This window comes from Citrus sinensis, chromosome 6 (assembly GCF_022201045.2).
Source record: "Citrus sinensis cultivar Valencia sweet orange chromosome 6, DVS_A1.0, whole genome shotgun sequence".
In the NCBI taxonomy this organism is placed as follows: domain Eukaryota; kingdom Viridiplantae; phylum Streptophyta; class Magnoliopsida; order Sapindales; family Rutaceae; genus Citrus; species Citrus sinensis.
In genome coordinates, this window is record NC_068561.1 from 15,124,563 (window position 1) to 15,245,634 (window position 121,072).

The window sequence follows — 121,072 nt, forward strand, 5'->3', positions numbered from 1 at the left end:
CATTTTGCTTCTTTGTTTTCCAAGATATAGGGCTGTCACCAAGGAAAGTACAATAACCAGTAACAGACCGACGTGTAGTAGGACAACTACCCCAATCCGCATCACAGTAACCCCGGATATGTAAGTCACTTGTTGAAGATAATAAGATGCCCTTGCCTGGTGAGCCTTTTAAATACCGAAGCACTCGAATGGCAGCATCCATATGAGTAGTTCGTGGTTCATGCATAAATCGACTTAAAACATGTACTGCAAAGACAATATCAGGCCTGGTAACTGTGAGATAGATCAACCGACCTACAAGACGTCGATAACTTGAGGGATTTGATAAAAGGTCGCCATCCGTAGATGAAAGCCGAAGTTGTTGCTCCATTGGAAAATGAGAAACTCGTCCAGCAAGTAAACCAGCATCCTTTAAAATATCCAGGGCATATTTTCGCTGACTCAAGAAGATCCCACGTGATGACCGTGCCACTTCTATCCCCAAAAAATACTTCAACTTCCCTAATGCCTTGATGTATAATTTCTGTGCAAGAAAATCTTTAATTCTGCTAACCTCAGCTGCATCATTCCCTGCTACGATAATATCATCAACGTAAACTAACACAAAGGTTGAAAATTTGGCATTAGTTTTTACAAATAATGAATAGTCAGCTTTAGATTGGCGAAAATCAGCTTGTTGAATGGTAGCAGAAAACTTGGAAAACCAATTTCTGGATGCTTGTTTTAATCCGTAGATAGATTTGTTGAGTTTGCAGACTAGATGCTCCCCCTGCTTAGAAAAACCTTGTGGTACTTGCATATAAACTTCTTCCTCTAAATCTCCTTGTAAAAAAGCATTGCTTACATCTAATTGTTCTAAAATCCAACCCTTAACAGCCGCAAGAGAAAGTAAAGCTCTCACAGTGACAAGCTTAGCAACCGGTGAAAAAGTAGCATGATAATCAATGCCTTCTGTTTGAGTATATCCCTTAGCAACTAAACGAGCTTTGTAACGCTCAATGGTGCCATCGGATTGATATTTAATTTTGTAAACCCATCTGCTGCCAATAGCCTTTTTACCATCCGGCAAATGAGTCAGAGTCCACGTATTATTTTTCTCAAGAGCTGTTATCTCATCCTCCATGGCTTTGCGCCACTCAGGTAACTTGACTGCCTCATGAAAAATACTTGGTTCGGTTGTAGAGGTAATGGCAGACAAAAAGGACTTATGTGCTGGAGAAAAACGATGGTAAGAAATAAAATTGTGAAGAGGATATTTCTTACCTGGAGACAAAGAAGCAAGATCAGCATGGGTAGAATTGTGAGAAGCCAAGGTACAATAATCTTGAAGGTAAGTTGGTGGGCGTCTATCACGTTGGGGTCGTGTGGGAGTTTGGATATTTTGGTTGCCTAAAGAAGGTGATGAATCTAAGGTTGCATCTGCTGGTGAACCAGGCTGTTGGGTAGAGGATGTTTCAGTTATGATGTGTTCATGAGTGGTGTTAGGAGAAGAAGAATTGGTCACGGATGGATCTGTTTCTTGCAAAGGTGGGTCACATTCATGAAGAGCATGTGATGAACTTATGCTTTCATTAAGAGAAGGTGATAAAAGAGTATTGGACTCAAAAAAAATTTCATCAAATAAAAACTCACTAGTGACATGTGTAGAAAAAACCGGTGATTTAACATCCTTAAAAGGAAAAATATGTTCATAAAAGAGAACATCTCGTGACACATATTATCTTAGATTCAATATCATAAATCCGATATCCTTTTTGACTAAAAGGATAACCAATAAAAATTCCTATTTTTGCCCGCTGATCAAATTTATTTTTAACTTGTAAATTTTTGGCAAAACACAAGCAACCAAAAACTTTTAGGCGTGATAAATCTGGTGCTATACCAAAAAGTATTTCATGTGGGGTTTTTCCATTAAGAACATCACTAGGCAATTTATTGATCAAATATGCTGCAGTAAGAACACACTCCCCCAGAATTTAATTGGCAAATTGGCTTGAAAACGTAGACCTCGCGCAACTTCGAGAAGATGGCGATGTTTACGCTCAACCACACCATTCTATTGCGGTGTTCGAACACAACTTCTTTGATGAATAATCCCTTGGTCTAAAAAAAATTTTTGTAATTCTTTAACAAGAAATTCAGTCCCATTGTCAGAACGCACAATTTTAATGTTAGCATTAAATTGAGTTTTTATCAATGCATGAAAAGAACATAAATGCAATTGGGTTTCAGATTTGGTTTTCATTAAATATAACCAAGTGCATCGAGTATAATCATCAACAATGGTTAAAAAATAATGAGCCCCTGAAAAACTTGAAGTTGAAAAAGGACCCCAAACATCACAATGGATTAATTCAAAAGGTATTTTACTTTTGATGCTACTAATGGAAAATGGCTTTCTAGTTTGTTTTGCTTTAGGACAAATATCACAAACATATTCTTTATTAAAACTAACCATAGGACAAGTTTTTGAAAAATGCTCTAAACGTGCAAGAGAAGGGTGGCCAAGTCTCCAATGCCAAAGATCAATCTCATGTGTAGAGGTGATTTGGGAGGTGAAAGAAAATGCAGCTGGAAGTTGGATGTAAAAAAGACCTTCACGAAGTCTACCCTTGCCAATCTGCTTCTTCGTGTATAGGTCCTGAAACTCACAAAAATTGGAAGAAAAAATTACCTTATATCTATTTGATTTGGTTAACTGACTAACAGATAGTAAATTAAACTTAAAACTCGGAATGTAAAATACTTTGTCTAATAAAAAATCTGGTGAAAAGGAGACTTTCCCTATGTGAGTAACTTGTGCTATTGTACCATTTGGTAATTGAACGTGAAGAGGAACATGACATGGTTCATAGGAGTGAAAAAAATCTAGCGAACTACACATATGATTAGTAGCGCCTGTATCTATGATCCAAGTATGTGATAAAGAGGAATTAAGTGCTATACCTGCAAGATTCGCAGTATGTAGACTACCTGAAGAGGACAACATAGCTAGGAGTTTTTGATATTGCTCTTGAGTAAATATTGGTGCTTGGACGTCTTGATTGCTATTTGTTGCCGTGGCAGCTTTAATCTCATTTTTATTACCTTGTCCACGTCTTCTCCAATTTGGTGGATATCCATTTAACTCAAAACATTTTTGTTTTGTGTGGCCTAATTTTCCACAGTGTTCACACGATGGTCTGCCACCATTTGCATTCAAGTTTCCTCCTTTGTTATCTACTGCATAATTATTATTCCAATTCCTATTTCCAAATGAATTTCGGCTTTGTGTTGTCAATGCTGCAGCTTCTGGAGATCCCCCTATAGCGTGAAGATCTTGTTGTTTTTCTTCTTGCCTCACAAGAGAATAAATTTTATTTGCATTAGGAAAAGGATCCATCAACAAAATCTGACTCCTTGTTGCTGCATATCTATCATGTAAGCCTTGAAGAAACTCCATAGCTCGATCTAGTTGCTGCAATTGACTGACAGTTTTTGCATTCGCACAAGTACATGGTCCTATTTGTTGTAGAGAATTCAACTCATCCCAAAGCGCCTTCATGCGAGTATAATAAAGTGAAACAGATGCATCTCCTTGTCGTAAATTAGAGATGGCCTGTTTGAGTTCATAGATTTTTGGCGCATTGGTCTGCTGAAAACGTTCTTGCAAATCCTGCCATACTTCTCTAGCAGACTGTGCATACAACACACTTCCCGCAAGTTCACTTGATATGGAGTTTAACACCCAAGATCCAACAAGATCATTACAACGTTGCCATCTACCACCATCATCTTCATCTTCATCTGGTTTTGATATAGTTCCATCAACAAAACCGAGCTTATTTTTCGCTCGTAAAGCCATAGTCATTGCCCTTACCCATGTACCATAGTTATCACCAGTGAGTAAAGGAGAAACCAATACAGCAGTTGGACTATCTGATGGGTGGACAAGGAAGACATCATCCTCTTGTTTATTAAGGATGGCAGCCTGTTTTGATGATTGATCAGCTGCCATGAGTATTTAAACAAAAGCAAAAGAACGAAGATAATAATTTGATAAGTGAGTAAAGCTCTGATACCATGTAAAATAAAGAACGGAGTTTATGAATAAAACTCTCTTCCTCTTGCATTAACATTGCTACATATATATATAGATGTACAGCCCTAAAGAATAGAATCCTAAGTAGAAAAGCATTACAGATTCATAATATATATACAAATCTAATTGCCTTAAATATGAAACCGAATTCTATACGACTTCTATATACAAAACCGAATGCTATACGAATTCTATACTTTAATAAGAGGAAGGACATATTAGCACAGATTGTACCAAAAAGAAAGTTAGAATTTTACAAGAAGATTTTAAAATAATACAAGATGATCTAGAAGAAATAACTAATTTATCTGACTACGAGGGAACGAAAGTCTATATGATAGAAAGTTCTAAAGATGAATCAAGATAAAAAAGAATTAGTAGAAAAAGACGATATAGAAGAAATTGATGAAATAGAAAAAGAAGAAAACAAAAGTGGATATAGTCTTGTTGCTACTTTTAACAAAGAAAAATACAATAAATTATTAAAACTAAGCGTAGAAAAACCAGAGCATGGAGTATTACAAAAACTAAGAGATTTATTTAAAAGAAAAAGAATAGTATTACATGAATACTATGAACAAGAAAAAGCTGTAACAGTTACACAAGCTGAAGGAAACATCAGATTCAGTCTAATAAACAAAAGAACTATAGATCTAGCTTTAAGAAAAATAAAAAATGAATCAATAAAAGAAAAAATACAATATGTATATTTAGCAGAAATACAAATCTTAATAAAATCTCTTTTTAAAAAAGGGATAGACAGCCCTATAGTTTTGTCAATACATGATCAACGGTTCTGTGATCCTAGTATAGGACATTTAGGAACAATAGAAGGAAATTTGTGTTATACTAAATTACTATTTACATGTCACCCCAGATATTGTGTACACATAAAGGATAAAAATATAGATGAGACATTAAGCTTACACTTTAAATTGTTAAAAAAGAATCTAATGAAAGAAGGAAATAGACTTATGACCATACATTATTCTGCATTATACAGTTTTTGTAATTCAAACTACGGAGAAATCTATGGAAATAAACCTTACATAGAAATAAATAAAGAATGTGAAGATATAACAACCTTTATAGAACCTGTAATTCAGGATTATAAAATCCCTATAACTTATGAGCTAAACATAGATGATAAAAAAACAATTTTTAAATGAAAATAATGAAAACTCTATAATCCCTATAAGTTTTGCAGGAAGAACTTTAATAAGGGGAAGTTCTTCTAGAAGGTTAAGTGCTAATAAACAATTAGCCAACATAGACAGCAACCAACTAGACCTATAATAACTAGTAATGTAGTAAAAATATTTGGGCAATATTTTAATGGAATATAGTATACAACTAAAATACCTATTTTAGTAGACACTGGAACAAGCCATAATTATATGAATCATACTAAAAATAAAGGACTTTTAATAAAAGAAAAAGAAATCCCATATGAATATACTGATTTCAATGGAAATAAACATATCTGTAAACAAGAAGTAAAAGTTCCTCTAATCATAGAAGGAATTAGAATAATTGTGTCTTGTTTTATAGACTCTTTTATGACTACAGATCCAGAAAAACATATAGTATTAGGAAATAGTTTCCTAAATAGATTAGAATATTATAAAATTGAAAAACATCAAATCACTCTACAAATAGAAGGCCAAAAAATAGTATGTGAGACATGTTAAAACAAGCCTATATAAAATACCCTATGTCAGTTTATATACAAATAAATATAACCGAAAAGGACATAGACACTTGTGCCTTGATAGATACAGGAAATGAAATTACCATTATGAAATCCCTTTTCTCAAACCAATGGAACACAAATGGTAAGTTAAAAATTGTAGGGATTACAGGTGACAAACAACAAGTTAATCAATCCCTAATAAATTTTGAAATCCTTTTAGGAAGCAAAATAGTCCGTATTAATCAAGTATTCCAATATGATCACATGGACTGTGATATACTTCTAGGAAATGATTTTATCCAACAATTTCAATATTACCAATAAACTCCCTTTATGATCACTTTGAAAACCTCATGTAATCATATCCTTTGTATCCCCAGAGAATTTAAGCTTTATAGAGTTCAGCCAGCCCAGCGTGGTGATAAGGTTATTTATGAAAACATTATTTAATACAGAAAGGACAAATTTATAATATACAATTAGAAACAATAAAATCTTAACTTGACAAGTTTACAAAGAAAACCCATTAGAATTATGGAAACCAGATCACCCTAGAGCAAAAATAGAATTAATTGAAAATAGAATAATAAGACTCAGACCTATGATGTATACAGAAGAGGACAGAGAAGAATTTAAAATCCAAATAAAAGAGTTATTAAATCTAAAACTAATTAGAACAAGTAATAGTCCACATAATAGCCCAGCCTTTATGGTTAGAAAAAGGGCAGAACATGTAAGAGGAAAAGCAAGAATGGTAATAAATTATAAGGAGCTAAACAAATATACAAAATTTAATGGATATTTTCTACCCAATAAAGAGGTACTAATAAATCTTGTAAAAAATAAATCATATTATTCAAAATTTGATTGTAAATCAGGATTTTGGCAGATAAAAATGGAAGACCACAGTATTCCTTATACAGCCTTTAGTACTCCACAAGGACATTATGAATGGTTAGTAATGCCTTTTGGATTAAAAAATACCCCCCAAATATTCCAAAGCCGTATGGATAAAATATTTAGAGATTATAAATATATCATAGTTTATGTTGATGATATATTAATAGCTTCAGACACATTAGAAGATCATAGAATCCATTTAAAAGAATTTGTTAATATATGTATTAAGGAGGGGATAGTGTTATCTGAAAGAAAGGCAGTCATAGAACATAAGAAGATAGAATTTTTAGGAATGATTCTTGATAAAAAAGGAATAAGACTCCAAAGTCATATAGGCAGAAAAATCATAGAGTTCCCAGACAAATTAGAAAATAAACAACACATACAAAAATTTTTAGGATGTTTAAATTATGCAGAAGGATTTATTAAAGACTTAGCCAAAAAGAGAAATATACTCCAAAAATTATTTAGAAAAAATAATACAACATGATGGAGTAAAGAACATACAGAAACAGTAAAAAATTTAAAAGAAGAATGTAAAAACCTTCCATCATTAAGATTACCAGAAGAAAATGATAAATTAATCATACAGACTGATGCATCTGATTTATATTGGGGAGCAATAATTAAAACAGACCTAAATGAAATTTGTCGATATACTAGTGGAACATTTAACCAAGCACAGGTTAACTATCCAGTTCATGAAAAAGAACTTCTTGCAATATACAAAGGAATAAAAAAGTTCTCATTATTTTTATTACAAAAACATTTCATTGTAGAAACAAATAATTCTCAAGTAGGGTCTTTAATAAGCAAAATTTTACCAAATGAACCCCAATACAGGAGATTACATAGATGGCAAGCATATTTATCATATTACAATTTTAAAATTGTACATATAAAAGGAACTAACAATTGTCTCGCAGATTTCTTGAGCAGGAACATAGAATTTGGAGATGAATCCATAAGTAAATAAAATCTTCAGCAAAATAGAAGCCGAAATAGAGAGGCTCAAAACAGAGGCATCTGATATAATTGATGCGATAAATTATATAAAAGAGGCTTCTGAGTCTCATGAAAAAAGAGTACATTTGTTAGAATTATACATAAGGGATATAACAAAAGCAGTCTCTATAAACACGGGCCCAATAAACACCGAAGAAGGAAGCAGTAATGGACCCTTCAGAGAGCATAAACCAATCTCTGATCCAATTGCAAATAAAACCATCTCCATAGAGGTCGAATCACCAAAATCAAGCCCTTCAAAAAAGTTTATCCAAATAAACAATCCTTGTACAAAAGAAGAGGAGAAACCTCTAAACCCAAAAGAAAAAGAGTATAAGCAATTCTCCATATGGGTATATTCCACTTGTTCCCATAACAATACAATCTTCAAAGCACCAGGAAAAAATATGTACCCTAGAATGATAGCCACAAAAGGAGCAGATCCACTCCCTATTGGAAAATAGCAAAATATGGGTATTTAGATTTAGTATATCCAGATATAACTCTTCAGGAAATAGCCAGTCTGGATGAAATGTTAGTTAAAGAAATTTCAAGATTTGCCCAAAAAAGGCCCATATACCTAAAGTTCTACACCATAAGCCCAGAATATTATCAAAATGTAGAATACCAAGCCTTTTATATGATTTCTGTAGGCTTTCTCACAAAAAATTTCAAAATAAAAGTAGGAACAGAATACACAAATGTTCCCCACATAAATGAAACTTGGATCAGGACCCGCAGAGCCAAAGGGATAAAAGCCATATGGAGCATAGCCAAGGATCTATACAAAAGAAATTTCAGAACAATAATCAAGTTCTAGAATTACATCCTTATAACTGCTGAAGACAGTCACACGCCTTCAAATATACTACTAGAATTCATCAATGAAATAAGCACTATGCGTTTCCCCAGCAGCAGTAAAACTATGGAGCAGGCTTACCAACTCATGGAAATAAAACAACTCCAATAGAACGTGGCAGACAGAAATTCCCGATAAATATAAAAAGATACAGGACGTGGCAGACAAAATAAAGAAGATGCCCAACAAAAGCAAAATAATAATGTAGTTACGAAAGCAGTGATGTAAGAGCCCAATAATATAAGGGCAAGAGCATGATAAAATGATGATATAGTGACGAAAGCAATGATGTAAGAGCCCAATAATGTAAGGGCAAAAATGTAAACATTTTTGAATAAATAAGAAAAAAGAGGAAAAAGCTCGGCAGAGCTCATTGTCACCAAAACTCATCTATCTTTTCCGAATTCAATGAACAACTAAACAACTCCCTAGCTCTAAATCCAAAATCAAGACATCACAGATCAAAAACAAAATAAAACCAGAGAAAGGGAAAGGAAACCTAAACTTATTCGACATTTCTAAGCACAACGATCAAGATCCACACAGTAAAGCCGCTCGAGTCCGCTGATCCCGTTGAGGCAAAAAGACCGTTTAGGGTATAAGGACCACCAGGCTGCAGGTCACTGGAGAAAGGTCGAAAGACAAGGAAATAAGGAAAGCTTAGGTAATAATTCTCAACCCTTATCTGTTGGTGGAAGTTTGTTGATGATTTGATGATGAGGAGATTTGTGGAGGAAGAGCATATTTTTCAAATTGATCTTTAATAATATGAATCATAAGTTCTATTTAAGAGAATCTAAAGAATATATAATAAATCCAACTACTAAAATAACATATAACGAACATATGATGATAATAGATTTTGATCTAGGATCATTTAAACAAAGTTCGTATATTTTCAGTAAGCAAGAACTTGTTAGAATGAAAGACTTATTAGCAGTAGACAGTCTTAAATTACCCCAAGAAATAAAAAGAAAAATTATAAATAACATTGAAATAGATAACCTGAAACATAATATAATTATGTTAACTATAGAAGAAGGAATAGATGTAATAAAAGCCTATTTAGAACAAATAGATTATGAAGTCGGACCTTCATATATCTATAATTAAGATAACGAAGAATTTGAAATATAAATTGTTGCTAGAAAACATAAAAAGTTTTAAAGAAAACCCTTTCATTTGAGTATATCGACGGGAAACCGATGATGTAAATTCCAGAGGTGATCCTGAACAGGCACTAGTCTGGTCTGTACTGTCAGATAACAAGTCACGTACTTCCAGTGAATAATTGAATATTATAAGCTTTATCATTTTTGCAGTCTTATATTTTGCATAAGTAATATAACATCAATATCCTATATCTTTTTAGTCTTAAGATTTGTTTTGTTTTTGTTTTGTTGTATTTGTTTTTGTTTTTTTTGTTTTGTTATATTTGTTTTTGTTTTTTGTTTTTGTTGAGGGAAAAAAATTGGTATCAGAGCCATACACCCTATGGACCCTATACGAGCAATAGTTGACAGTTTATATACTTTAAAAGTGTATGACAAAGAGGAAATAAAAAATTTAATAAAAACATTAAAAACTGATAAAAATAATATCATGAATATAGAACTTGAATTAACTGAGGAACTTAGAGAAAGATTAATAGACACAACAGGTGGTGAAATTTTGATAGAAAAGAAAATGAAATTCATAGATAAACTTATAGCGTTTTTGATATATTGGTACAAAACAGAAGCATTACCATGAACCAACATGCATTTAATGTAATACATGAATTAGCAGATAGTATAGATCACATGATCTTAGGATGGGAAAATGTGATAGGTACATATATAAATCTGCTAACCCAAAAGATAGATTTATTAGAACAAGAGAGAATAGGAATAGTAAATTTAGGACCAGAAATTTACACTGAAATCACAGACTTATATGAATTTGAAAATCACTTATTATTATTTAAAGAAATATTAAAAACATTAGAAAAAATAAAGAATAGATGCAGAAGGGATGGGAGAAGACAAATGCACCCACAACCATAAAAATTGAAAATATAAAAAACCAAAAAGACTCAAATGATATTCTGCAACAAGAAAAAGACAAAAGCCGTAAGTTACGATAAACGTAACTTAGTGGCTCCCATTATTTATTATTGTAAGGGACCCACTGCATTAATTTGTTGACTTTTAAAATTAAAAAAAGGCATGTTATATTTAATCTCAACCCTTAATTATTTTTAATTTAATGGTCATAAAATTGTGTCTAAACTTGTGTTCAAAATTGTGTCTCTTGAACCCACTCCATATGTGTGTGTGTACATATATATAAATAGTTTAGACGAAATTGAAAATCTTTACTTTTGATTTGATAATTAAACAGTTTGATAATCAATTCAAAGAAGTCTTAGCAGAGACTCCTATTTAACTATCATTTTGTGCATGTTACTTTTATAAGTCAGAATTTATAAGGTTCCTGAACTAAGTCAACCAGTGCAACGAAGTTGGAAAAGTAATCATATAAGCAAGTATGAAGGCACCTTTCTCCTTCTGAGAAGTTGACTCTTGAATCTGCATTTTTTTTTCCCTCATGAAAGGGTTAAGTTGCGGCAGAAGAGGAAAGACTTAAGATTGGTGAAAACGTTTGCCGCTTTTTTTTTTTTGTGGGAGCACTACTATTTCATTAGCAGCAAGACAACATGAAGAAAGATAAATAGATGTTTTCATGCTGTAGTAATAGTAATACTGTAGCATATAAAACGATAATATTGTTCATATTGTCTTGTTGCTATTCAAATAGTTTTTTTTTTAACCAATGATATCCAATGTGCTTTACATTCTAATCAGTGAGAATGACTGACACATTTAATTATCAATTTATTGGATGAGTGATAGATAGTCATTATCTGCACATGTAGTAAAAGAAATTTTTATTGTAGAGATTTACATGATGAATGAAAGCTCTACTCCTTGTGATGATAAATTTTAAAATATATCTGAGTTACTATCTCAGTCATATAACAAACAAATAATGTCATGACATGTGTGTTGGAGAATTATAAGAATATAGAGGCAAAGAACAAAGAAAAGTTCTTAGGATTTGAGACGTGTATGCACACTTTCCTTTAAGGTTTTATTTGCCCTCACCAATCTTGGTTTGCTATAGAGTTTTAATGGCAAATTACCCCTAAGATATATCAAATCCTGAATACAATCTCTAGCAAATAAGATTGTATTTCCAGAACATATATGAAACCTGTAAAATCTTATGATTGATCTAATTGTGTGTCTTTCTTTAATGAAGAAGATGTTTATTTGAAAGAATACAACCATTAGAAATGGTACTTCTTCGAAGACACTCTTTTGGTTTGAAATTGCATCGATTAACAATTGAAATTTTCAATCTTGCTAACTGTTTTTCCAAATTTACGTCTTTCTGGAAATAAACGGTTAGCCGTTTTCTCAATAAACGGTGAGCCGTTTTCTCAATAAACGGTGAGCCATTTTCTTCTAGAACATAAAACATGCTCTCTGGAGTTAAACGGTTAGCCGTTTTCTCAATAACGGTGAGCCGTTTTTATTCCAGAACAGAAAACATGCTCTCTGGAGTTAAACGGTTAGCCGTGTTCTCAATAACAGTCAGCTGTTTTATCCATAACAGCAAACATGCTCTCTGGACTTAAACGGTTAGCCGTTTTCTCCATAAACGGCAAACCGTTTTCGTCCAGAATATCAAACCAAAATACTTGAAAAATGTTACAATCTCTCTTACAATCCCCCACTAGATTGTAATATTTTTTCAGATTTATTAATGATAAACTTATACATACAAAAATGTATCTTTCGATTTTAACCTTTAATTAGTGAGTGTATTTCAAAGCATTTACAAGACAATAGTGTGCTAAGCATTAAACTTTGTCTATCTTGGATTCATGAACATTTACAAGATTAAACCATGACCTTGTTAGAAACGGCACCATTTCTTATGTTCACTTAGGTGAAGTTTCAAATCATGTCTTTAGCTACTATAAGACTTGAACTTCATTAAAAGTAAATACTCAACCTCAATCTCGTAGCTATTTGCACCGAAACTTTCGAATGAGATTATTTAATACTCGGTGCCAAACCAGTCACATAACAATAACTTGTTATTACCCATTTAACTATGGAGTAGCGGTACAACTACTACATAATTGGGTTACCGTCGTTGGTGACTTTATTATGCAAAGGTTTCAATCCCATTCCAAAAGATGTATCCTTAACTAAGTCTCTTAAAAGACCTTTTGTTAAAGGATCTGCTAGGTTTTTATTAGTCATAACATAAACAATATTAATAACACCATCTGCTATTAATTGTTTCACATATTCATGTCTCAAGCTAATATGTCTAGACTTTCCATTATACACTTTATTATAAGCTCTAGACAATGTAGCTTTACTGTCGCAGTACAAAGAAATAGATGGCATCGGTTGTGGCCATAACGTTATATCAAACAACAAATTTTTGAGCTATTCTGCTTCTTTGCTTGTAGCTGCAAGTGCTATAAACTCATTTTCCATTGTTGAATGAGTTATGCACGTTTGTTTCTTTGAAGCCCAAGAAACCGCTCATCCAGCAATTGTAAAAATCCAACCAGAAGTAGATTTATTAGTTCTTGTATTGGTTACCCAACTAGCATCTGAATATCCTTCCAGTACTTCAGGATAATCATTATAAAACAAACCTAAATTAATGGTCCTTTTAAGATAACCAAGTATCCTACCAATTACTTTCTAGTGTTCAACACTAGGGTTACTCGTGAATCTTGACATTTTGCAAACTGCAAATGCTATATCAGGCCTCGTACAATGCATAGCATACATCAAGCTACCAATAGCACTAGCATATTCTAGTTGTGCTACTACTTGGCCTAAATTCTCTAGTAATTTAATACTAGAATCATATGGGGTATTAGCTTCTTTAAATTTCAAATAATTGAATTTAAGAAGCACTTTCTCTATAGAGTGAGATTGACACAATGAGTAACCCCCACTATGTTTATTCACTTTGACACCTAAGATAGTATCTACTTCACCAAGATCTTTCATCTTAAATTGTGAAGTTAAATACTTCTTTGTATCATCTACTCCTTGCATATTTATTCCAAAGATAAGCAAGTCATCAACATACAAGCATATAATCACACCAAAATCATTTGTAAATTTAAAATATATACATTTGTCAGCATTATTATGCTTAAAACCATGAGATAAAATTACCGAATCAAACTTCTCATGCCATTGTTTTGGTGCTTGCTTTAAACCATAAAGAGATTTGACTAACTTGCATATCTTTTTCTCATTTCCTGGCAAAACAAATCCCTCAGGTTGTTCCATATAGATTTCTTTATCAAGATCACCATTAAGAAAAGCTGTTTTAATATCCATTTGATGCACATACAAATTGTTCAATGAAGCAATTGCAAATAGCACTCTTATAGAAGTTAACCTAGCTATCGGAGCATATGTATCGAAATAATCAATACCATTTCTTTGCTTAAACCCTTTGGCTACTAATCTAGCCTTAAAAGTTTGCAAAGAACCATCACTATTGTACTTTCTTCTAAATACCCATTTGCTGCTAATTGGTTTAGATCCTAGAGGAAGATCAACCAAGACCCACGTTTGATTCGACATAATCGAATCCATTTCATCATTTACCGCCTCTCTCCAAAAGAAGCATCTCTTGAAGACATAGCCTCGCTAAATGTCTTTGGATCTTTTTCAATATTTAACAACAATGGTACTTTGTTAAGTACATTTTTTCTATCCCCTTCAACCAAGAAGAGTAGTGTTTGTGATGAAATAAAATTCAGAGCTAAACTTTTTTCTTTCTTTTTACGTTGACTCCTTCTTGGTTCGAAATATGTCAAAGACTCTTTCCTTTTATTATTGTTAGTGGAGGTACCAGGAGTATTAACACATGGTTGATCAATACTTGATTCTAATTCAATATTATAATCATGTTGAAATTTATTCTCAATAAATTCAACATCTCTAGATTCCACAATCACATTAGAATCTAAGTCTAACAACCTATAACCCTTGGAATTTTCAGCATATCCTAAAAAAACACTTTTTATACCTCTAGCACTCAACTTTGATGACTTAGGGTCATGTATTTTATAAAAAGGTAAACAACCCCAGACCCTTAAATACATCAAGTTTGGTTTTCTTCCTTTCCAAATTTCATAAGGAGATATATGTGTTTTCAAAGATATAATTCTGTTATGAATATGACATGCAGTGAGTAATGCTTTCCCCCACAAATTATTTGGTAGTTTTGCATTAAGAATCATAGAATTTATCATATCCGTGAAGATCCTATTCTTCCTTTCAGCCAAACCATTTTGTTGAGGAGTAAATGGAGCTGATCTTTGGTGAATAATTCCAACTTCTTCACAATAATTATTAAATTCAATTGAAAAATATTCACCACCTCTATCACTACAAACCATTTTGATTTTCTTATCTTTTTGGTTCTCAACTTCAGCTTTGAAAATTTTAAATTTATTAAAAGCTTCAGTTTTTGTTCTAAGTAAATACACATAAGTGTATCTAAAACAATCATCAATAAAAGTGATAAAGTACCTCTTACCTCCTCTTGTTAAAATGCTATTATACTCACAAATATCTGTATGTATTAAATCCAATATTTGGGTATTTCGTTCGGCTTTAGGAAAAGGTTTCTTAGTTAATTTAGCTTGGATGCAGATTTCACACTTATGACCTTTAACATTATTGCAATTAATCAAATCATGCTTAGACATGTATTTCAAAGATCTAAAGTTCAAATGTGTTAATCTTGCATGCCAAACATCACAAGACTCAACAATATAAGCTAAGTTGATATTATTATTATTAATGCTGAGTTTGTACATTCCATCACAAGAATACCCTTTCCCAACAAATAATCCATTCTTTGAGATAATACAAATATTACCCTGAAGCACAATCTTAAGCCCATGCTTACACATACAACTAGCAGAAATAAGATTCTTCCTAACGGAAGGTACATGAAAGACATTATACAATGTGACTTTCTTTTCAGAAGTGAAGTTGATCTCAACTACTCCTTTCCTTGCTACTATGGCTGCATTATTGTTCCCCATGAGAACCATTTGTCCTTTTGTTTCTTCTTTGTAAGATAAGAAAAATTTCTTATCATTACAAACATGAATTGTTGCACCCGAATCGAGCCACCAATCATAGGACTTAGTTTCAGCCATATTGGTTTCGGTAATCATGCCAATTTGCAATTCAGAAACCATAGCACAAATCTCTTCAGATTTGTTTTCAATAACATTAGCTTTATGGGAATTCACTTCTTCTTTTTTCTTCTTGAATCTGCAATCACTTTGGCAATGGCCTTTCTTACCACAAAAGAAACAATTTCCAGAAAACTTTTGTGTGCTGGACTTTTTGAATTTTTTATCATTCTTGACTTTAAAATTCTTTGAGAATTTACTAGCTTCAACAACATTAACTTTAGTAGAATCATACTTATCCTTCGATTCGCGAGACCTAGTCTCTTCTTCAATTACCAAGTGTTTTTGCAATTCTTCTAAAGTTATGTTCTCTTTACTATGAAGGAGTTTCTTTCTATAATCATTCCAACTTTGAGGCAATTTAGCAATAATAGCCCCAACTTGAAATGATTCAGAAATTTCAACTTTTAACTCTCGAAGCTTAGCAACAATAATTTGTAACTCGTGTATTTGATCAAGAATGGATTTTGTGTCTACCATAATAAATTCAAAATATTTAGATATAAGGAATTTGTCAGTACCTTCTTTCTCCATTTTGTATTTGTACTCAAGAGCATTCCAAATTTCCACCGGAGAAGTCATAGAATTGTAGAGATCATATAATCTGTCAGAAAGCGTATTAAGTATGTGACCCCGGCACATCAATTCATCATCTTCACGACGTTTCCTTGCAGCCTTGACAACTTCGGTATCATCTTCTCTTGGTTCTGGAAATGGCTCCAATTTTGGATCAAGAACATATGCCACTTTAAGAACAGTAAGGAGAAAGAATAATTTTCCCTTCCAACGAGTGAAATTAGTTCCATCGAAACGATCGAGATGGACATTAGGATTCAGAAATGATGTCAAACTCTTCTCAGCCTCCATTTGCATAAAATAAAACCTTAAAGATTGTTGGAGAATTATAAGAATATGGAGGCAAAGAACAAAGAAAAGTTCTTAGGATTTGAGACGTGTATGCACACTTTCCTTTAAGGTTTTATTTGCCCTCACCAATCTTGGTTTGCTATAGAGTTTTAATGGTAAATTACCCCCAAGATATATCAAATCCTGAATACAATCTCTAACAAATAAGATTGTATTTCCAGAACATATATGAAACCTGTAAAATTTGATGATTGATCTAATTGTGTGTCTTTCTTTAATGAAGAAGATGTTTATTTGAAAGAATACAACCATTAGAAATGGTACTTCTTTGAAGACACTCTTTTGGTTTGAAATTGCATCGATTAACAATTGAAATTTTCAATCTTGCTAACTGTTTTTCCAAATTTATGCCTTTCTGGAAATAAACGGTTAGCCGTTTTCTCAATAAACGGTGAGCCGTTTTCTTCTAGAACATAAAACATGCTCTCTGGAGTTAAACGGTTAGCCGTTTTCTCAATAACGGTGAGCCGTTTTTATTCCAGAACAGAAAACATGCTCTCTGGAGTTAAACGGTTAGCCGTTTTCTCAATAACAGTGAGCCGTTTTATCCAGAACAGCAAACATGCTCTCTGGACTTAAACAGTTAGCCGTTTTCTCCATAAACGGCAAACCTTTTTTGTCCAGAATATCAAACCAAAATATTTAAAAAATGTTACAATCTCTCTTACAATGTGTGTATTTAAGTTGAAAAATAACCATGTAAGTGGTAATTGTATTAAATTTAACTATACATATCATTCATGCATCAATTGGTTGTAATACATATAAGGTATTTTATAATTTTTCCCCTGTGATATTTGTATTTTACATAGCTCTGACGACGAAAATTCTAATAATATAAAATTTTAAGGTTAAACAATACCGAAATAAAGCGGTCAAAGGTGGCCATAGTAGTCAGTGATGCTCGATGGTGGCCACAAGTGAATAATTTGTAATTTTTGTCAAATGAATTTAATATAAATGCTAATATAATATTACTAACTATTATATAAGATACTACAATATTTGTTTAAGTCTATATTACACCAAATATGATATTGTGATATAAGTTGATGCCAACTCAATGCAATGCAGTTGATCTGGTCCTTGCATCGAATGAATTATTGAGGCTACATGTTGACTTGAAACTGATCTGTCACCATTGAAATTGATCTGGTCCTCCGGAAAACAGAAGACACGTACTGGAATTGCGTTGAATCTTACACAACGAGTAATGATTTGTCTCTTGACCCTGACATTAAAAATCATGTGGCGGATATATTTCATTTTTATCATTATCTAATATTAATGATTCATTTGCTGATTTTTTTCCTGATCTTTACAGTGACTATGAGAGAAGTAAAAGAAAAAGAAAATCATTTAATCAAGAAAGGTGACGGAGTGTACTCCATTGGACGTCAATAAGAGAGATAAATGATAATATTAGTGTATAAACAAAATTAACGAACGGAATTATTGGAATCCGAAGGCTATGAATTTCAATTAAAGAAATAATTTTTCATTTTTTATTATTTGCTTATATAAAATTCGTAATCCTGCTTTGCCCACACATGATATACATATCTTCTTCTAGATAAAATCTTTAAAAAAACAATATTTGATCTGCATGCATGTCCGAAAATTACAAATGTTAAATTGATGAAAAAAAATTTTAAAAAAATTATTATTCTTTCACTATGATAAGTATTGCGAAATAACAAATCACTACATGAATTTTAGATTCGATCTATTGCTTCTTAATAATTTGCTAATATGCATGCATTTATAACAATAATGAACGGCTATATATATATATATATATATATATATATATAATAACTATCAATTTCAACTTTTCAATAATTGAGCACAAAAATCAAATCAACACTTAAAAATTATGACAATAAAGTCAAAAATTATTCTTTAGTGGTTTGTGGATATTTTTTATTTTGAATTATCTTTTTTAATGATAAAGGAATGGGTAAATTTTAAATTAATTTTTTAATCTCTTACACTCTCAATATTCAATCTTAAGTGACCAATTAAATAAAATTATCTGAAAACCACTCAATCAAACTCTTAGGGAAACATTTCGTAGAAATTAATTTTGCAAGAATGATATATGTATAAGAATTGGGAAAAAAGAAAAAATTAAAGAGCAAAGATCACAAAATGAATTAAAAAGAAATTATGTGGCTTTTATTTAGAAGTTATTGTCTTTAGTGATTTTTTTCCCCATTTTGCACATGTTGTGGGTGCCGATTTCCTAACAATAATTACATCGTGCAACGTGTACATTGTTTGTGAAAACGATATGCACCACCAATGGACCCACCTCAACTCTAACTTTTTGGAGCAAATTTGTCATTATTTTAGAATTTAAGGAAATTTTGTCATTAGTCTAACCTTTATTAACTCCTGCTAGGGTTAGGGGGGTTGGAGTTGGCTCTCTTTTGAGGTATATTATATATCTTCAAGCATAAGACAAACACAAAAATGACAAGGATCTCCAAATTTGAAAAACAAAATATATAATAATAGTCCTGACTCATGAGTTTAATAATATGAGGTAAATATTCCTTTAACTCCTATATTTGGTAAAATCTCACAAGACACCCTCATATTTTATTTTGGTCATATCGTTTTATTCCCTCGGTAATATATTTAATTGGTAAATACAAATTAACAGAATACTGGCAATGGCAGAAAAGCCATAAACTATGTACAAAGAATTCAAATAAAAAAAAAAATCGAAAACAAATTCAGTCCACGAATTTATTGATTAATACCAAAGAAATGAAAAGGGCCCTCGTAAATTAATCAATAATGAAATTAAGAGAGACAGAAAAAAAATTATAAAAAAAAAAGTGTAGAGAGATAGTGCATCATGCACATAGCCACATATGATGAGTTCAAGCACGTCAACTGCCTCCGCCTCCGCCTCCACAGCCGCCACCTCCACCTCCGCCCCCACAGCCGCCACCTCCACCTCCACCCCCACATCCGGCGCCTCCTCCACCATGGTCGTGATGATTCGCAGCAGCAGCATCAGCAATATCAGCACCGGACTTGACGCCCTCGCCGCAGCAGCTGATTAAGCATTCGAGGAAACTGTTTTGCTTTTTCTTGTTTGCATTTTTATTTGCCTTCTTCTTAGTCTTACCCATAACTGGAGAAATCGAATTAATATTGAAGTCTTTTATTTTCGTTTTATCGATATTTTACATAATCTGCGTACGTGATATATATACACACACACACACAAAATATCATTCTCTTTAATAGTATTACTTTATAATTAAGGTCGTTGACTTGACTTACTAATTCATAAAAGTCCTATTACGCGTCTTCTGACCGTGTTATTAGTCTCAATGTCTAGCTTCTAGGTTTTGGGAAGGTTCTTGGATCATTCGTGCCACGATTAATTCTAAGCCAAGATAAGAGGAGCATTGAATTACTATATACGTACATTCAACTGGATTATTAGTCTAAGAATTTAAGCGGTTTGTGTATGAAATGATTAACAAAGATGGTACCAAGTGCCAACCTACCTAGACCTTCATATCTATATGCAAAAGCACTTCGGCGGAGCATGCAGGAAGGAAATTTAATTACATTTTTTACTTTTGTTTTTGTGAGAGTGCCTGAGGCCTCTCGGCTTACCTTTTTATGTACATATTTGTCAAAATAAGTGGCTACAGGATCTAGACAGCATATCTAAAAGCAGCAAATGTTGAAGGAAATGGTGCCGCCAAGGAAGAAGAAGAAGAAAGAAGTTTGAAGAAGAAAAATGGAGGCACACAATTTTGACAAAGAAAAAAAAAAAAGATTAAACTAATAGCTAATTTTGGCTATAAATCACTACAAGAAAAAAGAGATACGACAACAGTACTTTAGCAAAGTGCGTGTAATGCATGTTGTAAAATCTGACATTTAGCAACATTTGAAGATCGAATGTTGTTAAAAGTTGCAAAAAATTGACCTTCAACAGCATGCTTTTGGGTGTGTTGCGAAAGGCACTATCGCTACAGTCTGTTGATTGTGGTGGATTTTATAAGCCAAATGACAACGTTCAATTTAAGCACGTTGCTAAAAATCTAATCTTCAGCAACATTCTAAAATGCATGTTGTTAATAAGATTGCAATGCAACATTCTCTTGCTTGTTGTTATTTGTATTCAACAGTGATATATTTTACCATAACTGATAAATGTTTGTATTTACCATTTTTTTTTCTATGTAATTGCAAAGTCCATTAAAATAAAATTAAAAAAAAAAAGTAGTACTAGCAAAGCAAATGATTTTAAATAAAAACTGATTTTTATATGATAATTGAATTTATCAAAGTAGCGCATTTATTTATTTTTATTTAAATTTAAATAATACATTATCTACCACAAGCAATTTTTTTAAATAACATAAAAAAATAAATTTAAATCTATTTATTATTTTTAATTCTATTGCATTATTCTAAATATAGAAAAAAATTCATTATCTATATAAAAAAATTAATTCCTAACAGTACATGAAAGTGTGTCGTTTCATGTATCATAACTACAACATCTAATACATTATAAACATCGTATAAAAATGTGCTTAAAGTGTTAGAAATTTTTAAATCATCTCTCTTTTTTTGCTCTCGCAGCCCTGAAAACCCAAACGCTCACTGCCCTCATAGTCCTTGCAGCTGTAGACGAAGATGAAGACAAAGACCGACAAGAGCAGCCATCATTGCCGAGTAGTGAAGCTGAGATAGCTTGGCTGTTAAAACCCCAACTTAAGTTCACACCTTTTTCGAAATTGCGTCTCTCTCTAGCACGCCGTCAAAGTCCTCAACCAACATGGACATCAAGGAGAGGAGAAAACTTGGCTGTGGTAATTTACAAATCTCTTCTTCATTCATTTAATTTTTTTTCAATAAAAATCTATTAACCCTAGATTTGAACTCAATATTGTTTCTTTTCTTGAAAATGCTCTTTTTTTTTTAATGATTTATTAGTTTGAAGCCCTAGTTGATGAGATGAGTTAATTGTGTTATATATCTTGGTTTAATTGATTTTGAATTGGGTTTTGTTGATACATAGCTAGAGTTTAGATTGACATCTTCACTTTGGTGTGAATCCAACCATGACATATTTGCTTACTTGAGGAACATAATTTCATTTTTTTTTCACGAGGTACAACTAGAAATTCTTATTTATGTTTTACTGAATCAACCATAGAACAATTCTCCTTTTTGGGGGGGGGGTGGGGGGGGGGGGGGCGGAGTATTGAGTACACCCATCGGTCTGAGCTTCATGTGACTCCTCCAAAGAGACATGTCAGGTTCAGGGCATCCCAATTCGATTGCCTGGGATGACAGCTTCATATTTCTAATCTATAAAATCAAAATTTCGATCAAATCACACATCGCAATATACTAGGCCTTCTAATTCCAAAATGAAATCCTTGTTATTGTATTCAAAGGAACAATAAAAAGAAGGACTATTTCCATTCTTTTGATTGAATCAAGAATCCAAATTTGTATTTGGTGTGTGGATAAAAGTTATTTTGTCGAGCCATATCTGTCAAAATTCGTCCAACAAAAGAAATTGTTTTGAATTATTAAATTTAGTTATTTAAACGAAATAACTCCTCCTTTACGAGGACTCCTGACAAAGACGTCAACGTTCTAATTTCCAATTTTCATTTCATGATTATTTTAAATTTATGTCCTATCTTGATTACATCTGATTCTCTTGTTCGAGTCCGAGGCTCCAGAAGTTTGTCGGTCAACTCATAGAGACAACCGCCAGCGTGGCACTTGGAGTATGCCATAGAGATCAATATTGCATACTGTCTTCTAATAGAGGATGGAGAGGAATCAACTTTCCATGAAGTTTTAAACAGCTCAAATGTTGCTTTGTGGATGACAGAAATGCAGGAAGAAATTGAAGCTCTACACAAGAATAAGACATGGGAACTTGTACACTACCACATGGAAGAAAAGTTATTGGAAACAAATGAGTCTACAAGATCAAACGTGATGACAATTACCAAATGGAGTGGTATCGTGCAAAATTGGTGGTGAAATAATATGCTCAGAAAGAAAATATTGACTTCAACAGGATATTTTTCCCGGTAGTTCAACTCATAACAGTTAGAACAGTCTTGGTAATATGTGCTACATTTGACCTACATCTAGAGTAGTTAGATGTGAAAACTGCATTTCTTCATGAAGAACTTGAAGAAGAAATTTATATGCTTCAATTACAAGGTTTTACTAAAATAGAAAATGAGAACTTAGTTAGCAGGTTGAACAAATCTCTATACAGTCTCTCTAGTGCTCTATAGGGTAATTTTGGATTATATTAAGTTGGGGGATAAAATTGGGGGCCACGATCCAAGTGTTGATAGTTGCGTAGATGCCAGGTAGCTGCGGTAGCTTCAGGCCAATAAATGTTATCTATGGTTAGATTGGGCTTGAGGACTAATGGACTGCCCAAAAGCAGAAGAATGTTCGATAGATTCAATTTGATGTATCTGTAATTTGGTCATGCATGCAAGACCGATCTTGGAAGGGGAAGGAGAGAAATGATGAGTAAAACGAAAAAAAAAAAAAAGAATCTATAAAAGATAGACACGTATGAAGTTCAAAAGTTCAACTTTGTGGGAGAAATCGAGTTATTTCCACTACTGAAGCACAGGCAAAATTTATGGTCAATATGTCTCCCCATTTGTTTGGAAGCATAGCTTAGATCGAGATCGATCATTTAATCTAACTGCGTTTGTATATCAAGTTATGAATAGGAATTCATCTTTATAAGAGTTTTATTGAAATTGTGGGTGACTTTTGTTATCATATATAAATATATAATCTTGCCCACAAAACTTTCAAGATATCTGATCTTATAGGGAATATTTCGTAGCTAGCTAGCTACGCGATATCCCTCGATGGAGTATAAACAATAACTAAACTTATAATAGAGCTCCATTAAATGTTTTCTTCGACCACTTGTTTTCACTTTTATTTGTCGCACCCTGCTTTTAATTTGGTACAACCACAACTCTCAAATCCCAGCTGAAATTTAGATCCCAAACACAGCCTCCAAAAGATGTATAGATGTTAAAGAATGCAAGAAATTAATGAAGTAAAATTGTTAGATAACAACTTTAAGAAGATCGATATTATGCATGTTGTTGTGCGCATGTTGTAATAGTACATCTGATTAAATATAAGAATTTCAAATACAAATCATCTATTGAAACTAATTAATAAAAAATAAGAAAAAGGATATGTACACTCTCAAGATTTGAGAAAATAATCAAGAAAATCTCACAAGTTTTCATAAAGGGATGTCAAGACCCTTTTTTTATCATAATACTCTTTGACTTATTAACCCAAAAAAATCACTTTAATGTTTTATAATAAATAGATATATAATATTAAAATAAATGCAATAATGTATAATTTTAAAAAAATTATAAGTAATGGGATTTTTTTTCAATTGTAAAACATATTTAACCCAAATATTTATTTACAATCTCCACAATAAATATAAATATATTATTAAAATAAATATAATAATTTAAGTACTTAAATTTATTTTAATATTTTAATATTAATAGTCTATTAGATAGATTATATTATTTATATTATATTTTTATTTCTTAAAAATTTTAAAGTCAATTTTTTAATTACTATATTCAAAGAGTATTACGATGAAAAATGACTCTTTAATGTCATTATTTTAAAACTTAGGAATTTATATGATCATTTCTTCAAATCGTAAGGATGCAGTTATCTTTTTCCTTCAAAAATTATATTGACACTGCTGAGCAATCCTTTAGACACAAAATTGAATTCTTGATTGATGATTTTCTAGATGTTCCACACAAAAAATAGCAATGCCCTTTTTTCTATACTTTAGTATCTGCAATACCAACCACCTAATAATGAATGGAGGAGGAAAAGAAAAAAGAAGAATAATATTACAAGAAGGAACGAAAAACTCAAAAAGAAGAAAGAATAAAGCTATAGGCATGTACTTTTGTCTAAAAGAATATAACAAATAATGTTGAAGACGGATGATCAAACTCCGGCGTAACCGCCGTCGCAAGTGCAACTACTGGTGCCGGTGCTTATATCTCCATGTTGGCGAGGTTGGGTGCTGAGGCAACAACACAGTAGCCCTATCAATAACATGAAACCCATTGCTGAGGCCAAAGCTTCTACCCAGTTCAGATACTGCCCCATATTCTTGATCCTTTTGTTTCTGTCTTTGCAACTCTTGATGCTTTTGGTCATCGTCTCAGCACTGCAGCTAGCAAGGTCATTTGCATGACACAGCTAATAAGTGCTCAGTCGAAGAACCTTGGATGGCTAAGGCCTAGCAAATATTGTTTTGGAGAAATAGAAATGAATTAACGCTGGTTAGGAGCTGAAGAGAGAATAGTGGTGCACAACTGCACATGGACTGAGCTTGAAAGAGGTCGAACTAACATGGGCCAGCCTGTGAATTTAAACAGCTACCGTTGCTAAAGCTCTCCATCCAACTCTTCTTCGTTTAAAGCTACAGAAAAGTTTTTTACTTTTTATACGTGTTGATGATGATTTCTTTTTCGTTGGGGTTGGGGGGTGGGAAGGGTCATTAAGGGTATGTTTAGATGTATTAATTTATAATCAATTTATTTTTTGTGGGGGAATGCCACTCACAAACCGTAATTGAGAAGAAAGCAAAACGGGATGGAGAATTCTCTTATGTTAATGCACAACGTGACCCACACACCAGACACTTTCTTTCGTGATCGTATCCTGTAATAAATTAATACAGAGATATTATAGCCAGATTAGCTAAAAAGTTTCCTTTTGAAATTATTCCTCTCTTGCACCAATTGGATTGGAACCACACCATTTCATTTTTTTGGCCACCACCTTTTTTTTTTTTTTTTTTTTTTTTGACCTTTCTGGGTACGAGGTACCCGCCATACCATGTACATTAATTGCAATTGCTCCGAAATCTTTATTGAGCTTTGAGAATAAAATTTGAGAAAATACCGATGATAGTGCGCACAAATCAATTCATGTAGGATTCATTGAGAAACTTTCCCATTTCCCACGATAATGAGCAAACTGGTTGGGACCAGAGAATTCAAAAGATGCCAAAGAAGTTGCTTCACGGCAACCTCTTCACTCTCATAGTCGTTAGCTGTGCTCAATATTTTTTCTTTCACACATACGCAGACCGGACATAATGTGGCAAACAATTCAGGGTCGTGGACGTGAGGGCGGCTTTATTTACTTATTTATGATTTAAGACCCACAAGTTACCGCTCTCAAAATGTCGATTGTTTTGTGTGCCGTCTGCCGTGAAGTATATGTAGACTCAACAGAATATCTTACCTGACATCCCCACTTCAAATTTGATTGATAATCCCAACCAGAAATCGCCCACCTTTCTGGATTTGGTCAAAGGTAAGGTCCTGCTTTGCGCTCTAACCATCGATCGCAACCATTTTAGTTACCCAAAACCATGTCTCTTCGCTGAGCTTCTTTGTAAGAAAACAAGCCCCCATTATACGGATACATGAACACGAGCCAATCTCAATGTGTCACCATATTGACACAATGATCCATGAACAACAAGAACTCTAATAACCTCAGAAATGCAGCAACCATTTTAGTTACCCAAAACCATGTCTCTTCATTGAGCTTCTTTGTAGGAAAATAAGCCCCCATTACACGTATACAAGAACATGAGCCATTCTCAATGTGTCACCATATTAACACAATGATCCATGAACAACCAATTATAACTACAATTGCGCAGACATAAAACACTTCCGCAACAATAAGAAAATTTTTTATGTGGAATCGTGTGAGTAATATAAGGTCAAGGAAACAAGAAGGTTACACTATTAAGTCATTGAAGTCATGCATACATAACAGTTCTGCATTGTAAAATTCTAAAATATCTAGATGGGGCAATAAGAACTTGCCCAGAATTTCTAAGAATCTTCAGATATAAACCTTTTTTTCCACTTGGTCCTTCAGAGTTCCTTCCAATATTGATTATCAGTGAAAACAGTTTTCTTTACAAAAAACAAGACCTTACAATTTACACCCTTTAGGAGCAAAAATTAGCAACTTCACCCGAGAATTCTATTCAAGACATGCAATTATTTTATAGCAAACAGAAGAAGCAATTAAGGCCAATCCAGAACAACAGGCTGTATGAACCTCGCAACGAAAAAGGCAGCTCCTGCAAAAACGCAAATGCTGTTATTACAATAACAGATAGAGGCAAAAAATTAATGTTCATGCAAAATATATTACTAATGTATCCAACAAGTGAGAGCCCAAAAGTCCGGCTTATGCATTGCCATATGTCATCTCCTAATATTTATTTTTCATTTTACTTCCTTGAAAATCTGGATGTGGCACTGGCAATGATACCACACAGCTACATAGGTATATACAAGAAAGAATTTGTACGATAGTTTGTATCCAAAACATTATTCTTCTTAATACACATGAACATCATTACCTTATCATATTTACTCATTCGTAACCCAAAATTACAAGTAGAGGCAATAAAAAAGCTAAAAAGAATAATACTTATTCAGTAGAATAATAATATAGCAGAGACATAAAAGCCACAAATTAACAACAAAACACCATTAATACCTCGTTTCGGTGCCTGGCACTCAAAAGTCAAATTAGCAACTTTTATACAAATTTTCAAGTGGATGAGATCGGTCGAGTGGTCTCAGTTGGAGATGGGATTGCACATGTTTATGGATTGAGTGAAATTCAAGCTGGGGAAATGGCTGAATTTACCAGCAGTGTGAAAGGGATAGAAAAAGGAATAAATAGACACAGCCTTTTTTTTTTTTCCTTTGTTTTTACTACGGCGGCGAAGTTGAAACAAGCTAATTATGCATAACAGGCAAGAATCAAACTCCATCCTGTCAGCAATAAAACCCATCTAAAAGGAGAAAGTGTCTAAAACAAAAGCTTTAAGCTCTGCTAGTGTTATACAGCAACTGTGCAAGCCCACTAAAATTATGAATTGATATAACTTACAAAAATTGAAAAATAGCCATAATTATGAGCAAGATAGAAGGGGTAAATTTTTAATATTTTCCACTCTGAGTAAACAATTACCTCCAAAGTATAGAAAAATAAACTAAGATATCCAATTAAAGACAAATAATCAAAGTGAACAACACATTAATAGCTAAAAACAAGAAAGAATAACAAGAATAATATAGCATAAAACTACAGATCAAGCTATAAGCAGACTGTATTCGCAGCAGCTGTTGACAATATGACAACATAAGAAGAGTGTTTGCGCCGTACATGTGGACTCTAGGCAAAAAACATTAATGAGCCCAAATCTAGTATGAAAGTAAATTTTGCAAAACAGATTTACTCACTTCCTACAGAGGCGTATCAGCTACAGCTCACTATAATTGCGCCAAACAGCACGGAATTCCTCTCTGAATGTATTCAGACGTGCTTTCAAGTTGGGAGTTCGAAAACTTGCATGAAGGATAGTGGCTGTGAAACAGAACAAGAAAAGAGAATAAATTAACTAAAAAACATACAAAGAACTGAAAGGGAAGAAACTTGAAAAATGGAAGGGGTACACATACCAAGAAGTCCAACAGCAAGTGCCCATAGAACAGTCAAAAGACCACAGGAAACATACCAAAGGATGAAACTTACTACAAAAATAATGGGAAAAGAAGAACAATTAGTTGAATATGTCACCAGTTAGATTAATTTGCATCAGTAACTCAAAGAAAAAACTACTCAAAAGTTTCATATACCGCAAGAAAATATTAAGACAAACACCCAACGAGGCCGACCACATATATAGATTGCTCTTTTCGCTGATGGGCGCCCACGAATAACAGGTCTGAAATAATAATTCCATTAATTAAGCTGGTGATTCTAAATGCTCCAGGGGAAATATGATAAACAAAAAAGAAACTTACGTAAGAGGAGGCCTCATCTTTGCAGCTAGATGTGGAGAAAATTGCCTCACAGTTCTTGTCACCTTCTCATTGAAAGTACCTGCAAAGCTGTAGAAAGAATTCTCAACAACCATGTGCTAAAGATTATAGCATGGTTACTGACTGGAAAATAAGGCTTATTATACCTTAAGCTTAAGAACTACACCCACAGAAACAAACTACAAAAAGAATTAATAATGCACAATATTTTTATTTTAAGTAAAAGGCTAATAAATTCAAGCTATCTCTACTCTAGATCAGGAGCGATGGCATCATGCCAATACTCCAACGCATCCGCTAAAACCACACGTTTGTTTCCCACAATTGATATTTAACAGCTACCACGATCACATCTATTTCGCTGTACTCCAAATCAGGCTGAATCAAATTAAACCTCAAAACAGTCCAACTGCCTGACTCCTAGTAGAAACTGAAGACACTATACTGACTTGAATGAGGGAATCCACAAATTAAAAAATAAATTAATAATCCAATTAACCTGAGCAGGATAATAAATCCTGTCAGATTTCACAACTGAAACAAAACCCAAATTTAAATGACAATTTCTGCTGAGTTTTCAAACCCGCAAAAGGAAACAATAGTCACAAAATAGTTTGAGACAGCTCAATTGAAAATTTTGAACTGTAAGTAGACTTTATAATCCAGAAAACATAATTCATCCACATCCAAATGTTTTGCAGAGTTATGGCAGTTTATTCAACAAGAGAGCTCAAATGACCAATTAGGCAGCAAAAGTTCGTTTTATTAAAAAGGGTAAGAAAAATGGATATGACTAGAACATATTCTTACAATCCAAAAATTTCACCAAGTTGTTTCAATGTTACTTAACCCAGAATCAGAACTAAAATGCTGTGTGTGTGGGTGCATGCACACACATACATAGTAGGTATAAAACAGCTTACCTGTCATTGAGAAATGCAATACTAAGGGCTGTCAAAAGAGCAGCAATAATAGCAACAGGTCTCCTTAGGAAACCCAACCCTACAATTGAAAAGAAAATATTAAGAACAAAGTACACACATGCACCGAACAAAGAAAGATGAACCAAAGATATTTTGTCCACTCACCAAGAATGACAGTAATCATGATAAAGTAGTTTGTTCGGTAGCTGCAAAAGCATGCAAAGCTCATATATCAAATATTAAGTCAAACATAGAAGTGTAATTTTCATCCAACAGTTTGCAATCATCCATCTCTTTGATTGCAGCAACAAGAAATATTCTTAAACCACGGGTTATTCATCATTCAAATATGCTAATATTCATACTGCATTTAGTTATGAGTAGTATTACACAAACTGGCTACAAATAAAGTCACAATTTCTTTCTTTCTTTAATTATTCCCCCATTCCCTGATATATATAACTATAGAATAAGCGTGGATTAATTTTTTCAAATTCTTCTGCACGAGAATTTCAGCAATAGAATGATTTTACATACTCGTGATCAGAAATCATCCAAAATCAGTTCACTTATGTGTGAATTAGTAGATGACCTACTAGAGCATTTTTTCCATCAATTAGCAAACGCCTGTCACAACCCTAATTGAGTTGTCTACATCTACTTTTGAACACAGACAACAAAAACCGTCAAATTACTGAACATATTATTTTCCTTTCCCCAAACATTCTCGGCAACCAAACAGAGGCAGTAAAACGACGATCAGAATTCCGAAACCAAACGATCCAATCACAAAGACAAAAAGAAACAGCAAAGAACAAGGGAAGAAGACAACGAAACAGGCGATTGATCTTACTAGTAAAGATTGCATTTCAATCGGCTGTTCCATTTGGCGGAGGATCTCGGAACGGTGAACCTGGAGAAGAACTCGGAGAGAGGACGCGGTGGAGACGACCAGTCAACTTCACGAAGCGCGTCGATAAGATCTTCTGCTGTTACGTTTCCCCAATCCATCGCTTGATTACTACTATTGTTATTATTATTATAATATTCCGCTCTTCCGAAACCCTAGAAAACGATTTATTTTGTGCAAAATAAAATGATCCGCGAAACCCTAGGCAGATTAAGAAAGAGTCGAGGCTGTGGCTGTGGGTTTCCTGCGATGTGATGAAGAGAATTAAATTGAATGGGACTTGTGCAGTGAGCCAGGGAATGACTTAACGGCAAGGGACAGTTGTGAAATTTCTACGAAGTGTAGCCTTCTTGAAAATGAAGGAATCTTTGGTTAAATTATGAAAACTAATAATTATTATTAAATAGTTGTCTGAGCCCGGGTTCGAACCGGGGACCTCTAGTGTGTGAGACTAGCGTGATAACCAACTACACCACCCAGACGGTTATGTAAGACATTTCCTCATTTTTATATAAATATAATTTTATCTGATGTAAATGATATTTCAACGACAACCCCCCCGACAAGAGGTGGCAATTTCTATTACGCACAGATTTATAGCGGACTCGGGTTGACTTGAGGTGACACGAGTGTCATGTACAATATGTCACATTTATTAAACTATTTTGACGTGTCATTATCTTTTTTTTTTTTAACTGTACGTGTCATTATCTAATAATTCGTTTCATATTTTAAATAGTATTTAGATGTTTTTTAATTAAATTGATCGAGAATTGTTTAAAGTTTTTAAAGTGAATGAAAATCTAGCGTCTCCTTTCTTTTTTTATAAGGAGTGTTATTAAATGGCTAAACAGACAAGAAAAGGACGATAGAAATAGTAGCACATGTTGTCGTTTTTTGTGGCTCATTCTTTCTCTTTATTTTATGCATAAAATAATTTTAAAAAAAACTCATATGGAAATCGACAGGAAATCTAGTACCTTATCCTCATCCTCGTACACCACATGTCATTTTACATCACACTCACGAATGATAGAACCATTTAACACTACCACAAACATAGCTGCATCTTATCCCAATATTGTTCTCGACACTGCTGACGACGATGACGCTGTTTTTCCCTTTGCTTTACAAAAGATTTGTTACCTAAAAAAATAACGCATTGACGATCAAAGTCGTCGATGCGGCATCATGGACAACGACACGACTGCTGCCACCACACCGACGCACCACGCCGACAAGGTCATCACCAAAGGTCCCATTTAATGATCTCTCTCTCTCATTCATACATAATCAATTTTGTTTCAAATAATCTAAAATAAAAATTTGAATTTTATAATTTATGATATATGATAATTTTGTACAAAAGTTTAATTTTGTGATTTATGATAAGTTTTTGTATGATAACTTGAAATATTGTATGCGAAACAACGATTTAATTATTCTAACATATTATTTCTACACCTGAGGTTGCCTTTTTAGTGTGTAATGCTTCAATCTTGGCTCATTTTAAGTTTTAGCTGATTTAAAATTTTTTTAATTTAAATTGTTAGAAATTTAATGGATTAAATTTTCACTAGACAAAAATTTTATAAAAATTTGTAATAACTCATTATTAATACACGTGCTAATTATTTCATAGAAATGGAAAATTTAGAAAATGAGTGTGCAATTGAAGATGTGCAATTGAAAAAATATGAGCCAACTCTTGAGATGTTATTTGATAGCAATGAGGAAACATTTGTATTTTATAAGTCTTATAGTAAATAAGAAGGGTTTCCTGTGAAGGTACGAACTACTAAGAAAGGGAGTGATGAGATTGTTAAATATGTGACATTTGCATGTGGCCGTAGCGACAAGTTAGAAAGTAAATCTATTAATGTATTGAAGTCAAAACCGATTGTGAAAAATTGTTGTGATGCTAAAATTAGAGGTTGTATAAATGAAGATGGAAAATTTGTTCTTCAAATTTAAAATCTCTAGCACAATCATGGATTGAATCCGAACAAGCTAAATATTTCTCTTATGATTGCATAATTGGTGCAAGTGCAAAAATGCGTATTGAAATGAATATTTGTACAAAAATTAACATTCTCTAAAATTTCAATTCTATTATTGCTGAAGCTGGTGGACATGAAAATGTCTCATTCTTAGAAAAATATTTTAGAAATCTTGTTGATAAAGTAAGGTGATTATAGCTTGGAAAAGGAGATACTATGACAATTTTGAAGTACTTAAAAAAAATCCAAGGTTTTTTTTTAAGAATTGATTTGGATGAGCAAGAATGATTAAAGAATGTATTTTGAGCAGATTTGAGAAGTAGGTTAGGTTACAAATATTTTGGGGACGTCATCACATTTGACACCACATGTCTCACCAATAAGTAACATGTTATTCACTTCATTTTTCAGAGTTAGTCATCATGGCCTCTCTATATTTGTTAAGATGCAAATTGATTTCACACAAGAATACAAGAACATTTACGTAGTTATTTGAAGCATGAGTATCATGCATGTCCAGTTCTCCTCCTATTAATATCATTACAAAAAAAGATAAAGTAATGCAAAAGGCAATGAAGAATTTTTTTTTACGACTAGGCATCAATGGTGTTTGTGGCATATAATAAATAAGGTACTTGAGAAGTTATGAGATTTTAATGAATGTGAATGTTTTTTTTTTTTTTTGCTTTATGCTTTTTATGATTCACTAAGCTTTGTTGTGTTTGAGGAAGCTTAGCATGACATGATTATGAAATATGATTTATAATATAATGATTCATTAAATGGTTTATATAATGAGAGGCATCATTGGGTTACATGCTATTTGAAAGATAGTTTTTTAATAGGAATGCTAATAACTCATCGAAGAGAAAGTATGAATGCAATTTTTGATAAGTTTGTTAACTCAAAAATAAATATAAAGTAGTATATGAAGAAATATGAAAATGCTTTAAGAGGGAAAATTGAATTAAAGTGATAAGCATATGTCAAGTGTTTCAGCATAAAGTCTCCATGTATAACAAGATATGAGATGGAGAAGTAAGTTGAAGAGGTGTACACCATTTCTAGGTTTAAGTAATTTCACCAAAAATTAACTGCACTAATGTATTATAACCTGTTGGATTCCTTGGAATCAATGTATGAAATTAGTGAATCATATGGGTAATGTAAGAAAAGAATCTTTACGGTTGTTTTTGAAGAACTTGAGTGTAAAGTTATCTATATCTATTCAAAGTTTCAGTTTAAGGAATTCTTTGTAGATATACCTTTGTAATATTGATACGTAACAATGTTGAATTACTTTTAAAAATATACATTTTATCAAGGTGGAGGAAAGACATGAGAAAATACTATAGTTAGATGAAAATTAATCATGGTGTAAAATTTATCCATTCACCAAGAGAGATTTGACAAAATGTGTAATGTTTTCATTGAGGTTGTAGATATAATCATTGATGATGAAAGTAGTTATAAATTTGTATTGAATCATTTTTTTATGGAATTGTCATAAATCATAAATCGCAGAATTCACATTTTTTATTTTAAATTATTTAACAGAAATTAATTATATAGAATGAGAGAGAGCTCATTAAATGACAGTGGTCGTTTCGTTGTCAACGGTGCCACACCAGCGACTCTATTCATCAATTTTTTTTTTTGGATAACAAATCTATATATATATATAAAGTTGGGACTTGAGGAGGTGATGTGTCATCACCATTTCTCATCTTTGTATATTCTCTATTATCTAATAAATAGAGAAATTTTCTTTTAAATTTAGTTTTTCATCTTCTCATAATTAATTTGATTGTTATTACACAATAACAATTATGTAAAGATTTTAATGAGGCATATTATTTGTAATGAACATCCAAGGGGGAGTGTTATGAATTTATTAAAATAAATGTAGATGTTCATAACATATATCTCTTAGTCTCCTCACTATCTCTCATTAGCAACATTTAGCTTCCCTATAACTCCCACTATCTCACAAGGAATTATGATCTATAATTTTTCATTAATTTCATGGAGTGATTATGTAACTATAAAAGGAGAGCTCATCTTTTTGTTTTGTACACACACTATTTGAATGAATAAAATCACTTTATAATATATTCTCTCATTTTATTCTTTATCTTGCGTTGCTTTTTTATTTATATTGCTGGTTAATAGATTTTTTTTAATAAGGCTGCCTCATCTTTAAAAAAAATCAATTCATATTTTTTATCAGTTTCATCAAGTGTAAAGTAAGAAAAAATGATAATACTAAATTCTTTTTTCAAAGCCGCGTGAAGCGCGGTTCTATTTTCTAGTCGCTTATAAAGCAAAGGAAAAATAGCGTCGTCGTCGTCAGCGGTGTTGAGAACAACGTTGGTGATAAGAAGCGGCTACGTTTGTGGTAGTGTTCATTTATTTTGTTGTTCGTGGGTGTGATGCTAAATGGGATGTGGTGTACGAGGATAAGAATAAGACACTAAATTTTCCCTCAATTTCTAGCTGAGTTTTTTAATTATTTCTTAAATTTTTTAATGCGTAAAATGAAGAGAGAGAATGGGCCATAAGAGCAGTAGCATATGTTGAAGTTACTGTCATCCCTCTCTCATCCATTTGGCCACTTAGCACTTTTCTTTTGTAAGGTTTATTTGAACTCGAACCAAAATTTTAGTGAATAATAAAAATATATATTTTAAAAAATATAAAACCATATAAAAAATTGATAATTGATCAAGCGGCAAGATTACAACATGCTTCACTTATCTATAAATTATGTTAAATTAGGGTATGTTCGGTACTCTTTTCAAATCTTTGTTTTCATTCTTGTTTTATGAATACAGTTAAAAAACACGTTCGGTGGGCTCAACTCAAAAATAAATTATAAAATAACAAGAATTCAGATTCACTTAACCCGTTGTAAAATTGAAAACGTGTTAAAGGTGTTCTGAAACGAATTACAGTTTAAACCAAAAAACATATTCTAGAACAAATCTCAAACATCTCCGACCTCGTTACTCTCTATCAACATCTCCCAAAGTTATCTCAACTCTTCCCTCTCGTCATCTCTATTTACAGCTCTCTTCCCTGTGGCTATTACTCATCTTTCAACCACAACCCATAAACTGTGCACAAGACTCTCTCTCTTCTTCCTTTTTATCCAGATCTACATCACATATCTCTCTCTGACTCTATCTAACATCACTGATCTGTCTCTGTGCCCAAAATTAGTTATTGCTCTATGTCCGTTGCTACTGCTGCTCAATCTCGACCGTTGCACCTGCTTTCTTGCTTTGCCTGCTGTAATCTGCTACATCGCCTACTGCAATCTGCTCACTTACTGCAACCACTCTCTTGGCTTCATCTTTGCTCCATCTCTCACTGGTATTATTCTTTAATTTTTCTATTTCAGTAAATTTTGAGTGTGATTCTTTTTGTTTAGCTTAGACCCATATCATGTTTAATTAGTTTTTTAGGCAAATTAGATGTTTGTATCTTCTTTAAGATATGTTAGAAAATGGAATGATTTAGTATTAACATTTTTAGCTGTTGCTCTGTGTTTGTTGCTTGATTTGAGCTTTCCTTTTTTTGTTGCTTTGTGTCCGTTGCTTGATATGTGTCGGTTGTTTGATTTGTCTGTTATGTTTAATTATTATTGGCTAATGTCTGTGGGCTTAGTTGTTTTTATGAAGATTCTTAAACCTAATGTAAATTATTGTATTTACATGATTGTGATCAGTTTCTTTATTGCCAAATGTCTGAACATGTTGCCAATGCACATATTAAGTTTGTTGTCTACCACTCTAATAATATTATTTTGACATGAATTTGTGTTATTAAAAAAAGAAAATAATTTAGGAAAATTCAGCATTTTTTCTCCAAACACTTATCTATCATCCACTTTTATATTATTGAATTTGATTAATTTCAAAATTTTAAACCATGTATGTTTAGAAGCAGTTTCTTTATTTTTATTAATATTTGATATATGTTTTTTTTAAATTTTTTTAGTAACAAGATATGGATCCACATGATGTTGATGGTGAGGATAAGGCTGATTGGTCTAGCCGGACTGAAACTGCTTTTATTCCTATAATGCATGACCATGTTAAAAAGGGTGATCTACAAGCATAAAGTTTCACTAAGAAAATTTTGACCACTCTAAGTGATAAGTTATTTGAACAATCCCAAAAAAGATTTAATGTAAGGCAACTTAAGTCCAAGTTTAATTTGTTGCGCAAAAAACATCGAGAGTTTTTTAACTTAATAGCTCATACTGGGTTTGGTTAGGATCCTATTTCAAATACAGTCACAACATCAGAACCTGTTTGGGCTGAATATATTAAGGTAAAATCTATAATTTCAAAGTATATTGTATAGTTTCATATGGAAATAAAATATATTTTATTTTGTTTATATACACTTATTTTTTTTCCACAGAAAGTGTCTGGAGTGAAGCCACATCGTAAAAAAAGTTTAGAGCACTACCAAACTCTAAGGGAGATATTCAACATTACTACAGCACTACCAATGAGGATCGTGAATTGAAAAGAATTTTCTTAGTCATGGAATTCATGTTGATGTTGAGGATGATGTTGATTCAATGGAACCACTTTCCAAGAGTAAGACAGAAAAAAGGCTTCATCGGCCAATTGCAAAATCATTTGAGCGTGGTAAAAAACAAAAAGAGTGAGTTTGATAATTACTTTAAAATGGTCAGTTCAGTAATGAATGCTAGATTGAAGATGGTTAAATGTAAAAGTACGGAGTCAACTTCTCAATGTGTTGAAAAGTGGTATATTGAAGAGTGTATCGAAGCTGTGGAGAAATTGAGAGATGTTAATGGAGATACATACAATAGATTGATGGATAAGTTAGTGCCCAATATTGAATAGAGGAAAGTTTTTCTATGCATGCTTGAAAATAGAAAAAGATATTGGTTAACTAGTTTGTAGTATGTTCTTTAAAATGTAATGTGTTTAACTTGAATATTATTGATTGTGAACTATGCGCTTGTTCATTTTATGCTTTGAACTTTGTGATACTTTTATTTGTTGAACTTCATTTTATTTTTATGAGTTAAAATTTATGTATTGGACTTTATTTTTTTTGTATGGGTTGAAATTTATGTGTTGGACTTTCTTTTATTTTTATGGGTTGAACTTTGTAATTGTTTTATTTATTTATTTGATACAATATTACTAAATGGTGTATGAATTTGTATCTGTATGTTCAAATTATTATTTTTTTATTTCAATTGTGATATACTTGAGATATAATTGCGATTTGTTTTTTAATCGGAGTAGAAATATGAACAACAACAACAATGAAGATGATGATATTGAAAGTTTAACAGATATTGAAGAAGAAGTTTTAGGCGTTGTCATTGCTATAAAGATATATGAGAAACAACAATGTCTTATTAAAAGGCAATGCTATACGGGACAGTTTTCTGAAATTGAATTTGTTTAAGAGTTGTTAAATGGCCATCCTGATAGGATGGATAACATGTTTTGTATAGATAAAGAAGTTTTCATTCAATTATGTTATACACTTGAACATTTACAATTGTTAGACCACGATAGACATGTTTGTATTAAGGAGGCTGTGGCAATGTGCTTATATATATTGTCTCTTGGCGCCGTTATACGGGTTGTATCTGAGTGTTTTCAACGTTCAGTTGATACAGTGTTTACACACTTTAAGCGTGTGTTAAAAGCACTTTGTTGCTTGGCAAAACACATTATAAAAGCAAAATCTCAAGGGGAGACGCCACCAGAGATTAGAAACAATTCAATTTTTTTCCCACATTTTGAGATAAGAAATTTAATACATGTTACTTTAATGTTTATGTGACATTAATATTTGGTAAATAAATTAATAATTATCACATATTTTTACAGAAGTGTATTGGTGCAATTGATGGAACTCATATTGCTGCGTGGTCACCAGCACATAAACAAACGTTGTATCGAGATAGAAAGACTTAGGTGACTCAAAATATTATGTGTGCGTGTTCTTTTGACATGATATTCACATTTGTATACAAGGGTTAAGAAGGTATTGCAAATGACTCAAGGATATTTATGGATGCCTTAAATAGACTAGAATATGGGTTTTCATGTCCAGAAGAAGGTAAGAATATAAGTATGTATGTGTGTGTATGTAAGTTAATATCTTTAGCCTTTATTTTTTAATTAAGTTATGTTTTATTATTTTTATATTTTAGGATATTACTACGTTGTGGACTTTGGATACATAAATATGAATGATTTTTTGACACCATATAGAGGTGAGAGATATCATTTACGTGATTATAGAGGATCAGATTGTACACTTAGAGGTCCTTAAGAATTGTTTAATTATAGACATTCATCATTGCGTAATGTAATTGAATGATACTTTGGTATTTCAAAAGTACGATTTTTAATTTTAAGGGATATGCATAATTATAGTTTATGTAAGCAATGTTTAATTCCAATTGTATATTGTGTTTTGCATAATTTTATTTGACGAGAAAATGCAAGTGATAGGTTGTTCAGGGACTTTGATGTGCCAGATTTGGTTACCAACGAAGAATGAGATACTAGTAGGCCACTTACTAATATTGATTTATCTCTAGCAAGCGTCACAAAGATGAATGCTATAAGAAATAGGATTGCAGCTTCTATATGACATGATTACATACATAATGCATAATGTGTATCACGTAATTTTTTATAATTATTTTATTTAAATAATGTGTTGTAATATATAGGGGTGGCAATATGGGTTAAGATTCGTTTATTCGATTCGATTCGATGCGAATTAAATGGGTTTGGGTTTGAAAAAATTGATTTGTTTAATAAATGGGTGAATTCGATTCGATTCGTTAATTAAACGAATCGAATGCGGTTTGAAAATTTTGATTCGTTTATTCGTTTAGAATCCGTTTAATAAATGGGTCATAAACGAATCGAATACGGGTCGATTCATTTAAAATTCATTTATTATTCGTTTAATTAAATTATTTTTTTATCCTTAAATTTATTTGAAAGCTTTTTAAAATTTGAAGGTTAATATTGTAATTTTAAGCAAATAACTACTATATGACAATAAAAAAAAATAACAAACACATTACACACTCACACATGATTGCACAAGGCCACAAACACAAAAACCCTAACGCGTAGCGAAAGAGAAGCCGTCACTGCAGCCATCAAAGCCGTTGGCCGCTGTTGCAACTCCTAGCCACCGCCACCAATCTGGCCACACAACACATCCCAACCCTCATCGACACAGCCACTGGTGGCACGAACTCATGCCACGACAGTCGCGCACAAGATAGGCTTTCATCCCCAGCACCACTTCCCGCCACGCTAACTACCCACCATCACGGTACACCACTGAAAGTTTGCCTTTTATTGTTGTTTTACTACTGTTTTGCTGCTTTTTTTATTATTTTACTACTGTTTTATTACTGTTTTAGTGCTATTTTGTTGTCATTTTACTACTGTTTCGCTGCTATTTTATTACTGTTGTTTGGCTGCTGTTTTGCTGCCATTTTTTTGTTATTTTCTACTGTTTTGTTGCTATTTTACTGATATTTTTCCTGATGTTTTATTGTTGTTTTACTACTATTTTACTGTTGTTTTACTACTATTTTACTGATGTTTTCCTGATGTTTTATTGTTGTTTTACTACTATTTTACTATTGTTTTACTACTATTTTACTGTTGTTTTGTTGCTGTTTTACTGCTGTTTTATTGTTGTTTGGCTGTTGTTTCACTACTATTTTACTGTTATTTTGCTGGCATTGCTTCTATTTTACTGTTATTTTTTTGCTGTTTAGGTGTTGTTTTGCTATTAATCAGGGCCCTTGAAATAATTTTGAATTATTTTGTTTTTAGGAGAATGGACACAAGCCAAAGTAATTCAGCCTACACAATTAACGATTCTAGTGTTGGAGATGATGATGTAAATGACATAATCGAACTGGAAGAAGAGATTGAAAAAGGTTTAAGGCCAGTGGAACAAAAGACACCACGGCAAAGGAAACTAACTTCACAAGTTTGGTCGTTGTTCCGTAAGGTTCCGGTGGATAAATATCCAGACAACAAGCCGAGAGCGGTGTGTAAAAAATGCAGCATTAAGTACGTGGTTGTGCGCAATTCTGGTACAGGTAATTTAAGAAGACATTATGAAATTTGTGCAAAATTTAAAAAGCGTGATCCTGTACAAATGATGTTAGATTGTAGTGATGGACTGTCAACTCCTGTTTCCAAGTTTGAAGCTCATGTGTTTTGTGAATTATTGTCTTGTGCCATTATTATGCATGATTTGGCATTTCAATTTGTTGAATATGAGGGAATTAGAAGAATTTGGAATTATTTGTGTGATGAAGTGCCCAACATCTATAGGAACACTGCGAAAGTCGATGTGTTAAAAATGCATAATAGGGAAAAGATAAAAATTAGAAGCATGTTAGAAGAAATTCCTAGTAGAATATGCCTTACTACTGATTTAAGGACTTCTATAACTACAAATGGTTATTTGTGTCTCACTGCACATTTCATTGATAAGGGATGGAATTTACAGAAAAAAGTGCTGAATTTTTGTGAAATGCCAACTCAACACACCGGGGTTGCTTTGGCTGAAAAAATATTGTCATTGTTGTGTGAATGGGGTATTGAGAAAAGGATTTTTTCATTGATTGTAGACAATGCTTCAAGTAATGATGTTTGTGTTGTAATGTTAAAAAGTCAATTGAGATTAAGGAATGCTTTGGTGTGTGATGGGAATTTCTTTCATATTCGATGTTGTGCTCATATTATTAATTTAATTGTTCAACAAGGATTGAAAGAAATTGAGAAAGAAATAGAAAAAGCCTATGAGAGTGTGAAATATGTCAAAGGGTCACAAGTGAGAAAAAAGAAAATTTTTAGAGTGTGTTAAGCAAGTATCTCTAGATGACAAGAAATGATTAAGACAAGATGTTTCTACAAGATGGAATTCAACTTTTCTCATGCTTGATAGTGTTCTGTATTACAAAAATGCTTTCCGTCATTTACAATTGAGTGATTCTAATTACAAGAATTGTCCTTCTGAAGAAGAATGGGGGAAAATAAAAAAGATTGGCAAATTCTTGTTTATGTTTTATGAGATCACATGGATTTTTTCTGGTTCAAAATGCCCTGCTTCAAATTTGCATTTTCCGAAGGTGTTTGTAGCTAAGGTTGCTTTGGATCAATTATTGTGTAGTGAGGATGTGTACATGAAAACTATGGTACAAAAAATGATTGAAAAATTTGAGAAGTATTGGTCTGATTTTTGTACCATTTTGGCCATAGCGGTCATCTTGGATCTTAGATACAAGATGACATTTATTGAGTTTGCTTATAGCAAGGCTTATGGTCAAAATTCAGAGGAGTTGAAACATGTTCGAGATAAGTTGTTTTCAATTTTTGGTGAGTATAATTTGATCACACCATCTTCCTCCACTACATCCGTACTCACTCAAATGAGTGATGTTGGTTCAAGTGTGGGACATAATGACAATAGTCAAAGTACACTTAACTAAAGGACCATAGATATGTTCAAGGTATATTTACAATTTTCTTATTTGTTCATTGTAAGACTTATTATTTCCATGCTTGTTTTGAATTTTGACTATTCTTATTTCTTAATTATTTTGTAGGAGTTTGATGATTTTGATAGCATGGATTGTAGTGCTTATGTTAGAAAATCTGAATTGGAGCTTTATTTAGATGAGCCAAGAATTGATAGAAAGATTGATTTGGACATTCTAAGTTCTTGGAAAGGAAATGGATTTCGTTATCCTAACCTTTCTTCCATGGCTCGTGACATCTTGAGTATTCCTCTCTCCACTGTTGCATCTGAATAAGCTTTTAGTGTTGGCGGTCGAGTTCTTGATCAATTTCAAAGTTTATTGAAGCTAGAGACAGTCCAAGCAATTATTACTACTAGAGATTGGAAGTTTGGAGAGATTGGTAAAACTTGCTCATAAAATTTATTTACTTTTCTTTTATAATATTATGTGCAATTGTTTCTAATTAAGATTTATTTTTATAAAATTATTGTAGAAAATTTGGATGTTACTGTGGACCAACTTACTCAAAACATTATGAACATGAGCACTAATTGTGCTCCATCTGCAGAGAGTGCCAATGATCCAAATGACAGTGTGCGAGTGTGCTAGGTAAGTTTTTATCTTGTTTAATTATTATTTCCTTAAAAATGCTACAAATTTGCTATATATTTGATTTTTGAAATTTTACAATGACTATTATCAATATTGCAGCATGTTAATAACATTTTATTTACTTTTTGGTGTAGGATTTTTGTTTTCAAGGTGACAAAGACAAATGAAGAGAATTAAAGAAATTACATTTCTTTATAATTTGAATTTGAATTATTGTTATTTGTAATATTAAGGATTTGGTATTTGGTATTTGGATGACTGTATAATATGATTTGAATTATTTGTATTTTGTTGTGGGATATTAAATTTGTGTTTTTTTTGCTTAATTTTGTTTATTAATTATATTTTTCTAAACGAATTGTAAATGAATTGTAAACGAATCCTGATTCAATTCGATTCGTTATGAATTCGTAAAAGATAAACGAATAATAAACGAATTCGGATTCGATTCGATTCGTTTATCAATTCTATTAAACGAATTAAACGTATCAAACCGAATATTCATTTAATAAACAAATCGAATCCGAATCCTGAAATTTCAATTCGTTTAATAAACGAATCGAATGCGAATCCATAGAATTTTGACCCAATTCGTTTACGATTCGATTCGTTTATTCGTTTTGCCACCCCTCGTAATATATATCTTAATTATAGTGTAAAAACAATGACAGTGTAAAACTTCTTTTTTTAATTAATGGTAATTTGAAAACTTTATCATCATGTCATTTTTTATAATAATTTTGCTTTAATTATTATGGTATATTTGTGTATGTAATAATTGTCACAATTATTTTTTGACTATAAGTATAACTTAAATGCTTAGTAAAAACTATTTTTGAAAAATGTATTACCGAACGCATATTCTCTGTTTTTACCATTTTCAACTGTATCTACCGAATGCATGTTACTGTTTTCAGTTTTAAAATACATGATATAGAAAATGATACCAGACACATACTTAAATTTGAAATACATCAACTGCAAAACACCATTTTTCAATTTTTTTTTGTTCTTCAAATATATAAATTCAGAAACAATACCGAGCATGCCCGTAATATTCAGATTTTGGACACAATTATTAAATAAATTGTCAATCTAAGATACAGTTAAAATTTTTTATTTAAACGTGACACCCCAGCCGAAATTGCCACCTTAACTACGATATAATTTCATAAAAGAAAATAATAAAAAAGGCTCGATTTAACATCAATGTTAACAAAATTGAAAAAACACCAGTCGTAAATTGTAACATCAGTGTTAACAAAATTAGCCATCATTTGGCGACCACCACAAATAGAGGAGGAAGGCTTAATTAATGAGTCATTCTCATGTGTGTATTTGTTTTGGTGTGAAGTGAGTTAAAAGATAAAAAAAAAATTAGTACACTAAAAAAACAAAAATTGTGATTAGAGTTTGTATTTTCCTTATATTTTGGTTTCGCTTGTTAAGAGATCTATACTCAAGTATCAATACCAAATTAGTCCCTAATTTTTTTATAATTCAAATAATAATTATGATACATGATAAAATTTATTTATAACTTTTATATGTATTTTTTTTAAAAAAATTTAGATGAGGTTGAATCCCACTAATTCGGTATCAACTTTTACCTTAAATTTACTTCACTTTGAAAGTAAAACACATTTACGACTATCTACATTCTACGCTTATATCATAGGCATACTATTTTTGTAAATTACAAAAACTAGCAATTATATATATATATATATATATATATTTCCTTATCAGCAAAATAGAATATCCTAATACCAATACTAACTATATCACGATTAAACCAGCACTCAACGAAAGTACAAAACAATATTTAATCCTTTTAAAATAGAAATAAAGAAGTAATCTAGGATCCCGCAATCAAAATTAAAAAAAGAATGGGGAGCATCGGAGCAAATAAAGGCCGAAAAGTGCTTTAAATTTCTTAAGCAGTGATCTCATGACACGTACCAAATCCTAACAATAATTGAACTAGGTCCCATTCCACCATCACCTACCGAAACCAAAGAAATATAATTGACCAATGACAAGCCAAGAATGAACCAAACAAACGAGTTGTTGCTACGGCAACCGGACAAGGCACTAACGGTGCACCGTAGCACCGGCCGCATGCTAACATCTGCTCTGTCTTCTCCTTTTTAACTTCTAGCTCCACGCTTCCCTCTCTCTACACAGAAGCAATCAAATCAAAAATACTACTAATCCTCAATTATTTTCAATAACCCACATTAATTACACTAAATTTTTATTTCATTAAATTCAAAAAAATCAGGTATAATTTCAAACAAAGCTTTCTTAATTTCCCCTCCCCCTCCGTCTCTTGTCTCATATCAAAGGATCCAACAATTCAGCTCCGGGTTTACTTTTTCGCTATTCGGAGTTAATTCGGGTCGGATATTAGGGTTTTAAAAAGTATTTTTTTTTCTATGTCGCAAGCGACGGGGAGGGGCAGGGTGGTTGGAGACTACTTGGTGGGTAGGCAAATCGGGTCGGGTTCGTTCTCGGTTGTATGGCACGCGAGGCACAGAGTCCATGGAACGGAAGTGGCGATGAAGGAGATCGCCATGGGTCGACTCAACAAGAAGTTACAAGAGAGTCTTATGTCAGAGATTTTTATTCTAAAGAGAATTAACCATCCTCATATAATTCGATTACACGATATAATTGAGGTTAGTCAATTTATTAATTACCTTACCTAAATTAGATTAGTTATTATGTTCATTGATTTTCTTGTGCAGCTAAAAAATTAGCTTAGCTTCAGTGGTGTTGACTTTTGCATGTATTGCTTTAGAACATGAATAAAATGTGAGCTGATAAATTCTCTAGGTTCCTGGGAAGTTGCATCTTATATTGGAGTATTGCAAAGGTGGTGATCTATCTATGTATATTCAACGGCATGGATGTGTACCCGAAGAAACTGCAAAGCATTTCATGAAGCAGCTAGGCATGTGCTGAGACTTTTCTGGTTGTTTATGCTGCGTTTTCGATGATTGAGTCCTGTAGTGATGTTTGGAAAATTTTGTCATTTGCAGCTGCTGGCTTACAAGTTCTTCGTGATAATAATCTCATACATCGTGACTTAAAGCCCCAGGTATAGTATGTTTGAGCCAGAACTATGATTTGTTTCGAGCATTGTAATTTTATCCATGATGATGATATAGTTCAATAAAGATTGCAGAAGGCTAAAGAATGAGAATTGCTAAGTAGTTTGGTGCTGACATGGGATATCCTTTGATATCAATCAAACCTGTCCATTTAATTAAAAAAAAAATTCAGGTGAAGCATTTTATTTATAATGTGTTTCATTTTGGAACAGAATCTCCTTCTCTCCACAGATGATGACAATGCAGCTCTGAAGATTGCAGACTTTGGATTTGCAAGGTATTATTGATAATATTGTTATATTCATCTCTTTCTGTTACTCGCTATTTATTTACTCCTTTCTCCTTCATCCATGCTTGTTCAGTCTCACATACAGGCATGCCCCACCCACTTGTGCTTCTTCCCATAGATAATTATGAATAAAAGTTCATTTTAATCTTCTGGCAGATCTCTGCAACCTAGAGGACTTGCAGAAACCTTGTGTGGTTCACCCCTTTACATGGCACCTGAGATTATGCAACTTCAAAAATATGATGCAAAGGTGATGGTTGAAATTTTTTGATTCGTTAGCTCTTTTGCTTGAATTGCCTACGTCTAACCTTGGACTAAATGGACAGGCAGATCTCTGGAGCGTTGGGGCTATTTTATTTCAGCTTGTAACTGGGAAAACCCCATTTACAGGAAGCAATCAAATACAGGTATTCTTAGTTCATCTTTCTCCCTCTCTCTCTCTCTCTCTCTCTCATTGATTTCTTAGAGTGATAAGTGAGTTTCTATGCTGTTACAGCTGCCTTAACTTATCTTATATTTCTGTTGTGTTGTACAGTTGCTCCAGAACATTGTGAAAGCAACTGAATTGCATTTTCCTCCAGATGCAAAAATCTTGAGTGCTGACTGCAAAGATTTATGCCAGAAATTGTTAAGGCGTAATCCAGGTATGTCTAAGAAAAGATGTATTTGGAAAATGAATGTGTGCAAATAATTTTGCAAATGTTTATGCTGTGACCATAGGACTGAAGAAAAATAGATCATAGTCGGGTGCTTAATATTCATTCTGTGTTTGTTAATCAGCAATTCAATGCAATGGTGTAATATGTGTTAGAGATGAGACAGACAACCCCACTTTATTTCCTATGTTATTTTTTAACATCAGGATGAATATATAGAATTATTCAAATGTTCAAATTACTAACTCATTTACAATTGCCAAAGTTTGGTCTGAAGTGCTAATATCTGAAATGAAACTTTGTGTTTCCCATGCCTTGATCTGAGTTAGAGCTGCTTAATAGAAGTAGCAACGCACCCATATAAACATAGTTGGGCTGCTAAACTTCCTATGATGTTTCAGTGTGCCTAATTTAATTAACTTTCCTGTGAATGAAGCTTACAAGATTTGTTGACATTTGAGTCATTAGTAAAAGAGAATGCTTTTCATGGTGATGCTAGTTTTTGTCGCTTCTGAATCATTTAGATTCCTAACTATTCGATTTAAGTTTGCTTCTGATGCAAAGGTTAAGCACTGACCAATTTTCTCAAGACAAGTGATAAACAGAATGATACAAGATAGTCATAAGTATTACTCTTATCTCTAGGTGGAATCTTTGTAGCTTTTGCTTAATCATCTAATAATGTATAATCCCTTATTGATGACTCTTCTCTTTATCCTGGTATTTTCAGTGGAACGCTTAACATTTGAAGAATTTTTCAATCATCCATTCCTTTCTCAGACGCAACCAGATCAAGTTTTTAGGTAAACTGGGCAACCTTATCTATCTTTATGATACTGATATAAGATTCTTATTGATTTCTAAAACGACAGAAAACTACTTGCAGGAGTAGGATGTTTTCTAGATCAGCTGATGATTTTCCCTTTTATGAAAGTAAATCTGTGAGGGATGTGGTGGAAAGTTCTCAAGATGATTGTCTACCTTTCTTTCTGGATGATGATTCCAGTGGTCCTGAGGGGAGCCCTTCCTTTTCAAAAAGGAGATCCTCAATGAAGTCTACTTATGGATTTTCTGTTGATGCAAAACATGGAAGGGAAGCAACATCAAGTGCTCTAAACAATCTGGACCTTAGATATGGCAATAAATTGGATAATACTAATCTTAGACATGATAGCTATAAACTTTCAGATGAAAACCTGAATGAACCTCCGAAATGCTTGGACCAAAGATTGGCTAACACTCAATCAAAAGGTATCAAGAATCCCAATCTGTTCCGCTTTTCATTTTGCTAAATATATTTTCTGTGACCAAACATGTGCTGGCAAAACTTTTTTGTTTTAATGTTCTCATTATGGCTTCGACAGTTGGGGATTCACTCGACTTAGTTGATCAAGATTATGTTCTTGTTTCGGGACCTCCTATGGACACATCGTCTTCTTCAACAAGTGTTTCCAAGCCAACCCATATACCAAGAACTTCAGAGAGACCCCTAATATCTGTTCCTAAGTACACTACATCTAGTGCCCCTGTGCCAATCATTGGTGCCACAAACAGTAAGATCAGCCATATTGGAAGCTTGGAAAGTCAGAGTTCTGCTCCTGGGACTTCTCTTGGATCTACAGATATGGGAGATGCTCTGGAGCAGCCATCAACTCACTGCATGACAAGGATAAAGTCATTGAAGCGGTGTGCATGTGCCATCACAGAATTAGTGAATGAAAAGGTGAGCCATGGCATGCCCATTTGTAATTGAACAGGTCCATCAGGGTCTGATGGATGATAAATGACAACACTATACTACATTGGGAATCTTCTTTCCTTCCTCTCTCCCCCACTGTCGACATCCAAGCGCCCCTCCCCCCAGGGCGCACGTGCGCGGGCACCACAAAACATATTTTCTTTGGGAACATGATCAAATTTGGCCTAGTGCTAAAACCAGTCAAGAGTATTTATTTCCTGTCTCTGTTTGATTGATGTCCAAATTTTGAAATACTTACACAAGAGCAGCAACAGCTGGTCTTGACATTTAAATGATTGTTTGACAGACTCTAGTATTTTGTATCTAAAGGGCAGACTATACACTATAGTGAGCTTACGGAGGGAATGGGATATCAATGTCTTGGTATCTCTATAAGATGTAAGGAAAACAGTTCATTTTGTAGCATGACAGAAACCGTTCAATATAAGCATAAGCTAATTAGATTTCATTGGTCAAAGTATGGTAAAAGATTGAAGTTGATCCTTATTGTTGGGTGAATAAATTTGTAAGCGGGCATGATCAAGTAGCTTTTAAATTCTCTCAGAATGAATGATGCTTGCTGTTTGCATGTGTGCCATACATGCTAGTCTAGATTTTCATAGCTCTATAAAGCATTGTGGATCATAATTTTAGTGGTCTATTGGGGAGATCATTTTTCAAATGTTTAAATTTTTACTTTTTCCTGAATAGATTGTGGCAGGTAAGCATCTAGAAGGATTCTCTATCCAGCTTGTGATTCTTGCAATTTGGAAGCAAGCATTGCATATCTGCCATACGCAGGCTGCCTCAGCTATGGATGGAAGCCCAAGCGGAGAGAGTACTAGATTGAGGAGCTCCAGGAAGAAGCATGGTACACCTGATACAGAAGATTGTCCTGGTGTTAATACTCGAGGGCTCGAGGATATGTCCTCTCAGATCGAGAAGGAATTTCTCCGGGAAGTTGAGCATGCCGAGGAACTTGCAAAGGTCATTGAACCTGGTATGGCCTTGTTTATTTAACTATTTAAAATGGTTTTATAAACCACCTCATTTTCTTATATTTTAGCATTGCTGCATGATTAACAAGCCTGTATGATTCCTATACATTGATGCATGATTAACAAGCCTGTATGATTCCTATACATTGAGAACTAACATTCTTTTTTTGCCTCTTATTTTAAGCCAGTAGTGATAAATATTCAGAATAGTAAATATATCTTTTTTGGGGTCTCATGTATATGAAAATACTTGAAAGTCATTAACAAAGAGGATACTAGATAAATAGAGAGTAATCTTTATTATTGGAGGTTGCCTATTATCTGTGTAGAATAGTAGTTTGAGAATCCATTAGTTAGTGCTAAAAGTTCTACATGCCAAGAAAAGGAGCACTTGGTGCTGACTGGTTCTGGTTTGAACTCCATGTATCCATAGACTTCGTGAAGCAGTATTCATGAGGATACTATCTTCATATCCAAAATATTATATATTTATCAAATAATTTTGGCCATCTTTATATCAGAGGCTATGAATCCTTCCGGTATCCCTGCTGACCGGAAATGTGTATGTACCTAATGTTGTTAAAATGTAAGATAAAAAGGTTGCATGTGTATGTACCTAATGTTGTTAAAATGTAAGATAAAAAGGTTGCATGTGTATGTTTTCATTCTGTAATGTTGTATTTTCATCTTTGCAGGAAGTACAGAGATGCCAGATGCAATGGAGACAATATTTCAAGCTGCCCTTGCTTTTGGCCGACATGGGGGAGTGAGTATTCTTTGCATTTTGTTCCATTTGTCATTTTTTTTTCATTTAGCCTGACGGAACCCAATTTCCTTCCCTCTCATGTGAGCGAGGTTTAAACCTAAGACCTCTTGGTTTTTCAACACCAGATTTTCCATTTGCCATTATCTGCGTGCATTTCCTCATTAAACTAATTCTGTTTTCTTTTACTATTTGGTGGTGAGGTATGCTCTGCAGTTTATGTCGATATGTTCTAATATGATGCTAGAATGAAGTAAGGTTTTGTATTTTGATTTTTCTCCATTTGGTGTTGTAAAAATTGGTTATTCTGAAACGGGATTAAAGTTATGTCATCTGTAACATATTACTGCACCTCCTGAAAATGTTTTTAAATAAAGTTGATAGATATTAAGTACACTAGTAATTCCTTGAATTGTTGCATATCTTGTCAGGTTGATGAGCTCATGGGTGATATGGAAAGTGCAACTTTGTTGTATTCAAAAGCAGTGCGATTGTTAGTCTTCCTTCTAGTCGAAGCGCCGTCTCTCATCCTCAACCCACCTTTTTCTCTTACAAACTCTGACCGATATAGGCTCCGAAATTACATCGATATCCTTAATAACCGACAAGGCCATTCAAGATCTCAGAGAATAGCTCTTCTCAAATGCCAGGATCAAGCATAACTTATAATTTTTTTGTGCCTGTTTTGCTCATGGGTTGGCCTATTTTACGTTGTAAAATGTATTTATTTGTACAGATATTCTTTCTGGTGACTTGAAATTGGATTGGGTTGTTGTAAAGGTAGGTTTTGGAATATTCTCATTTCTCTGATTAAAGAATGACAAATTATAAATTCTTTCTTCAAATCGTGCTTCATTTGGTCAGTTGCTTGGATCCATGGTGATTGGATAACAAAATTCTATTTGGATGGTTTTATTTGACTGAAATCAAAATGGGTTTCTGTCCATCTTGGTCAATGCGACACAGTCGTCGATTGTGTTCAGCGTTGATCAGATAGGAAGCTAAGGTTGGCTTCCAGAAGTCGTCTTGTAAGTTTCCTCTTTAGGACGGAAATTGGTTAATTTTCACACCCAAATATTTTTAAACTATCATTAGACTTCGCTTTACGAACCAATGTGGCCCCAAAATAATGGAGTTGGGGGTGATATGACTTCGTCGAGGCTGTAGCCAAACCGGCCATGACGACGATGATTAAAAAAATGGCTTTGGCTAAGTTACGTTAAACGTAACTTACGCCAGATACAACAACAGTACTAGTGATGGGACTTATCACTGTTGCTGTGCCTGACATAAGTTACGTTTAACGTAACTTAGCCGGCTCCTTAAAAAATATATTCTGATTGAAAAACCAAGTAAAGCCCGGAACCAGATTTTTCTTTGGAAACTTGGTCACCGAAAAGCTTTTCACCAATTAAAACTTCTATCCAGATTTTGTAAGCTGATCCCCCAGGTTTCCATGAATCCAAATTCTCCATCATTTCTCACTGTTCTCATATTTTTACTCTTGTGTTTTCAAACATCGGAAAGCCAAAACTTCTTGCGTAGGGGCTCTTCTCTATCTGCTGAAGATAATACAGGCGTGTTGAGTTCCCCAGACAAAACATTCAGTTGTGGCTTTTATGGCCTCGGTGGAAATGCTTATTTGTTCTCAATCTGGTTCACGCACTCTAGAGACAGAACTGTTGTTTGGACAGCTAACCGTGACAGACCAGTCAACGGCCAGGGCTCCAGAGCTTCTCTGCGGAGAAATGGCGCCATGGTCTTAACTGATGTTGATGACACAGTCATTTGGATGACTAACACAACCTCTACTAGTGCTGATAGAGCAGAGCTTCTGGATACTGGAAATCTTGTTCTCAAGGACAGACATGGTAAAATCCTATGGCAAAGCTTTGATTATCCTACTGATACACTCCTTCCTAATCAAGTATTTAGAAAGAGCACTAAGCTGATTTCTGGAGTAGGAAATGGAACTTATGCATCTGGGTATTTTAGTTTATATTTTGATAATGATAATGTATTGAGGTTGATATATGATGGGCCTGAAATTTCAAGTGTGTACTGGCCAGATCCCGATTTTGATGTGTTCCAAAATGGAAGAACAAAGTATAACAGTAGCAGAATAGCTGTTTTAGATGATTTTGGCAGTTTCTCATCAAGTGATGAGTTGAAATTCAGTGCTATAGACATGGGTTTCGGGATAAAAAGGAGGTTGACAATGGATTATGATGGAAACCTCAGGCTTTACAGTCTTAACAAGGTGACGGGATCATGGATGATTTCTTGGCAAGCTCTTATGCAGCCAGGTAAAGTGCATGGTGTCTGTGGTAAAAATGGGATTTGTGTTTATACACCCGAGCCAAAGTGCTCATGCCCACCTGGGTATGAGGCAACTGAGCCAGGGGATTGGAGCAAAGGTTGCAAGCCTAAGTTTAATAGAACTTGTTCATCAAGCTTGACGGAAGTCAAATTCGTTGGGGTTCCAAATACAGATTTCTATGGTTTTGACCTCAACTACAGTAAGACTATATCAAAAGAGGCTTGTATGAAATTGTGCCTGGGTGACTGTCGGTGTTCAGGATTTAGCTACAGGCTAACAGGTCAAGGGCTCTGCTTCACAAAAAGTGTGCTTTTTAATGGCTTCAAGGCTCCAAATTTTCCAGGCATCATATATCTAAAATTGCCAGTGAGTGTGGAGGCATCAGAACCTGCTATTCTAAACGGCACTAATCCTGTATGCCGGTTAAGTAAATCTCAAATTGTGATTGGATCTCCATCTATGTATGACACCACTGCTAAGAGAGTGAGATGGAGCTATTTTTACTGGTTTGCACTGGCAATTGGCGCAATTGAAGTTTTCGTCATTGCGTCAGGTTGGTGGCTGCTCTTTAGAAGACAAGATGTACCGTCTTCACTGGAAGAAGGATATCAAGCATTATCAAGTCAGTTCAGGAGATTTAGTTATGCTGAACTCAAGAAATCAACAAAAAGTTTCAAGGAAGAGCTTGGCAGAGGAGGCTCCGGGGCTGTGTATAAGGGTGTTTTGGCCGATGGAAGGGCAGTGGCTGTGAAGAGACTAGGAGATTTACATCAAGGAGAAGAAGTGTTTTGGGCAGAAGTGAGTACAATTGGAAAAATCTATCACATGAACCTGGTAAGAATGTGGGGATTCTGTTCAGAAGGCAGACACAGACTCTTAATTTATGAGTATGTTGAAAAGCAATCATTGGACAAGCATCTCTTCTCTTCATATTTTCTTGGGTGGAAAGAGAGGTTTAAAGTTGCCTTGGGGACAGCTAAGGGTCTAGCTTATCTTCACCATGAGTGTCTGGAATGGGTTATCCACTGTGACGTGAAGCCTGAAAATATACTTCTGGATAGTGAATTTGAGCCTAAGATTGCTGACTTTGGTCTAGCCAAGTTGTCTCAGAGGGGCAGCAATAGTTCTCAATTCTCTCAGATTCGAGGAACAAAAGGTTACATGGCTCCAGAGTGGGCTTCAAATCTTCCCATCACTGCCAAAGTTGATGTGTATAGTTATGGAGTTGTGATTCTTGAGATGGTGAAAGGAATTCGGCTTTCAAACTGGGTGGTAGAGGATGGTGAAGGGCAGGAAGCAGAGTTGAAAAGATTTGTCAGGGAAGTGAAAAGGAAAATTCTATATGAAGAGGAAGCATGGATAGAGGAAATAGTGGATCCAAGATTGAAAGGAAAATTTAACACGAACCAGGCTGCAACTTTGATTGGAATTGGGATATCCTGTGTGGATGAAGATCGAAGCAAAAGACCAACAATGGATTCAGTAGTCCAGTCCCTGTTAGAATGTGAAACTGAGTCTGAAATCCACATTACAGACGATCACTGATAAGTACTCTTTTCTTTTCTAGCTACAGCATATTTTTGTGCTTTGATGACTTGGACACAGTTTTATTTTGTAAAATCAACTGATGGCTTTTTCAAATGTAATATTTCAATTAATAAGATTCGCTTAGTATTTGCCTTCGCTAATATTCCATGATGAAACAATTTTTGTTGGATTGGATGATGAAATATCATCAACAGAAAAGAAACATGTAGTTAATTGCCAAGTCCTCTCCAGTAGGTAGCTTTTACTGCTTATGCACAATAGATATGTCATAAAGCGCAGGAACTGCTGTCCCAAGAAATTTAAAATTGAAAAAGAAAAGAAACTAAAACTGGAAATTCGTTAGCATTGCAGTCAAAGGAATATATATCTGATACGAACTGGGCTTAGATGTCATAGTTGCAGAAATCTGTAGCACAGACCTGAACTAATAGCCCGTTTGGGAGTGTGGTGAGGTAGTTGGGCTGTCAAAGCCCAATTACTAAATTGTTTGGTAACACTTGTAGCTGAGCTTTGGTAGCTTAGCAAATTTTTTTTTTCAACTTCTATTCTACAGCTGTAGCTTTTATTCCACAGCAGCTGCAGCTTAAAAGCTACAGCACCTCACTCCCAAACACATCCTAACAAATGTCGAAGCAAAGCAAAATCGATCTCTTTATAATTTTGCTTTCTTGTAGCTTGGTTTTCATTGGCAAGGAACGCCATTTCTCAGTGAAGGTGCAAGATTTCGATATTCAGGTAGAGATAAATTAACCATAAAAAAACACCTCAAAAGGTACGGTTGCCTCTCCCACAAAGAAATTGAAAAATAAGGAGAAATTTTCATGCTGCTGACTATATATTCTGCGGAGAGTGACATGTATATGCAAAAGCATTGCATTACTGATAGAAAGAGAGAGAGAGAGATCATAGAAAAAATCAACTGTTAAAGATCCAAACAGTGTTTCATAAATGAGTTGGTTAATAGTGATTAATCCATTTAAAATCCGAGTTATAAAGTCAAATCATAGATAAATAAAGCCTCCAAATCTGACTAGAAACACGGTGATCACTTGTACTTTTGATAAAAAGGAGGTGGCTTCGGCTATGCCGCCTTTACATTCTGAATGGAATTCTGACGAGGTAAAATGGAAAGAAAAGGAACCTCAAACCCATATGCTGTGGAGCTTTATATCTTTAAGAAGTTTTTTCACTTGAGTTCAGAATTGAAACGTCTTATCTTCTTGCAACATAGAGTGGAAATAGCACAACTTACTAAAATTCGATCAATGTTCTTGCTGTCAATCTATAGTATAGTCATAAGTACGACTCTCATCTCTAGGTGGAATCTTAACTTTTGAAGGATTTATTCCTTTCTCAGACTCAACCAGATGAATTTTGAGGTACAGTGGGCAACCTGATCTGTCTTTACGATTGGTTCAAAACATGAAAGGAAGCAACGCGTTGAAATTTGAAAATGCAACGAGTTCATTAACATCTTTTCACTTTCATGTGGAATATGATGAAATTTGGCTCAGTGCAAAAACTACTAAGAGAATTTATTCCTTGTCTGTTTGTTTGATTGATGTCCAAATTTTCAAATACTTACACAAGAGCAGCAATGGCTGGTCTTATTTTCGACATTTGTAGTACTCTTTCAGAACCATTTAAATGGCCTCTGTTTGACAGACCCTGGCAATTTGTATCTAAAGGGCAGACTATTCCAGTAGGGAGCTCGCAGAGGGAGTGGGATCTTATCATTATCTTGGTGTCTCTATTAAATCCCGAGGAAAAAAGTTCATCTTGCAAGCATAGCTAACTAGACTTCAACGATCAACATAATGCAAAACATTGATGTTGATCGTTATTATTGGGTGAATAAACTTGTAAGTGGTCATGATCTAGTGTTGAATTCACTCGGAATAAATGATGGTTGCTGCTTGTATGCGTGCCATACTTGCTGGTCTAGATTCTCATAGTCTTCTGTTAAGCATTATGGATCATAATTTCAGTGACGTCCGGTGGAGAGCTCAGTTTCGAAATTTTGATATCGATTCTTTTCCCTGAATAGATTGAGGCAGGCAAGCATGTAGAATATCAAGTGTGACACCCGTATTTTGTATTATTATTATTATTATTATGGAACATAATATTTTAGGTCAATGATGAGTGTTTTAAATTTTAAAATCACTAAATTATTTTTTTAAATATATTAAATACCTTATTAAAAAAGGAAATAAAATCCCTAATGGGTAGGGATATTAAAAGGCTTGGCTTATAAAAACCATTCTTACCTTATTTTTGTTTCTTAAAACCCTAAAGACTAATCAAGAAAAGAATATAGCAATGAAAACAAGAGTAAATTCATGTTTTTGAATAAGAAGAGAGGAAGATTTTGATTGTGTTCCTATTTACCATTAAATTAGTTCTTTATTTTTGATTATTTTGAAGGTAGGTAAAAATTTATAATCCTTTGAACTTCTGGTTTTTTTTTTTTTTTTGAGAAGATTGAACTTCTGGTTTTAATTGTGATTTTATGTGATTGATTGAATGATTTTTTTTTTTTTTGTGTTGTATTGATAAAAATGTGAAAACATCATCATGTATTGATATATGTTGTTACTGAGTGAAAATAGCGCTATTATGTTATCCTGAAAAACTGTGAACAGTGTATATTTAATCGTGTATGACTACTATTTTCTTTGAGTTTCATACATTTAGTTTATCAAACTAGACACCTTGACCTTTCTATCCATATGTTATTGTTAAAAAACTCATTGTATATTAATTGTTTTGATTTTTCGAAATTAGAACACTTGCGCTGGAAAATTCTGATTTTTAGCAGCAATTCTCACTTCTACATTTTATTTCATAACCCAAACAACTTCTGAAAATTTTGGGAATTTTTATGACTGTACATATATATGTCTAGTTTCTGTGTTTTTAATTTCGTAATTTTTATCTTAATATAAAAATCACTAAAAATCATAGAGCTGGCTGCTGCAATCCTGGAAACTGTTTTCCAGAATTGCTACGGCTGGTATTAAAGCGAGTTTAGGTTACTTTTTCACTATTAAATGCCTTATAAATTTTAATTCTAATTCCTTATAGTCTCCTCTGATGGTCAAAACTTGAATCACTATTTTTCAACATGTATAACTAAAGTTATGAATTTTTTTGTCAAAACTTGAATCACTATTTTTCAACGTGTATAACTAAAATTATAAATTTTTGAACCAGCAATCCTCTGTTTATATCGTCATTGGATAGTTTTGATGTTTTTATGAAAAATCAGTTTTTGGAAATGTTTATGAACTCTAATTAATCTTGTTAAGTTTCTTATTGAATGCCAACATGTTTACAGTATTTTTTGTAATATTTATAATTTTTTCGACATAGTTATAGCTTGTTAGAAATCAGCTCCTTTATGATGATTTAGTATAGTTTAACGAATTGATGTGCTTAAGTAAGAGTACATGGTTTAAGAATTTTCGGGTTTTCCTATCAAGATCAGATTTGAATAAAATATTGATAAGAAAATTGTCTTAATAATTTTAGGCCAAGAGTGAGCTCATGTGATTGGGGTTGCCATTGATTGTTTTGGATCGAGGTAAGTAAATTCATGCATAATGTTATTATAAGTATATATATAAATATTTATGAATAAAATAATGTTGTCCAAATGTATTGGCACTTCATGGTTTTAAAGTTATTTAAAACATTTTCTTAAATGTGTTTTAAAAATAAATTTAAAATACTTGTTTTCAATAAATGGTTTTCCTTAAAAAAAAAATTGCAAAACTTGGTCAATTCAATGTTTTATAAGAGCGTTTTATTGAAATGTTACTGAAAGATTAAAATTGAAAGACTGAAAACTATATTTAAGGTTTTGACTCATAATCTGTAGTTACTGTTACTGATATAACCGAACAGTAGTTGTATTGTGCACACCTACTAATGATTATTGCAGGGTAAAATACCCTGAATGAACTACTGGCCGAGTCACCGGGAATACATGTGACATATTAAACTATTGGTCAGGTCGCCGGGAATACATGTGACATACTGAACTATTGGTAGGGTCGACGGGAATACTAATGACACTATGTGGCAAGAGTGAATTGCAAGGATTTGTCCGTGGCATACCCCAAAAAAAGGGTATTTATCTAAAAACACCCCCATACTGTAAAATTCCTCATATATGCCTTTTCTAATGTGCAATTACGAAATTGCCCTAATTAAAAACCTAAAATCATCTAAATTACCCTGCATAATCAGTCACAAAACACAATCCCTAATTCTCGCTCATGACCAACGTACACAACACCCATTTTTGCCAAATTTAAACCTTCCTCAAGATTGAATCCAATTCAAGCAAGCAAAAAAGAGTGAAGAGTTGTTTGCCAGGCTCGATTGCAGTCCCTTTGAAGCGCCATTAGATGAGGTTAACGCCAATGATGCTTTGCTGTTGTTACTTCATGCCTCTGTTGCCCTTTGTTCTAGCCCATAAATTTGTTGCCTTGAATTGAAATTGGGCAAATGAAAGGTGATTTACCACTCAAAACTTGACTGTTACACCTTGTTGAGTATGATTTTATCGAATATATGCTTTGCTAATTTGTGTGATTTGTTAGTAACATTAGAATCTATCTTGAATGACTTGAAAATTTGGTACAAAAGCTCAAGTATTGGAGTTGTGCTTATGTGGAGATATGGGTTACAATTTTAATGAAAAAAAAACCTGCATTACATATATCTCATTTCTTATTTTCAACGACTGAAAGATGTTAATTAGGAAACTTGTACGAGATAATTTAATTTTGGACTATTGACATTATATTTACTTAGAAATGGAAATAGTGGGTGGATAAATTTAGTTTTTCATTAATAATTGCTCAAGAAGCAAGGGGATTAGTGATGGATGGAGAGTTTGTGTAGAATTGTGAGGCCATTTGATTACTGCAAGTATTATAAATTTCTTGTCTTTATGATTTTCTTATTCAGCAATTTGATTTGACACAGGTTTTGTTGTTTTTAATTTTCAATACATGTGATTTAGTACCATATGATTGGGTCAATTGAATAAAGTAATAATTGGTTACAAAATGGCCAACTGGTTCAGCTGCAATAATATGGAAATTTGTGGTTTATTGTTTGGAACTAGAATTGTAAATTGTTATCTAGTATGCGGCTTCATGTCACTATAAGTTACTCAAACTCGTGTATGCGTGACATCCAGACTGTACTGAGGCTATATCGAAAATTCTTTCGCCCATCGTGCAAGTACGTGACATCCCACAACAAAAATCAGGGTATGTACTATATATATAATGTGTTTTCAACATAATAATAAGAATGATGTTATATCGAAACTGTACTGAGGTTATATCGAAAATTCTTTGGCCCATCGTGCAAGTACGTGACATCCCGCAACAAAAATCAGGGTATGTACTATATATATAATGTGTTTTGAACATAATAATAAGAATGCTGATTTTTAACAATTGATTTATATGAATTTTTTTAGTGGTGATTGTGGAGCATTTTTATTGCGGTACTTGGAGGTCATAGCCCATGGACTTGATGTCAATTCATATTGCCAACAAGATCATGTTACACAATTTCGAAAAGCCTTGGCTGTCAAATTATTTGGGCATAAGTCATGAAAAAAAAAATTGTAGTGTACTACCCTTAAAAACTTTGTTGATGTGTCATTTTTTGGACCATGAGATGTAATAGTTATAATGAGGATGTTGTTGATATTTGATGTCATTAAAGATAACTTGACATCATTAATATATTTTATTTCTTTGTTAATTATATTAATGATGGAGCAGATAGTTTGTATAATCTATGTGATATAACAAGATTGTCATTTATGCTCAGGGAATACTCTGTAAGAAAATACACAACTGCAGTTGGGTATTTGCACAGATACACGACTGCAATCGAGTATTTACAAATATACATGACCAGCTCTCTGTAATAAAATACATGACTGCAGTCGAATATTTTCACAGATACACGATCGCAGTCGAGTATTTGTAATTGTACATGACCAGCTCTCTGTAAGAAAATACTTGATTGCAGTCGAGTATTGCACAGATACACGACTACAGTCGAGTATTTGAAATTATAGATGATCAGATATCTGTAAGAAAATACTCGACTGTAGAGTTTACAAATTCATCATTAACACCCGAAACTAAATGTGAATCAAAACCTAACATGACTAAATAATAATTTTTTTTATTGGAGGTTACCTAATATTTGTGTAAGATAATGGTTTGAGAATCGATTAGTCCGTATCCAAATTGCTATATAATACCAAGAAAATGATTGTGGACTAGTTCTTTTTTAAACTTCACATGTATCTATAGACATCATAGAGTTGTTTCCCTTAGGCCTTAGGCTACTATGCACTTAATATCCAAAATATAATATATTTATCAAATAATTTCATTCATCTTTATATCAGAGGTTATGAATCATTCCTACCTAATCACTAGTGTTGTTGAAATATAAAATAAAAAAGTGGCTTCTGTATTTTCACTCCGTAATGTTGTATTTTCATTGATCGAGATTGCAGAGACCAGAGAATGGCTCTGTTCAAGTGCCAAGATCAAGCATAACTTACGATTTTTGAATGTCCTGCTGATGGCTTGGCCCGTCATATTTTGCACAGATTTTCTGCTTAGGAGAAAAGGTTGAAATGGTGGAGCTAGTCACTTGTCTTAGATAAAATGACACAGCAACCAGTCCCATTTTGGGATCTATTATTTTTTAATATTAAATTTTGGTGGTTTAAATTATTACCCACGTGAAATACTACATTAGACTCAATGAATATGCGAGGGCCACCTTACAGCTGCTGTAAGGTGTAGCCCTCCGTGAGTCCCACTTGGGCCTGCGGTGGGTACTGTTCACGTGAGAGGGCTGCACCTTACAGCAGCTGTAAGGTAGCAGGCTGCCAATGAATAACGTTGATGACTGAAATAAATATTTCTTTCTCTCTAGTGACTTGGAATTGGGTTGGTGAGTTTGCAATGATAAATATTGAAGATGCCCATCAGTCCACTAGCATGAGGCACAATATACGTTAGTACAACATAGCACTAACATGAGCACATTTCAGCAAGGCATGGGGTATGGTACGACATGTATATTCATACATAAGAATCAATTGCTCGTGGATGGTGCAAAATAGGCTACCGTCCATATTCTCAATGGTTACCGTCCATATTCTCAATGACACAAAAAGTACTTGATTATGTTGTGAAAGATTTTGTAATTTGTGTTTGGTAAGTAAGAAAGTTAACTTGAAAATGAAAGAGAGAGATAAAGAAGAATATGTAATTTATTAGAATGAACTCAATTTAACAATTAAGATCTAAGCTCTGTATTTATACATTATGAAAATGCATTCACTAGAGTTTGTTATAACTTCTACACACGCTTAACAAGTTTGTTAACAATAATCTGAGTCAGCTAACTAATTGTTACACGTCAGCTAGGAGATCATCAAGTGTGCTCATCCTCACAGCTCTAACCATGCTCTGTAACATCCCCTTATATCCTGGACATTTTAGCTTGCTGCGAAGTTAATGAAACTAATCAAAAGTCAGTGGCTTGGTAAGTATACTGCAGTTTGATCTTCACTCGGAACAAATTGCACAACAATCTTTTTAGCTGCTACTTTTTCTCTAATAAAATGAATATCCAATTCAACATGTTTAGTTTTAGCATGATAAATTGGAATATAAGCCAATAATATAGCACCTTGATTATCACACCACATTATAGGTGTTGTAACAAGTTTAATATTCAATTCACTAAGTAAAGTTTGAATCCAAACAACCTCAGATGTAGCTTAAGCTAAAGCTCTATACTCAGCTTCAGTAATGGATCTTGAAACCACTGGTTGCTTTTTAGAACATCAGGAAACTAAATTCGAACCAAGATACAAAGCATATCCAGCAACTGATTTTCTATGATCTTTGTCACATGCCTAATCAGAATCACTAAAATAGTTCACTTGTAATGTTACATAGTGGTAAAAATGCAAACCAAAGTGAATGGAACCCTTTAAATACTGCAAAAGTCTTTTGCATACTTCCCAATGTTCTGTTGTTGGTGAAGACAAAAGTTGATTGAGTTTATTCACAGATAATGCTATCTCAGGTCTTGTTAGGGTCACATACTGTAAGGCCCCAATTATACATCTATACTGAGATGCATTAGAAATAGTTGGACCTGATCCTTTGCTAAGATGATGTCCTGTTGACATTGGTGTAGGAATTGGGCTATATATTTTGCTTGAGAAAGATAAAATCCAGTAGCTGTCTTTGAAACTCCAATCCCAAGAAAATAGTTGAGCTCCCCCAAGTCTTTCAAAGCAAAGGTAGTCTGTATATTGTGAATTACTTGCTACACCAACTGATAGTTAGAGCCAATAATAATTATATCATCAACACGTACTAAACCAAGTAAAATATGACCATTTTCCCACATATAGAAGAGGGAACTATTAGATTTTGAGTTTAGAAAACCCCATTGAACTACCATAATAGTTTTAAACTTGTCAAACCATACTCTTGGAGCTTACTTTAACCTATAGATGGTCTTCTTGAGTTTGCAGACATGATTGAGCTTTGTAGTATCAGCAAATCCTTCAGGTTGTAACATATATACATCCTCAACCAAAATGTCATTTAAAAAAGCATTATTTACATCAACATGTCTAAGAATTCATTTGTTCATGATAGCTAAGCTCAAAACTATTATAACTGTCGAAGTTTTCGCAATTGGACTGAAAGTTTTTGTATAATCTATTCCATGTGTCTGATGGAAACCTTTGGCCACTAGTCTTGCTTTGTATCTAAAAATGGTACCATCTGAGTTGTGTTTTATTCTAAAAACCCACTTGCTTCCTATCACTTTGACAGTGTTGTTGGTAATACTAAATCCCAGGTATGACGGATTTAAAGAGCTTGATACTCCTCTTGCATTGCCTTAAACCATTTTTGATCAGATATTGCTTGGGAAACAGATGTATGTTCTGAAGGTGTGGCTAAAATAGCAGCAGATAAGAATTTGGCTTGTAAATACTAGCCTTGGATCTGGTGATCATTGGATGTCCTACTAGTGGTGCAGCGGGTATTACATGTGGTGGTGATTGAGTGTCATTCAAGGGTTGAATATCATACAATTATTGTGTATGAGATTCAATGTCAAAAGATGATGAATAAGGAGAATGTACCTCTCTAGGAGCTGTTGATAAAGGCTCTGAGGAAACACATGCTGGAAGAGGTTGTAGAAGAGGTTGTAGTATTGGAAAATGAGTAAAGGAAAGAGTGGAGACAGTAGAAGAATTTGAGACTGTATCAGTTGAAGTACAAGATTGAGTGACAGAAGAAAAATTTGAACCAGAGACATATGTAAAAGAATATTCATCAAAGATTACATGATTGGAGATATACACTCGACCAGAAAAATGAAGACATTGGTACCTTTTATGTTGAGAGTTATAGCTAATGAAAACACATCTATCTGATCTAAACTCAAGTTTATGTCTATTATATGGCATGAGATAAGGATAACAGGCACAACAAAAGGTTCTGAGAAAATTATAATTAGGTTTTTGATGAAAAAGTTTTTGATAAGGAGAAATATTATTCAAAGTTGATGTAGGTAACCTATTGATGAGAAAAACAATTGTGTGAAAGGCATTCCATCAGAATTTCAATGGCAAATTTGCTTGAGCTAACAAAGTGAGGCCAATATCAACAATATGCCTATGTTTTATTTCTATTATACCATTTTGATGTGAATATGAGGAGAAGGATGCCTGAATTGAATTCCAAACTGAGCAAGATAGGTAGAAAAACTTTTAAATTCCCCTCCCCAATCTGTTTGAATAGTTTTGATATGTTTATGCAAGTGTTTCTCTATGAAACTTTTAAAGGTTATGAACACTTGAAGTGCATCAGATTTAGCAGTCAAACGAAAGATCCATGTGAACCTGCTAAAATCATCTAAAATTGACAAATAATAAGAGTAACCTTGAGTTAAGTAACATGAGATAGACCCCAAAGATCAACATACAAAAGTTTAGGAGACTCTGTTGTTTGTGTTGGAACAGAATCAAAGTGTAACAGATGACTTTTGCCAAATTGACAAGCATTACAAAAATTCAGGTTTTTGGTTTTATTCAAAGTAAAATTAGTACAATCCTTCAATACAGTTTCAAGAGTATGAAAAGTAGGATGTCCTAACCTTTTGTGAAGCAGATTGATATTTACTGTACTTGCATTAACTATCAAGGCTAACTTACATAAGTTATTATTGATAAAGGAAGAACTATTCAGGACATCAGAATCATTACAAGACAAAGAAGGAAAATAAGCAAACATATACTCAATTTTGTTGAAAGAAGGTTGACAGAACAAAGTTGAGCTATCATCAAAGAGTTGAGATGTAATTTGGATTGGATACAACACTCTTTTTGCAATTCTTTTAAGCAAGATGATTCATGAGCTCCTGGCCTTGACAAAACAAAAATTTTCAAGAAATCAATAGTAACATCATTGTCAGCTAAGAGTTTTGAAACACTAAGCAAATTCTTGGTTATTTGAGGAACATAAAGAGCATGATTTAGCAATAAAGGTTCATGTGTGGCTGTGGCCAGCAATACTGATCCAATTTGTTTAATATGCAAAGAAGAACCATTTCCAACAAGCAATTTTTCACTCCCACTATAAGCTTTTGGTTCAAGAAGTTTAGCTAAATCATTGGTGATGTGATTAGTTGCACCACTGTCAATGTATTAGGTAAGATCGTCAACCATTTCTAGAGAAGGAACTAAAGGAGCTGAAGGAGAACAACCATTGTAATCTCTATTAAAGCTAAAACCAAGTGTAGAAGAACTGGCACCAGAGGAGTTACTAGGATGAGAAACATAAAATTCAGTTGGATCTGAGTACATCATATAACTTTGATATCCAGGACCTCTTGGCGTATTAGAATTTCTACAATTAGGATGACCAAAAACATTGCCAAAATGAGAATTAAAACCTTTGCCATAAGCTTCATTAAAAAATCTGCCACCTACATTTCCAAATCCTCTTCCAAAATTTCTTTGACCAAGCCTAAAATTGCCTTTAAAAGCTCCTTTTGCTTGATTCCTTAAAGGTACAAAAGCAGAAGAGTACCTATTTTTGCACTCGTGTGCTCCATGACTAGGTGCAAAATAGATTTGGCAAATGATAGTTGAATTAACATCACCAGACTATCCCATACCACTGCCATTAGCAAAAATCCCAAAGCCAGTGTTGTAACCTCCTCCATAAGTTCCATTATTATATTTTGGATTACCACCAGCATGTTTTCCAGAAATAAATTGCTTTTGAGCTACATTAGCCGACAAATTATGAGTAATATCACTAGCAATTTTGTCTTTCTTCTGCTCAACTCTATTTTCATAACTCAACAGCAATGAGTAAAATTCATTAAGATTAATCTTGTCACCTCTAGTTAAGACACAAATAACCAGAGACTCATAGTCAGAGGAATCCAGTCCAGTCAAAACATATTGAATAAAATCATTCAATTCAACAAGTTTTCTAGCCAAAGCTAAGTTATCAGATACTCTTTTCATTTTAGCAAAGTAATCAATCATCAACATTGATCCTTTTTTAAGTGTTTGAATCTGCATTTTAAGAGGCATTATTATAGCCTGAGATTGCGAGATAAACTTACTAGTGAGTGCATCTAGAAGTTTTTTAGCATTGGAGAATTGAATCACTGTTGCAAGCAAGTTTTGCTGAATAGATGACATCATCCAGCTCAGAATCAACTAATTAGTCTTCATCCAAGCTTTATATTCTGGATTAATCTCTCGATCCTTTGTTCTTGTTAAATCAGTAGCTCCAGTGCTAGCTGATGAGAGAAATTGCTCTGGACAAGCTCGATCACTAATGATGAAACTTTCTAAGTTGTTTTCTTTGATTGACGTTAAGATCTTAGTTCGCCAAACAATGTAATTATTCTGATCCAGTTTAATAAGAGTAACAAAACAATAAGATCCTAAGATTTCATTAGAGCTCATCATTGTTTGCTCTGATACCGTGAAAGATTTTGTAATTTGTGTCTTTGGTCAGTAAGAAAGTTAACGAGAAAATGAAAGAGAGAGATAAAGAAGAATCTGGAATTTATTAGAATGAAGTCAACTTAACAATTATGATCTAAGCTCTGTATTTATACATCATGAAAACGCATTCACTAGAGTTTATTATAACTTCTACACACGCCTAACAAGTTTGTTAACAATAAGCTGAATCAGCTAACTAATTGTTACACGTTAGCTAGGAGATCATCGAGTGTGCTCATCCTCACAGCTCTAACCATGCTCTGTAACATGTTGAGCGTTGGGGAGACTGGAATGGAGTCTGAGGCAGCTTCTAGAAATCGTCTGTCAAGTCTTCTCCAACGACCAAAATTGGGTAATTTTCTCACACCTTTTTATAAACTATATTTTAGTTTTAGACTTTGCTTCACGAAACTAAAGTGGCCACTTGTATTTGGGGAAAATGACAGTAGTATTCCTGTGAATTGACAAAATGATTCCGGAAATCTCATTATTTTTTTTGAAATGATCGCATAAAATCTTTAGGATTATCCTTTGGTAACAGTGACCAAATTTTGTTTCATTTAGGCTTAAAAGAAAAAAAACCTGAAAGGTCATTTACGAAAACAATTGGTCATGATGACCGAGTAGTCAAACCACAGGAGTTATCTCACTGTGGCCATATTTATTCAAACAATAATCACGGGCTGCGACAACCTCTTCTTGACATGAGAAATGCAACCAACCAGATCAGGACCATGACTACAAGATTTCTATTGTACATGACCATTGATGCGACTCTTCAAAAATCAGCAAAGAATGAAATAAATCCTAAATTCTTCTTAATCTCTTCTTCGACCTCTGCAAACTTGAACGCCAACAAATCTTTTCATAAATCAAAAATTCTAAACCAAATTCTGTTAGCATCATATACCACTCCCAGGCTTCAATGTTTCCAAATTTTCCATCACTTCTCATTGTTCTCATAGCTTTTTTCTTCTGCTTTCAAACTTCAGAAAGCCAAAACCTCTTGCTTAGGGGCTCTTCTCTATCTGTTGAAGATAATACAGGCGTGTTGACTTCCCCAGACAAAACATTCAGTTGTGGCTTCTATGGCCTGGGTGGAAATGCTTATTTGTTCTCAATCTGGTTCATGCACTCTAGAGACAGAACTGTTGTTTGGACAGCTAACCGTGACAGACCAGTCAACGGCCAGGGCTCCAGAGCTTCTCTGCGGAGAAATGGCGCCATGGTCTTAACTGATGTTGATGGCAGAGTCATTTGGATGACTAACACAACCTCTACTGGTGCTGATAGAGCAGAGCTTCTGGATACTGGAAATCTTGTTCTCAAGGACAGACACGGTAAAATCCTATGGCAAAGCTTTGATTTTCCTACTGATACCCTCCTTCCTAATCAAGTATTTAGAAAGAGCACTAAGCTGATTTCTGGAGTAGGAAATGGAACTTATGCGTCGGGGTATTTTAGTTTATATTTTGATAATGATAATGTATTGAGGTTGATGTATGATGGGCCTGAAATTTCAAGTGTGTACTGGCCAGATCCTGATCTTAATGTGTTCCAAAATGGAAGAACAAATTATAACAGTAGCAGAATAGCTGTTTTAGATAATTTTGGCAGTTTCTCATCAAGTGATGAGTTGAAATTCAGTGCTACAGACATGGGTTTCGGGATCAAAAGAAGGTTGACAATGGATTATGATGGAAACCTCAGGCTTTATAGTCTTAACACTGTGACAGGATTATGGATGATTTCTTGGCAAGCTCTTATGCGGCCCTGTAAAGTGCATGGTGTCTGTGGTAAAAATGGGATTTGCACTTATACGCCAGAGCCAAAGTGCTCATGTCCACCCGGGTATGAGGCAACTGAGCCGGGTGATTGGAGCAAAGGTTGCAAGCCTAAGTTTAATAGAACTTCTTCATCAAGTTTGACAGACGTGAAATTCGTCAAGGTTCCAAAAGTAGATTTCTATGGTTTTGACCTCAACTTCAGTGAACATGTATCAAAAGAGGCTTATATGAAATTGTGCTTGGATGACTTTCGGTGTTCAGGATTTAGCTATAGGCTGACAGGTGAAAGGGTTTGTTTTACAAAAAGTGAGCTGTTTAATGGCTACAAGGCTCCAAATTTTCCAGGAGACATGTATCTAAAATTGCCAGTGACAGTGGAGGCATTAGAACCAGCTATTTTAAATGGCACCAATCCTGCATGCCAGTCGAATAAATCTGATATATTGGTTGGATCTCCATCGATGTACTACAGAAATACTAAGAGAGCGAAATGGAGTTATTTTTACTGGTTTGCACTGGCAATTGGTGCAATAGAAGTCCTCTTCATTGTTTCAGGTTGGTGGCTGCTCTTTAGAAGACAAGGTATACCATCCTCTCTGGAAGACGGATATCGAGCATTATCAAGTCAATTCAAGAGATTTAGTTATGCTGAACTCAAAAAAGCAACAAACAGTTTCAAGGAAGAGCTTGGCAAAGGGGGCTCGGGGCCTGTGTATAAGGGCGTTTTGACCGATGAAAGGGCAGTGGCTGTGAAGAGACTAGGAGATTTACATCAAGGAGAAGAAGTGTTTTGGGCAGAAGTGAGTACAATTGGAAAAATCTATCACATGAACCTGGTGAGAATGTGGGGATTCTGTACAGAAGGCATGCACAGACTCTTAGTTTATGAGTATGTTGAAAACCAATCGCTGGACAAGCATCTATTCTCTTCAAATTTTCTTGGATGGAAAGAGAGGTTTAAAGTTGCCTTGGGGACGGCTAAGGGTCTAGCTTATCTTCACCATGAGTGTCTGGAATGGGTTATCCACTGTGACGTAAAGCCTGAAAATATACTTCTGGATAGCGAATTTGAGCCTAAGATTGCTGACTTTGGTCTAGCCAAGTTGTCTCAGAGGGGCAGCAATAGTTCTCAATTCTCACGAATTCGAGGAACAAAAGGTTACATGGCTCCAGAGTGGGCTTCAAATCTTCCCATCACTTCCAAAGTCGATGTCTTTAGTTATGGAGTTGTGATACTTGAAATGTTAAAAGGAATTCGGCTTTCAAACTGGGTAGTAGAAGATAGTGAAGGGCAAGAAGCAGAGCTGACAGGGTTCATCAGGGAAGTGAAAGAGAAAATTCTATGTGGAAAGCAAGCACGGATAGAGGAAATAGTGGATCCAAGATTGAAAGGAAATTTTAACAAGAACCAGGCTGCAACGTTGTTTCGAATTTGGATATCTTGTGCGGATGAAATCGAAACAAAAGACCAACAATGGATTCAGTAGTCCAGTCCCTGTTAGAATGTGAAACTGAGTCTGAAATCCACATTACAGGCGTATTTTCTGGCTCTCATGACTAGGACACAATATTTATTACGTAAAATCAACTGTTGGTATTTGCACGCGTAATGTATGAATTAATAAGAGAATAAATAGTATGAGACTTCGCTAGCATTCCTGAATCAAACATTTTTTTTTTTTGTTTTGGGTATTGGATGATGAAATATCGTCAACTGAAGAGATACATGTAATTAATTGCCAAGTCCTCTTCCGCAGGCAATTTGTCTTTCTTGATGCACTATAGATATGTAGCAAAACCCTGGAACTGCTGTCCATTGAATTTTTGAAATCCAAAAAGGAAGAGAAAATTTGTAGCACAGACCTAATGTAACAAAATACAGAGGCAAAGGCAAATTGATCTTCTAAAAAATCTTCTTATTTGTTGCTTGGTTTGGATTAGCAAGGAACACCGCTTTTCAGTGAAGGAGCCGGATTTCACCTTTCAGGTAGAGAGAAATTGACCATCAACAGGGAGAGGCCATTGCTAAAATCAACTGTTGAAGATTTAAACAGATCTTTCATAAATTAGTGTGTTAATAGTGATCGATCAATGACCAATTTATCAAGTCAACTTATAGATAAACTGAAGCCTCCAAATCTGAATAGAAAGACGTGGCACCAATAAGAATGTGAAGCTGAATCTGAATTCCACATTAGCTTGGTTTCTCTATTAAATCACAAGGAAAAAAGTTTCATTTTGTTGCATGACAGAAACCGTATAGCTAGTTAGACTTCAGTGGTAAACATTAGGTAAAAGATTGATGTTCTTCCTTATTCCTGGGAAATTTATATTTATTTTATAGATGTAGGCTGATTATTAAAAATCTAAATTAATTAAACTAAATTATTTTCAGAAAATGAAGTACACAGATGTTTTTACATAGTTCAAAGAACAATTCTATCCCAAATATTAAGTAATTCACTAAGTATAAGAAGATTACAACCTATTCGACCTATGAGATTCTTACACGATTTCAAACTCCCTCGTACTGTTACCGCCAATTTAGTTGAATCTACTAAATGAATCTGCTTAGTTAACACCATTTGTCTTTTATTTGCAACCTTAATGTGAAATCCATTCACTGTTGCAAATGACCGTTTCTCCAGATCGACCAATCAATAAACATGTCTAATAGTAGACTAAGGTGGATATAAAATATGAAGACAAAAACTCCATGAATAGTTTTGACAGGTAGTGTTCAAACAATACTATCCAGTTATACTTTGTACCCAATACAGTTCATGCTCACCAAAATTCTGTTTCTTTGCTTGTGGTGGACTGATATTCAATATGTAGGATACATCCTTATTTATAGGAAATGGTGATATTCCTAGAGTAAATCATAATAGAGTACATATTCCTTTTCAATTTTGATTTACTTCCAAAATCAAATCCCTTCTATCCTAAATAATCTCCCTAAAATAAAATCTCTATATCCTAAAAAAATAACTAAATTAAGAAGTCTCCTGATTAATGCAGATTTTAGTTTGAAAATTACAATTCAAAAGGATACAAATCTTAAATTGTCACTAGATGTCAACTTATTTAAGACTTTTAGGTTTTAACAATCTTTCCCTTTGGCATCCTTGTGGCAAAAACTTTTGACGAACTAGTCTTTAAAGCATATCATGGCGTTGGAGCAAAAGTCTGCATATAAATAAATTAAAGAACTAACCAAAACATAAACATTAGAGCACGTTAGTCCAAAAATAAATAAACATGGCATGAATAAAATTTACTTCGTTTCAAGAATAAAAATTCAGTATTCTCCTCAATCAAGCAATTCTTTTCTAAAAACAAATGTGACTCCCCTAAGGAATTACTACTCCCCCTTTTTTGCAAAAGAATCCAAAGTATAATTTAAGAAAATAGTCTAAGGTTTAATGAGCAGTGAATATACATGTTTGCCTAAAATAAAGACTCAAATAATGATCGCCATGCAAGAATATTCAAAATAAATATTTTATGCGTGAAATACCTAAAATGAACTTTTAATGGAACTAGTGACAATTTTCTTTGACATATTCTCACAGTACATACAAAATCAAGAGATTTAGAAATTAATCACTCAAACTAATTAAAGAATATAGAAATTTAAACTTTCTTGCGTATGTGAAAAGCAAATCATTCAAAATTCATTATCAAGTCTCTCAATAACAACAACTTTAGTATAAAGAAATAGAATGAACAAGTCAAAGTAACCTTGTAATCTTCACCTCAAATTAAAACTTATTGAAACAAGTAGGTAGTGTCTTTTTTTTTTCTTTTTTTTTTCCTCATCTTGGTTTGCTTTTGCTTTTCCCTTTTTTTTTTAACCATAGTCGGAGCTTTTTTAATCTACATCTTAAGGTAGCTTTTTCTCATGGTATATCATCTTCTATTTTGTGATACTCAAACTCATATTACTTAAGAATAGTTTTATTCTTAAGAGTTATAGGTAGTTGTTTATGAATGTGTTGCCTATACATCTTGATAACTTATAATTAAGATAAGAATCAAAGGCAAATAGTCAACGTTTAATCCATTATTCTCAACTTCAAAAGAAACAAAAATATAGCATGCAGGCACCACCCTTCTAGAAGGTGGGCTCGCCCATTTTGAAGACGATGGCAGTGCTTCCGTCTTTAACTGGAACAAAAGAAAAAAAAGATGGAGAAAGAAAGAAAAAATAGAAACGGGCTGAAAAGGGCAAAGAAAAAAATTAATAAAATAATAAAAATAATATATAATTGATGAATAGTGCCAAAACTTTCTCTATAAATAGAAACGAAGAGAATGAGCAAATTCATTCCATTGAGAGAGAACACAATTTAGCATTTTAGAGAGAGAGTTTAAAGAGCTTGAAATTATAAGCTCTCACTATTGTGATTTGAGAGTTTCAGTGTATTGGGTTTTGGGTAGTGAGCTAAAATATTACAATACTTGTGACTCCTTTTCACTAGTAAAATATTTTCTTTCTGCCTTCACCCGTGGACGTAGGCTCAAAGCCGAACCACGTAATTTCTAGTGTCCTCTTTTGTGCTTGTTCTTTATTTTCTTCTAATTTCATGTTAGCTGTGGCACTGCTTCACCCACTAATTTCCCAACAGTGGTATCAGAGCTATTGGTTGTATTCTTTGGAGTCGGGTACTGTTTACGTATACGGTACTGTTCACATATATGGTATTTGTTCACGTAAACGACACTGTTCATAGATACGATACTGTTCATGAGAAACGGTGGGAGCGATCCAAGAATTTTACGGTGCAAAGCAGGGAATAGTGGTGTAAGTAAAGTAACTGTGTTGTTTTGTACATGTTTAGGAAAGTTCTGTCACAAAGGCGATAAGAGCCTAAAGAGTCTAGGTTTTAAGTGAGACCGTTGTGACCCCTCCAGTCTTTCCTGGGAACTTTCCTGGTGTGCATATTCACATGTACTCACAACTATTTGAGGTGATACACTAGTTTGTGTACAATATTTCTCAACAAAATGGTAGCAAAGTATGAAATTGAGAAGTTTAACGGAAATAATTTTTTGTTGTGGAAAATGAAGATAAAAGCTGTATTGAGGAAAAATAATTACTTGGCAGCAATTGGAGAAAGGCCCATGGAGATAACTGGTGATAAGTGAAACGAGATAGATGGCAACGCCATTTCTGATCTACACTTAGCACTTGCGGATAGAGTATTATCCAGTGTGGCAGAGAAAAATACAGCGAAGGAAATATGAGATACTCTCACAAAATTGTACGAGACCAAGTCACTACACAAGAAAATCTTCTCAAAAAGAAAACTCTATACTCTTCGAATGGCGAAATCTACAATGGTGACCGACCACATCAACACTTTGAAGACTCTATTTTCACAACTTACAATGTTGGGTCATAATATAGAGGAAAATGGACGTGCAGAACTTTTACTTCAAAGTCTACCAGATTCGTATGGTCAACTCATTATCAACTTGACGAACAATAATCCAACGGACAGTCTAATTTTTTATGATGTTGCAGCCTCCATATTAAATTAGGAGAGCATGTGGAAAAATAAGAAAAACAGACAAGCAAGTTCGCAGTAAGCGGAGGCGCTATCGGTGACGAGAAGGAGATCAATGGAACATGGCCCTAGTGGGAGTCACAATTATGGTAGATCAAAATCTAGAAGTAAGAAGAATGTTAAATGCTATAACTGTGGCAAGAAAGGGCACGTTAAGAAAGAGTGTTGGAGTAATCAGAAGAGAAAAAATAGCAGAGAACCTAAGTCATCAAATGCTCAGGGGTGTGTAGAAAGTACCTTGGATGATGACGAAATTCTCTACAACGAGGCAACAACTGTTTCAAAAGGTAAAAAACGACTATCTGATGTCTGGCTTATAGACTCATGAGTTACTTGGCATATAACCTCTCGAAGAGAATAGTTCAACACATATGAACCTATCTCAGGAGGATCTGTTTATATGAGAGATGATCATGCCTTGGAGATCCTTGGTATTGGTACTATCAAAATCAAAATATTTGATGGTACAATTCGTACAATTGAGGAGGTACGACATGTCAAAGGCCTGAAGAAAAATATATTGTCCTTTGGACAAATAGATAGTCATGGGTACAAAACTTATGTTGAAAATATAATTATGAAGATTGTTAAAGGCACGCTTGTATTGATGAAGGAAGAAAAGATCGGTGTTAATATATTCATGCTTAAAATAAAAACACTACAGGAGGCTGATACGTGTGTCGCATCAAATTTAGAAGAGTCAACGATGATGTGGCATCTCAAACTTGGCCACATGTTAGAACAAGGTTTGAAGATTCTCTCTGAGCGAAATTGCTTCTGGAGCTTAAAACAGTAAGCTTACTATTTTGCGAGCATTGTGTTACAAGTAAGCAGTATAGATTAAAGTTCAGTAAATCTATTGCTAGAAGTAAATGCATTATAAACTTGGTTCACTCTGATGTTTGGGAATCACTAGACATATCCATGGGAGGTGTAAAGTACATGGTAACTTTTATTGATGATTATTCCAGGAGATGTTGGGTGTATCTAATTAAGAAAAAGTCAGATGTATTTCCACTATTTAAAGAATATAAAGCGCGAGTGAAACTTAAATTCGGCAAAATGATCAAGTGCTTAAGGACAGATAATAGTAGAGAGTATACAGACGGCGAGTTTCTTACTTTCTGTAAGCAAGAAGGTATTCAGAGGTAATTCACGGTGGCATACACTCCTCAATAAAATGGAGTGGCGGAGTGGATGAACATGACTCTTATAGAAATTATAAAAGCTATGTTAAGAACTGCTGGTCTACCCAATTCATTCTGAGCAGAAGCAGCTAAAACTGCCTGTTATCTAGTAAATCAGTCGCCATCCACGGCAATTGGGCTGAATACAGTAGTGGAGATGTGGACTGGAAAGCCAGCTGATTATTCCTACTTACATGCATTTTGATATCCTATGTACATATGTACAATGCCCAAGAAAAAATAAAATTAGATCCAAAATCTAGGAGGTGTATCTTCTTAGGGTATACTGATGGAGTAATGGGGTATCGTCTGTGGGACCCCATTGCCCACAAGATCATCATCAGCAGAGCTGTTATTTTTGTAGAAGATCAACTGCAAATGAGAGATGAGGATGATAGCACTGTAAAAGAAAAGTTAGAGATTGTACCGGTGTATATGAAAAATAATTTGGGGAGAGAAGATTAAGATTCTTTTGAAGTAGCACCAGAGCACGAGCAACAAGAACAAGTTGAGTCCGAGACTCCAGAAGTTCGTCGATCAACTCGTAAGAGACGACTGCCGGCGTGGCACTCGGAGAATGTCATAAAGATCAATGTTGCATACCGTCTTCTAACAGAGGATGAAGAGCTATCAACTTTTCATAAAACTTTAAACAACCCAAATGTTGCTTTGTGGACGATAGCAATGCAGGAAGAAATTGAAGCTATACACAAGAACAAGACATGGGAACTTGTACCACTACCACAAGGAAGAAAAGCCATTAGAAACAAATGGGGCTACAAGATCAAACGTGATAACAATGACCAAGTGGAGCGGTATCGTGCAAGATTGGTGGTGAAATGATATGCTCAGAAAGGAGGTATTGAATTCAACGAGATATTTTCTCCGATAGTTCGACTCACGACAGTCAGAATAGTCTTGGCGATGTGTGCTACATTTGACCTACATTTAGAGCAGTTAGATGTGAAAGCTACATTTTTTTATGGAGAACTTGAAGAAGAAATATATATGCTCCAACCAGAAGGTTTTGATGAAAAGAGGAAAGAGAACTTAGTTTGCAGGTTGAACAAATCTTTATACTATCTCAAACAGGCGGCGAGGTGTTAGTATAAGAGATTTGATTCCTTCATCATGAGCCTTGAATACAACAGACTCAGTTCAGACCATTGTGCATATTACAAGATGTTTGAAGATAATGATTTCATTATTTTACTGTTGTGCGTGGATGACATATTGGTAGCATGCTCCAACAAAGATCGAGTCCAAGAATTGAAGACACAATTGGCTAGGGAGTTTGAAATGAAGAATTTGGGATCAGTAAACAAGATTTTAGGGATGGAAATTCACCGTGACAGAAATAATAGGAAGATTTGGCTTTCTCAGAAGAACTACTTGAAGAAAATTTTGCGACGCTTCATCATGCACAATTGTAAACCAATTTCTACCCCACTTCCTGTTAATTTCAAGTTATCCTCAAGTATGTGTCCTAGCAATGAAGTAGAGAGGAAGGAGATGTCTCGAGTACCGTATGCATGAGCAGTTGGAAGTTTGATGTTCGCTTTGATTTGTACAAGACCAGACATTGCACAACCAGTAGGAGCGATCAGTCGATACATGGCGAATCTTGGTGGAGAACATTGGAAAACTGTAAAGAGAATTCTAAGATATATCAGAGGGACCTTCGATGTTGCATTATGTTATGGAGGATCAGAATTTACTATCAGGGGCTATGTGAATTCAGATTTTGTAGGAGACATTGATAAAAGAAAATTCATTATTAGCTATGTGTTTACACTTGCCAGAGCAACTGTAAGCTAGGTTTCAAAACTGCAACCTGTTGTAGCCTTATCTACAACAGAAGCAGAGTACATGGCAGCTACACAAGCTTGCAAGGAACTTATTTACATACAAAGGTTATTGGAGGAACTCGGGCACAAACAACAGAAAATTCATGTGTTTTGTGACAGTCAGAGTGCCTTGCATATTGCAAGGAATCCAGTCTTTCATTATAGGACAAAGTACATAGGGGTACAATATCACTTCGTTCGTGAAGTAATGGAAGATGGAAGTGTGGATTTATAGAAAATCCATACCAAGGAGAACCTAGCAGATGTTTTGACTAAGCCGATCAATACTAACAAGTTTATCTGGAGTAGATCCTCTTATGGCCTAACAAAAACGTAGGCAACATGACAACGGCGAAGCAGAAAGGATGGTGTGGAGATATGATTGGCTCGCAATCAAATCTCCAAGTGGGAGAATGAAAAAATATAGTATGCGGACACCACCCTTCTAGAAAGTGGGCTCCTCCATTTTGAAGAAGAAGGTAGTGCTTTCGTCTTTGACTGGAACAAAAGAAAAAAAAATGGAGAAAGAAAGAAAAAATAGAAACGGGCCAAAAAGGGTTAAAAAAATGAATAAAATAATAAAAATAATATATAATTGATTAATAGTGCCAAAAATTTTAAAAATAATATATAATTGATTAATAATGCCAAAACTTTCTCTATAAATAGAAACGAAGAGAATGAGCAAATTCATTCCATTGAGAGAGAAGCAATTTAGCATTTTAGAGAGAGTTTAAAGAGCTTAAAATTATAAGCTCTTATTATAGTGATTTGAGAGTTTTGGTGTATTGGGTTTTGGGTAGTGAGATAAAATATTACAATACTTGTAACTGCTTTTCACTAGTAAAATATTTTCCTTCTGTCTTCGCCTGTGGATGTAAGCTAAAAACCGAACCACGTAATTTTTTGTATCATTTTTTGTGTTTGTTTTTTATTTTCTTCCAATTTTATTTTAGCTGTAGCCCTATTTCACCCACTAATTTCCCAACAAAAAGTATCATTTTATAGAATTAAGAATACAAAGACAAAGGTGCATAAAGATTTTAAACTTATCTAGAATTATTTCAAGCTTTCAAGTTCTCAAATTACGATTTTATGCACAATGTAACTTGAATAATGAACATATCATGCAATCTAACCCGCACAATATAGTGCGATGAGAGGACTACACAAAATAAATATCTAAAAAGCTTTTCTTTAGAAGTCTTTAAATTCATTCGGAATAAGTTGCTGCTTGCATGTGTGTCATACCCAGCTTAGTTCAGATGCTCTAAGTCTTATGGAAAGCGTAGTGGATCATATTTTTGGTGGTATCTGTCGAAAACTCAGTTTTAATCTTTGATATCATTTCTTTTTCCGGAATAGATTGAGGTAGGTAAGTGTTGGGAAAATATGCTCTTGAAAAGCATATGTGTTTATTTAATTGTAATAAACAATTTTTCTAATTAATAAAATAAATGAGGTATTTTATTCAAATATCTTAATTGCATTAATATTTGTATTAAAGTCCATTTAATCATATTATGTGTATTTATGTGATCACCATATGGATTCACAGAAGACATAACTATAAGTTATCTTATGATTAAATAAATTTAGTTCGCAGTTGATAAATAAAGTTGGGCACTTTATTTAGGTATAGACTGTAATAAATTCATTGAATGATTTGTCTTAATCATGTATGAATTTATTGATGTAGTATGACTACATTGAACATGATCACATATGAGATTTAATTAGCTTTGTAATAACTGTCAGACTTATTAAATCTCATAGGCGTTGATTTTACTGTAATCTTAATCGTGAGTTAATTATGATTTCATGATTGTAATTGTTATTCCATTTGAGTTACCAATGGGCATGACACATCCTTGTGGTCAAGATTACCCGGTATCTTGGTGGGAGCAATTATGAGTATTGGAGTTATGGATTAACAATATAGAATTTGTACAACACATCTCTTGATGGGTTTTCGGCACTTGATCATAGAATTCTCTGGCCAGAGTGTGTCAACATATTTAGTATGTTGAAAATGATCATTACAGAAAACCAGTAAGGATCAAGAAATAAGATGTTATTAAATTGATTGGACAGTTGAGATATCAATTTAATTAACGATGTGGTACAAAGGATTGTGCAGTAAAGAAATCAATGTGGCTTGGGACAAATTATTATTCGAGCATACAATTATGGAAGTCAGTTCCAATCTTTTAGTGGAGTAGATTTGGAATTAAATAATTGGGCTAGTTTAATTACAGGCCTAATTATTGTAGCCACTATTGTATGTTCCCAAATGATCCCCGGGTTAGCTCATTTAATTGATTGCACCACTATTAGACTAATAAGTAAGATAACTAGTTATTTGGGTCAAAAACCTAAATATATCATTTAGTGGGAGGCTCCATTTAATTAGCTTTTGTGTAAGGGGTCTTATGTTATTTTACAAGGTGGGTCCCCTATTGAAAAAGCAAATAACGTGGGTTTTGTTTTTTGATTATTTGAAGCCTAGGGTTTTCACTAAAGGGTGATATAAAAGGCTTATTTTTCTCTAAAGAAAAAAATAGCAGCCACTTTATACAGATCAGAGAAAAAGATTTTTCTCTCTATTGTTGAGAAAAAAATTTTCTCGTGCTAGTTGCTTTGGTAGTGATAAAGGCGCCCACACATCAAGTGCAAATCGAACCTGAGTCATAACCTGAAAGATCATTAGTGACAGTTCGTGATCTAACAAGCGTGGTGGTGACGGATCGTGATCTAACAGAAGTGGTGGTGGCGGATCGTGATCTAGGAGCCTAAATCACTTCAACGGAAAAAGCCAAATCGAATTTTCAAGATACGATTTCTAGATTACAAATTCTTATATATTATATAAGAGCGATCTTCAAAAGGTTTTATAAAAAAATTTAAAAACCTAATTTTTCCCCAATAGTAGCACCTAGAATACCCAGCTTGTGATTCTTGCAAATTTTTGAAGCAAGGATTAAATATTTGCCATAAACAGGCTGCTTGGCTATGGATGGAAGTCCAAGCAGAGAGAATATACTAGATTGAGGAGTTCCAGGGAGAACCCTGGTACACCTGATACAGAAGATTGTCCTGGTGTTAACGCTCAAGGGCTGGAGGATATGTCCTCTAAGATCAAGAGGTAATTTCCGGGGAATTTGAGCCTGCTAAGAAATTTGTGAAGGTCATTGAACCTGGTATTGCCTTATTTATTTTACTATTTTAAATAGATTGAAAACTATCTTGTTCTCTTATTAGCATTGCACCATGATTAATAATAGCCTGTAACAAATATTCTTTTTTAAGCCAGTAGCGACTGATGATCTTCATAATAGTAAATTATATGTCATTATCTTTTCTGAGGTCTCATGCAGACGAAAATACTTAAGTCATAAACAAAGAGGATGATAGATTGTTAATGCACAGCTGATGCAAGATCAGATTCAATTGGACTCCAGGATGATTGATAGATGAACAATCAATCAAGAGCCATCTCAAACTAATAAGATTAAACAAAGAAACGAGATCAACCACAACAATGAAAGAAAACCAGAAAATATGAACACTCAAGAACATAGCACAAACACAAGAAATGATGATCAAGAAGAGAGGCTTACACTTTCTTTATTAGAGAATTTAACTCAAATTTACAGAGATGTTACATGGTACAAAACAAGCTAAGACTTTTCCGTAAATCTTAGTATTCGACAAGATACAAGGCCTTAAATACTACCTAATACTCAGGTTACAAAACCCAAAAATGTCAAACTTAAGCTAACCATTCTCTTCTCCCGCTAAAACGTACAAGTCAGATATTAAGCAAATAATATATCCCTTAGATTTTACAAATGAACCTTGAGAGTTCACAAATTCATCATTTACCCCCCAAAAAAATAGAATGTTAAATTAAAAAAAAATTATCTTTATTATTGGAGGGTCCTATTATTTGTGTATGATAGCGGTTTAAGGATCAGTTAGGCTCCGAATCTACATTGATATTTGTTTACGCTTAATTTTACTTAGATTTGATTTACACTTAGTTTGGGTGCTTTAGCAAGTGTCACCGAATTTGGTTAAAACTCGATTTCCGCAAATAAATTTATATTTTACGGGTAATTGGGCTAAATAAATAATTTTTTTCGAGATGTGCTATGGTTCTTGTGATTTGTAGTGAGTTGAGGGAAGGTAGCCTAGTTGCTTTGCATTAGAAACTGAATGAAACAATGTTTGGATCTTGAAATCATGAAGTAACCTATAAAATAGAGATAATAGAGGTTAGAGGTGAGGTCAATGGTGGTTGATGACCATACTTTAATGTTCAAGTCAGTTTTTTTGGTGATTTAACTGATGTTAAGAGTTTAAGAACCTTAGAACCTCAACAACGACAAATATTAAAAGGTTGAAGATGAAGTTTGAGAGAGCAAGAGGGAGATGTCGGATCTCGTTAAAAATTGAACCTGTTAAGCTTAACAGGAGTGTGTTTGACAGTCCTTTTCATCATTTTAAGCACCTTGACAAATTTTTATTGATTTTTCCCTCCTCACATAGGAATATCCTCGTCACTTCTCTTGAATGGCAATTGTTGGCGCGATCAGCAAGCTCTAAGGCCAAGCTGCAAGTGGCGTTTGTTATTTGGATCTTTGTCATGTTGTGCGTATTGCTTGGATAGATTGGTTCGCTCGGTGAGGCGGCTTTAAGATGGCTGACGTGTCTCTATTTAGTTGCATACCCTTTTAAATGAGTGGTGGAGTGATAAATTATGAATTCTTCCTCCAATTGCGCTCCATCCGTCAAGTGCTTGGTTCCATGGTGATTGCTCTACGACTGAAAGTCATAATCAAAGAGAAACATCAATTGCAAGTGGAAATGGGCATATAATCAATTTCACACAATGTCGTCTATTGTTTTGAGCGTTAAGGAGATTAAGGTGGAATCTGGGGCCTACTTTGAGAAGTCGTCTATCAAGTCTCCTTTTAGGACGAAAATTGGGTAACTTTTTCACACTACTATTTTTATAAGCTATCTTTCAGAGTTTGCTCTACAAAACCAAAGTGTCCACTGCATTTGGGGAGAATGACAACGACACTTCCATTAGTTTGGTAAAATGTTCGCAGAATTATCCTTTTTTTTTTTAAGAAATGATCACATTTGGACGATTTTACCATTTAACAACAGTGTCCAAATCATGTATCATTAGGTAAATCTAAATTATCACCCCAAAAAAAAAGAAAAAAAATCTCTATGATCATTTTTAAAAAACTAGAGATCTCTAAAACCATTTCGTGAAATCAAGGGTATTGTTACGTTTCCCATGGACTTCACTCATGAAAAATCTACAAAGATTAGCATACATCCTGAATCCCTAGGAGTCTTCTCTTCTCTGAAAACTTGAACATCAACAGGCTTCCACCAGATCAAAATTCTAAAGCAAATTCCGTAAGCATGATATCCCACTCCCAAACTTCAATGTTTCCAAATTTTCCTTCGTTTCTCATTGTTCTCGTACCTTTCTTCTTGTGTTTTCAAACTTCCGAAAGCCTAAAGTTCTTGGCTAGGGGCTCTTCTCTATCTATTGATGACAAATCAGACGTGTTAACTTCCCCAGACAAAACATTCACGTGTGGATTTTATAGTCTTTGTTGAGATGTAATTAGTAATCTAGTAAATTGAGCAAGAAGTTTGAAGGGTTCTATGGTTTGTTTTCTACATGAATTAAAGAGTAGCATTTATGCTTGCAATATGGCTTGGGAAATCTAAAGAATGATTAATGTAATCCTCAAACCCGAGAAAGATGGAATGGAAGAAAATAAGAATGCTACTTGGGAAATTTTAGAACGCTTCATTTATGTGAGAACCTGGGATGCAAATGTAAGAGAGATTGTAACATTTTTCAATTTTTGGTTTGACATTCTGGAAGAAAACGGCTTACCGTTTCTAGAGAAAACGGAATTTCAGAGAGCATGTTTTCTGTTCTCCAGAAAAATGCTAATCGTTTGGAGAAAACGACTAACGGTTTATTTTCAGAGAGCATGTTTTCTGTTTTACAGAAAACGGCTCACCGGTTATTTTCAAAGAGCAACTTATGTGACATTCTGGAATAAAACGACTCACCGTTATTGAGAAATCGGCTAATTGTTTTCTTCTAGAGAGCGCGTTTTCACGTCAATTGGAAAAACAGTTAGCAAGCTTAAAAATTCAATTGTGAATGGATGTAAATTTCAAACCAAAAAGAGTGTCTTTGAAGAAGTACCATTTCTAATAATTGTAATCTTTCATATAAACACGTTCTTCATTAAAATAGACATATACATTGGATCAAATAGATCAAATTAATTACAGATTTCTTTGTGTTCTGGAATACAATCTTATTTGCTAGAGATTGTATTCAGGATTTGTTATATCTTAGAAGTAATTTGCCATTAAAACTCTATAGCAAACGAAGATTGGTGAGGGCAAATAAAACCTTAAAAGAAAATGTGCAAACACGTCTCAAACCCTAAGAAATTCCTTTGTTCTTTGCCTCCATATCCAAAAATCTACTAACAGCAAATGTCTTTATTAGGAATTCTAGTGTTACTGATTTGTTGCACTGCTGTGCTTCGCGCCATCCTGATTATAGTACATAGTTTCTAGAAAATGACAATTTCTTCGATCAGTGACGACATTTGATGACATTTACATGAAAAATCGTTGTAAATAGGCAATAATATTACCAGGAAAGCTCTTAAATCAATAAAAATTCGTGTTTTTTTTTCTTTATGCATAAAATTTTGATAACAAATGCATCCTTTAAACTTTTATATTTGGACCGTTGAAAATTTCTGTATTTAGAAATTAAAAAAATAAAGTTTTTTTAGATTTGATGACACGTTTGCATGACAACTGAAGAAGCGTCAATATGAATTGTGTAATATTTTATTATTATTGTTATTATCTAGCCTAACGGCAATTTATTATTTCCCCCAACTTATATAAATAGTGTTCAAAACCAGACCCCTTATTTTTAATATAAAAAATATTACTATTTGTGCTAGATAAAAGAAGATTCAATAAAATAAAATATTCATGACACCCTTGCTTATTTTCACGTAACTTAACCTAACCCAAATAGAATAAATTAAAAAATGACTTTTGTGCTTTGACTTTTGTGTTGCGACTGCATGCATCCACTAACGAGACTACTAAACAAACAAAAAAGCAATGCTCCATTTTTTTTCCCTTTAAAATAGCTTTATGGAAATTAAATTTGTCCCAATTCATATGAGCATGCGTTGAACCTGAATCTCTTTCATTCAATTTAAGAGATTTTATAAATTGAACTAACTACCCTTAAAAGATTTAAAATACATAATTTCTATCACAAGTGATATGATATAACCTTATTAATTGATAGGCGGTATAACAGTGTCAGTGCAAAATAATTAAGGAAATTAATCAACACCCTCTTCTTTTTTCATTTCTTTTTTTTGGGGGGTCAACAAAGGATCTGTAAGTGTTAAAATACGGGGCCATGAGAAAGATACGCTTCATAAAATAAACTGTTGATAATATTGCTTTAAAAAATGTCGATAAAACATATTGCCATCCGTCACTCATTAGATTAATGTCAAGCTGTCAGCGGAAAACAGCAATTATTTGAGCAGATAATTTCAACGGAGTTAATTATCTTCCAAGAAACATTCGATCATTCTATTTTTTATCGTTATTTCTCCTTTTGTTATTCTAAATAAATTGCTGAAATTGGCATTGACTTCTGAAACTCTTCAATCCTCAAACAATGGAGTATCAATTTTTGAACTCCAAATGGTTTTGGCTACACTTCCTTGAGTTCATTCATGTTTTATGGATGACTCCAGGTTTAAAATCGGCAATCATTGAAGTTGATGACAAGCTTGCTTTAATTGACTTCAAGAGTCACATAACTCAAGATCCTCTGCAAATCATGAGCTCATGGAATGATTCAATACATTTCTGCAACTGGGTTGGTGTTACATGCAGTCCCTTCAATGAAAGAGTCACAGCCTTGAAGCTGGAATCAAAACAGTTAGTTGGCTCAATTCCTCCTTCTGTAGGAAACCTTACATGTCTTAAAGTAATCAACCTGCAAGAGAACAACTTTCATGGACAAATTCCTGACGAAATAGGCCGTTTACAGCAGCTGCAGGATCTCAATTTGACTTACAATTACCTTAGTGGGAGTATTCCATCAAATTTATCTCATTGTAGAGAACTTCGAGTGTTTGATACTAGTGCCAACGGTCTCATTGGCCAGATACCTGATCGGCTTAGTTCACTGGAAAAACTTGAAATCATTCGCCTCGGACGCAACAATCTTACAGGAAATATCCCAGCTTGGATAGGGAATTTTTCTTCTTTGCATGTTCTGTGGCTTGCTCTGAATGATTTTCATGGAAACATACCAATTGAACTTGGCCAGCTTTCAGGCCTAGGAATTTTTCAACTTTATGGGAATTTTCTGTCTGGTATGATCCCTTCTTCAATTTATAATATCTCATCCATACATTATATTTCTGTGACTCAAAACCAGCTGCACGGACAGCTGCCTTCAGATGTTGGCCTAACTCTTCCAAATCTGGAAATATTTGCTGGTGGCGTTAACTACTTTACAGGAAGTATTCCTATATCATTGTCTAATGCCTCCAAGCTTCAGATTCTTGACTTTTCAGATAATGGTCTCACTGGGACAATTCCTGAAAACTTTGGAAGCTTGAAAAGTCTAGTTAGACTTAATTTTGAGATCAGCAAACTTGGAAGTGGGAAGATAGGCGACTTGAAATTTCTCTCTTTCTTGGCTAATTGTACTAGTCTTGAAGTGTTAGGTCTTGCTCAAAATCGCTTCGGGGGAGAATTGCCTAGCTCCATTGCAAACCTTTCAACCCATTTGCGAATTCTTACAATGGGAGATAATCTCTTTTATGGAAACATCCCAGTTGGAATTGGAAACCTTGTTAACTTGAGCCTTTTGGGATTTGAAGGGAACAATTTAAGTGGCAGTTTCCCTGAAGTTATGGGGAAGCTCAACAAATTAGAGGGATTGGAGTTGAATGCTAACAAATTTTCAGGATTTATCCCGTCTTCCGTTGGTAACTTGACTGTATTAAGTAGGCTTTTGATGGAGGAGAATAGATTTGAAGGAAGCATCCCTTCGAGTCTTGGAAACTGCAAAAAGTTACAGGTGTTGAACTTATCAAGTAATAATCTCAACGGCACCATACCCAAAGAAGTTGTCAGCCTCTCTTCTCTTTCAATTTCTTTGGTCATGTCTCATAATTCTTTGACTGGTTCACTCCCACCTGAAGTAGGCAAGTTGACAAATCTTGTTGAATTGGACGTGTCATACAACAGGTTATCAGGTGAAATTCCAAGCAGCCTTGATAGTTGTATTAGTTTGGAGCGTCTGTATCTGGGGAATAACTCATTTAAAGGGAGAATTCCTGTATCCTTAAAAAGTTTAAGAGGTTTAGCAGAATTAGATCTTTCATGTAATAACTTGTCTGGCAAGGTTCCCCAATTTTTCAGCGAGCTTTTATCTCTCAGGCATCTCAATCTCTCTTACAATGAACTGGATGGAGAAATATCCAGGGAAGGGATTTTTGCAAATGCCAGTGCCATTTCCATTGTTGGGAATGATAAGCTCTGTGGTGGCATCCAAAAATTACAGTTACCTGAATGCTCCAGAAAAAATCCCAGAAAACGTCTTTCTCTAAAAATAGTAATCCCAGTAACTATTTCAGTCCCAATTTTTATTCTTCTTTTGGCTGCTTTGGTTATTTACCATATAGTCAAAACTTCAAGAAGACAGTCCGCTCCTCCTTCTAATGAGTGGCAATCCGGCCTGTCTTATTTGAAGATCTCAAATGCAACTGATAACTTCTCTGAGGAAAATTTGATTGGTTCTGGCAGTTTTGGTTCTGTATACAAAGGAACTCTTGCTGATGGGGAAACTGCTGCAATTAAGGTACTAAAACTGCAACAGCAAGGAGCTTTAAAGAGCTTCATTGATTAATGCAATGCTTTGACTAGTATACGACACCGTAACATCCTCAAGATCGTATCTTCATGCTCAAGTGTTGATTATGAAGGGAATGACTTCAAAGCTTTAGTTTTTGAGTTCATGCGGAATGGAAATCTGGACCAGTGGCTGCACCCAAGTACTGATGAGTATTGTCATTTTAAGAAATTGAGTCTCATGCAGAGACTGAATATAGTGATAGATGTAGCATCAGCATTGGATTATCTCCACAACCAGTATGACACACCAATTGCACATTGTGATCTAAAGCTAAGCAATGTACTCCTTGATGAAGGTATGATAGCTCATGTTGGTGACTTTGGATTGGCAAAATTCCTCTTTGAAGAATCCAATACTCCCTCCAAAAATCAAACAATGTCAAATGGGCTCAAGGGTTCCGTTGGTTACATCCCTCCAGGTACTTCTTAAACCAAATACATCACACTTCTTTCTTGACACTATCAACTTTGATATTCTAATTACAAATTTCACAAAGTGCAGAGTACATCAACGGCCATGTTTCAATACTTGGAGATATATACAGCTATGGCATACTATTGCTGGAGATATTTACAGGAAAAAGACCAACAGATGACATGTTTAAAGATGATCTGAGCATTCACAAGTTTGTATTAATGGCCTTGCCCAGCCATGTCATGGATGTTCTTGACCTATCAATGTTGCTTGAAGAAGAAAACGATCATGAAAAACATGAGGAAGAAGATTTGTTTCCAGACATTGAATCACAAGTTGCTCAAAAGAAATTAGAAGAATGCTTGGTTTCAGTGATGAGAATTGGAGTCATGTGTTCTGCAGCTTCGCCAAGAGATCGGGTGGGCATGAAATTTGTTGTTAACAATCTGCAAGCGATTAGATCAAAAATAAGAATGCGAGAAGAATGAGAAGTCTAAAAGATTTCGACTCATCTTTTAGAAGTATGTAATTTCAAATTAGTAAAAACTTAGATCAATAAAGATGGCCTGGTTTTATTGCTGTAATTTAATGTTCATGGAACATTTTCGTGCTGACATATATATATTTCTTATTACTTGCAGTCAACTCGCTGAAACAACAGTGAAAGATAACTGCTATTTGCCTGCATCTTGAGTTGAGCATTAATTGATCCCACATCGAAGAAGAGTGCTTTTGACTTTCTGCAGATTGTTTACAACATCACTGATGTCCATCCGTTCTCTGGGGGATTCTACTGAACAAGCAACTCCAATTTTGAGTATTGTAGCCAGACTCTCTTGTACTTGGTCCTGTTTAAGTTTTTCTTCAGCTGTTCCTTCTCCTTCTTCTCCTCCAGTAACAAAGAGTGGGTCTAAAACTTATGATATTTGTTCAGGCAATGCGTTTTTAACAAACTTGTGGAGGTCCAAACCTTCCGCAAATATGTCACTGGTAGGCCTTTTCCCTGTAAAAGTTTCCAGCAAGAGGATCCCATAGCTGTACACATCACCATATGTTGAAACCCGACTTCCCATGCCATATTCTACAATATTCAAATCGTTCATTAGTTAGAAGCAGGAGCATTTTTCAGTTTTAAGTACAGTTACTTCTCACTTGTGCTTAATTTGGCTTGTTTGTAAGCACAGGCAACGTGTTAAGAACTTATATTACCAATACACCGACCAAATTGATAGCTAATGATTACTGAGCACCTACCCAATATATAGTTATATTTTGCATCTGGGATACAATTTCCGAGAATAAAGACTTCTAAAAAACTGTTCATGAATAAAACAAGAAATCAATGATTACCTGGTGGAGCATACCCAACGGTTCCTTTCAGTCCAATTGAGCTACTTTGATTGGAACGGATAGCTTCCGGAATAAACCTTGTTAACCCAAAATCGCCCACATGTGCAGTCATGTCATTATCAAGAAGAATGTTGCTTGGCTTTAAATCACAATGAACAATTGGCTTTCCGCAGTGGCGATGAAGATATTCTAGAGCAGAAGCCACATCAATGGCAATGTTCAATCTTTGAAGAAGACTTAAAATCCTGGAGCTGTAATTCAGATCATCTGAAGTTGATTCTGGATGGATGCAACCAGATCTCTAAACTTCCATTGTGCATGAACTCATAAACTAAAGCTTTGAAATCATTGCCTTCAAAATCGGAACTTGAACATGCAGTTATGATTTTGACAAGATTACGATGCCTAATGTTTCTTAAGACCTCGCATTCAGCCATGAAGCTCTTTAAAGCCCCACGTTGATGTAAGAACAGCACCTTCATCGCAACAACTGTTTGATCTGGATCTAGTACATAGCTTCCAGCACCAGCTAAATTGGCAGAAGAAAATCCACCGGTAGCTTTCAGGAGACTTTCGTAGGAGACATTTAGAAGCAAATCCTTCCTTGATGAAGACTCTGAACCAGTCACTGTTCTTTTCTTTCTCAATCGATTGATAATTAAAAGAGACATGACCAAAACTAGCCCCACAAGCCCAGAGAGGAGCGGAATCATAAACTTGAGCCCTTTGGATTTCTCACTTTTCTTTGACTCACTGGAAGTACATGGTGGCAACTTGAGTTCTGAGATTCCTCCACAAAGCTTTCCATTACCAGCTACCGATATGGCAGATGAATTCTTAAAGATCCCTTTATGTGGAACTTCTCCCTCTAGATTGTTGAAGGACAGATTCAACCTTCGCAGAAAGGGAAATGTATCCAAAAACTTTGGCATTTTCCCTGAAAAGTTGTTTTGCGAAAGATCAAGTTCTTCAAGACCTTTTAAAGAACTAAAGCCTGGATGGATTGGGCCACGAAAAAAATTATCGCTCAAATTTAGATACTCCAGGCCAACACAACTTGCAAGTGAGCTTGGAATTTCACCTGATAACTTATTCTCCGATAAATCTAATTGTCGAATATTTTTCAGATTTCCAACTTCCGATGGTATACGACCAGTGAAATGATTGTGCGACAAATCCAACCATCCTGATAAGGAGGATAGGCCAATAACTTCACTGGGTATAGCCCCAGAAAGATTATTATCTGACAGATCTAATTTCTGCAGTAGATGACAAGTTCCCAGAGCTGAAGGTAAGCTTCCTCGTATGGAATTTCTATGTAAATGAAGTTCTGTCAGGAAAGTTAAATTCCCAAAAGATGAAGGAATTTCTCCGGAAATATTGTTTCCAAACAAGGACAATACTTGTAGCTTGGGAAGAGATCCAACAGAAATTGGAATGCTTCCTGCGAGGAGGCACACCTCAATGGCTATTAATATCAAAATTTTCAGGTTACCAATTCCCGTTGGGATGGAACCAGATATCGGATTAGCTGACATATATAAATAGCTAAGATGGGATGAAAAATTAGCAATGGAATTTGGCAATATCCCTCTTAGATTATTTTTGCTCAGGCTGACTACTTCTAAGTAAGTGCAATTGACCAAAGAATCTAGAAATCTAAGATCATTACCCTTTCTGGTTCCAAGATTATTTCTTGCAAAATTGAGCCTAGTGAGATTCCTTAATCTACCCAAATCTTCTGGTATCGAGCCCGTCAAAGAGTGCAAAATCTAGCCACTCAAGCTTACTTGCATTAGATATAGAATGGGGTATATTCCCAAAAAACTGATTACCTCCCAAGAAAAGTAAACGGATATTAGGAAGTGTGAAGCCGATGTAAGGTGGAATTTCACCAAAAAGTTGGTTTTCTGACGCGGCAAAGTAATCCATTGGAGTGATATTAAAAAGCTGGATGGGAATTGAACCTGTTAAGGAATTTACAGAGACTTGGAACATGTTTAGGTGCTTCAATTGGCCTAGCTCAACAGGAATGTTGCCATTAAGACTGTTTTCTGAAAGAGAAAGCCGTTGAAGAAATGAGAGATTTGAAAGGGACTGAGGAATAGGCCCAGTGAGATAGTTATTAGCAAGTCCAAGTCCTTTTAACTTGAACAAACCGCCCAATTCAGAAGGTATTTTACCTTCGAGCTTGTTCACGACTAAGTCGAGAATCCTGAGCTCAGAACAATGAGTGAGATTGACAGGAATCTCTCCTTGTAACATATTACGATTAAATATGATTGATCGTAGCCCAAACAAGCGGCCTATTTCATGTGGGATCATTCCCGAGAAGCTATTTTGTTGAAGATTGATAAGCCTAAGGAATGTCAAGTTCCCGATGTAAGGAGAAAGTGTACCTGTCAGATTTTGGCCACTGAGATTCAATGATATGACTCTTTGATGTTTGAGACTGCAAGTAACTCCAAGCCACAGGCAAAAGTTGACGGAATCATTCCACGTACTCAATGCTCCAAATGGATCAGCTACCTTGCTTTTGAAAGCAAGCAAAGCTTGTTTATCAGTTTCAGTTCCAAGATTGGCACAGTGGGAAAAAGAGAAATGAAATAAGAAACTCAGAAGGATGAAAGGAAGAAAAACAAGAGTGCTATTACAGGGGAAGTTTTAGTGTCCCTCATTTATAAAGCGAATTTTAACAAGTATTCAGCGTTTGGTGCAATGATCTGCCTCAGTGCCTGCTAATTTTATAAAGCTATGAGTAAGTGAGAAGGAAGTTGCTGGGAAGATCTTATATCAATAGTAAATGATTCTTGCTTTATTTCTTTCGTACGAAGCTTGGAGACAATGAGGCCTTATTTTCTTGATAATGAGCACTTGCGTCCCTTTCAAGCTTCGTCCTTTTTCACACTAATTCAAGATTCCATCCAACCTAACAACAGTTGGTTCGATTGACATATATATTATTAAGTGCGATTCAAATAACCCGTTACATCAAATAGTCACGCAATTTATTGTCATCTTATAAAAGAAAAGATACAGACATAGTCTTGGTGTTCTAGAAGCGGTGAAGCACAGTCCCTTTTTGGTCAATCCTTTATTATGATTGTATGAATTTTTTTATGATTAATTAAAAGAACATATATGACAATAAATGAGTAAAAAATGAACAAATAAAGCAATTGAGACTATTGAGATCTTTCACAGTTAGGTAAAGAAGAAAATTACAATATACCCTTCTAAAAAATAAAACTATCGAAATCCACAAAACATTTAAATTTGAGATGAGAGAATTCACAGCTTAGAAATAATCTGCCCACACTAGACAAAAATTTCCACCAACCAAATGAATGACTAGAGGGTAGTTCTTTCTGTCGGCGGAAAACGCGTTCTAAGCCTCTTGTTTATTTAGGGTACTTTCAAACTTTTATATTGAAATTTCGTGCAAGCACTCTACATTCAAACTTCCATAATCGGATTTTGAAATTTCGTTTCAAGCATTGGTTAATTATTTATTGCATGTTTTCATAAGTAAAATGCTCGAGAAATTAAAATTTCTATTAAATAATAGGTTTTGTCGATCCTTACTTGTGAAATTATAATTTGATTACTTGACATTCGCTTAATTAATAATTTTTTCTTGATTCCAATATTGTTAATTTATCAACGTTTTATTATAATAATATCATATAAGTATGTCTTATATTGTACTCGATAATTTAAGTAGCTAGATTTACAAAAACTTATTTTAACAGCTTAATTTGTTTGCTTCTTATATTAAAAGCAAGGGTTTAAGGACTCAAGTATAAAAGAGGAGTAGGGTAATGTAACCAAAAAGTAATAAAATTAAGACACTAACACTTATTTTCTCTCCAATTATAGAGTAATGTTACACATCCCAATTTTTTTATTCCAAAAAATTATCTCAAATGATTTGGCATTCATTAATTAGTTGGTAAAATAAGACATTTAATCACTTAGATTTTATACATTTGATTCACTTAGATTTTGTAAAGAATTACTAAATACTAAATTAATGACACGTCATTTAGTATAAAATTTAGGATAAAATATTTAAAATATCTATCATTACTCCGCATTACAATCTCTTTCTTTCTCTATTACTGTAGCAACTAAATTGAAACAATTTAGAATCAACATCTGACAAGTTTAATTCAAGGGCTTTATGTGTTCAAAAGAAAAAAATTAAAGAGCTTGATGATGATGATGATAATTATTATTATTAAGAAGATGAAGATCCAATGTGATGTGTGTAGCAAAAACGGAGCCAACAAGCTCGCCTCCAATGCTTCTCTCTTTTTAATCCTTCCCCTAAGCGATTTGCCGACTTTCACGTCTTAATATATTTTGGTGAGAAAATAATTCTCTTTCTAATTTTTTTGGCGTGCGTCCCCTAATTCATTAAAATGAAGTGTTAATTTTCAGAAAAGAAAATAATTTCTTGGTAAAGAAGAAGTGATTTACTGGAAAGAGATTGAATTAGAACAGGTTTGGCAGTATATAAGTGTCTTTATAAATTTATGAATTCCCTCAATCAGTTAACTGGGGTTTTTCTAGTAGAGGGATCTTAACAAAACCCTTCGGACTTCTAATTTGACCTGATGGAAGGGCCTGGGCTTAATTGACAGGTTGAGTTTTGGGCTACGCTGATTATCCAAAAGACTGGAACTTTTAACAGCCCGTTGAAATTCTCATAACACCCATTTTGAATTTAATTCCTCAAATACCTCATTTTAATTTATAAAATATTAATGCATGTATTAAATTTACAATCTTCCTATAAAATTTCAAAAAATCTTAAGTTTCTATTTATAAAATAAATACAAATCCTAAAACCTTAAATTATTTCTTCTTATTAATTGTTTCTATTTCTATAACTCTAAACTCTTATAATATTATCAGAATTTTTTATTAAAATCAAAATATAACATAAATTATGAAATGAGTTAGGTATAAAAGTTTTTGTTAAATAATAAATTATTTAAGTGTTTAATTGAATTTTCATTCAAAAAATAAGAAATGAATTAAATTATCTTTAATTTTAGCAATTTCAATTAAAAAGTAGTTTTATAAGAATTTTTGAAGGGTATCCAAAGGCCTAGTCTATCCAAAAAAGATTAATTTTTAACAACGTTGCTTTGTTTAAAAAAAAAAATTTTACCCTCAATTCTCATTAGCCTAAATTTCTCAATTATCTTCACCAAATTCTTTTTTTAAAAAAATTCCTAAATACACCTTATATAATCCTCAATGTATCCTTATTATCGTTTTTATTCCTTTTTAATATGATTATAAATTTTATTTTGAAAAGATTGACACGGTCAAATATTACTAATTGTTAAGTAAGAATAAATTTTGAATTAAACTTAATTGTTATATACTTAAAAAGTTAACGTGTCATCTAATTAAATACCAATGATTACCAAGTGTTTGGTAATAATTAATTTTTTATATCATCACTAACGAGATGATTTCATAGCACTAATGAATGACCAACATTTCGTATCTTCATCATTTGCAATATGAATATTATATCCCGATTTTGTAAGCATGTCATTCCTCCTGAAGCAAGGTTTAATTATTAAACAAAAACGTGAAAGAAAAATATTGGAGACTATTTTATGTTTTTTTGTATTTACTTTCCCTTTCATTGTCTTATTTGTTAATGTTGAAACACGGCCGGTAAGATACCATCAATGGAGTTAAATAAACGAAATTTAGTAATAAAATATCTGAATATGAAATCTGAAACAAGCAATGAGAGTTGTTAGGAAATTATTAAACATGTCATTCCTCCTGAAGCAAGATTTAATTATTAAACAAAAACGTGAAAGAAAAATATTGGAGACTATTTTATGTTTTTTTGTATTTACTTTCCCTTTCATTGTCTTATTTGTTAATGTTGAAACACGGCCAGTAAGATACCATCAATGGAGTTAAATAAATGAAATTTAGTAATAAAATATCTGAATATGAAATCTGAAACAAGCAATGAGAGTTGTTAGGAAATTATTAAACATGTCATTCCTCCTGAAGCAAGGTTTAATTATTAAACAAAAAACGTGAAAGAAAAATATTGGAGACTATTTTATGTTTTTTTGTATTTACTTTCCCTTTCATTGTCTTATTTGTTAATGTTGAAACACGGCCGGTAAGATACCATCAATGGAGTTAAATAAACGAAATTTAGTAATAAAATATCTTAATATGAAATCTGAAACAAGCAATGAGAGTTGTTAGGAAATTATTAAACATGTCATTCCTCCTGAAGCAAGGTTTAATTATTAAACAAAAAAGGTGAAAGAAAAATATTGGAGACTATTTTATGTTTTTTTGTATTTACTTTTCCTTTCATTGTCTTATTTGTTAATGTTGAAACACGGCCGGTAAGATACCATCAATGGAGTTAAATAAACGAAATTTAGTAATAAAATATCTGAATATGAAATCTGAAACAAGCAATGAGAGTTGTTAGGAAATTGGTGGGTGAAGCAGACACGCAGCTAAAATAAAATTGGTAGAAAAATAAAGAACAAGCACAATAGAGGACACCAGAAATTATGTGGTTCGGCTTTTAGCCTACGTCCACGGGCGAAGACAGAAGGAAATATTTTACTAATGAAAAGGAGTTACAAGTATTGTAGTATTTTAGCTCACTTCCCAAAAACCCAATACAACCAAACTCTCAAATCACTAAACTCTTAAAGTCACTCTCTAAATAAAGAAAAGAACTGAAAAACTCAATGATTTACAAATGAAGGGAGTGAACATTTTATAGCCAAAATTGGCTACTGTTCATTTAATATTTAATTATTATTATTATTATTTTATTAATTTTTTCTTTTCTTTTCCTTCTTCGGCCCGGCATCTCTTTTTCTTCTCTCTTTCTTCTTTTTCCTTACTTTCTTTGGGCGGCACCAAATTTTTCTTCTTTTGTTTTCTTTGATTCAAAGAATGCAGCAACAACCACATTCTTCTTCAAAATGGTGGGCACCACCTTCTAGAAAAGGTGATGTTATTTTCCACATTCTCCCACTTGGAGATTTGATTGAGAATCAATCAATCTCCACACCATCCTTTCTGCTTCGCCATAATCATGTTGCCTACGTTTCTGCTAGGCCATAAGAGGATCAACTCCAGATAAACTTGTCAGCATTTATCGGCTTAGTCAAAACATCTGCCAGGTTCTCCTTCGTATGAATATTTTGCAAATCCACACTTTCGTCTTCCACTACTTCTCGAACAAAGTGATACTGAACCCCTATGTGCTTTGTCCTGGAATGAAAGGCTGGATTCCTTGCAATGTGCAAGGCGCTCTGACTGTCACAAAACACAGGAATTTTCTGTTGTTTGTGCCCGAGCTCCTCCAATAACCTTTGTATCCAAATAGCTTCCTTGCAAGCTTGTGTAACTGCCATGTATTCTGCTTCTGTTGTAGATAAAGCCACAACGGTCTGCAGTTTAGAAACCCAGCTTATAGCTACTCCCGCAAGTGTAAACACATAGCCAATAGTGGATTTCCTTTTATCAAGATCTCCTGCAAAATCTGAATCCACATAGCCCCTGACAGTAAACTCTGATCCTCCACAACATAATGCAACATCTGAGGTTCCTCTGATTTATCTCAGAATCCTCTTCACAACTATCCAATGCTCTCTACCAGGATTTGCCATGGATCGACTAACTGCTCCCACTGCTTGTGCAATGTCTCGTCTTGTACATATCATAGCGAACATCAAACTTCCCACTGCTGATGCATACGGTACTCAAGACATCTCCTTCCTCTCTGCTTCATTACTAGGACACATACTTGAGAATAATTTGAAATTAACAGGAAGTGAGGTAGAAATTGACTTACAATCTTACATGTTGAAGCGCTGCAAGATTTTCTTCAAGTAATTCTTCTGTGAAAGCCAAATCTTCCTGTTATTTCTGTCTCGGTGAATTTGTATCCCTAGAATCTTGTTTACTGGTCCCAAGTCCTTCATTTCAAACTCCCTAGCCAATTGTGCATTTAATTCTTGGATTCGATCTTTGTTGGGGCCTGCTACCAACATATCATCCACATACAATAGCAAAATAATGAAATCATTATCTTCAAACCTCTTGTAATATATACAATGGTCTGAACTGAGTCTGTTGTATTCAAGGCTCATAATGAAGGAATCAAATCTCTTATACCAACACCTCGGTGCTTGTTTGAGACCGTATAGAGATTTGTTCAACCTACAAACCAAGTTCTCCTTTCCTGTTTCTGCAAAACCTTCTGGTTGGAGCATATATATTTCTTCTTCAAGTTCTCCATGAAGAAATGCAGTTTTCACATCTAATTGCTCAAGATGTAAGTCAAATGTAGCACACATTGCCAAGACTACTCTGACTGTTGTGAGTCGAACTACCGGAGAAAATATCTCGTTAAAGTCATTACCTTCTTTCTGAGCATATCCTTTCACCACCAATCTCGCACGATACCGCTCCATTTGGTCATTGCCATCACGTTTGAACTTGTAGACCCATTTGTTTATAATGGCTTTTCTTCAACGTGATAGTGGTACATGCTCCCATGTCTTGTTCTTGTGTAGAGCTTCAATTTCTTCTTGTAACATCTGAGCTGTTTAAAGGTTCATGGAAAGTTGAAGGCTCTCCATCCTCTGTTAGAAGACAGTATGCAACGTTGATCTCTGTGACATACTCCGAGTGCCACGTTGGCGGTCGTCTCTCACGAGTTGACCGACGAGCTTCTGGAGCCTCGGACTCGATTGGTTCTTGTTCCTCGTGCTCTGGTGCTGCTTCAGAAGAATCTGAATCTTCTGGATTATTTTCGACAATACCGTCACAATCTCTGACTTTTCTTTTATAGTGCCATCACCTCCATCTTTCATTTACAGTTGATCTTCTACAAAAATAACATCTCTGCTTATGACGATTTTGTGGGCAGTGGGGTCCCATAGACGATACCCCTTTACTCCATCAGCATATCCCAAGAAAATACATCTTCTAGATTTTGCATCCAGTTTTGTTCTTTCTTGGGCATTGTACATCACGTACACAAGACATCCAAATACATGTAGGTAGGAATAATTAGCTGGCTTTCCAGTCCATATCTCCATCGCTGTCTTCAGCCCAATAACTGTAGATGGCGATCGATTTACTATATAACAGGCAGTTTTGGCTGCTTCTGCCCAGAATGAATTGGGTAGACCAGCAGCCCTCAACATAGCTCTTATTCTTTCTTTAAGAGTTCTGGTCATCTGCTCCGCCACTCCGTTTTGTTGAGGAGTGTATGCAACCGTGAACTGCCTCTGAATACCTTCTTGCTTACAGAAAGTAAGAAACTCGCCGTCTGTATACTCTCCACCATTATCCGTCATCAAGCACTTGATCTTTTTAGCAGATTCAAGTTCCACCCGCGTTTTGTATTCTTTAAACACTAGAAATACATCTGACTTTTTCTTAATTAGATACACCCAACATCTTCTGGAATAATCATCAATGAAAGTTACTATGTACTTTGCACCTCCCATGGATATATCCGGTGATTCCCAAACATCAGAATGAATCAAGTTTAGAATGCATTTACTTCTAGCAATAGATCTACTGAATTTTAATCTATGCTGCTTACTTGTAACACAATGCTCGTAAAATGGTAAACTTACCGATTTGAGCCCCGCAAGCAATTTTCGCTCAGAGAGAATCTTCAAGCCTTGTTCTGACATGTGGCCAAGTTTGAGATGCCACATCATCGTTGATTCTTCTCCATTTGACACAACACAAGCATCAGCCTCCTGTAGTGTTTCTCCTTTAAGCATGAATAAATTAGCACCGATCTTTTCTGGCTTCATCAATACAAGTGCACTTTTAACGATCTTCATTATTCCATTCTCCATATGAGTTTTGTACCCATGACTATCCATTTATCCCAAAGACAATAGATTTTTCTTCAAGCCGTTGACATGTTGTACTTCCCCAATTGTGCGAATTGTACCATCAAACGTTTTTATTTTAATAGTACCAATACCAGCGATCTCCAAGGCATGATCATCTCCCATATATACAGATCCTCCTGAGATAGGTTTATATATGTGGAACCATTCTCTCCTAGAGGTCATGTGCCAGGTAGCTCCTGAGTCTATAAGCCAGACATCAGAAAGTCGTTTTTTGCCTTCTGAAACAGTTGTTGCTTCGCTGTAGAGAATTTCACCACCATCTGAGGTACTTGCTACACACCCCTGAGCATTTGATGACTTAGGTTCTTTACGCTCTCTTCTCTTCTGATTACTCCAACACTCCTTTTTTACGTGCCCTTTCTTACCACAGTTGTAGCATTTAACATTCTTCTTACTTCTGGATTTTGATCTACCATGATTTTGACTCCCACTGGGGCCACGTTCCTCTGATCTCCCTCTCGTCAGCGATAGCGCCTCCGCTTGCTGCGAATTTGCTTGTCTGTTTTCCTTATTTTTCCGCCTACTCTCCTCATTTAATATGGAGACTGCAACATCGTCAAAAACTAGACTGTCCACTGGATTATTGTTCGTCAGGTTGATGATGAGTTGATCATACGAATCTAGTAGACTTTGAAGTAGAAGCTCTGCACGTTCATTTTCCTCTATATTATGACCCAACATTGTGAGTTGTGAAAATAGAGTCTTCAAGGTGTTGATTTGACCGGTCACCATTGTAGATTCCGCCATTCGAAGAGTATAAAGTCTCCACTTTAAGAAGATTTTGTTGTGTAGTGACTTGGCCTCGTACAATTTTGTAAGAGTATCTCATATTTCCTTCGCTGTGTTTTTCTCTGCCACATTAGATAATCCTCCATCTGCAAGTGCCAAGTGTAGATCAAAAATAGCGTTGCCATCTATCTCGTTCCACTTGTCATCAGTTATCTCCATGGGCTTTTCTTCAATTGCTGCTAAGCAATTATTTTTCCTCAATATAGCTTTCATCTTTATTTTTTACAACGAAAAATTATTTCCGTTAAATTTCTCAATTTCATTCTTTGCCGTCATTTTGTTGATAAATACCGCACACAAGATAGTGTACCACCTTGAATAGTTGTAAGTATGTGTGAGAATGCACACCAGGAAAGTTCCCAGGAAAGACTGGAGGGGTCACAATGGTCCCACTTAAAATTCAGACTCCTTAAGCTCTTATCACCTTTGTGATAGAACTTTCCTAGACATGTACAAAACCACACAGTTGTTTTACTCACACCACTATTCCCTGCTTTGCACCGTAAAATTCTTAGATAGCTCCCACCGTTTCTTGTGAATACTACCGTATACGTGAATACGTGAACAGTACCATATACGTGAACAGTACCACGTATACGTGAATAGTACTATATACGTAAATAGTACCCCTTACGTGAACAATACCCAATTCCAAAAATACAACAAATAGCTCTGATACCACTGTTAGGAAATTGGTGAGTAAAGCAGACACGCAGCTAAAATAAAATTGGTAGAAAAATAAAGAACAAGCACAATAGAAGACACTAGAAATTACGTGGTTCGGCTTTTAGCGTACGTCCACGGTGAAAAGGAGTTACAAGTATTGTAATATTTTAGCTCACTTTCCAAAAACTCAATACAACCAAACTCTTAAATCACTAGACTCTTAAAATCACTCTCTAAATAAAGAAAAAAACTGAAAAACTCAATGATTTATAAATGAAGGGAGCGAGCATTTTATAGCCAAAATTAGCTACTATTTATTTAATATTTAATTATTATTATTATTATTTTATTAATTTATTTTTCTTTTCCTTCGTCGACCCGACATCTCTTTTTCTTCTCTCTTTCTTCTTTTTCCTTACTTTTTTTGGGCGGCACCAAATTTTTCTTCTTTTGTTTTCTTTGAGTCAAAGAATGCAGCAACAACCGCATTCTTCTTCATAATGGTGGGCACCACCTTCTAGAAAAGGTGATGCTATTTTCCACAGGAGTTGGCAGCCCACTGGATAGGTTACATGATCCGTAACTTAGCCAACTCCTAAAATATCTTACTTAACGTCAATTGGACTTAATTATGGTCCCAGAATATTTAACTGCCCAGTTAATGTCAACAAAATAAATCAGGTAGTTGGACAGATAGATAATAACAATGGAGTTAATTATGATCCCAGAACATTTAATGACTCAGGTATTATTTTCGCCCTTTATTAGTCTAAAAGGACAAATTGCTCCAATTTGCATTGCCTTTCGAATCACTTTATTCCAAAAAGTGAATCCATGGAGCATCGGGTTTTGAACTCCAAATGGTTTGTCCTCGTTCATGTTTTATGGCTAGCTCCAAGCTTAGAATCAGCAACCATTGAAGCGGACAAGCTTGCTTTACTTGACTTCAAGAATCATATAACTCAAGATCCTCTGCAAATCATGAGCTCATGGAATGATTCTGTCCATTTCTGCAACTGGGTTGGTGTTACGTGCAGTCCCTCTAATGGAAGAGTCACAGTCCTAAAGCTGGTATCAAAACAGTTGGTTGGCTCAATTCCTGCCTCTATAGGAAACCTTACATATCTTACAGGGATCAACCTATTCCAGAACAGCTTTCATGGCCAAATTCCTGAAGAAATAGGACGTCTGCAACAGCTGCAGGATCTCAATTTAACTTACAATTACCTTAGTGGGAAAATTCCAACAAATTTATCTCACTGTACAGAACTTAGATCATTTGAAGCTAGTGTCAACGATTTCGTTGGCCAGATTCCCAACCAGCTTAGTTCATTAACAAAACTAGAAATCATCGGCCTTGGAGGCAGCAATCTTACAGGAAATGTCCCAGCTTGGATAGGCAATTTTTCTTCTCTGAAGGCTCTGTCGCTGGCTTGGAATAATTTACGTGGGAGCATACCAAATGAACTTGGCCAGCTTTCAGGCCTAGGATTTTTCACACTTTATGGGAATTTTATATCTGGTATCATCCCTTCTTCCATTTATAATATCTCATCTATATACTATTTCTCTGTGACTCAAAACCAGCTGCATGGGCAGTTGCCTACAGACGTTGGCCTCACTCTTCCTAATCTGAAAATATTTGCTGGTGCTGTTAACTATTTCACAGGAAGTATTCCTGTGTCATTGTCAAATGCTTCTAATCTTCAGGTTCTTGATTTTGCTGAAAATGGTCTCACTGGGACCATTCCTGGAAACTTTGGGAGCTTGAAAGATCTAGTTAGACTAAACTTTGATCAAAATGAACTTGGAAGCAGAGAAATAGGTGACTTGAATTTTCTCAAATTCTTGGCTAATTGTACTAGTCTTGAAGTGTTAGGTCTTGCCCGAAATAGTTTTGGGGGAGAGATGCCGATCTCCATAGCAAACCTTTCAACCCATTTGCGAAGGCTCACAATGGGAGAAAATCTGATGCATGGAAACATCCCTGTTGGGATCGGAAACCTTGTTAACTTGAACCTTCTTGGATTAGAAGGTAACAACTTAAGTGGTAGTGTTCCTGAAGTTATAGGGAGGCTCAACAAATTAGAAGGATTGGGGTTGAACGTTAACAAGTTTTCAGGATTAATCCCATCTTCCCTTGGTAACTTAACTATACTAACTAGGCTTTGGATGGAGGAGAATAGATTGGAAGGAAGCATCCCTCCAAGTCTTGGAAACTGCCAGAAGTTGCTGGTGCTGAACTTATCAAGTAATGATCTCAATGGCACCATACCCAAAGAAGTTGTGAGCCTCTCTTCTCTTTCAATTTCTTTGGTCATGTCTCATAATTCTTTGACTGGTTCACTCCCACCTGAAGTGGGCAAGTTGACAAATCTTGTGGAATTGGACGTGTCATACAACAAGTTATCAGGTGAAATTCCAAGCAGCCTTGATAGTTGTAGTAGTTTGGAGCGTCTGTATCTGGAGAATAACTCATTTAAAGGGACAATTCCTATATCCTTAAAAAGCTTAAGAGGTTTAGCTGAATTAGATCTTTCATGTAACAACTTGTCTGGCAAGGTTCCTGGATTTTTCGGCAAGCTTTTATCTCTCAGGCATCTTAATCTCTCTTACAACGATCTGGATGGTGAAATATCCAGGGAAGGGATCTTTGCAAATGCAAGTGCTGTTTCCATTGTCGGGAATGATAAGCTCTGTGGAGGCATCCAAGAACTACATTTATCTGAATGCTCCAGAAAAAATCCCAGGAAACATCTACCCGTAAGAGTAGTAATCCCAGTAACTATTGCAGTCATAATTGTTATTGTTTTCTTGACTTCATTGGTTATTTATTGTATGGTAAAACCCTCAGGGAGACAATCCCCTCCTCCTCCTCATGAGCGGCAATCAGGCATGTCTTACTCAGATATCTCAAAATCAACTGATAATTTCTCAAAAGAAAATTTGATTGGTACTGGCAGTTTTGGTTCTGTATACAAAGGAACTCTTGGTGACGGAACAATTGTTGCGATAAAGGTACTAAAACTTCAACAGCAAGGAGCTTTAAAGAGCTTCATTGATGAATGCAATGCTTTGAAAAGTACACGACATCGTAACATTCTCAGGGTCATAACTGCTTGCTCGAGTGTTGATCTTGAAGGGAATGATTTCAAAGCTTTAGTTTTTGAGTTCATGTCGAATGGAAATCTGGACCAGTGGCTGCATCCAAGTCCTGCTGAGCATTATCAGTTCAAGAAATTGAGTGTCATTCAGAGACTGAATATAGCAATTGATGTTGCTTCTGCATTGGATTATCTTCATCACCATTGTGACACACCAATTGCGCATTGTGATCTAAAACCAAGCAATGTACTCCTTGATAAAGATATGACAGCTCATGTTGGTGATTTTGGATTGGCAAAATTCCTCTTCGAGATATCAGACAATCCCTCTAAAAATCAAACTGTATCAATTGGGCTCAAGGGTTCTATTGGTTACATCCCTCCAGGTATTATTGTCAACTTGACGATTCAGATTCTCAATCACGCTTTGTTAACAAATCAATCATCTTCTGATTGAATTCAACTAAAACGTACATAACATACACTTCTGTCCCTAAATTCTAAGCCTAACAACAAATTTTACAAATCTGCAGAGCACATGAATGGCCAGGTTTCCATACTCGGAGATATATATAGCTATGGCATACTTTTGCTGGAGATGTTTACAGGAAAAAGACCCACAGGTGACATGTTTAAAGATGATTTTAGCATACACATGTTTGTGTCAATGGCGTTACCTGACCATGTCATGGACATTCTTGATCCGTCAATGCCATTAGATGAAGAAAATGATGAGGAACAAATTGAAGAAGTCATAGAAGAGAAAGAAATGATGATTCACATTGACCTTGAAGTTAACACAAAAAATAAATTAGAAGAATGCTTTGTTTCAGTGTTGAGAATCGGCCTCATGTGTTCTACAACTTCTCCAAGAGAGAGGATTGCTATGAACGTTGTTGTTAACAATCTAAAGACAATTAGAAACTGTTTTCTGGAGTTCAAAAAGAGGAATGCATGAAGAGTGAGATAAGTGACAAATCTACAAGGTTTTATCTCCTCTTTAAGACATCTGTAATTTCAAAATAAAGATAAATTTCGTGGCTTATTGCAGCAACTTTATGTTCATGAAACATGGTTATTTTCCAAGCTTATATAGAGATAATTTTTATTTTGCCTGCTTGTAATACCCGTGTTTTTTATTATTATTTATTTGTTTGTTTATTTATTTATTAAGTACCTTATTTTAAAAAGGTTTCCTTAATAGGTAAGGATTTTAAAAAGGCTTGGCCTATAAAAACCTCCTCTACGTTATTTTGTTTTTCAAAACCCTAGAGCCTAATAAAGAAAAGAATACAGCAGCTGCATAAGAGTGAATTCATATTTTTGAATAAGAAAAGTGGAAGATTTTGATTGTATTCCTATTTTCCATTAAAGGAGTTCTTGAGCTTGGATTTTGTCTTGAAGGTAGGAAAGAATTTATAAACCTTTAAACTGTTGATTTTGAATGTGGTTTTTATGTAATTGATTGATTGATTCTGTATGTGTTGTATTTATAAAATCGTTATAAAATCGTGAAAAGTATGATCATGTATTGATTTACGTGTGTTTGAGTGGAAGTAGTGCTGTTATGATATCTTGGAAACTGTGAACAGTATAGATTGAACTTCATATGACTGCTGTTTTAGTCGAGTTTCATCATAAAACTTTACAAATTACTAAACTAAACATCTTTATCTTTCTATCCGTATATTTATTGTTCAAAAACTCGTTTTATATAACTTGTTTTGATTTTTCGAATTTGGAACACTGATGCTGGAAATTTTCGATTTTCAGCAGTAATTCACAGTTCTAGAATTTATTTCATAACCCAAACGACTTCTGAAAATTCTGAGAATTTTTATTACTGCACATATATATTTCTAGTTTCTTTATTTTTAATTTCGTAATTTTTGGATTTATATAAAAATCACTAAAAATCATGGAATTGGGTCGCCGCAATCCTAGAAACTGTTTTCCAGAATTGCGACGGCTGATATTTAGGTTGGTTTGTGCTAGTTTTTCATCAGTAAATGTTTTTTAAATTTTATTTCTAATTTCTTTTTGTTTCCTCTAATTTTCAAAACTGAAATCGCTATTTTTGAGTATGTATAACTAAAGTTATGAATTTTTGAATCAGCCGTTCTCTGTATATATCGTCACTGGACAGTTTTGATGTTTTTGGTGGAAAATCAGTTTTCAGAGATAATTATTAACTTTAATTAATATTATTAAATTTTGTATTGGATACCAACATGTTTACAATAGATTTTTGTGATATTTTTGATTTTCCGACATGTTTATAGCTTGATAGAAATCAGCTCTTGTATGATGGTCTAGTATAATTAATGAATTGATGTGCTTAAGTAAGAGTACGTGATTTAAGGATTTTTGGGCTTTCCTTTCTAGGTTAGAATTGAATAAGATATTGATAAGAATTTTGTCTTGATAATTATAGGCCAAGAGTGAGCTCATGTAATTGGGGTTATTGTTGATTGTATTGGATCGAAGTAAATGAATTCATGCATAATGTTTATTATAAGTATATATGTAAATATTTATTAATAGAACAATGTTCTTCAAATGGATTGGCAAGTTATGGATTTGAAGCTATTTTAAAATATTTTTCTTAAATTAGTTTTAAATAAATACTTGTTTTTTTTATAAAATGTTTTCCTTAAAACTATTTGTAAAGCTTTGCCAATTCAATGTTTTATATAAGTGTTTTATCGAAATATGATTGAATAATTGATATTGAAAACTAGAAATTGTTTTAAGATTTTGACTCATTGTCCGTAGTTACCGTTATTAATATTATTGAACAACCAGCTGTATTGTGCGCACCTATTGACAATTATTGCGGGGTACAGTACCCTGATTGAGCTATTGGCCGGGTCACCGGGAGTACAGGTGATATATTGAATTATTGACCACGTCACCAGGGGTACAGGTGACACTATGTGGCATGAGCAAACTAAATAAAAGAAATGTTTTATTGATAAAAGATTTCTTACGCGATTATTTATTGAAAATGATTTTTGACGTTATGACTTAACTGATTATGAGTTACATATGATTATAAAATAATTATTGTTTTCTTGACTTATAGTACTTCATAATAATGATTATATATTTTTTTCATATTAGTAACCTTATGCATGAGTTTGCTTACCGAGTTGACGGTTCACCCCTCGTCTCCAATATTTTGCAGATTGATTTTAGAGATGTGGGCTTTTGGTCTAGCGGAGAAGATTTGTTAGTTGAAAACTTTAGCATTTTCTAGATGAATTAATTGTAGTTACTTTGACTATTGCTTAGAGTTGGGTTTTATTTTGGAGGATTACTTATTTATTTATTATTTTGGAGAATTTGCTTTGTTTATGGACAACATTGACTTTATTTGTGATTAATTATAAGATTAGTGTTATAAGGTTTCATTCCAAATTCCTCTTAGTTTTCTGGGATGAATTTGGGGTGTTACACTGCTGCTGGAGATGAGCTTTTAATTAATACCACATTTAAGAAGAGTGCTTTGGACTTTTTACAGATTATTTACAACCTCACTGATGTCCATTCGCTCTCTGGGGGATTCTACTGAACGAGCAACTCCAATTTAAAGGATTGCAATCAAACTCTCTCGTATTTGACCCTTTTTTATGTTTTCTTCAGCCGTTTCTTCTCCTTCTTGTACCCCTCCAACAAGAAATAGTGGGTCTAAGACTTGTAATATTTGATCTGGCAATGCCATTTTAACAAAATTGTGAAGATCCAATCCCTCTGTAAACATGTCACTGGTGGGTCTTTTCCCTGTAAAAATCTCCAGCAAGAGTATCCCGTATTCTGCACCATTCAAATTCTATAGTGCTTACATTTTGAGTACAATCACTTCTCACTTGTGCTTCAGCTAATTTTAGAAACACAATAAAATGTTTGATTAACACTTCGGCCTTACTTCTGAATTTTTATGGTTTTATTCTGCAGCTATTGACATTAAAAGTTAAAAAAAGAAAAAAAATTCATATTACCTGGTGTAGCATACCCGACAGTTCCTTTCAGTCCAACCGAGCTACATTGATTCGAACTCATGACTTCTGGAATAAATCTTGTTAATCCAAAATCACCCATGTGTGCAGTCATGTCATTGTCGAGAAGAACGTTGCTTGGCTTTAAATCGCAATGAACAATTGGCTTTTTGCAGTGGTGATGAAGATATTCCAAAGCAGATGCCACGTCAATGGCAATGTTCAACCTTCGAAGAAAGCTTAAAATCCTGGGGCTTTAATTCAGATCATCTGAAGCTGATTCTGGGTGCAACCAGCTCTCTAAACTTCCATGGTGCATGAACTCATAGACTAAAGCTCTGAAATAATTGCCTTGAAAATCGGAAGTTGAACATGCAGTTATGATTTTGACAAGATTACGATGCCTAATGTTTCTTAAGGCCTGACATTCAGCCATGAAGCTCTTTAAAGCGCCACGTTGATGTAAGAACAACACCTTCACCGCAATAAATGTTTGATCTAGATCAAGTATTCCTTTGTAGACTCAGCCGAAGCTTCCAGTACCAATTAAATTGGCAGAAGAAAAGCCACCAGTAGCTTTCACGAGACTTTCGTAGGAGACATTTAGAAGCAAATCCTTTCTTGATGAAGACTCCGAACTAGTCACTGTTCTTTGCCTTCTCAATCTATTGATAATTAGAAGAGACATGACCAAAATTAGTCCCACAAGTCCAGAGAGGAGCAGAATCATCAACTTGAACCCTTTTGATTTCTCCCTTTTCTTTAACTCACTGGGAGTACATGGAGGCAATTTAAGTTCTGAGATGCCTCCACAAAGCTTTTCATTACCAGCTTCCGATATGGCAGATGCATTCTTAAAGATCATTTTTCTTGGCACATCTCCGTCTAGATTGTTGTAGGACAGATTCAACTTTGCAAAAATGGAAATGTATCCAAAAACTTTGGGATTTTGCCTGAAAAGTTGTTTTGAGAAAGATCTAGGCCTTCAAGACCTTTCAAAGAACTCAAACGAGGATGGATAGGCCCGTGAAAGGAATTAATGCTCAAGTTCAAGTACTCCAGGCCAGTGAGCTTGGAATTTCGCCTGATAACTCGTTCTTCGATAAGTCTAGATGTGGAATGCTTTTCGGATTGCCTACAGCCAATGGTATAGGACCAGTTAAATGATTGTGCGACAAGTCCAACCATCTTGATAATGAAGATAGACCAATAACCTCACTGGGTATTGCCCCAGAAAGATTGTTATTTGAGAGATCTAAACTCTACAGTTGGTGACAACTTCCTAGAGCTGAAGGTACGCTTCCTCGTATGGAGTTTCCGCATAAATTGAGTTCTGTCAGGAAAGTGAAATTCCCAAGAGATGAAGGAATTTCTCTAGAAATATTGTTTTCAAACAGAGACAGTACTTGTAGTTTCAGAAGATATCCAACAGAAATTGGTATGTTTCTTATGAGGATAAATTTTTCAATGGCTATTATGATCAAATTTTTCAGGTTCCCAATTTCTGTTGGGATGGAACCAGATATAGGATTAGCTGACATATATAAATAGCGAAGATGAGATGAAAAATTAGCAAGGGAATTCGGCAATGTCCCACTTAGACTATTTACACTTAGGCTGACTACTTCTAAGTAAGTGCAATTGACCAAAGAATCTAGAAATCTAAGGTCATTACCCTTTCTAGTTCCAAGATTATTTCTTGCAAAATTGAGCTAAGTCAGATTCCTTAATCTACCCAAATCTTCTGGTATCAAGCCCGTCAAAGAGTTATTTGCAAAATCTAGCCACTCAAGCTTACTTGCATTAGATATAGAATGGGGTATATTCCCAAAAAACTGATTACCTGCCAATAAAAGTATACGGACATTAGGAAGTGTGAAGCCAATGTGAGGTGGAAGTTCGCCAACGAGTTGGTTTTCTGACACATGAAAGTATTCCATTGAAGTGATGTTCAAAAGTTGTATAGGAATTGAGCCTGTTAAGGAATATACGGAGACTTGGAACATGTTTAGGTGCTTCAATTAGCTAAACTCAATAGGAATGTTGCCATTAAGAGTGTTTTCTGAAAGAGAAAGCTGTTTAAGAAATGAAAGATTTGCAAGTGACAGGAATAGGCCCAGTGAAATAGTTATTAGCAAGTCCAAGACCTTTAAACTTGAGCAAACTACCCAATTCAGAAGGTATATTACCTTCAAGCTTGTTCAAGATAAGTCGAGAGTCCTAAGTTCTGAACAATGAGTAAGATTTACAGGAATTTGTCCTTGTAATGCATTACTATTAAATATGATGTGACGTAGCCGAAACAAGCGGCCTATTTCATGTGGGATATTGCTAGAGAAATTGTTTTGTTGAAGGTTTATAAGCCTAAGGAATGTCAAGTTTCCTATGTAAGGAGAAGCGGTTCCTGTCAGATTTTGGCCACTCAGATTCAATAATATGACTCTTTGATATTTGAGACTGCAAGTAACTCCAAGCCACTGGCAAAAGTTGACAGAATCATTCCATGTACTCAAAGCTCCGAATGGATCATCATCTACCTTGCTTTTGAAAGCAAGCAAAGCTTGTTTATCGGGTTCACTTTCAAGATTGGCACAATAGGAAAAAGAGAAGTGAAATGGGAAACTTAGAAGGATGAAAAGTAACACAGGGGTGTTTGAAATATTTGGTATTCAAGTTATACCAAGTGCAGTTCAAGTTCTTACATTAATCAAGTGAGCGGAATTTCTGTGCAGATGGGGCATATTTGGGAATTAAACTATAATGCATGAGATCGAATTAATTTTTGAGCCATACATCATTGGAAAGATATTTCTGTTAGCTTTTCAATGAATTTTACTAATCTAAATTTGGAGCTTTCTACATTAAGTTATGATCAGTTAAGTGCAGGCTATTCAGTTTTGAGTCTTAAGAATATTTCTGGACTTGGACTTTTTTTTAATGCTCTTTGTTGTGTTTTAAGTATATCAATGTTTTATTAATGTCTAGCTTTAATGTCAAAGTCAAGTCATTTGAAGGGTTTCTTTGTAGTATATCTATGATTGGAGGATTGTTCCAAGAAAGTTATTTAAGCTTATGTAGTTGTAACCAAAGCATAGAGATTAATTTTGGGGATTTGATGAACTTTGAGTTATTATCAAACTCTGTATCTCTTTGGTGGATTCCATTGAGTGGTGAGTATTTTAAGCCCTGTATCCTTAGCTTAATAACTTGAGGTGGTGACTTTTTTTTTCTGTATCCTTTTATTGTTTGCTGTAGTGGTGAGCTTGTGATTTCTTGGGTATGTGACGTTATGTTTTCTCATCTATTGTGTCCGGTGTCAAATTTAGTATCAGAGCTTTGGGTTCTGAAAATTTATGGCTCAACGACGTCGGCGTAATATAAGAGTTGCAGAGCCTCCTGTTCGTGAGAGGGACTTGGGTGATATAGAAAGGGATGATCTCAGAAGACAAGTTGAACAACTTTAACAACGATTATAACACCTTGAAGGAACTCGAGAAGTTGCTCCTAATGGTAGTTCAGAAGAAGAAGGCTCAATCAATGACGGGGTAGATTATAATCCCTTCCATCAGGAACAAAGCTCCAGGCGTGGACGTCGGCATGGTTGACCGATGTACGTAAAAATCATATGTTTGCTCTCTCTTACTCTATATCTATAACGCCCAAATTTCCCTTTCTTATTTTTTATTTTAATGGAATTTTTAAATGACATTATTGCCCTTATAAATAGAGATTATTTTGGGGTAATTTTCGAAAAAGGGTTATTTTCCCAAATTCAATAGGGTTTCTTAAGACTCTTCATATTTTTCCCCTTCCATAACCCTAAACCCATGACGTTTCTTCTTTGCTACTGCTCATTACGCTCTTACACAAATCCTAGAATCAAGCCTTTGTTTAGGAGAGAATCAAAGCGATTGGTAAGTTTACTCCCCTTATTTCCCACAAGATTTCCAATTACTTTATCTAGGGTTTATATTGACATGATTTTAAATTGTTATAGATCATAATGCGTGATTTAGAATGTGCTTAGTGTTTTGATTTATTATGAGTTTAGTTAATCAATCATTGACGTATTAAGCACACAAGATAATTCTGGACAGTATGAGTATCTCGAATTTAAACATATATTTTCTGAACGAGTTTCTTCATGAAATTTATATTTCTGAAACTACACATGTAGGGCTTCTTGAATAAATTTTATTTTATTAAATTCGTCTTCGTTTTCAATTTTATATGTATTTTCGAATTAGAAACCACTGCACTGGAAAACTGTGATTCCAGAATTGTGATCGGATTCACAAGATTATTTGTACCACCAAATGAATTTGAAAAATTCTGAAATTTTATATGGAAGTTAATATATGTGTTTAGTATTCCCAATTTTAATTTCATAATTATCTGATTAGTATTTTATTTTATAAAAGTCTCAGAATCCATTCTGTTTGGTTAAGGTACTATGAAAACAGTTTCGGATTGTTCAAGTAATAAATAGTTTTGAAAATGTTTTCGGTATTGGATCCTCTTGAACGTTTTACATGGGGTACTCATGGATGTCCAGAATAGTTATATAGAATATTATGTCATTCTGAATTTTAGATTAAGAGTTAAAATTCTGAGAATCAGACTTGTACGGGTATGAATTAGAAAATCAAATTCTTAGAAGGATTGATTTTTAATATTGCATGTGTAAAGGATTGATTTTTAATATCTCCAATCCCAGTTGGTTTAGTCAAAACTATCAGCGCTATGTCAAAATGCCACAGCCCTCCCATAAGCACCCTTTTCTTTTCTTCTTCAGATGCAAATTTGAAGAGAAAAATGTTATCCCCCAAGCTTTCAATTTTTACCTCCTTAATTGGTCTCCAAGCAATTTGCATTGCTGCCATCAAGCCCTCCCTGTTTATGCTTCGTGAAATTAACACCTTACCCATTAAACGGTTTGCAGTTACTTCTTCACCTTTTATCTTCATTCTCCCCATGAATGTTACAATGTCTGCCTCTTCTACTTTTAAAACGACTGCCTACACTTGTGAATTAATTCCTCAGTATCCATAGTTTACAGTGTTTCCAGTAATAAATTGTCTCACCAACCTTCTAGGATCCGTATATAAATACAAGACGTAGGAATTATCAGCCCAAATTTCATCGAAAAACTGTAAAGAAAATTGTAAGGAAGCACCCAACTAAACTTTGCTTCACGAAACTAAAGTGGCCACTTGTATTTGGGGAGAATGAGAGTAGTATTCCTGTCAATAGACAAAATGATTCCGAAAATCTCAATAATTTTTTGAAATGATCGCATAAAATCTTTAGGATTATCCTTCAGCAAAAGTGACCAAATTTTGTTTCATTTAGGCTTAAAAAAAAAAATCTGAAAGGTCATTTACGAAAACGATTGGTCATTATGACCAAGTAGTCAAACCATAAGAGTTATCTCACTGTGACCACATTTATTCAAACAATAATCACGGGCTGCTACAACCACTCCTTGACATGAGAAATGCAACCAGATCAGGACCATGACTACAAGATTTCTGGTGTACATTACCATTGATTCGACTATTCAAAAATCAGCTAAGAATGAAATAAATCCTGAATTCTTTCTAATCTCTTCTTCGACCTCTGCAAACTTGAAAGCCAACAATCTTTTCATAAATCAAAAATTCTAAACCAAATTCTGTTAGCATCATATACCACTCCCAGGCTTCAATGTTTCCAAATTTTCCATCACTTCTCATTGTTCTCATAGCTTTTTTCTTCTGCTTTCAAACTTCAGAAAGCCAAAACCTCTTGCTTAGGGGCTCTTCTCTATCTGTTGAAGATAATACAGGCGTGTTGACTTCCCCAGACAAAACATTCAGTTGTGGCTTCTATGGCCTGGGTGGAAATGCTTATTTGTTCTCAATCTGGTTCACGCACTCTAGAGACAGAACTGTTGTTTGGACAGCTAACCGTGACAGACCAGTCAACGGCCAGGGCTCCAGAGCTTCTCTGCGGAGAAATGGCGCCATGGTCTTAACTGATGTTGATGGCAGAGTCATTTGGATGACTAACACAACCTCTACTGGTGCTGATCGAGCAGAGCTTCTGGATACTGGAAATCTTGTTCTCAAGGACAGACATGGTAAAATCCTATGGCAAAGCTTTGATTTTCCTACTGATACACTCCTTCCTAATCAAGTATTTAGAAAGAGCACTAAGCTGATTTCTGGAGTAGGAAACGGAACTTATGCGTCAGGGTATTTTAGTTTATATTTTGATAATGATAATGTATTGAGGTTGATGTATGATGGGCCTGAAATTTCAAGTGTGTACTGGCCAGATCCTGATCTTAATGTGTTCCAAAATGGAAGAACAAATTATAACAGTAGCAGAATAGCTGTTTTTGATGATTTTGGCAGTTTCTCATCAAGTGATGAGTTGAAATTCAGTGCTATAGACATGGGTTTCGGGATCAAAAGAAGGTTGACAATGGATTATGATGGAAACCTCAGGCTTTACAGTCTTAACAATGTGACAGGATTATGGATGATTTCTTGGCAAGCTCTTATGCGGACCTGTAAAGTGCATGGTGTCTGTGGTAAAAATGGGATTTGCACTTATAAGCCAGAGCCAAAGTGCTCATGTCCACCCGGGTATGAGGCAACTGAGCCGGGGGATTGGAGCAAAGGTTGCAAGCCTAAGTTTAATAGAACTGCTTTATCAAGCTTGACAGACGTGAAATTCATCAAGGTTCCAAAAGTAGATTTCTATGGTTTTGACCTCAACTTCAGTGAACATGTATCAAAAGAGGCTTGTATGAAATTGTGCTTGGATGACTTTCGGTGTTCAGGATTTAGCTATAGGCTGACAGGTGAAAGGGTTTGCTTTACAAAAAGTGAGCTGTTTAATGGCTACAAGGCTCCAAATTTTCCAGGAGACATGTATCTAAAATTGCCAGTGACAGTGGAGGCATTAGAACCAGCTATTTTAAATGGCACCAATCCTGCATGCCAGTCCAATAAATCTGATATATTGGTTGGATCTCCATCTATGTACTACAGAAATACTAAGAGAGCGAAATGGAGTTATTTTTACTGGTTTGCACTGGCAATTGGTGCAATAGAAGTCCTCTTCATTGTTTCAGGTTGGTGGCTGCTCTTTAGAAGACAAGGTATACCATCCTCTCTGGAAGACGGATATCGAGCATTATCAAGTCAATTCAAGAGATTTAGTTATGCTGAACTCAAAAAAGCAACAAACAGTTTCAAGGAAGAGCTTGGCAAAGGGGGCTCGGGGGCTGTGTATAAGGGCGTTTTGACCGATGAAAGGGCAGTGGCTGTGAAGAGACTAGGAGATTTACATCAAGGAGAAGAAGTGTTTTGGGCAGAAGTGAGTACAATTGGAAAAATCTATCACATGAACCTGGTGAGAATGTGGGGATTCTGTACAGAAGGCATGCACAGACTCTTAGTTTATGAGTATGTTGAAAACCAATCGCTGGACAAGCATCTATTCTCTTCAAATTTTCTTGGATGGAAAGAGAGGTTTAAAGTTGCCTTGGGGACGGCTAAGGGTCTAGCTTATCTTCACCATGAGTGTCTGGAATGGGTTATCCACTGTGACGTAAAGCCTGAAAATATACTTCTGGATAGCGAATTTGAGCCTAAGATTGCTGACTTTGGTCTAGCCAAGTTGTCTCAGAGGGGCAGCAATAGTTCTCAATTCTCACGAATTCGAGGAACAAAAGGTTACATGGCTCCAGAGTGGGCTTCAAATCTTCCCATCACTTCCAAAGTCGATGTCTTTAGTTATGGAGTTGTGATACTTGAAATGTTAAAAGGAATTCGGCTTTCAAACTGGGTAGTAGAAGATAGTGAAGGGCAAGAAGCAGAGCTGACAGGGTTCATCAGGGAAGTGAAAGAGAAAATTCTATGTGGAAAGCAAGCACGGATAGAGGAAATAGTGGATCCAAGATTGAAAGGAAGTTTTAATAAGAACCAGGCTGCAACGTTGTTTCGAATTGGGATATCTTGTGCGGATGAAGATCGAAACAAAAGACCAACAATGGATTCAGTAGTCCAGTCCCTGTTAGAATGTGAAACTGAGTCTGAAATCCACATTACAGGCGTATTTTCTGGCTCTCATGACTAGGACACAATATTTATTACGTAAAATCAACTGTTGGTATTTGCACGCGTAATGTATGAATTAATAAGAGAATAAATAGTATGAGACTTCGCTAGCATTCCTGAATCAAACATTTTTTTTTTGTTTTGGGTATTGGATGATGAAATATCGTCAACTGAAGAGATACATGTAGTTAATTGCCAAGTCCTCTTCCGCAGGCAATTTGTCTTTCTTGATGCACTATAGATATGTAGCAAAACCCTGGAACTGCTGTCCATTGAATTTTTGAAATCCAAAAAGGAAGAGAAAATTTGTAGCACAGACCTAATGTAACAAAATACAGAGGCAAAGGCAAATTGATCTTCTAAAAAATCTTCTTATTTGTTGCTTGGTTTGGATTAGCAAGGAACACCGCTTTTCAGTGAAGGAGCCGGATTTCACCTTTCAGGTAGAGAGAAATTGACCATCAACAGGGAGAGGCCATTGCTAAAATCAACTGTTGAAGATTTAAACAGATCTTTCATAAATTAGTGTGTTAATAGTGATCGATCAATGACCAATTTAGCAAGTCAACTTATAGATAAACTGAAGCCTCCAAATCTGAATAGAAAGACGTGGCACCAATAAGAATGTGAAGCTGAATCTGAATTCCACATTAGCTTGGTTTCTCTATTAAATCACAAGGAAAAAAGTTTCATTTTGTTGCATGACAGAAACCGTATAGCTAGTTAGACTTCAGTGGTAAACATTAGGTAAAAGATTGATGTTCATCCTTATTCCTGGGAAATTTATATTTATTTTATAGATGTAGGCTGATTATTAAAAATCTAAATTAATTAAACTAAATTATTTTCAGAAAATGAAGTACACAGATGTTTTTACATAGTTCAAAGAACAATTCTATCCCAAATATTAAGTAATTCACTAAGTATAAGAAGATTACAACCTATTCGACCTATGAGATTCTTACACGATTTCAAACTCCCTCTTACTGTTACCGCCAATTTAGTTGAATCTACTAAATGAATCTGCTTAGTTAACACCATTTGTCTTTTATTTGCAACCTTAATGTGAAATCCATTCACTGTTGCAAATGACCGTTTCTCCAGATCGACCAATCAATAAACATGTCTAATAGTAGACTAAGGTGGATATAAAATATGAAGACAAAAACTCCATGAATAGTTTTGACAGGTAGTGTTCAAACAATACTATCCAGTTATACTTTGCACCCAATACAGTTCATGCTCACCAAAATTCTGTTTCTTTGCTTGTGGTGGACTGACATTCAATATGTAGGATACATCCTTATTTATAGGAAATGGTGATATTCCTAGAGTAAATCATAATAGAGTACATATTCCTTTTCAATTTTGATTTACTTCCAAAATCAAATCCCTTCTATCCTAAATAATCTCCCTAAAATAAAATCTCTATATCCTAAAAAAATAACTAAATTAAGAAGTCTCCTGATTAATGCAGATTTTAGTTTGAAAATTACAATTCAAAAGGATACAAATCTTAAATTGTCACTAGATGTCAACTTATTTAAGACTTTTAGGTTTTAACAATCTTTCCCTTTGGCATCCTTGTGGCAAAAACTTTTGACGAACTAGTCTTTAAAGCATATCATGGCGTTGGAGCAAAAGTCTGCATATAAATAAATTAAAGAACTAACCAAAACATAAACATTAGAGCACGTTAGTCCAAAAATAAATAAACATGGCATGAATAAAATTTACTTCGTTTCAAGAATAAAAATTCAGTATTCTCCTCAATCAAGCAATTCTTTTCTAAAAACAAATGTGACTCCCCTAAGGAATTACTACTCCCCCTTTTTTGCAAAAGAATCCAAAGTATAATTTAAGAAAATAGTCTAAGGTTTAATGAGCAGTGAATATACATGTTTGCCTAAAATAAAGACTCAAATAATGATCGCCATGCAAGAATATTCAAAATAAATATTTTATGCGTGAAATACCTAAAGTGAACTTTTAATGGAACTAGTGACAATTTTCTTTGACATATTCTCACAGTACATACAAAATCAAGAGATTTAGAAATTAATCACTCAAACTAATTAAAGAATATAGAAATTTAAACTTTCTTGCGTATGTGAAAAGCAAATCATTCAAAATTCATTATCAAGTCTCTCAATAACAACTTTAGTATAAAGAAATAGAATGAACAAGTCAAAGTAACCTTGTAATCTTCACCTCAAATTAAAACTTATTGAAACAAGTAGGTAGTGTCTTTTTTTTTTCTTTTTTTTTTCCTCATCTTGGTTTGCTTTTGCTTTTCCCTTTTTTTTTTAACCATAGTCGGAGCTTTTTTAATCTACATCTTAAGGTAGCTTTTTCTCATGGTATATCATCCTCTATTTTGTGATACTCAAACTCATATTACTTAAGAATAGTTTTATTCTTAAGAGTTATAGGTAGTTGTTTATGAATGTGTTGCCTATACATCTTGATAACTTATAATTAAGATAAGAATCAAAGGCAAATAGGTCAACGTTTAATCCATTATTCTCAACTTCAAAAGAAACAAAAATATAGCATGCAGGCACCACCCTTCTAGAAGGTGGGCTCGCCCATTTTGAAGACGATGGCAGTGCTTCCGTCTTTAACTGGAACAAAAGAAAAAAAGATGGAGAAAGAAAGAAAAAATAGAAACGGGCCGAAAAGGGCAAAGAAAAAAATTAATAAAATAATAAACATAATATATAATTGATGAATAGTGCCAAAACTTTCTCTATAAATAGAAACGAAGAGAATGAGCAAATTCATTCCATTGAGAGAGAACACAATTTAGCATTTTAGAGAGAGAGTTTAAAGAGCTTGAAATTATAAGCTCTCACTATTGTGATTTGAGAGTTTCAGTGTATTGGGTTTTGGGTAGTGAGCTAAAATATTACAATACTTGTAACTCCTTTTCACTAGTAAAATATTTTCTTTCTGCCTTCACCCGTGGACGTAGGCTAAATGCCGAACCACGTAATTTCTAGTGTCCTCTTTTGTGCTTGTTCTTTATTTTCTTCTAATTTCATGTTAGCTGTGGCCCTGCTTCACCCACTAATTTCCCAACAGTGGTATCAGAGCTATTGGTTGTATTCTTTGGAGTCGGGTACTGTTTACATATACGGCACTGTTCACATATATGGTATTTGTTCACGTAAACGGCACTGTTCATAGATACGATACTGTTCATGAGAAACGGTGGGAGCGATCCAAGAATTTTACGGTGCAAAGCAGGGAATAGTGGTATAAGTAAAGTAACTGTGTGGTTTTGTACATGTTTAGGAAAGTTCTGTCACAAAGGCGATAAGAGCCTAAAGAGTCTAGGTTTTAAGTGAGACCGTTGTGACCCCTCCAGTCTTTCCTGAGAACTTTCCTGGTGTGCATATTCACATGTACTCACAACTATTCGAGGTGATACACTAGTTTGTGTACAATATTTATCAACAAAATGGTAGCAAAGTATGAAATTGAGAAGTTTAACGGAAATAATTTTTTGTTGTGGAAAATGAAGATAAAAGCTGTATTGAGGAAAAATAATTACTTGGCAGCAATTGGAGAAAGGCCCATGGAGATAACTGGTGATAAGTGAAACGAGATAGATGGCAACGCCATTTCTAATCTACACTTAGCACTTGCGGATAGAGTATTATCCAGTGTGGCAGAGAAAAATACAGCGAAGGAAATATGAGATACTCTCACAAAATTGTACGAGACCAAGTCACTACACAAGAAAATCTTCTCGAAAAGGAAACTCTATACTCTTCGAATGGCGGAATCTACAATGGTGACCGACCACATCAACACCTTGAAGACTCTATTTTCACAACTTACAATGTTGGGTCATAATATAGAGGAAAATGGACGTGCAGAACTTTTACTTCAAAGTCTACTAGATTCGTATGGTCAACTCATTATCAACTTGACGAACAACAATCCAACGGACAGTCTAATTTTTTATGATGTTGCAGCCTCCGTATTAAATTAGGAGAGCATGTGGAAAAATAAGAAAAACAGACAAGCAAGTTCGCAGCAAGCGGAGGCGCTATCGGTGACGAGAGGGAGATCAATGGAACGTGGCCCTAGTGGGAGTCACAATTATGGTAGATCAAAATCTAGAAGTAAGAAGAATGTTAAATGCTATAATTGTGGCAAGAAAGGGCACGTTAAGAAAGAATGTTGGAGTAATCAGAAGAGAAAAAATAGCAAAGAACCTAAGTCATCAAATGCTCAGGGGTGTGTAGAAAGTACCTTGGATGATGACGAAATTCTCTACAACGAGGCAACAACTGTTTCAAAAGGTAAAAAATGACTATCTGATGTCTGGCTTATAGACTCATGAGTTACTTGGCATATAACCTCTCGAAGAGAATGGTTCAACACATATGAACCTATCTCAGGAAGATCTGTTTATATGAGAGATGATCATGCCTTGGAGATCCTTGGTATTGGTACTATCAAAATCAAAATATTTAATGGTACAATTCGCACAATTGAGGAGGTACGACATGTCAAAGGCCTGAAGAAAAATATATTGTCCTTTGGACAAATAGATAGTCATGGGTACAAAACTTATGTTGAAAATATAATTATGAAGATTGTTAAAGGCACGCTTGTATTGATGAAGGAAGAAAAGATCGGTGTTAATATATTCATGCTTAAAATAAAAACACTACAGGAGGCTGATACGTGTGTTACATCAAATTTAGAAGAGTCAACGATGATGTGGCATCTCAAACTTGGCCACATGTTAGAATAAGGTTTGAAGATTCTCTCTGAGCGAAATTGCTTCTGGAGCTTAAAACGGTAAGCTTACTATTTTGCAAGCATTGTGTTACAAGTAAGCAGTATAGATTAAAGTTCAGTAAATCTATTGCTATAAGTAAATGCATTATAAACTTGGTTCACTCTGATGTTTGGGAATCACTAGACATATCCATGGGAGGTGTAAAGTATATGGTAACTTTTATTGATGATTATTCCAGGAGATGTTGGGTGTATCTAATTAAGAAAAAGTCATATGTATTTCCACTGTTTAAAGAATATAAAGCGCGAGTGAAACTTAAATTCGGCAAAATGATCAAGTGCTTGAGGACGGATAATAGTAGAGAGTATACAGACGGCGAGTTTCTTGTTTTCTGTAAGCAAGAAGGTAGTCAGAGGCAATTCACGGTGGCATACACTCCTCAATAAAATTGAGTGGTGGAGTGGATGAACATGACTCTTATAGAAATTATAAGAGCTATGTTGAGAACTGCTGGTCTACACAATTCATTCTGAGCAGAAGCAGCCAAAACTGCCTGTTATCTAGTAAATCAGTCGCCATCCATGGCAATTGGGCTGAATACAGTAGTGGAGATGTGGACTGGAAAGCCAGCTGATTATTCCTACTTACATGCATTTGGATATCCTATGTACGTATGTACAATGCCCAAGAAAAAATAAAATTAGATCCAAAATCTAGGAGGTGTATCTTCTTAGGGTATACTGATGGAGTAATGGGGTATCGTCTGTGGGACCCCATTGCCCACAAGATCATCATCAGCAGAGCTGTTATTTTTGTAGAAGATCAACTGCAAATGAGAGATGAGGATGATAGCACTGTAAAAGAAAAGTTAAAGATTGTACCGGTGTATATGAAAAATAATTTGGGGAGAGAAGATTAAGATTCTTCTGAAGTAGCACCAGAGCACGAGCAACAAGAACAAGCTGAGTCCGAGACTCCAGAAGTTCGTCGATCAACTCGTAAGAGACGACTGTCAGCGTGGCACTCGGAGAATGCCATAGAGATCAATGTTGCATACCGTCTTCTAACAGAGGATGAAGAGCCATCAACTTTCCATAAAACTTTAAACAACCCAAATGTTGCTTTGTGGACGATAGCAATGCAGGAAGAAATTGAAGCTA

General features: G+C 34.5%; 6 protein-coding genes, 1 long non-coding RNA gene, 1 other non-coding gene and 3 pseudogenes across 10 annotated transcripts; 7 read left to right on the forward strand and 4 right to left on the reverse strand.

Annotated features, from left to right (window-relative positions):
- Positions 1-26,621: 26,621 nt before the first annotated feature.
- On the reverse strand, positions 26,622-30,933 carry LOC102621174 (PRA1 family protein A1-like). Of its 2 annotated transcripts, XM_006493528.3 has the most exons (8): positions 30,526-30,930; positions 29,838-29,878; positions 29,673-29,751; positions 28,732-28,818; positions 28,564-28,652; positions 28,387-28,458; positions 28,168-28,291; positions 26,622-26,990 (listed from the first exon to the last, which is right to left on the reverse strand). In XM_006493528.3, the coding sequence occupies exons 1-7, from the start codon at positions 30,681-30,683 to the stop codon at positions 28,188-28,190; spliced, it is 630 nt and encodes a 209-aa protein (XP_006493591.1). In that variant the 5' UTR covers positions 30,684-30,930; the 3' UTR covers positions 26,622-26,990; positions 28,168-28,187. The 2 variants fall into 2 exon arrangements, with proteins under 2 accessions (XP_006493591.1, XP_024949362.1); XM_025093594.2 differs by lacking the exon at positions 28,564-28,652 and having other exon boundaries at positions 30,526-30,933.
- A 57-nt stretch (positions 30,934-30,990) lies between these two features.
- Positions 30,991-31,064, reverse strand: TRNAV-CAC (transfer RNA valine (anticodon CAC)). Its single transcript has one exon. It is a non-coding gene; the product is annotated as a tRNA-Val (tRNA).
- A 5,766-nt stretch (positions 31,065-36,830) lies between these two features.
- Positions 36,831-37,617, forward strand: LOC127903059 (uncharacterized). The gene is made up of 2 exons (XR_008055824.1): positions 36,831-36,920; positions 37,014-37,617. It is a non-coding gene; the product is annotated as an uncharacterized LOC127903059 (long non-coding RNA).
- Positions 37,618-44,832: 7,215 nt separating this feature from the next.
- Positions 44,833-51,179, forward strand: LOC102621459 (serine/threonine-protein kinase ATG1c). The gene is made up of 13 exons (XM_006493529.4): positions 44,833-45,455; positions 45,613-45,730; positions 45,819-45,877; positions 46,103-46,167; positions 46,336-46,429; positions 46,506-46,586; positions 46,715-46,823; positions 47,566-47,638; positions 47,722-48,086; positions 48,200-48,558; positions 49,285-49,573; positions 50,267-50,337; positions 50,766-51,179. Exons 1-13 carry the CDS (start codon positions 45,213-45,215, stop codon positions 50,994-50,996), a joined length of 2,157 nt encoding a protein of 718 aa, XP_006493592.1. The 5' UTR covers positions 44,833-45,212; the 3' UTR covers positions 50,997-51,179.
- Positions 51,180-51,626: 447 nt separating this feature from the next.
- Positions 51,627-54,342, forward strand: LOC102622235 (putative receptor protein kinase ZmPK1). Its single transcript, XM_052443398.1, has one exon. It carries the CDS (start codon positions 51,791-51,793, stop codon positions 54,197-54,199), a length of 2,409 nt encoding a protein of 802 aa, XP_052299358.1. The 5' UTR covers positions 51,627-51,790; the 3' UTR covers positions 54,200-54,342.
- Positions 54,343-66,581: 12,239 nt separating this feature from the next.
- Positions 66,582-69,600, forward strand: LOC102621943 (putative receptor protein kinase ZmPK1). Its single transcript, XM_006493531.4, has 2 exons — positions 66,582-66,678; positions 67,319-69,600. Exons 1-2 carry the CDS (start codon positions 66,582-66,584, stop codon positions 69,598-69,600), a joined length of 2,379 nt encoding a protein of 792 aa, XP_006493594.2.
- Positions 69,601-84,500: 14,900 nt separating this feature from the next.
- Positions 84,501-87,658, forward strand: LOC102620726 (putative receptor-like protein kinase At3g47110; annotated as a pseudogene).
- A 64-nt stretch (positions 87,659-87,722) lies between these two features.
- On the reverse strand, positions 87,723-90,062 carry LOC102631258 (probable LRR receptor-like serine/threonine-protein kinase At3g47570; annotated as a pseudogene).
- A 10,612-nt stretch (positions 90,063-100,674) lies between these two features.
- Positions 100,675-104,264, forward strand: LOC102616024 (probable LRR receptor-like serine/threonine-protein kinase At3g47570). 2 transcript variants are annotated; one of them, XM_025099829.2, is made up of 3 exons: positions 100,675-103,430; positions 103,578-103,667; positions 103,764-104,264. In XM_025099829.2, the coding sequence occupies exons 1-3, from the start codon at positions 100,775-100,777 to the stop codon at positions 104,000-104,002; spliced, it is 2,985 nt and encodes a 994-aa protein (XP_024955597.1). In that variant the 5' UTR covers positions 100,675-100,774; the 3' UTR covers positions 104,003-104,264. The 2 variants fall into 2 exon arrangements, with proteins under 2 accessions (XP_024955597.1, XP_006480892.1); XM_006480829.4 differs by having other exon boundaries at positions 100,680-103,430; positions 103,578-104,264.
- A 2,746-nt stretch (positions 104,265-107,010) lies between these two features.
- On the reverse strand, positions 107,011-108,230 carry LOC102606657 (probable LRR receptor-like serine/threonine-protein kinase At3g47570; annotated as a pseudogene).
- Positions 108,231-112,611: 4,381 nt separating this feature from the next.
- Positions 112,612-115,257, forward strand: LOC127902996 (putative receptor protein kinase ZmPK1). The gene has a single exon (XM_052443397.1). The coding sequence runs from the start codon at positions 112,749-112,751 to the stop codon at positions 115,170-115,172; it is 2,424 nt and encodes an 807-aa protein (XP_052299357.1). The 5' UTR covers positions 112,612-112,748; the 3' UTR covers positions 115,173-115,257.
- The last annotated feature ends 5,815 nt before the right edge of the window (positions 115,258-121,072 follow it).

Excerpts from the sequence above, each read along its gene's own strand:
- LOC102622235 (XM_052443398.1), top strand. The coding sequence starts at position 51,791 with ATGAATCCAAATTCTCCATCATTTCTCACTGTTCTCATATTTTTACTC.
- LOC102621174 (XM_006493528.3), bottom strand. The coding sequence starts at position 30,683 with ATGGATTGGGGAAACGTAACAGCAGAAGATCTTATCGACGCGCTTCGT. Across the intron at positions 28,459-28,563 it reads TGTCTTAATATTTTCTTGCG|TAAGTTTCATCCTTTGGTAT; the intron begins GTATATGAAACT and ends TTATTTTTGTAG. Across the intron at positions 28,292-28,386 it reads ACTTGCTGTTGGACTTCTTG|CCACTATCCTTCATGCAAGT; the intron begins GTATGTGTACCC and ends TCTGTTTCACAG.
- LOC127902996 (XM_052443397.1), top strand. The coding sequence starts at position 112,749 with ATGTTTCCAAATTTTCCATCACTTCTCATTGTTCTCATAGCTTTTTTC.
- LOC102621943 (XM_006493531.4), top strand. The coding sequence starts at position 66,582 with ATGCTCTGTAACATGTTGAGCGTTGGGGAGACTGGAATGGAGTCTGAG. Across the intron at positions 66,679-67,318 it reads TCTCCAACGACCAAAATTGG|AAAGCCAAAACCTCTTGCTT; the intron begins GTAATTTTCTCA and ends TTCAAACTTCAG.
- LOC102616024 (XM_006480829.4), top strand. The coding sequence starts at position 100,775 with ATGGAGCATCGGGTTTTGAACTCCAAATGGTTTGTCCTCGTTCATGTT. Across the intron at positions 103,431-103,577 it reads TATTGGTTACATCCCTCCAG|AGCACATGAATGGCCAGGTT; the intron begins GTATTATTGTCA and ends ACAAATCTGCAG.
- LOC102621459 (XM_006493529.4), top strand. The coding sequence starts at position 45,213 with ATGTCGCAAGCGACGGGGAGGGGCAGGGTGGTTGGAGACTACTTGGTG. Across the intron at positions 45,456-45,612 it reads GATTACACGATATAATTGAG|GTTCCTGGGAAGTTGCATCT; the intron begins GTTAGTCAATTT and ends TAAATTCTCTAG. Across the intron at positions 45,731-45,818 it reads GCATTTCATGAAGCAGCTAG|CTGCTGGCTTACAAGTTCTT; the intron begins GCATGTGCTGAG and ends TGTCATTTGCAG.